Source organism: Phascolarctos cinereus, unplaced genomic scaffold, assembly GCF_003287225.1.
Source record: "Phascolarctos cinereus isolate Bilbo 61053 unplaced genomic scaffold, phaCin_HiC Scaffold_5;HRSCAF=322, whole genome shotgun sequence".
Classification (NCBI taxonomy): Eukaryota; Metazoa; Chordata; class Mammalia; order Diprotodontia; family Phascolarctidae; genus Phascolarctos; species Phascolarctos cinereus.
In genome coordinates, this window is record NW_027555958.1 from 382,503,715 (window position 1) to 382,631,784 (window position 128,070).

Consider the following 128,070-nt stretch of genomic DNA (forward strand, 5'->3'; position numbering starts at 1 on the left):
AAAAGGTACAAAACAACATGTGCTCATCTTTGATCCATATCCATGTCACTCCCTATGTGCCCAAATGTTCCCAGGGAAATAAGGCTGAAAACGTGATTGCTCCCAAAAGATTGGTTATATCCACACAATAATAGTCTGACTTTCGAATGGTCCACAGATTCTAGAAGCTGAGATGTTTTGACTTAGACAAAAAGAGCTGAAGCATCTGCACTCTTAAATTGACTAGATAAGACTAAACACAAGAGTAGGTAGAATGAACATTCATTAATTTTTCTAGATGAATATCCCTGCCTTCTCTGAGTAAAGAAGCCTGACCTAATTAGACTGCTTCAGCAAGGAAAGGATTTTTTCCACTGTTAGGTTGTTGGCCAATCACTTGGTTGACTGGTCATTGATGCTGGGAATTTGGCCACCAGAAAGATCCTCATAATGACTGACATTTTTATTCTTCTTTTCCTTAGAAAAATTGATTCTGTGCTGCTGGGACAATCTGCTGGGCAGCTTCAACTGTAACAACCATCCTCATTTCCTTGGCTCCCTAAAGGGCATCTAGATTTCTTCCCACAATTCCCAGGAGTTGACCATCAATTCTCTTGTGAAATTCCTCCTTGTCTATGTTCTGAAGGAAAAAAAAGAAGCGAACTTGTATGTGTCTGAGGAATGGAATCCCAGAGATAGAACCAGAAAGACTCATTTATGTTCCTTCTACTGAAAAAGTGCAGTGAAAAGGTTTGTGACTTGCCCATGGGAAACTGGGAGGTTGGAGAGAGTGACCAGGTGGCCTCCTGAGCAGCAGCCAGCATTGCAGTTGAAACTGGTTAGCTTTGAGGGAAGAAGGTTTTTTTTCAGGAGTAATGGCTTATCTTAGAGCCTGGAAGCCCCCAGACACCTTTCTAAGGAGACAAAACTCCAACATCTCTTTCCAAATCTAAACTGTGGCTAGTGATGTGACTTACACCCTGAAGGTAGATTTCTCTTTAGACCGTGGAGAGGAGGGATTCCTCTGGGTCTGTCTTGATCGGTGATCATGAACAATAATTTCTGTCGGGCCTTGGTGGACCGGAGATCCGTGGCTTCCCCAAGCTGTATGCAGCTGGGGATCGTGGCCCCTCCTGGGCATTCCCACCTCCCCCCTACTGAGTCCTTAATGAGCATGCCTTTCCTGCTCTACCCCAGCAATGTGGAGCCAGCCTATTATGACACATATGGTGGGGTGTTCCCCTATGTCCCATTCCACGGCCCCTTTGGAGTCTATGACTACCCTTTTGAACCAGCCTTCATCCAGAAACGCAACGAGAGGGAGCGGCAGAGGGTGAAGTGTGTCAACGAGGGCTACGCCCGGCTCCGGGGGCACCTTCCAGGTGCGCTGGCAGAGAAGAGACTCAGCAAAGTGGAGACCCTTCGAGCTGCCATCCGCTACATCAAATACCTGCAAGACCTGCTTAGCACAGCCCCAGAAAGCACAGCTTCCACCGCTGGAGGTGGTCTCCTGGGTGGAGGACCAGCTCCCAACCCTCCACCTGGCCCTCTAACAGACTGCACCAGTGACGGTGAATCCAAGGCCTCTTCCTCCCAGGTCCCAGAGTCTTCCTCTTCATCCTACTTTTCCTCATCCCCCTTCTGTGAATCAGAGGAATCTAGTCACTGAATCCCCCTCGTGCCTACAATCCCTCCCCTTTCTCTCTTTGTCCCTTTTACTTTGACTCAAGAAGGATAACAGTACAGGCGCTTCAGATGGGAAGAGGTTTGACATGGTTGGCATTTCTCTACCAATTCATCTTCTTCATCCCACACTCTCTAAAGGTGCCTGGGAATCAATGTGGGCCAGATGCAAAGTACCTGTAGGTGAACCTTTTGAATGTGTTGTGCAGTACCCCACAATCCCCACCAGATGGCTCCAGACTCCAAAATTCTAGCATCTCCTCCCGGTTCCAGCCAATTCACTGTGACTCTAAATGGTAGGACAGTTGCCAATTTGTAATAGTAGGAGTTGTCCTAATCCAGAGTTTCTTGCAATGAAAAAATCAAAAGTCCAGGCTGATGAGACAAGACACCGCCACACTATCTCCCCCACAACCACCCAACAACTCACAACAAAAAGGGAAGGGGAACAAGCATTTATTGAGCACCTACTGTATGCCAGGCATCTGTGCTAAAGTTTTTCCAAAATTATCTCATTTGAGATAACCCATTCTGAGTTCACCAAGAACCTCACCTCCTCTGCTGCTTAGGCCATGACATAAAGGGAGGAGAACACATAGGGAATAGGGAGGTGGGACATTGTGGGATTTATTCCTCCAAGCTCTTTCTGAGGTCAAAGCAGGCAGAATGAATAAAATTGAGCTCTGTGCTTTTACCTTTTCCGAGGTAAGTCCCACCACTCTCTGGTCCCCGGGTGTATACGCAACACCTGTGTCCCATTCCATGATCTCTTTGGAGTCTATGACTACCCATTTGAGCCAGCCTTCATCCAGAAATGCAATGAGAGGGAGTGGCAGAGTGAAGCGTGTCACTGTCGTATTACTCCGTGTTGCACCTCCTCCCTTTTCTTAGTTTCTCTTCTTTATCCTGCAAGCCTCTTGAGGGCAGGGTCTATGTGTGCCACCCCCAGCACCCTGCTGCTACATATCAGGTTTTAATAAAAGCTTTTCTTGACTTTTTGGTGTTCTCTCAAAAGCAGCCTGTCCCTCCCCAGCCATTGTCCCCTCTCTTCCTACTCTCATCCCTCACATTCCTCTCATCCCAGAGCTCTTCCTAATGGATCTCCTGGGAAAGGCCTCCAGACTGATGATGTCTCCAGGCTAACTAAGCTAGATGCCAGCCTGGTGTCAGGACGGTAACTCTCCAACCCAGTCCTCAGCTACCCCCAGGTCAGAAAGAGGAGTCTGGGCTTAGGGCAAAATAGGTTAGAAGGAGGGAGAAGTTGTCACTGAGAGGTGAACTGGGCTGCAGGCCATTTCCTCTCCCTTGGCTTTTTTTTTTGTTTGGTTGGTTTTTTGGTGGGGCTGGAGTTAGAGGGCTCAGTTTTAGGACAGATACAGTGCTACAGTGGAAGGAGCATAGGATCTAGAGGTAGAGGGCCTGGTTTTGAAGCCTATTCCTGCTTCTTTTACCCCCCAAGGCATGTCCTAAGGGAAGCAGAAACAGGCTTCAAACACTCTGCTTTCTGTCCCCCCCACCCTAAAAGCCTCTCCTCAAGCACATTACACTCACCAACCCCAAAATATGGGCGGAATATCGCTTCCTATACCACCTCCAGGCTAGTGCATGGGCGAGGAAAGGAGTGACAGCTGCCCCTTGGCCTCAGTCACTCAAGCACAGCAGGGAGCCAAGCTGGGGCTAATTTTACACACACGCCACCCACCTGCCCCCATCCCCACCCCCAGCCCATCTCAAGCAGCCACCGAGCCCAGGCTTGTCCAGTCCGGGGCAAGGAGCCCTCCAGGACAGGCGCAGGGAAGAAGGAGGGGGCGGGCAGGGCAGGGGAGACTGAGAAGAAGGCAACAGCGACCAGGGAAAGCATGGAGCCCTCCTCGCCCCAGGACGAGAACCAGAAGAAGAAGCAACCTAAGAAGCCGGTTCCTGAGATTCTGCCCCGACCACCCCGGGCACTGTTCTGCCTCACCCTTCAGAACCCCCTGAGGAAGGCCTGCATCAGCATTGTGGAATGGAAGTATCCTTTGGGACCACATAAAGTGGCAGGGATGGGGAAGGGGTGGGGGGGAAGGCTGGGAGGTCTCACAGAGTGGCTGGACACTTGAGAGGTTAGGAGGCAGGAGATGAGACAGACAAGAAGCTAGCAATACTCTATACTTCAATGGCCCCAAAGGTCTGTTGATTTCATCAGCGTGGGGACAGTCGTGGTGAAAGAGGAGACGGACAAGAGTGGAAATGGTGTTATGGGATGAGTGTTGGATTTCAAGTCAGAGGAACTCGATTTAAATCCCCTCTCTGCCACCTGCATGTCTCCTAACTTCTCTGGGCCTCAGTTTCCTGATGTGTAAAATGAAGGCATTGAGCTAGATGACCTTTAAATTCCCTTCCCACTTAAAATTCTTGAGATCCTGTGAATAAACACTTAAGACCCCACAGTGTTAAGCTGGTAAGGTTGGGTTAGGGGAGAGGAGGGGAATCAGATATTGAGATGGAGAGAGGGAAAGTGACATCCTCACATAAAGGGCACCGCCAAGATGGAAAAAAAGGGTAAGAGCTCTTTCTGTTTTAGCCCAAATGGAGACTTCCTGTCAGGAAGGAGGGAAGTCTCTCGACTGGCTTAGAATTTAAGGGGGACAGAAGGATTCTGAAGGAGGAGAGTGTAATTAAAATGGTTAGTCTAGGGGTATGAGAAAGGTAGGGACAGGACATAGGGAGAATCAGGATATTTGGAATGAGGGGTGTAGGGAAAGATTATAGTGCAGGGCTCTGGGGAGGAGAGCACAGGGAGCCCCTGGGAAAAAAGAAAAGGTTAAAGGCAGAGAAACAAACCATATCAGGGGAGAGTTGAGCTGTTTGAAATAACTTGGGAGATGCATGAATCCTGTTCCCCACAGCTGTTCTTTGCCTACCCTAGATCAAATCTCCCTTTCTGTTTCTCTTCCCCATGTGCCCAAAGGTTTCTCTGCCCACCCACCCTACCCCACCCCCACTCTCTGATCCTTTCCCTTTTTTCTTCCCTTTGGTTGTTTTTTTTTAATCCTCTTTCTATTTCTGCCACAACTGTTTTCCTTCTTCCTCTCTTCCCCATGTCCATGCCTCCTCTCTTCTCTGTCCCCCTCTCCTCTATTCTGCTTCCATGTCCTCCCCCACCCCAATCCCATTCTCCAGTGGCAACAGAACTGAAGTTTTCCCAAACAAGTCCATCTTTTAAAGCCCTAAGGCTACCCATCTTCCTCTTTCTATTTCCACAGAATTCAGCTTTGTCTCCTACCATACTGGCTATAGGCCAGGGCTCCATTGTGATAGCACAGTGACGGCTTATGAAACGTCATTCTCACTCATTGGCCCTCCTTGCTGTCGCCCAGTGGTAAAGCGAGAGAAGGACCAGGAATGAGGAGTATGAGTGACTGTGGGGAAATCTTTCTAATTTCATTTAACAGCAACATGAAGTTTTTGTAAATGTGACCAAGACTAATTCCCTGCTCCTCTTTCCTTTGCCCCACTCTATTCTGCCCTGCTCTCCTCACATCATACCCTCCCCGCTCCAATCCTATTTTTCTTAATTTCTAAATTTCTTTAGACTCAATCACATTTGCAGAGACTTTAAGTGTTGTTGAAAGAGCCACGGTCACAGACGTAGACCATTTAGATTAAGATTTGGTGAGAGGTGGGGTGGGGTTAGGTGTGTGAAAGTATATGAGTATGAATCTGTACAAACAATGGGTCTTGCAGTCATGAAGATCTGACTTCAAATCTTGTCATTGACAATATCTATGTGACAGTAGAAAGTGACGTAACTTCTTAGCACCTCCAGCCAATTCTTACTGCTCTAAATCTCAGATTGATTGATGATTTGCATCAAAGGTGGGAATGGAGTTTCCACACCAGAAGTTCTCCATGCTAATGAAATCACAAGTGCCTACTTCTCCTCTTCTCCAATCCCCAAAGAAATCTTTGCTTTGCTTTTTTTAATAATAAATTTTTTGATATGTTTTGTTTTTACATCACCAAAATTTCTCCAAGTATCCCTTTCTTCCCCCTCCCAGAGCCATCCCCAAAGCTTTGTATTTCTAAGTATATAAAAGTAGGAGGAGGTATCCAAGTGTATGCATCTAGAACTGTGTGTGTGTGCAAATGTGTATGATGACTTAACCGTGGAATCTCCTTGAGCCACTGGAAACTTGAGAGTTCAATCTGTCCCAGAGCTGCACCACCAAGCCCTCTTCCATCTGAGCTCCTAATACATATTGGCATATTACACGTCCACCCTCCAGCTTCTGAGATCCCCTAGTAATACACCCCCTGGCCTTAATTCTAACCAGATTCCCAGAAGTCCATAAATCAATCCTTTGGAGGAAGAGGTGGGGTGGGGGGAGATCCAGATGGGCATCTGATTCTTCTATCGATGGTCTGGCCTGAAGAGACAATAGTAGAAAGTCTATGAGAGAGAGAGATTTGAAAGCCACTTGACAATAACAATTGGGTTCAGTTCAATCTACACACAGTGGTTTTGTTATATTGATGACTCTATAACAATCATTGTTTCTTCCAAATGGCACACACATCCATACAAACACACACACAGAACCATACCTGAGAACAAAGTTAAACAGTCAACTAAAACAGGTGGACACCTCAGCCATTCTGCATCCAAAGTCCTTTAGTGAGAGGAGGAAAGCAATTCAATAAGCATCTCTTGAGCACCTACAAGCAGTAAGGCATTCTGCCAGGTGCTGGAAAAAAGGAGCAAGGTTACAGAGCTTAATAGGACAGAGAAACCGTTCTGTATGGTGAATAAAATATATATGCAAATAATTCTGATTCGATTTCAATTAAACTTGACAAATGTATTAAGTTCCTGCCTTGCTCAAGGCACTGTGCTACGCACTGGGAGCTACTAGGACGAAAATGAAAACATTTCTGTCCTCAGGAAGCTTACATTATAATGGTCTTTGATGTGTGAGCTAAAAACTGGTGGTACAAAAAAGTGGGGAGTTTTTTGGGGGGAAGTTAATTTAACATTACAATAATAAATTTCACTTATATAGTTTATAAATTACTCTCCCTATTTTACAAATATAAAAATTGACACTCAGAAAGTTTAAGGGACTTGCACCTGGTCACATAACAGTTAGTAGGACCAGAGCGCAATATTTAATCCCAAGCCTCTTATTTAGTTATGAAAGCTGGCATTTGAGCTAGACCTCGAAGGATGAAGAAACTTTGACAATCAGAGATAATCACAAAAATAATCTATATTTACATAAGTGCTTTCCTCCCAATAACCTTGTGATGTAGATAGTACAAATATGATTTTACAGTCTCAGAGACTGGTGAGGCATTCAGGTGATGAACTTGGAATCAAGAAGACCTGAGTTCAAATCTTTTCTCAGCACTTATTGTCTATATGACTCTGGCCAAACTACTTGCCATTTCTCGGCCTCAGTTTCTTCACCTGAAAATGGGGATAATGATGGCACTTACATCCCAGAGTTATCGTGAGGATTAAACAAAACAACAAGTGTAAATTTTCAAATCCTGAAGTGCTGTAGAAATGTTTGCTATTATTACTGCCCAAGGTCAGCCTGGTTAGTGTGAATTAGGACCCAGAATTCAAACCTACAGATTCAAGTCTCCATTGCCTGAGTCCAGCTCCATTGTTCCTTTTACAACATCCCACTAGTTCTCAGGAATTGACCTGGGAAAGAGTCATGGAGCCCGAGTTCTACCATCTCCAACTTATGTGAGTTTAGGTAAGCCAAGCCAATGGGCTAACACGAGGTTAACCTCTCTGGATTTCAGTGTCCTCATCCACAAAATGGAGGGTTCGCTAGACGACCTTGTAAGGGCCCTTCCAGTACTAAACTTATATTCTATGATGTTCCAGAAGCAAAGATATAGAGATAGGAAAGTACAGATCTGATCTAGATAATTGTTGTGTGTTGGATAATTTGGATAATTGTGTGTGTGTATGTGTGTGTGTGTGTGTGTGTGTGTGTGTGTGTGTTGAAGTGTGTTTCACTGAACAGTGAGAAATCTCATTTAATGAGAGCAGCAGGTCTCAAAGTGTAGTTCCCAAAACCTTTTTAGGAGGTCTGCACAGTCAAAACTATTTTCATAAAGACCTTTTAATTTCTAATATGGTAAATATAATCCACATAAACAATACTCCTTGGAGGGAGCCCTCAATGATTTTTAAAAGTGTAAAAGGGTCCTGAGACCAAAAAGTCTGAGAATCACTGAACTAGATTCTAGTCTAGTCAGAGGTATCAAACATCTGGCTACTGGCCATATTGCTGACCACAGCTGTCCTGAATCAGATTAAAATGTAATTGGAAAATATGTAACAAAATAAACAAAAGTACAACAGAACATAAATAATGTTAACATGTAGTTTTCTGAGTCAACACGTGGCCTGCATGAATCCTTATGTGTGGTTTAGTGGGTTCTGTTTCTGTTTGAGTTTGCCACCACTGGACCAGAGTGGATGGTACCCACGAAAGAGTTAGGGGGATAGGAAGATTGAAAGTTTCAGATCACAGACAGCCTTAAAATGCCACTATTAGGAGATCAGACTTTATTTTATAGGCACTGGGGAGACATTGAAGGTTTTTCTACACAGAGGAATGAGATGATTAGAGCTTGTTTTAGGAAGGCGACCACAAGATTGAGCTCAGTGCTAAAGATTTGTCATGGTTGGTATAACATGAGTAATAGTTCCAAATGTGGAGTAAGGAATTCACTTTTCCAAAATTTGAGGATATCGCAACAATGTGACACTACCTCTCCTTGAACACTTGTGAGTGAATTCTAGATTTCCTTTCCCACCTCCTTCCCTGGATGGTACTCCCACAGTGGAGCAACAGGCTATTTGCCTGGGATTCTGCAAGGATGCCCTAAAAATTCTGTACACTGACCTGGCTGTGCATGAGTACTATCCTGGGTTGTTTGAGGAAGCATCTACTCCACCATTTTCCTTCAAAAGGGCCACTCGCAATTAAGAGTCTCCTTAACCTCAACTTCAGACCCTTTGAGACAATCATCTTACTCACCATCTTTGCCAATTGCGTGGCTCTGGCCGTGTACTTACCCATGCCTGAGGATGACAACAACTCCCTCAACCTTGGCCTGGTAAGCAAGCCCTGACTGCTTCCCACTCATAGAACTGAAAAAGACCTAGACCCCTCAAAAGAATCCCCACAATAATATACCCAAGTAATCCCCCAGCCTCTGATTGAAGACTCCTACAGAAGTTAAACTCACTACTCCCTAAGGCAGCCCATGCCACCTAAGGTCAGCTCCAATGGTTAGGAAATTCCTAATTCGCCTCTTTCCAACTTCCTCCTGGTACAGTTAAGTGGCACAGTGGGTAGAACACCAGGCTTGGAGTCATCTTCCTAAGTTCAAATTTGGCCTCAGACACTTCCTAGCTGTGTGACCCTAGGCAAGTCACTTAACCCTGTTTGTCTCAGTTTCCTCATCTGTAAAATAAACTGGAGAAGGAAATGACAAACCGCTCTAGTATCTTTGCCAAGATACTAGACCCCAAATGGGGTCACAAAGAATTGGACACAACTAAATTAGACAATTTCCTTCCATTACTTCTAGTTTTGTCCTTTGAAGCCAAACAGAACAGGACTAATCTTGCCACCTGATAGCCCTTCAAGAGCTTGCAGATAACTCCTCTCCCCACCCCTCAATATTCTCTTCTTCAGGATCAACATCCCTAGTTCCTCAACTCATCCCCATTTGATATAGATTTGGACCCTCCCCTACTCTTGGTGCCCTGCTCTGTTTTAATCATCAGCTTATCTGTGTCCTTCCCAAACTGTGGTTCCCACAGCTGAGCAGGGTTCTCTAGGTGAGGTCTAACCAGAGCAGAGCACAGAGGAATCATCACCTCTCAATTGCTGGAAGCCATGCCTCTCCTTGAGCAGCTCAAGATCTCCTGGCCTTTTTTGGAGGTCCTACCATGCTGTTGACTCATACTGAGCTTTTAATCTACTCCATTCCTTTGGATTACAGACAGTTTTGTTTTCCACTTGGCTCTGGATAACACAACTTGGGCTCCAGGGCACTGAAAAAGTTGGCCAGTCTCTGCTGTCTTCTGGGGGCAAGGGAAGGTGGGATTGGACCTGGATGATCTCTGAGGTCCCTTCCAGCAATAAATTCTGTGACACTGAGTCATAAGCAGCTTAGTAGGTTTAGAAGATGAAGGAGTATAATCTAAAAGAAATTTGGTCCCATTGGCTTGTCTTTGTGGAGGGCAAGTTCAGTCCCTTTCACCTCAAAGTGGACCATAAAAGGTTACTTCTGAACCAATCTACCAAGAGCAGAAAATCCAGGACATTGAGTGGCAGAGAGAGGATGGCAGGCTGGGCTTTGAAATCAGGAAGACCTAGGTTCATATTCTATTGTTGATGTTTTCTAACTACATAGTCATAAGTAAGACATTTAATTTCTCAGTGCCTCGGTTTGCTAATCTGTAAAATGGGAGAAATAATATTTGTGGAACCCACTTCCCAGGCCTGTTAAGAGGCTCATATTAGAAAATGTTGGTAAAGACTTTTGCATACTTTCAAATTTAACAGTACTAAAGGGCAGGGGAGCAAATTCTTCTTTCTCACCAGCAGGAGGAGTGGGTTGGACTCGCATAGATTTCTGGGATTTCAGTTTTTGCTAATCTCCCTGGCGAAGGAAACATCCAATGGGTTTAGGTTGGGGGCAGGGCTTGGAGGGTCCTCCCAGCCCCATCTCAAACCTGTGGGATATTTCCTTTGGCAAGCGAAAACTTAAAATCCCAAGTGTTTGTGAGAGTCTGGGTTATCTTTCCTCCTGTGAGGGAACAAAATTTGCACATTACCCCTTCCCCTTCAAAAGGGCTGTAGTGCTATACGAATGTTAGTTATTATTCTCTTTAGCATTCATCAGGTTGGGGGTGTTGAAGGACGAAAGGATGTCCTGGGCTTCTTGATCCCCCCATCCCCCCAAGACAATAAATCTGTCCATCTCTAATGCGTTATATAAAATGAGGATCACCTGCCTACCCTGGGGAAAGGCTGCTCTATCTACTCTAGGCCATTGAGCTCCCTACCCTGGTATAGCCATTCCCCCACAACACTCCACCTGATGCCTTCTGCTATTGCTACACCCTACACTTTCTTCACTGTCTTCACTCCCCATTTTTGTCCTAGGTAAAAAAATGCATAGGTTCTTTCTATGAAAATAACTGGTTTTAAGGTTTGCAAAGCAGTTACTATGTCATCTCCATTTTACATAGAAGGAAACAGGCTCAAAGAGGTTAATTAAATTATTTTCCCACAGTCACATAGCTAGGAAGTACTGGATTAGAGGCTCAAATCTAGGTCTTTTGCTTCTGTTTAGAGTACTCTTTGGGACAACCAGGTGGCACAGTGGAAGACTCATCTTCCTGAATTCAAATCTGGCCTCAGGCATTTACTAGCTTGTCACCCTGGGCAAGTCACTCTACACTGTTTGCCTCAGTTTCCTCATCTGTAAAATGAGGTGGAGAAGGAAATGGCAAACCACTCCAGTATATCTGCCAAGAAGACCCCAAATGGAGTCACGAAGAGTCAGGCATGACTGAAAAACAATTAAACAACAACAAAGAACACTCTTTATTCTGTACAATGCTAGATAGGGCTGAAAAGCTGTGTCCCTATTAAAAATTCTCTATAGATAACCAAAAGCTAACTAGTCAACCTTTAATATTAATCATAACCATGACTATTTATGTAACTAGTAGCACAGATCCTCTAAGTTTACACAAATCACTTTTATCTTTTGAAAAAAATTATAAATCCCTTTTGTTTTTACATCACTGTTGTTTCCATATATAATATCAGCCATCCAGCACTGAACCTCTCCTTAGCACAAAGAAATAGTGATTTATTTTGACAGTATATACATTATTTTGTCAAAGTCTGGAATCAATCTTAGGGACAGGGGTGGGGAGAGGGGCTTCCCACGTATGATTCTTTGGCTTATGCTCCTACCCTATATATCTCTTTATTTCTAATCAAGTCAGATTACACACGAATTCAGAGCAACAATGTTCCGTTAAAAGAGAGTGGCAGGAAAATAACAAGGAAGCAGCTTAATTATTCAGCACTATTGGCACCCATTCCCACCGGCTGTCACCCCTCTCCCCCATTTGTCTCCTAGGAGTGCAAGTCAGCTCTCTGCTAACCTCTCTGTTCCCCCAGCACAGCAGGACAGAGATATGTCTGTTCACTCCCAGCAGGGTTATTAGCTTAGCAGCATCTGCAGCTATTGGGAAGGCTGTTTCTTTGTCACAGCACCGCAGGCTAAGGAGGGCTAGACTTTTCCTGGGAATCAGGTCTCACCTGTCTCTTCCTGGTGGGACCTATACATCTCCAATCCTCTATCTCTTCACCCTCTTGAAAATCCCATTCTCTCTTTAAGACTATGAGTACTAGAAGCAAACCTGCCCCACCAGAGTGTGCGCTGGGTAATATCCTCATTCTGTAGAGCCCAAAAACAGGCTTCTGGCAGGAATAGCCCAAAGAGAGCACGGTGGGCAGGGAGACTCACCCTATATTTATAAAAACAAAACTGATGGACAAAGGGGCCTGGGCTACCATATGAAGGAGGACCGTATGTACGTGAGCATGTGTGTATGGAAGACAGCTGGCAGATAGCAGCTGGAAAACATTCTGGGGATTGACAGATTAACTAAGGGGCCTCTGAGAAAAAGTGTGAAGGGATTATTGAGCCTGAGGAAGAAAAGGCTGGCGCTTAGAGTTAATAATACTATTCTGAAAAGGATTGTATCATAAAGGAGCTCAAACCTGTATTTTCTATCTCTGTGGAGCGCAAACCAGGAAGAAGTGGGTTTAACAAGAGAGAGAGACAGAGGCAGAGAGACAGAGGTAAAGGCAGAGACAGAGACAGAAAGAAAAGTTAGGCACTTAGCTCTCCAACAATTGTTTTGAAAGTGGAGGAAAATTGTCTGAAAAAAGTTGGAGAAGCTCTTTTTCTGGCAATCTTTCCCTAATACAGTGGACCCCTACTGTTTGGGGAAACATTAAAGGTGGGCCCCCATGGTACTGGGGTTTTGGAATTCCTAAGGAAATCCTGGATTTTGTTATTACTCTTTGACAATGTTTGACCAGGGAGGAGGTACAAACTGAAGGCTGTAATGACTGAGGGAGGTGGGAGAAGAAAGAGCTGGGGAGAGATGGTGAGTGTGAGTATACAGCTATATGACCTTGAAAGACAGCATGGTAGAGTAGGGAAAGGGTGTGAGAATTGGAGTTGGAGAATGTGGGTTCTAATCCTGGCTCTGTTATTTGCTACCTTTGTGATGCTTTACTTTTCTAAGACTCAGTTTCTTCATCTGTAAAATTAAGGAGTTTTCCTACATAACTCTAAGGTCCTTCCCATCTCTAAAGCTATGATCTGTGAGCCTATGGTCTTTGGTCTGGCCCTAAAATAGAAACCATACCCTGAATCTTTGATTAGACATAAAAGCCTTGTGGGGTAGATAGATAAACTCCTCTGCTGATTTAAACCAGCTTTGCACAAAATACAGTGAATTTTAAAAAAAACTTTGCATGAGGCTTCACTATTCAAATTTCAGGGAGAAGGCATTAATTTCTCTTTGGACCACTGCCTACTTTCTCAGACCACCTTGCTGTAGTTCTTGAGGGCAACAGGGTTACAAAGTACAAAGATTCTGATACTGAGCAGCGTGCCCCCTGAGGAACATAAAACTCCTTACCTCAGAAGCTGACCTCTCAACACCAGAAAAGAGCCTGGATTCCCCCTCTCCTTCAACCCAGACTGACACAGAATGATCCTGGCTAGAGGAAAAGGAATTCATTCTCCATCAAAGGAATTGTATTGTAGACCAGCCTTTGGAGAAGCTAGTTGGTGTAGAGGATAAAGTACAGGCCTTGCCATCAGGAAGGTCCTAGGTTCCAATCCTGCCTCAGATACTTCTCAGCTATATGATCCCCAATCATTTATTTTCTCTCCGCCTCAATTTCCTCATCTGTAAAATGGGGTTAATAATACCACTTATCTCACAGTTATTATGAGGATTAAATGAGATAACAGAGGTGTAGTGCTATAAAACTGCTAGCTGTTATCATCCTACCTGTTGATTAGAATTAGATACAAAGAGAATCCCCTCTTGTTGATTCCCCCAAGACTTTTATTCTCTATTACTTGTCCTTTCTTCTATCTTCTGGACATCTCTATTTTTCTTTTATTTTTTTAGAAATTTTTAAAAATTTTTTATTAATCTGAACTTGACATATACCAACAAGCATTTCCATATTCAAAAAAGAATGGAAAAAGAAGATTGTATATGAAATCATGAATCTATTATATACAGCTTATATTTTTAACTCTAAAATTATAATTTTTTTCAAAGGACAAAAGAATTTGTCTTCTTTCCCTTCCCTATGTGTTCGTTGAAAAAAAAAGAAAAACAAAACCCTTGTAACAGACGTGCACGGTCAAGCAAAATAAATTCTAGCTTGTATTTTTCAAGATGTATAATAAATTGAACAAATTCATTTAAAAGCTGCTTGTCTGTGGCCTCCACTGAACTTCCCAGTGTTCTCTTCTGTGCACTTTTTTCTTTAAAAAAAAAAAGCTTCAATGACACTCTCTTCTTTGTTTTCTTCTTTTTGGGGTACTATTCTTACTAGAGCCCCCATGTCCCCTCCCAGTTCCTTCTCCCTTCCCCCAGCCCCCATTACAAAAAAGCATAGTCAGCCAGGCTGACATAGTCACACAAGCCAGTAATCCCATCTACCCAGGAGGCTTGGCGGCTTTGATCAAAAGGATCAAAGGAAGGATAGAGCTGCAGCTTAGGCTGGGTAGAAAGTGGGTACAGTGGAAAGACCATTGACTGGGGAATCAATGAAGCTGAGTGTGAAGCCCACGTCAGGCACATATTGGCTATAGGTCCTTGGACAAGTCACTTAACCTCTTAGGCCTCAATTTCCTCATAAAAGGAAAGAGTTGAACTAGGTGACCTCTGGGGTCTTCTTCATTTCTAAATCTGTTATCTTATGATCATCAACAACAGAAAAAAGCTTCTCAATTCTTACTTTTCTTTTGTTTTCTCTACCAGGGAGAATGACCTTTGGGACTGGATAGGATAGAACAAAAATGGCTAATAGGGAGTTGTTAGCCAAGCTAAATAAGGAGATAGTTAGAAAACTCTTAGCAATATTTGGTGAGTTCAAGTCATTTGGTTCAGGTGAACTATATCCTTAGGTACTGAAAGAGCTGATGAATGTGACAGCTGAGCTGCTGTAAATGATATTTGAAAGTTAGTGCAGAAGAAGAGTGACAACTCAGAGCTGAAGGATACCTACCCTGATTGTCAAAAAACAGAAGAGAATGGCATTGGCAAACTACAAGGGAGTGAGATTGACTTCCATTCCTGGGAAAATTCTGAAATATATTACTGAATGACTAGGGAACATCTAGAAAAGGAAGCAGATCACAAAGAAAAATCTTTGGCTTCAGCAAGTTTGGGTCGTGCTAGTCTAATTTCATTTCCTTTTTGGCAGGGTTTTTGTTGTTGTTTGGTTGTGTCTGACTCTTCATGACCCCATGGACCATAGTTTCTTGGCAAGGATACTGGAGTGGCTCACCACTTCCTTCTCTGGTGGATTAAGACAAACAGGTTAAGTGACTTGCCCAGGGTCACACAGCTAGTAAGTATCTGAGGCCACAGTTGAACTCAGATCCTTATGACTCCAGGTACAGCACTTTATCCACTGCGATGCTTGCTGCCTCTAATAAACAATGCTTTATCATATTTTTTCATGGGGCTTGTTCCATCCAAGACAGAGAATATTTAGCACTTGGAGCTTCCCTTCTCATTTGGCTTTGCTCAAAGGAGGCCTGTTTTTCTGCCTTGGATCACCTCATTCTATTCTACACAACTCCATGTCATCTGGGAGAAAGATTCTGTAGGGTATTTTAATAATAACTCACATTTATCAAGTGCTTTAAGGTTCACGAAATGCTTTCCTTAGAACAGCCTTATGAGGTAGCTAAGCCTGGAAAAGGAGGTAATCAGTCCGGAGCAGTGACTCCTCTGCGTCAGTCTTTTTCGAATCAAAAGATTTTTCTCTGAACCTGACTGTCTCACAATCTCTGGAAGCCAAGTTTGAGCTCAAAACCTAATTTGCATCAAATTTGTTATCTTTCAACCACCTGTTGGGCTCTAGCCTTGCCAAATATGATTCTTAACCCCTTTTATATGGTTCAGAATCCCTATTTTAAAATACATCTGAGGAGAACAGATAGGGAGAGATATAGTAATTTCTTTACATTGAGAAATATTAGACTAGATGGGAAATCATATGGGTGCCTTCATCAGTGCCTCTCTTCCTGAGTCATTGCCTCCTCTGAAGTCCAGTTCCATGCAAGGGACAGAAGGAGCTGGAGGGAGTTGCCAGGAACCCTAAAGGATTAAGTGACTTGCTCAGGGTCACTACTAGATCAGTATGTATCAGAAGTGGGACTTGAACCCAGGTCCTCTTGACTATATTATAATAGAAGCCAATCCCATATTCACTAAAGCATGTTGCTTTTCTATTCCCTAGCACATCAAAAGGGACTCTGAGCCTCTAGGAAGGGTAGGAAGCTTTCTGAAGGTGTGCAACAAGTCATGAGGCTAGAAGAGATTTCAGGACCCTGGTTCTCTGGCCCAAGGGCCCTTCACTCTAGTAACTGTGTAACTAAGCAGGTGCCATGCCAATATTCACTTCTGTATTGACTAAGTGCTAGGAAAATGTGGATGGGGGTGAACCTACAGTGGTTTTGGAAACATGAGGCAAATCCTCCACAGTCATAGACAAGTATCACTAAGGTTGTCCAATTGAGTCGTGGGGGTCCTAGACTCTTGTTTGCCCCTGCCCTGTGCCAACTAAATGCACAGGGTGGGATGAATAGTGTGTGATCATTTCCATTTCAAGCTTTGAGGTTTTTAGGAGAATGTCTGTCAGTCAAGCATTTATTAAGCATTTATTTTGTTCCAGACACAGTGCTAAGTGCTAGGGAGACAAAGAAAGGCAAAAACCCGGTCCCTGACCTAACATGTTCGCATTATGATAGAAGAGATAGCTTTAAGCATTAAGATAGAAGAGTAAATAGCTACATACCAGATATAAGGAGAGCAGAGGTAAGGTCATATTCAGAAAAAAGTCACTGGTGGGGTGGGGAAGGAGGAGGAAGAAGAGAACTGGGAAAGGCCTCCTACAGAAGATGAGACTTGAGCTGAACTTTGAAGGAAGTCAGGAAAGCCAAGAGGAGAAGGTGAGGGGGCAGAGCATCCCTAGCATGAGGGACAGCCATTGCAAAGGCACTGAGTTGGGAAATGGATCATTATCTGAAGGAATAACAAGGAGGCCAATGTAGCTGAATCACAGGTTGACTCTAGACACTGGTAATCGTGAAACTCTTGGAAGCGAATCAACCCATCCATCCACCTTCCTTCCTCCAACAAAGCTCCATTTGGTCATCCCATGTTGAAGAAGCACCTTTCCAATGCTGAAGATTCTTTAAGGAGTTATTACATTCTCCTGCTATCCAATGTTCCTCCTTTTGGGGTCATGCTAAGAGAGAGAAAGAGACACAGACAAATAGAGATAGAAACAGACAGAGACAGAGAGACAGAGTCAGAGAGAGACACACAGAGAAAGACAGAGACAGACACAAACACAGAGAGACACCCGGAAAGAAACAGAGACAGAGGCACATACAGAGAGAGGCAGCAATAGAGACAGACACAGAGAGACAGAGATTTAGCGTTAAGAGAAAAGGAAAAAAAGGTATACGAAGAATGAGTTTGAACTGAGGGGGAAAAGCCTGTTTTCATTTTGTAACCCCAGATGAGGCCAGGAAAGAAGCAATGAATTCGATTAGTAAGAGTTTATTAAATGCCTGCTATACTCAGACACTGTGCTAGACACTGGGAATACTGAGACAAAAAAAAGAAAAAGAAGCAGTCCCTGCCCTCAAAGACCTTACATTCTATCAGCAGAGACAGCATGTACATCTCTGTGTACAAAGCAAGGCTGGAATCCAGGACTCCTCAGTAACCAACCTTGTGACCCTTCAAGTAACACTCTCTGTCTCCAAATGTAAGCAATGGAAATCTTTAGCTAAAATGCCCACTTGCAAATGTCCAGAAGACTACAATGCTAGCTTTTAGGCCCCATGGACATTGGTCAGGATGGACTTTTTCAGTCTCATCTGGAGACTTCCACAATTAGCTGAAGGGTGGTAGGGGAAGAAAGACAGCAGTGGGGTCTCTTAGTGGGGTAGCTTAGCATGTGGTGGAAAGAACCCTAGGCTCTGATCCAGGAAACCCCAAGTTCAAATCCTGACTCTGGTACTTGATAACTACGTGACTGTCAGCAAGTCACTGAATCACTGATCCTCAGTTTCCCTCAGAGGACGAAATGGAAACAGTCACAGTGTCACTACCTACTTTGCAGAGTCGTTGTGAGACACGTGCTTTGTAAGCCTTAAAGCATGATAGCAATGTGAGCTATTATTATTTAGGGAGGTGGCCATTCATGCCCCTCATGTGCCCTCTGAGGTAGAAGTCCTGGCACAGCCCCTCAGTCCACAATAGACTCCTTCATTGATATTCCATTAAGGACTTCTGGGGTCAGATTACAGCCCAGTGTCCCTAAGATGGCTGAGGTTCAAGCTTCTGGCATCTCTGGCATCTCATCAAGACTGGGGGGGCTTTTTTTAGGGTCAGGAATGTGCACACAAACTTCCCACACAGACTCCTGAGCCTGGGCAGGGCTGGATTTCTGAGACGTCAGAGGCCCAGCTGTAAACCCTCAAGCCTCTGCTGACCCCCAACATTTACCCCCTATCCAAGGAGGCAACATGGTACATGCTGGATTTGGAGTCAGATAACTTGAGTTCAAATCCTGGTTCTGAGGCCAGGAGCAAATCACTTCACTTCTCTGGCCCTGTTTCTCCATCTGTCAAGGGAAGGGAATGGACTAGATCATCTCTGAGGCCCCTCTCAGCCCCATATCCATAACTCCTAATTCTTACCTGCTTATCCCAGGCACACATGCAGTCACAGACCCCAGGGTGGAGGACTTTGGAAACTCCTTTAACTGGCTGGAAGACTCAGAGAACATCTGCCTCTACTTTGTCAAAGTACAGCACCAGCTAACGACCTCTCCCATGTACACACTTACCCCACGGCCATAGCCACATTTGACAGACCCTCAGCAGAGTCTGAAGGAAAATAATAGCATGTGAGAGGCAGGACTGATTGTCTTTCCGAGGTCATTCTGACCTTGCCAGCCTCTTCTCACTCTCTTGCCTCTTTCCTCTCACTTCAGCTAATATTGCCTTCCTAATTTCACCCTGACTCTCCCCTTTTCTTGCTCCCCAATAGTCCCCAGGCTATCCCTTCTAATGATCCTCAGTTCTCCAACATCACCCAGTCTTCACACACACACACACACACACACACACAGAGCCATTATACCCCATGAGTTCCACTCTTGCCTGTCCCAGGAAGGGAGGGGAGAAAAGAGGCTGCCTGGAACCTGAGACCATTTGAGGGCTCTGTTTGGAGAGGTGAGGTAGACAGAGAGAACCAGATTGTTTTGGGCAAAGGTTCACAAGCCTAAATATATCCACTCACTTCATTCTTGGGTGGGTCATTTTCCAAACCTGGACCCTGAATCAATCTCAGTAATACCAAAGCACTGAATGCCCCATAAGAGGAGAGGGTAAACAGACATTTTGAGAGGCCAGGCTCCCTTGGGAGGTCTCAGCTATAGTGGTTTAAGTGCTGCTACCTGGAGGGGGTGGGGTGGTTAGGATTTTGGAGGGAGCCAAGGAAGCCAGAATCAAGAAAAGAAATCACGAAATCCAAAGGACCCAGGCAAATCCCCAAAGCCAAAGGGCCACAGTACACCTCCAAAGAGGATCAGAAAATGTCGGAGCTGAAATTAGACATGCTCAAAATTAAATTATTTTTTTCATTTAATAAAAGAAGAAACTTTGAGAGAGAAAGAAGAAAGGGAGAGAGAGGGAGAAGGGAGAAGGAAAAAGAGAGGGGAGGGAGAGAGAGAAAGAGAGAGGAGGGACACAGAGAGGGGGAGACAGAGAAGGAGGGAAGGAGAGGGGGGAGAGAGAGAGAGAGAGAGAGAGAGAGAGAAGATAAGACAATAACAAGGGGAAAAGAAAGAGAGGGAGAAAGGGGAAAACAGACTTGCCAGAGACCAAATACATACAGTGCATTAAGTCCTCGACTCCGTATGTTATAGCCAGTGTCCTTTCCATCAAACTATGTATAAATTAATCCTCAGTGCCCCCCACATTCTTCTGCCTTAGTTCCTTGCATGGATCTCATCAATCAGTCATTCAATCCACAAGTATTTCTTTAGTATATACTATGTACCAAGAACTGTGCTAGGCACTAGGGAACACAGACACAAGTGAAACAGTCCCTGCCCTCAAGGAGCTTATACTATAATAGGAGAGACACCAGGTGCGTATATAGGTATACACAAAACATACGCAAAGTACCTCTGGTGAGGTCAGATCGTTAGTAATTGGGAGGACCAGGAAAGGCCTCATGAAGAAGTTAGTGCCTGAGCTGGATCTTGAAGGAAAACAGGGATTCTAAAAGGTAAAAGTGAGGAGCATTTGAAGTCTGGGTGTGGGAGATGGCACAGGCAAAGGCATGGAGATGAGAGATGTCTTGTGTGAGGAACTGCAAGGCCAGTTTATCTGGACTGTTCTGTGCATGAAGAGGAATAATGTGTGATAGAACCGGAAAAGTAGGACCTGGGCACGTTTTGAAGAGCATGACATTCCAAACAGAGGTATTTATCACTGTAAACCAGATCCTCGAGGCGTCGGGGGCCCCTGGAGCTCGTTAAGTAGGGGAGCAGATTTACAGCTTAGGAAAGTCTCCTGTGCTAGCCCTATACACAGCCATGAAGTTATTGAGGTTTGTCACTACAGTGCCTCCTCCTCCCCATCCAGCATCCTCCTCCCCTCATCTGCCCCGACTTGGGCTTCCTGGAGCCCGCTCATTGCCCCCTCTCACTGAGACCTGTCCTGTCCGTACATCTTCCCATCCTTCAGACCTTTCTCTATACCTTTTCTGCAACTAATTTTCCAGCCTAGCAGTCACCTTGAGAAGAGTTTGACAAAGTACTAAGTTAAGGCATTAAAGATTGATAAAGGCTTAATGGATTATCTCTCACCAGGGACTATGCATTTAACAGGAAACACTGGCTTAACCCAAATGAGTAACTGCACGGTGGTAGAATTTGAGACACTGTGACAGGATGTGGGTAAGACAGCATATGTAAGCATGAGAGACCTATTGTTCTTTCCCCCTAATGAGGAGGAAGGCAAAAAGCACATTTGCCTGACTTTCCCCCTCTGGGAGCCCAAGCCAGTTGCCAAGTCTTATTCCAGAAACAAAGACAGAGGTGTATTGCAGGCTGTTACTAGGCAGATCCATAGAGGCAGAGAAAACTCTCAGGAAGAAAGGAATCTCGGAGCTAGAAGGGACCTCAGAGGCCGTGGAATCCAATCCATACTGGAACAGGACTCCCCTCTGTCATATCAATCAATCAAATATTTATGAAATGCTTTTCCTCAAAGACCTTCAGTGAAGGGGAATCCATTACTTCTAAGACAAGTCATTCCACTTTTGTACAGTTCTCATTGTTAGGAAGCCTTTCCTGATATTAAGCTTAAATTTGTTTCATTGTAATTTCCTCCCTCAACTTATATTCCTAGAGCATGAATTCAAGGCCCTTCCACCTACCACCTTGGCTGCCCTTTTCTGAATGATCTCCTGATTATAAATGTTTTTCCTGAACAGCAGTTCCCAGGACTGCACACAACACTACAGATATACTGTATCTGTCCAGACAGAATACTCTTAATGTAGCCTAGATTCACATTCATTTTTCTTGGGTACCATAGCATGCTGTTGATTCACATTTAGTTTGTAAACCAAGCCTTACACTTGGTTTCAAAAAAAATATGAGTAATAGATGGGGGGAGTATGGCTAAATAGAATGCCATTGCAGATGAATTCGGAAAAAATTGCTATTTAGCCACATTTCCCCAACTCACGCTTGTAAAAGTTATTGTTTAAACCCAAGGATAACACTTGGTTTGGAGCAGTGCAGTAGAGTGCAAAGATCTCCAGAGCTACTACCTGTGTAACTTTAGGCAAATCACTTCTCTGGGCCTCAATTTCCTTCATTTGTAAAATGAGGGGTGAAAAAAAAAAAAACCTTTGGCTCCTAGAGGGCAGGGTCTATCTTTTACCCTTCTTTGAATCCCTAACAATTAACAGTGCCTGGCACATAGTAGGCATTTAGTAAATTTTACTAACCAACTGACCATAGTAGAGGGGATAGATGATATAATTTCTAAGGTCTTCTCAGCTCTAAATATATAATCCTATCACTTTACATTGCTTTATATTAAATTATCTTATTACATATGGCCCAACATTCTATCAGGGGTGAGGAACCTACCGCCTTCAAGCCACATGTAGCCCTCTAGGTCTTCAAGTTTGGCCCTGTGGATTTTGTCAAAGAGCTACACTTGAGGACCTAGAGGGCCACATGTGGACTCAAGGCTGCAGATTCCCACCCGTTTCTAGACTGTCCATCCTTTATTGGGGGACAGCTAGGCGGCACAGTGGATAGTGTGCTGGACCTAAAGTCAGGAAAACATCTTCCTGAGCTCAAATCTGGCCTCAGACACTTGCTAGCTGTGTGATCCTGGGCAAGTCACTTAACCCCAATTGCCACCAAAAAACCTATACTTCATAAACCTCCTTTGATATTTCTCTTTTATCAGACCAAAGCAAAGGACTTAGTAATTCCAAACAAAAAGTCAGTTCGTTAAAGCACAGCAAAATGATAAGGACATGTACATGGGGGCATGCTAGCCCACAGGTTTCCATGCCAGCAGTGGAGGAGGAATCAATCACTTGTAGAGAATACTTATAGTCAAGTCAACTTGTTCCTGGGACTATGTCCCCATGGATACCCCTTCTCTGCCACTGAAGCTACTGCTTGCTGCTTCCCTATAAATCTGCTGATGCCATTGCCTTAGCTGCTTTTTTTAAAACCAAGCTATGGTTGGTATTATTTCCTGAGCTATTTTCTTCTCTGTATTTCTAACTGCTGGTAATCTGCTGAATTATAGGTGCTATGTTGCCCCTTCTCCACAGGATAGTAGACATGACTCTGTGCGCCTGACCCATAATTGCCTCAGGATTATCCCAGCACTGGAACCCGGGCCCTCTGATGCTATATATGATGCTTATTCTATTCCACCATTACCACAACCAAAAGAAGAGAAAAACAGTCAGTAAAAACAAGGCGCCTTGATAACCCAAATGTTGGACAACTAACTGGTTTCTCAATAGCCAAGGGTTTCCAATAGTTATTTTGGTCCCAGATGGCTATACCTAGACAGAGCCTACTGTCCTTTCCAAGAGGAAAACAATCTTATTCCCATTTGGGTCTCTGGTATTATTGGCAGGAAAGCATTAATTCCCCCTGACTTGATCTTTTGCCTAAGTGCTCCCAGGGGGTGTGAGTAGGAAGGTAGATGGTCCCATTAAATGGGTGCCTATAGCTGATGGAAGCCTATAGACATAATTATTAATATGGGTGAGAAGAAACACAGACTGGACACTGGTTTTCTCCTTCCCCCCAAGCCTCTCAAGGACCCAGCTACACAAGTGTAAAGGGCCTGAGGGGCTGTCAGGTCACAAACGGTGTGTACTGCAGCTGAGGGAAGATAATGAGATCTGACTAGTAGGCATTCTTTATGGCAAGGTAGGCATCCCTATTTAGAAAGGGATTATTGTTAGTGATGGTGGTATTATGACAACAAAAATTTTAATTATCAACCAACAAGCATTTGTTCAGTGCATGCTATGTGCCAGGTATGGGCAGTGGATGACTCGACAAATAGAATGCTGGGCCGGAGAGCCAGAAAGACTTGAATTCAAATACAGCCTTAAATACTTAGCTGTGGGGTGATCCTGAGCAAATCACTTAGCCTCTGTTTGCCTCTGATTCCTGAACTGTAAAATGAAGATAATTATACCACCTGAGAGTTGAGGGGGGAATAATGGGAGAGTACTAGTAGCTGGATAGATCAAGAAAAGCATCTTAGAGGAGTTAGCATTTGAGCAGAACTTGAGGGCAGTTAGGAATTTCAAGAGACAAAGGTGAAGAAGTACATTCCAGGCATAGGGTGCAGTTTGCAAAGATACTGAGGAACAGCATGTATTAGAAGATGAAAGAAAGCTACCTCATCTGGGAGTAATGTTTAACAATCCTGGAAAGGGAGAATTGAACCAGATTGGGGAAAGTTTTAACTGCCCAATGGCAAAGTTTGAATTCTATGCTGAGGTGATAGGGAGTCACTAAAACTTTTTGCACCAGGTGAAAACATGGTCATTCCAGTGTTTTAGGAAAATCACTTTGACAGTTGTGCAGAGGATGAATGGTAAAGAGGAAAAGCTAGAGACAGAATGATGAGAAGGCCATCAAAATTCCCCAGGTAAGAGAAGAAGGCCTGAACAAGGTTGGCACCCATATGAATGGAAGGAAAGGAACAAATCTGAGAAATGTTATGGAGGTAGAGTTAATGATATGTGACAATTGATTGGATACATGGGATAAAGGAGAGTGAAGAGTCAAAGTTGGCTCTAAATTGAAAACCTGGTACCCTTGAGAGAAACAGGTAAGGTAGACAGAAAGATGGGCTTGCTTGGGTGGAAGGAGATGGAGATAAGCAAGACCTCCATTTTTAAAATGCTCAACAGGTATTTGGTAGGACTGGAAACAGGACCGTGAGAGTTGTTTGCCTGAAGATGACTGTAGAACACAGAAGTTCAACTGATGAGGGTCACGAGAGTTGGGATGTAGAGAGAAGAATACTTAGGAAAGAACCTTGAGGGTACATTCACCACTAGGAGGATGTGATGTAAATGATGATACAGCAAAGGAGACTGAACAGGAGCAGTCAGGTAGATAGGAGAACCAAGAGAGAGCGGTGTCACAAAATCTTAGAGAGAAGAGAAGACATTTGGGAGGAGAGGATGGTCAACGGTGTCAAATTCAGAGAGGTCAAGAAGGATGAGGACTGAGAAAAGGCCAATGAATTTAACAACTAAAAGATCATCAGTTAGTTGGGAAAGAGCATATTCAGCTGAGTGATAAGGCTGTATTCCAGAGGACAAGGGATTGAGAAGTGAGAGAGAAGAGAAATGGAAACAACCAGCATAAAAGCTTTTTCTTGGAGTCTAAGACACAAAGGCAATACAATGAAGTGATGTTACCTTGCTTTTACGTAGCATTTATTTTAGAGAACTTTCTTATCAGTTATCTCATCTGGTCTTTGTGAAAGCTAGTCAACAAATACTTATTAAGCCCCTACTATGTGCCAGCTATGTAGTGGTAGTCTTCTATGGGAGGCATAGTATTTTTCATATTTCCCCCCATTTTTCAGATGAGGAAACTAAGACCAAGAAAGGCAAAGCAATTCGTCTGAGATCATACAGTTAGTTCATAGTAGAGCAAAAAGAAAATAGTGATATTGATAACTATAATTTGTATTTACCTAATAATTCACAATCAAAAATGAGAAGTGGATATCAGAAATGACATTGACACTGACAGTAATCATTTTTACCTAGAGGTCTAACTAATATAAATTCATTGCCACAACAAGAAGACCACAAGAGTCCAGAAAGCATCCTAGTCAGCAAATATCTGATTTATTTGCTGGACAGTGAGGGATGGCAGCCAAAGGCCACACTGGACTAGAGTATAACTCATGTGAAAAACCTCAAGTAGAAGAATACCAGTAGTATTAGCTCCAAAAGGAGAGTAAAGCATCGGAGGGTAAAGCCAGTTTATTTATTTATTTGTTTTTGTTTGTTTGTTTGATCTAGCCCTTATAGACTCTGGGGGCTCTTATCCCAACACCAGAACTGACAAGACAGGTCCCCAGAGCAAGGTTAAATAGATATAGCTCCCCATCAGACTTTTCCAGGGATACCTTTGAGGGGCAGTGTGATTTCTTTTTAATTCCACACATCTGAGCCCCGTTTCCAGTGTATTCTCCCCAATAAAAATCACCAGTTACAGTTAGCATCACCCTTTTATCATTCATTGACCCCATGATGAGCGAGTGCCCTAGTATCATTTAACCAATTGATATCAATTAACTTTTAACAAAGGGATATTTGCTGAGAAGCTACATGTAGAAAAGAATTAAAAACACATTCTTCCCAAGCTGGGACATATTTTCCTCTACCACCTTAGTCTCTGGGGAGAGTGGGCTCAAATTTAAACCAGCTACTACAAAACATTTGCCCCACCAAGTACTCTTCCTAATTCAGCAGAGTCCAAGGACAGAGTCCCTCCCTTGCTTGTAGGACCCACCATCTTGCCTGTGAAGCCAATTCACCATTGGGCTGGGCTGTCTGAAATATCCAGCAAGGACTCCAGACCTCTGGTGGCTCTCTTAATCTTTTGAAGCTCATAAGGTCACAGCCTAGCCCATTCCCAACGCTCTTTCCTCCAAAGCAGGAAAGTAGTCCTATCAGTAACAGAAGAATCAACAGGGTCAAATGTTCATGGCTTCGTGCCAACTCGGGTAAAAAGAATAGGCTACTATTGCTATTGCTACCTCTCCAGGGAATAGCAGGACCAATCTTAGCTTGAGCCTTCATGCCAGCTCCAGGCCCAGTGCCCACCCCCTGACCCAGAGGCCCAAAGCAGCTGATCCTCTTTGTTCAATCCCAGGGAAGGAAAGAAAGCTGGTTGCTTCCATGGGAATCTTTTGTATACACTCAACTAACAGCCAATCAAATAGGCAGACCAGAAATAGTCAGAAAATGCTTGTGTATGCTGTGACACATAGAGAGTCAGGCCTGTTCGTTGCATATCATCAGGTACTTCAAGGAATGGAATCACTAATTGCTTATGTTTCTGGAACTAGGCCCCTTTTGGCCAGTCTCCAATTACATTCAGATAGATTTTTATTGATACATTTTATTTTTTTATAACCTACCTTTTCCCCTTGGTTCTTCCTCTTCCCCTTTCAAAAAGCCATTCCTTATAAGTAGGAATTTGGTTTTTTTCCTTTTTTTTTTTCAAGAAAGAGAAAAAAATTCAGCAAAACCAATGAACACATAGAAAACATCTTACATAATATACAGTAGCCTACACTTCTCTGCCTTCTCTGCAAAGAAGCTAGGGGAGGGGGTGGTGTCTTCATGCCTCCTCTTTAGGGCCAAGCTCATTCCTATCATTTCACCACCTTGCGTTTTGTGGCTGTGCTGTGGTTGCTGCTCTCTCCATTTGCATCCCGGTGGTCATTTTGTATGTTGCTTTCCTTGTTCCATTTACTTCACTTTGCACGAGTTCATGCGTCTTTCTGAGCTTCTTTGCATTCATCATGTTTGTTGTTTCTCAGAACATGGTCGCGTTCAGTTAGATTCATGTCCCACAGTTTGTTTAGCCATTCCCCAATTAATGGAGATCTATTTTTGTCTCTATGCCTTTGTTTCTATAGTACCATAAAAAGTGCTATGGGTAGTGAGTATGTTGGTGTGTGTTAAACCTTTCTTTTCCTCAGTGACCTCCTTAGGATATATGCCTAGAAATAGAACCTCTGGTTCAAACAGTATGGACATTTTAGTCACTTTATTTGCATCATTCCAAATTGATGTTCAGAACAGCTGTGCCAATTCACAGCTCCACCAACAATGCACTAATGCGCTTATCTTTCTACAAGCCCTTCAGTATTGACTGTTCTCATGTTTTGTCATCTTTGTCTATTTTCTGGGTGTGAAAGTTGTTCTGATTTGCATTTCTCTTATTATCAGTGATTCAAAGCAGGAAAAGACAATTTGGCCAGATAACCAAGTAAACAAAATCATTCTAAGATCGTTAAAGGATGAAAGCAAAAAGGGGATAATAAATAGAAGAAAAAAGAAAAAGAAATTGGTAAAAATCACTGTTACAAACTGTTTTCTCAAGCAAGGGCAGGAGAATGACCACACTAGAACTCTACCATCACATTCCAGGATGTGCTTACAGGGGAGGAAGAAATTCTACAAAAGAACAAAGACAAGGAAAGCCCCAGGATTAGACTAAGTGTATATAGAGATCTGTGCTGGAGTCAACACAAGTGTGACAGCACCAGCAGAGTGACGTACAAGATATCTTAAGGAGGGGAAGATATCAAAGGTGTGGAGAGAAAAATCTTAGATCTTATTAACAAAAGGAGATAGAGAAACCATCAATTATATCTAAATTATGTCTACTCTCCCAATCTCTATGTTTATTCTCCAATAAACCTTTATGAAAATCATCTACATATGATTTGACATATCCTCGATGAGGGTATTGATGAAGAACAAGCAGGCTTCCCCAAGAGATATTCAATTATGGGCTGCATATTTACCATTTTATAATTGGCTAAAAGATACAGAGAATATACAATCCCACTGTTGTTATTATCTGTTGATTATGAAAAAGCATTTGATTTCATAGAACAAAATGCCACCTTAGAGTCTCCTTTACAATAAGTTGTCTCCCATATATCCAAATTACTCAGTATTCCTTGAAAGACATAAAAACAGAACTTTTCATTGACTCTCTAATCCTCAACATCAGATGAGACATCAAGTAGGGAGATATGTGCTTGACAAAAGTGCGTGTTACTGTAATAGAAGACATACAGAACAGAGTCCAAATTGGAGAGATGTTCTTTGAAGATGGTGAGGGCCTCTAGCTTCTCCTGTTATTATAGGATGCTGTGCTGATTACATCAAGCCCTAGAACACTGTAGAGCCTCCTGGAAGAGATTTGTAATCATTCAAAGGTGTTTGGTCCGATCATCCACACAGGAAATATCAAGTGGATGAATAATGACTATTGTTCAGATTATAACTTGCATTTGAAAGGACAACCTATAGAACTTGCCCATCAGTATGTATACTGAGGACAGGTAGTACAGATGAACAATGAGTTTGGCTCAGAGTTAAATAGGAGAAATAAAGAAGACTAGATTGCCTTTTGGCACTTCCAAATCTTCCAAGTTTCACGTGAAAGCAAATGTCATCTATCAGTGTTGTTATATGTCAGCAAGACACAAAATACAACACTTCTGAAGAATTACAGATAAATATCGCACATAAGGCAACAAAGACACCTGTGGTAAGTGTGAATAGACTGTTTTTACAACACATACATATTTCCATCCTAACCCTTAGCTCTCATTATTCCGACACAGGGAGCCAATATTAATTAATTAGAATCCACACATAGACACTGATAGTTGTATGACTAAGGCAATGATTTCCCATCTCTGGGTCTCCATTTCTTCCCCCACAAAATGGGGGGGTTGGGCTGGTGGATCAGATCTCTTTTGAAAAAATAATAATTTTTTAAAAAGAAAAGAATAATAGTTAGAATTTATATATCCCTTTAGGGTTTACATTGTAAATTTTACAAAGTACTTAACATTTTTCTTGTTGTTTGTTACATATGTTATCTAATTCTGAGAGTCAATACATAGATTGATTAGAGAGGAAGTTAATTCTCTACAGCTGGAAGACTGTATCTGTATGTGTGTCCCAGCGTGAGAGCAATGCACTGACTCAGATTAACACCTACAAATACACTTGACACAGACACATTCAGGAACACACAGTCAGAAATATACACTCTCACTCAATATCCCCATATTAAGTCTCGTGCCGACCCTGATAGATGAAACGGCATACACCCAGACATGTACCATCACCGATATTCATATACACATACACACACACGTATGCGTACACACAGAAAACACATGATTACGGCTCTAATGCTTTGTAATTCTGTCAACACCAGGATTTTGTGTAAAGGAACTCATTGGGGGAATGAGCTGTGCCTTTAGGGGCCAAGCAGCTGAGACAGCTGACTTACTCCATCTGACCACCCACAAGTCCTTGAAACTGTCAACCTGAGCCTGAGGCCAACTGCCAGAAGGGACGACCAAGAGATGGGCGGCAGCAGGTGCAAGAGGCCAGACCGGGTGATAGATAGATGGCTAAAAGCCTCTTCAGCAGCCTATGGAAAGCACAGAGTCTATTTTGGGCTTTGCTATCCCTTCTCCTCCACCTCCTCCTCCTCCTCCTACCCCCAATCTCCTAATGTAGCAGAGGCCTAAGGTCTTTGATGCTGACTCAATTCTTTTACTTTCTCTTACCCCTTTCCCTTAAGGAATTCCAGACTCTAGTGAACTAGCCCTAAAAAAAACAGAGCTCTAACTGAAAACAGGTAGTCACCCTTACCTGACCCCCAGTTTCACCATTATTCACATTCACAATTCCTCCTCATTCTAGTCCACCCTTTCCTGCTCCCCAGCAGAAGAGATTCAGAACTGGCCATTGACAAGCCCCTTCAGCACAGTATGCTGTTCCTAGTAATTACCTCCCTGTCAAAGACCATTTGTACTGTCACTTTGGTAAGATGCCAAATGCAGTAAAGCTGTCCATGAGTCTCCATTTTAATTTTATCTTACCATCTTTCTGGATGGGAGAGTGACCCAAGTGGCATGGTACACTTGAAGCCAGGAAGATCTCAGTTCAAATTCTGCCTTAGACACGTGTTAGCTGTGTGAGCCTGAGCAAGTCACTTAACCACTCAGTTTCCCCATATGTAAAATGGGGATAATAGTAACACCTACCTCCAAGAGGATCAAATGAGACAATATTTGTAAAGCTCTTAGCTTAGTGTCTGGTATATAGTAAGTGCTATATAAACATTAGCTGTTGTCATTATTATTAAGAATTGGCAAGAGGAATCGAGAAAGCTAAGTGTATCTCCTATAATGGACAGCCCATATAACCTCTAAGGCGCCTTATCCCAGCTTCCATTCCTACAAATCAGTCTTGAGTCCTAGAGCAACATTACATCTCCCCCTCAGGGTTCTAGAGGTACCCCTGAGGAATTTAGGGTGATTTTATGAAGGCTCCTCTGATATGTTTCCCCCAAAGTTATCTGTTGAGAATCAGTTTCTTATGTCTCTGTTTCTACCTACACTCTCTGGAAGCTTTCACTGAACAAGATCCTTGGAAATCCCTAGCACCAGGCTGTTGGTGAAACCTGCTTCCATATCACTACCAAGTTAAAAAAAAAAAACTCTCTTAAAATGTGAATTTGACAGTAGATCAATATGGCTGGGGCCACATAAAATGAACTAAAATGAAATTGTATAGACATTCAAGTTAATGCTAATATTTCTCCGTGATGAGAACCCAAGGATGAGAACTGAAGAGATAACTGAGGTGTGGTGTGATTAGGAATGTGGCGACCAAGGATGGGAGGTTGTTGGGAGCCCCATGATAATGATAAGTGGAGTCAGAATTCTGAAAATATTTAGGGCTTTAGAGAAGACTTATGAAAATATAAAGAGATGAAAGTGGCTTCAAGACCTGAGCCAGAGAATAATAAGTTCTGTGTGTCATAGTAGATTGAGTTCTGGACCTGGAGTCATGTAGATCTGGGTTTTGAATTCTACCTCTGAGACATATGAGCTGGGTCACCTTAGACAAAGTCAATTAAGCTCTCTGAGTCTGTTTCCTCCTTTGTAAAATGGACATAATAATAACCATAGTGACTACTTTGTAGGGTTGTGAATCTCAAATGAAATAACATATACAAAGCGTTTTGCCAATTTGAAGTATGATATGAAGGTCAGCTAGAGTGCTGGGCTTAGAGTAAGGAAGGCCTGAGTTCAAATCCGGCCTCAGATACTTACTAGTTGTGTGACCCTGAGCAAATTACTTCACCATGTTTGCCTCTGTTTCCTCATCTGTAAAATGAACTGAAGGAAATGGCAAACCACTCCAGTATCTCTGCCAAAGAAACCCCAAATGTGGTCATGAAGAGTCAGACATGACTGAAATGACTGAGCAACAACAACAATTATTTAGGGAAATTTTACGAGCAGAGATGGAACCAAGTTTAGGTGGCTTTGGAGAGAGTGATTTAGCCAAAGGATAATCTCCATCCCAGATCTTGCTTTCCCAGTGGCAATGGAGCTGAGGGAAGGAACTCTGACCTCAGACAGGAGAATGGGAATCACCCAAGAATTCATTCAGTGAACATTTATTAAGCACCTATGATATGCAAGGCAGAGAGAGACAGTGTGGTGTAGTGAATAGAAAGTGAGCCTTGGAACTAGGCAGACCAAGGCTCAGGTCCCACCTCTGGCACAAGCTGGAAGTGTGACTCAAGTAATTTAATCACTCAGTGCCCCGGGCAACTCTTCAAGATGAGAATTTGTAAAGCAGGAACTTTGCTCATTACACCCATGAAATCACGGTTCTTCCCCAGGAAATATGCAAGGGCACTGTGTTAGGTCCTGCAGATGCAAAGAGAAACGTGAAAGTCCTTGTCCTTAAGGAGCTTAATTCTAATGGGGGTGGGAGGCAGGAAGGAGACTGAAAACAAGCAAACAGGGTTTTGTTGTTTAGTCATTTCAGTCATGTCTGGCTCTTCATGACCCCATTTGGGGTTTTCTTGGCAAAGATACTGGAATAATTTGCTGTTTCCTCCTCCAGCTCATTTTACAGATGAGGAAACTGAGGTAAACAGGGTGAAGTGACTTTTCCAAGGTCACACAATTAGTAAGAGTCTGAGGCTGGATTTGAACTCAGGAAGATGAGTCTTCCTGACTCCAGGCCCAATTCCACTGTGCCACATGGCTGCCCCCAACAGACAGGTAAATGATTACAAATAAATCTGAGTCTGACAGTTGGTAGTAATAACTTAAGAAAGGAAAAAATGACCCAAATGATTGAGTTTACAGGAGTCAGCTAACCAGGAGGAGGAGGAACATGGTGTAATGGAAATGGTGCTACATTTGGAGTCAAAGGACCTGGGTTCAGAAACCTCGGAAAAATCACTTAACTTCTCTGGGACTAAGTTTGTAAAATCTATAAAACAAGGGTGGCTGGGTAGACCAAATGACCTCTGAGCACTGCTGTTAACCAAGTCAAGCGGAGCTGAGAAACATGAGACCATGTCCCTCACCGACATAGTATGAACTCCCATGATACCACCGCACACACCTGAAGTAAAATATTGTGTCCTTTATCAGGGGGCCATATCTGCTATATCACAGCAGGTAATGTGTCCCTGTTAAAGTGAAAAACATCCTGAATCCCAGACCTGTGTAAAAGAAATCCTTTCAATCTCTGGGGTAGTGATAGCAAGAAAAATCATACCTAGGTGGCAAGAGAAAACAGCTAGGAAATCTGTTTAGGAGCTAACCTCTCTCCCACTCTCCAACAACCCTGCAGGAGAAGTTGGAGTATTTCTTCCTCATCGTCTTTTCAATTGAGGCCGCCATGAAAATCATTGCTTACGGCTTTCTTTTCCATCAAGATGCCTACCTGCGCAGTGGCTGGAATGTACTAGACTTCATCATCGTCTTCCTTGGGTAAGGAGTGGCCCTCGAACATTCCAGGAGTGGAAGGCAGTGGGAATCAGGGTGTTCTTACTGTCTTTGCCAAGAGGAGTACTGTGGTAAGGGATAACTATACAAAAATGCGAAACTGGACCCTTCTGCTGATGCCCTTCACAGGGGAGTACCCACAGATGTAGGGGAGGGCATCAGGACACCCCTTGCCTGACAGACTATTCAACCTAACCCCATTGATTCTGCTCCCTTGCCCCAGCTGAAGCACTCTGGTTCCTATAATCATTTCCTTTCATTAATCAACAAGCATTTATTAAATGCCTACTAGGTGCTAAGCACCATATAGGGCCTATCCTTTTATTAAGGGGATTTATTATCCTTTTATTAAGGTGATTTATTCTGTGAAGTTTGGATTCAGTCAAAGGGCCACATTTGAGGACCTAGAGGGTCACATGTAGCCACAGGTTCCCCTCCCCTGGTATAGGCTTTAGGGAGATACAAATATGAAGGTGAAATGGTCACTGCCCTAAAGGTACTTACCTTCTACCGGTGTTACCTCCTGACAGATGTGACAATGTACAGAATGAGACACAGACTTTGGACATGGCCAGTGCAAGAATCTGATTTGTCCTACTATGCACGTTTGTTACAAAAGTTTTGTTTTCCCCTTTTTCAATGGAGGTAGAATGGGAGGGAAAGAAAAATTTTTGTTGTTGCAGAAAAAAAAATTAAATTTTAAAAAATTCTACTGCAGTTCACGGATAAGTAATCCTAGAAACATGGGCAAATTCAATTATATAAGCTCAGAAGTCAGAATATCATTCCACACCTGGCAGCCATTCAGAACAGTTTCATTCACATTAAAATATTTATGAATCAGAATCACTTTGTGAACAAAATACATACAAAATAATTTTGATTGATGGGTACTTTAATATGAATGAGTCTGAACTGAGTGGCTATTCCATGTGGAACAGAGCTCCAACTGCTGAGATTATATCATGAAGTTCAATTCAGGAAGTATTTTCTAAGCACCTACTATGCGTCCACCACTCTGCTTGGTGCTGCTGAGGAATGCAAATGAAGCATATCCCATAGTTCCTCCCATAAAGGAGCTTACAGTCTAGTTGGGAAGGCAAGGCAAAAAACTTTCAGGCCTGAGACAGTGGGCTTTTCTGGCCTGTTGAGTTCTCTTTGTTTCCCTCCCCTCCCCTCTCCTCTAGGGTTTCCACTGTGATTCTGGAACAGATCAACTTGATCCAAAGCAATTCGACCCCAATGAGCAGCAAAGGCGCTGGTCTGGATGTCAAGGCCCTGAGAGCCTTCCGCGTCCTCAGACCCCTCCGGCTGGTGTCAGGGGTTCCAAGTGCGTGGCAGTGTCCTCAGCAGATCCTGCTCTCCCCTTGTCCCCCTCCTTTTCCCCTGGTCCTGGCTCTGGACCTTCCTGCTGACAGAAGTTTGGGGGATCTGTGGTCCCTGGGGTGGATGCGAATGGGGAGGCAGGCTGCTTGTTCTTCCTTTCCTTGGGAAAAGGCTTTATGGAAAAGGAAGGGAGAGCTCAGGGCTGGGGGCCAGGGAGAAGGAAGGTGACAGGCTCTCCCTGGCCACAGGCCTGCAGGTTGTTCTCAATTCCATCATCAAGGCCATGATCCCTCTGTTCCACATCGCCCTGCTGGTCCTCTTCATGGTCATCATCTACGCCATCATCGGACTGGAACTCTTCAAGGGAAAAATGCACAAGACCTGCTACTTCGTTGGGACAGGTGAGTCCCACAAGGGGAGAAAGGAGGCAAGAGAGGCCTTGAGGCTGGCTCAGCCAATAGGCAGGCTAGGCCAGTTCCTCCCAAGCCCATTGGTTGGCCTTGGCTTGGACTCTCTGAGGAAGGACAGAGATGGAGCACGAGAGAGGCAGCCATTCAGAACAGTTTCACTCACACTAAAATATTCATGAATCAGAATCATTTTGTGAACTAAATAAATACAAAACAATTTTGATTCATGGATATTTCAGTATGAATGAGTCTGTACTGACCGGCTATTCCATATGGAATAGTGCTCCAATTGCTGAGTTTATATCATTAAGTTCAATTCAGGAAGTATTTTCTAAGCAGAGGGCTGGTTCTAAATTCCAAGAGCAATATATTCCATTCCATGTACCTCGGGCAAGTCTTAGGTGAAAGACTTAGGCCAAGAATTGCCCTAGATCTCTTAAAAATTATTTTTAATTACTAAGCATCTATTTTTCTTTCCCTCCACATCTTCTGCACTCCCATGAGAAAAGAAATAAAAATGAAACCGTTGTAATAAATATTCACAGTCAAGCAAATCTAATTCCCACATTGGCCAAAACCAAAAATGTACCTCTCTTCCTGCATCATGAGTCCATTATCCGTCTGTCAGGAGGTAGGCAGCATAGTCTGTCCTCTAAAATCATCATTGGCCATGGCATTGATCAGAGTTCTGAAGTCTTCCAAACACACTTCCCTTTGCAATATTGTTGTTATGGTAAAAATTGTTCTCTTGGTCCTGATTGCTTCATTCTGCATCAGTTCACACAAATATTCCAGGTTTCTCTGCAACAGTCCCATTCATCATTTCTTATGGAACAGTAGTCCTACAATATATTCATATATACCTAGATTTCCAAAACATTTCTCATTCCTCATTCCCTTTTCCACTATATATGTATACCTACTGCTCTAGCAACCTCATAGAAGTCCAAATAATAATAATGATATTTCACATAGAGAGAGAGCACCCTGCAGAGTACAAAGCACTTTTCTTATGATAACCATGTGAAGCAGAACAGAAAAATATTTTGATTCCCATCTGATAGCCGGGAAAACAAAGAGGTCAGGTGATCACGTCCCTAGTTTCATCATGAAAAGATGCCGAGCTGTGCCTCAAACCTAGACCTTGTAGCTCCAGTACTTTTCCTACTTTACTACTCTGACTCACCGATACTTTTACCACTGGATAAAAATCAATTGCTCAGCTTGGTGATTATTAATAATTCTTGGGGCTTGCATGGAAAAAAATCACCACAGGCAATGGAGAGGGAGGTAGAGTATGACAAGGCAAACATCCCACGTCTCTTTTTCTTCCCACCATAAGCATATATGTGGCCCTGTAGTTCCTGTATTGCAGGAAAGGCTGAAAATTTGGTTATTTTATAATTGACAAAGAGAAAAGCGACCCTTTCTGAACTGTTTTCTGAATGCTCCAATTTTTTTAGCTCTTTCACTGTCTGAAAGTCTTCAAAATGCTTTCCCACATTATATCACATAGGTAAGGATGAGTACAATTCTGAATATGAAGAGCAATATTAAAGTGTTCAAGTAACTTGCCCAAGGTTGCACAGTAGAGGCTGGCTCTCCAGGCCTAGGAAGCAGGTTCTGTACCTCCCAGTCCCTCTGTCCTGCCCAGTCATATGCCAACCATGAAGGAGCTTCTGGATCCAGGACTGATGCTTTTGCCTTCTTCCTCCCCCCAGATATTGTGGCCACAGTCGAGATGGAGAAGCCATCCCCTTGTGCTAGGACAGGCTCCGGACGCCCATGTACCATCAATGGCAGTGAATGCCGAGGTGGCTGGCCAGGTCCCAATAATGGCATCACCCATTTCGATAACTTTGGTTTTGCCATGCTCACCGTGTACCAGTGCATCACCATGGAAGGCTGGACCGATGTCCTCTATTGGGTAGGTCTCAGCTGCTGCCTGCACGATCTCTACCCCTACCCCACCCAACCACAAGAGGAGGGAGGCAGGGGAGCTGGGGGTAGGTAGAGCAGGCATCAGGAGGTAGTCGTCCAGGTGTTTAGGTCATTGTTATTTTCTTCTCCCTTGGAAAACTGCAAAATGTAGGCTCCCCCATGGTCACTGGGGGACATGCCCTTCTGTTCCCTGGGAAAGTTCAGTCCTATAAGGAAATAGAGAATAATGATGGCAAACTATACCTTCTCAGCATGCAAGATGGTGGACAGTTTGGAATCATAGAGCCCCAAGATTCCATTCCTGACTACTAATTGTCCCTTAGGTTAGGCTGGAAATGATTTGTTCCTCCAACTCTGGCATCCTGGGATTCTTGGAGACAGGAATGATGCTATGGAGGTGATTGTGTCCATCCCCCAGTCTCCAGACAGGACCACAATCCAGGACAAATAATAACAACTTGCATTTGGATAGCATTTAACACTGGGGGAAATACTTTCGCATCTCTTACCTCATTTTTTTCTCCCAACAACTCTGTAGAGTAAGGAGGGAAGATGTATGTCTTCATCCCCAATTGACAAATGAAAATAACTATGGTCCAGAGAGGCTGGCTTGCCAAAGGTATGATGCTAGTTGGTGGAAGACTAGGTCTACTCTCCAGGTCTCTAGGACTTACCGCACAAGTTTCTTCTATTTCCAAAGATCCTAGATGAGAAGGAACTAATTGGTGATGGAGTAGCCAATGGAAGAATGTCAGGAAGAAACAAATATGAGATGTTCTTGGCCAGGGACAGAATAGATTCAGTGATCTCAGGAGATAACAGAAGCATTGATTGTTGGATAATTTGGGAAAGGACCTCAAGTCTATAACACCCAAACCATGTATTTTACAGAAGGAGAAACTGAGGCTTTTCAACTTTTGGTTTCTATGGTCCTACTCTTTACAAATACTTCCTCCCTATATCCAAGAGGATTACCTCCCTCTACCAGTGGATCATGGTCTCCTCTATTCTCCCTTGGATAAAAAAAAAACAAACAAACTCTGGAATGAACACAAGAGGGCCCTGAGTGACTGAGAAAGGAGAGGGAGGAGGAAAAGGACAACGTCAGCATTGTTGTTATTGTTGTTGTGTCATTCTGTTAGTGTCTGACTCTTCATGACTCTGGACCCTACTGCTCAAAGGGTTTTCTTGGCAAAGATGCTAGAAAGGTTTGCCTTTTCCTCTCTGGTGGATTAAGGCAAATAGGGTTAAATGACTTGCCCAGAGTCACACAGCTAACAAGTATCTGAAGCTGGATTTGAACTCAGGTATACAGTATTGGAAGAAAGCCCTGAATTTGGAATCAAAAGACCTGAGTTCCAGTTCTGGCCCTGATGCTTACTGTGTGACCTTAGGTGAGCCATTTGTCCTCTCCATGCCTCAGTTTCCTCATAAGTAACAAATAATAGGAATGTATATACAGATTACTTTCAGGTTTGAAAAGTGTTTTATGTGCATGTGAGATAGGGACTACAGACATTATTAGTCCTACTTTGCAGATGAGGACATTGAGATCCAGAGAGATAGCTTTAGTGGGTATGAATAGAGTGCTGGGTCTGGAGTTAGGATGAACCTGAGTTCGTATCCTAACTTGACTTGTGTTAGCTCTAGTTTTCTCATCTACAAAAGTGAGGTTAATAATACCACCTGCCCCCCAAGGTTGTTGTGAGGATATGAGATAATATGTATAAAGTGCTTTACAAACCTCAAAGTGTTATGTAAATGCTAGTTATTGTTATTATTGTTATTAATTAATTGACTTGCCCATGCTAACACAGAACTAAATGTCAGATGCAAGATTTGCACCCAAGCCTCTTCTAACTCCAAATGCAGCATTCTTTCCATTACAATAGTCTGCTTTACTGAGGCATGTAGATCAGGGGTTCTTAATGGACCCCAAGGGTACATGAATAGATTTTGGGGGGTCCATGAATTTTGATGGGGAAAAATTAATATCGTATTTTCACTAACCTCTACCTGAAATTTAATATTTCCTTTAGTTATTTAAAAGCAATATTCTGGAAGGGGTCCATAGGCTTCACAGACTGACGAAAGGAGCCATAAAAAAAAGGTTAAGAATCCCTGGCCTAAATGATCCCTGAATTCTCTTTCAGCTCTCTGATTCTATAATTTCAGACTCACAGTCTTTGCTGGCCCCTAGGTCAATGACGCCATTGGAAATGAGTGGCCCTGGATTTATTTTGTCAGCCTCATTCTGCTGGGATCCTTCTTCATCCTCAACCTAGTTCTGGGTGTCCTGAGTGGGTAAGTGTGCTGAAGGGTACTGAGGCGTCAGTGTGGCTTATCACCCTGATTTCTCTGGTGGTGTAGCTCTTACTTTGTCCATCTTGATCCAACCTGCTCCCTTAGGATACGGATAACAGAAGAGGGGAGCTTTGTCATTTTCCTCTCTTCCTTGCCACAAACCACTTTTTTGCCCTCTACCACTCTCCTCTGCCCAGTGATCTTCTGAGGGTGACAATATAGTCCTTTTCTAAATAGTCCAATCTAGAAATTGGGCCACTATGAGCCTATGATTCATTATAGACACTTCACTTCCTGCTTGTAGGATATTCCAGGTGCAGTGAGTAACTGCTCCCACCAATTTTTGGCTGATGTTTTAAGTGGGGACCTTACTGTCTGGCCTGCCTTGATTATCTGCCTCATTCCTCTCATCCTGCTCTAAAGATTACCCCTCTGGTTTCTTTCTTGGGTACTCCCTCTGGCATAGGGAGCAGACTCAGGTGTCCATCAGTGTCCCCAGAGAGCCCAAGCAGAGAAGAGGTCATGAACACTTGGGGAATCTCAGGAACTTGTCTCTTAAAAAAAGAAGGTGTAAAATATTATGCAGGATTCCTACCCCACCAAGAGACAAGACACTGTCTGAGTTTCTTCTCTTCTCCTTCTATACTGTCTCCAGAGTCCTACCCTAAGACCTAGTTGCATTGTAGACCGCTGGACAATGTTTGGCTTCCCAAGGTCAGTAGGTAGATTTGCAGACAGGTTTTGTTACCATCAGACAACAATATTCCCTTCTCCAGTTCTGCAGCATGACCCCTTGGAGACATTTGGCTTAAATGATCCAGAATCACAGAATTTTGGAGTTATAGAGGAATTTAGAGATTATGTAGTTCACTAACCCTACACACACAGCTAGACCACACAGTCAGTTAGTAGCAGAACTGAGACAAGAACACAGGTCTCCTGAAAGTCATGCCAAATTCCCTGCTACCCACAGATTAGAAAACCAGACTTTTTTAGAATCAGCCTAGTTTCTTCCATGCTCCCAGCCCATGTATAATCTTTTTTTAAATTAATTTTTACTTTTTTAGTGGCTGAAAGCTTCAGAATAATAAGGAAGGAAAGGTGAGGTATATGAGGATTCCCTCTCTTATGTCCATCAGGGCAGGAGCCAATCATCTCTTTAGCAGAGAGAACCATTGACCACCATCTTGATGCCTGTGTGACAATATTTTAACCAAACATCTTCCTTCTATAAAGCTTTGTTGAAAACATATCATCTTTTCTTGAAAGCTATAAAAGGAAGTAAATAAGGAAAATACAAAGAAACTCCCAAAAAGCCAAGAGTAGACTACTCTTCATTATAACCTATTCAAGCTATAATTCTAGAACATGGAAAGTGGTGACAGTATTTGCTGTCCCCTAATCCCTTTCTGTTTGCTCTGAATTTCCCTTACCCTCTTTGTTTAAAGGGCAAAAAAACTCTTTTTCACCATATCTAAGGCAAGCTAGGATTAACTTAACTAATTAAGGGGAAATGAAATGAGATAAAGGAACTATAAAGCTTTGATAGTATAGTTACAAAGATTTAAATGTGCCTTTTTTATTACCTCCATGTACCCTTTTGGGGCAGAGTCTACCTTCTCTTACATCTTTTCCCAGACTTGTCTTCTCCAAGCATCCCAATAAATGAGGGTAGTATGATGATAAATATTTAACAACCAGTTCTCAAAAAAAAAGAAACGAACCAATGATTTAACTTTAATCTACGTTATTAGCATTTTCTCTATCACTTTCTTAAGTCTAGAAAATCAACAAAATAAAAAATCAGTCCCTGACTTGTAGCCTTTCCTGATTTCGGAAGCATAAATGTTGACACTCAAAATTTAATAATCAATTTTTTAGAGCCTGCCAAACCTGGCTCCAGCACTCCCCCAGGAGTAAACAATAAGGGAGGCAGTGCCTTGCCTGCTTTCTAAATGTGAAATTGAAAGGAAGCAGCATTACTGAAAAAGTCACTGGATTTGCAGCCAGAAGACCTGGATTCAAGTTCTGGGTATGCCACTTACAAGCTATGTGACCCTGAACAAATTATATCACCTCTCAAGTATCCATTTCCTCGTCTGAAAAAGGAGAGGGTTAGATTAAATGACCCTACTGGTCCCTTCCAGCTCCATTACGCAGAATTCTGTGATTCTGCCTAACATTTTCTTCCTCTTTGCAGTAGCCAGTGACAAAAAGGTCTTTTTTGACCACATTACCTCTTTCTAAAAGCTTTTTATAAATGAAAGATGCTCAGATGCACGTAGATAAAATGTGAAAAACACAGACTTTAAGTCATTTCTTGACCAAGGACTACATGGAAGACTTCAGGTGGTTATTGTCGGTGGCATCTAGGACCCTAGGTGGGGGCAAAGAGGTGACCACTCATTCAAGCATAGAGCCTTCCTTCTCCCCAGGAAAGTCAGTACCCCACTAACATTCTTGTCTTCTCTTTTTTCCTCTTGTTCCATTTCAGAGAGTTCACCAAAGAACGAGAAAAGGCCAAGTCTCGGGGGACCTTTCAGAAGCTTAGGGAAAAGCAGCAACTGGAGGAAGACCTGAAGGGTTATATGAACTGGATCACCCAAGCAGAAGTTATGGATATCGATGATATAAGAGAAAGTGTGTATCTAGTCAGCTAAGAGGAACATCTACAGCAGTAGAGACACGGGTGGAGTGGGGTCCTCTCCAGGACTTCATGTTACCTCACCAGGGAGGCTTATTGTCAGAGACTGAGTCCATGCCAGTGTAGCCTGGCTTTCAATCCAAGCCAGTGGCATTTAGCATGATATATTTGTGTGTCTTTCTCTCTTGAAGAATGTCTTTCTTCTGTACAGATTGGCTTTCCTGTCCCAAATTCTTCTGCTAACAACCCTTAATGTATCTTACTTAGCATTCTCTCCACAATCGAGTCATGCATAGGCAGCCCACAAAATGTCCCAGACTTAGATTAAAACCCAGCTTACACTAATGTCTCTTTAATATAGATATGTCTTGGGAAAACATTGCCCTATAAAAGGGTCTTACCTTGGAAAAGCTTTCCATATGTGCCAATGTGGGAAATTTCCTCAGGGACAGCAAAGCCCATCTGCTTGTTTGGCTCACTATTTCTCTTGGGTCCCTAGGGAAGCTGTCATCAGATGAAGGTGGCTCAGACACAGAGAGCCTCTATGAAATCGAAGGCTTGAACAAATTTATCCAATTTCTGTGAGTATCTACAAAAACTACTGTAGACATAATGATTATACATTGTCCATCCTCAGGAAACCATGGAAGTCAGCTCACTTACCCATTTGGGAAACTCAACTGCCACTAATTAGTTTTCCAAATGTCCAGACCAACTGTCCTTCCACTAGTCTGCAAAATGTGCCAGAGAAGTATAGGATTTAGAACTGGAAAGAACCACAGAGACATCGAGGCCAAAATTCTCATTTAATAGATGCAGAAACTGAAACCCAGAAAGGTCACAAAGGGATTAAGCAGTAGAGCATGGTTTCAAAGGCAGCTTCTCTACCTCCAAATCCTATGGTTTCTCCCCTGCCTCTGTTCTCAGACCTTTTCCACATGCCCTCAGTGGGTGCGTTAGGAGAGCATCTGCATCTAAAGCATATGATGACTTGGGGACGCCTCCCTCACAGAGATTCCACCCAAACCTGAATGGAACAGTCAAGAGGGGCTGGTTGGTTGGTTTCTTTAAGCACAGGGCATGTGGGTGTAGACATGGGCTACTTGCATTTGCAGTGAGTCATTTGAGAATAAATAATTCTCACCATATCCTTCTCAAGGATTATTCTCTTCATTCTTTTTTATGTGGAAAGAGAATGCACACCCCACCAGCCACCAAAACCACAAAGGCCAGTTACCCACTGAGCTTACTTCTTCCTTGAACCATCTTTTCTCATTCCTCCACCACCTCCCCCACCACACACACACACATGCTTACATACACACACACACACTCACACACACACGCTCACATACCCACATATACACTCACACACACATCCTTGGTTTGCTACATGCTTTACAAATATGATTTCATTTGATTCTCACAACAAGCTTGCAAGGTAGGTGCTATTACTATCCCCATTTTGCAGTTAAGGAAAGTCAGAGAGAGGTTCAGTGATTTGCCCAGGATCATCTAGCTACCAAGGCTGGATTTGAACTCAGGTCTTCCTGAGTCCAGGCCCAGTGTTCCATCCACTGTACCACCTTTCAATCCCAGAAAACCAATGATGAAACTGACCTTCTTCCTTTCTCCATAAGAAGCTGTGGATGATGAGGGTGGACAGGGGCATATGATATCCCAAACACAGTCTGCGGGCTGGTTTGGCTCCTCTCCAAAGCGTCCTGTCTTCTTGACTGCTTCATGGGAATCGGTCAGAGGAGCTTCATTACACTGGTCCTGTCCTTAAAGTCCATGGGCCTTATAGGAAATGCATTTCCCCCACCCCAAAATATGCCTCTGTTAGATATAATTTGGAAGGAAACTTACAGGTGGACGATGAGAAATTGGAAGACAGGTGTTGAATAGGTTTGCTTGTGTATAATGTAAAAGATATTGGAGATGGGGTGAAGGGTCTTGAAGGCAAAGGAAATGCCAAACCCTCAGGAGCATGGCTTCAGCACCAAAGGCTCTGAATCCTCCTCTTCCTTATTTTTCTCCATCTTACAGCCGGCACTGGAGACAGTGGAATCGCATCTTCCGCCGGAAATGTCAAGAGGTTGTGAAATCCAAGGTCTTTTATTGGCTGGTGATCCTGGTTGTGACCCTCAACACCCTGTCCATTGCCTCAGAACATCACCTCCAGCCCCTATGGCTGACCCATCTGCAAGGTGAGAAGGGGCCGTTGGGAAGAATACTAGCCGAGGGGAGGTCAGAAACAGCTCAAAAGACAGACAGCATTGTGGACCGTTATCAAGAGGTAGTCAGGTAGAATTTAGGGCTCCTTGAACTTTTTCCACTCATGACCCTTTCAGCGCTTCTTAAACTATGGGTTGCAATGGTCACGACCCACGGTTTAAGAAGTGCTGGTCTGGTGGATGACACCATGTTATTCTCTTCCTCCCTGTCAGTCAATGAGCATTTATTAAGCACCTACAATGTTCTAGACACTGTGCTAAGGGATGGGGGAACCAAAAAAGGCAAAGAACAGCCTCTACCCTCAAGGATCTCACAATCTGAAGTGTAGACAACATGCAAACAACTATATACAAACAACCCTGGCAAAAAAAAAAAAGATCCATACTTATGGTACCAAAGGCTTCGACAATGTTCCCAACAAAATGTTCCAGCAAGCAGGAACAAATAAATAGGATGAATTCACAAAATTTTAATAATAGCTAGCATTTGTGCAGCACTTTAAGGTTTGCAAAGTGCTTTTCAAATATTATCTTATTTGAGCCTCATAACAACCTTGGGAGGGAGGTGCTATTAGTATCCCCATTTTACAGATGGGGACAACTGAGGAGGACAGAGGTTATTTCCCAGGCCACACAGCTAGTAAGTGTCTGAGCTGGATTTCAACTCAGGTCTCCTTTCTCCAGGTCCAGTGGCCTCATAAGTCAACCAGTCTAACCCTTACCTAAAAGATGAATTTCCTCTAGTACAAGCCTGACAAGCAGCCATTCAGCTTCTGCTTACAGTGGTAGGGAGCTCATTTCTTCTGAAGGTTGGGGCAGCTAGGTGGCACAGGGGATAGAGCACTGGACTTGGAGTCAGGAAAACTGCTCTTCCCAAGTTCAAATCTGGCCTCAGACACTTCCTAGCTGTGTGATCCTGGGCCAGTCATTTAACCCTGTTTGCCTCAGTTTCCTCATCTGTAAAAGGCGTGGAGAAGGAAATAGCAAACCACTCCAGTATCTCTGCCAAAAAAAAAAACCCCAAATGGGGTCACGAAGAGTTGCACATGACTGAAAATTGACCAAACAACAACCATCCTCTGTAACTAATGGTCTGTAAGAGTTGCTTGGCACATTCAGAGGTTAAGTGACTTGACTTGGTCTCCCTGACATTCTATCTACTATGGATCATTGCCTGTCCAAAATGTTCATACTAGTATATGTCACAACAACAATACCTGCTTTCCTGTAGCAGTGACAACATAAAATTTGGTTCTATTTTGTTCCCTTTATTCTTTTTTTTGCTGTTTAAATGATATCTTAAAGTTATTTGGATTTGTCTTTGATTATTAAAAAATGTAAAGTTTTTGGGTGTATATTGAGGAAAGAAATAAGCATTTATTAAGTGCCTACTATGTGCCAGGCACTACGCTAAGTGCTTATCTATTAACAATTTGTATTTCCACCTTCAAAACATGTCTGCTAACGGGGTATTTGATGATTTCTCCACTGAAGGTTGAATTCTAGGTATTTAATGCAATTCCTTATAAATTCTGAGTATCAGGCTTTTCACATACGTTTACCACACTTCCCCATCTATTTCTTATCTTTTTATTTTAGCAATATTGCTTGTTGTCATGCAAAAATTCTCTTCTTTGTATAAGAATACCCTTCAATAATTTATTTAACTTGTTCAATATATATATTTTTTCTCCTCTCCAAAACTGAGGTGAATGTACCATTCATTTTTCTTCACAATTGTTTATTATTTCAAAATATTTTTAGATTATTAAACCAATGAGAGTTTCTTGTAGTGTATGGTATAATCAGTGGCACCAACACTAGGATATGAGAGAGGAGGCTAGTATACAACTATCAAATATTCCCCACAGTTTTATTTGAACAATGATTTCATTTCCCAGTCTTGGGTTTATTGGCCACTAGTCCCCTATATTCATTACAGTCTTTTTCTGTGTCCCTATTAAATTTTATCTTATTAGAAATAGGCTCTGTCCTATAAAAACAGATCACTGTGCAGAATTCTCAGGGCTGAGACTTTCAGTATGTAGCAAGATTCCAGGTTTGGACTCCCTTGACCCAGGTTCACATTCTACCATAAGCAGATGGCATGAAGGAAAATAGCCTCTTAAATCTATGGACTAGCATCTTTTGTGCATGGGGCCCTGAAAGGAGGTACTAGAAAGGGTGTGGATGCAGGAATAGGTACTATCCTTACCCTCTGGGAGCTGCCAGTTAGCCAACTACTTATATGAGCAAGTGACTTGGGCAAGTCACTGACTCCATGGTTATGTTTCCTCAGCTGCAGATTGAGAGGAGGTTAAAATTGCAAAGTCCCTTCCTGCTTTCAATCCCATGACCCTGAAAAGTTATGTTTAAACTAAATTTTCATAAATTGAATTGTCATATTTTAAATGCCCAAGAGCAACACAACATTGTTTAAGGAAATTCTTCTGTGAATCCCTTTGTAAAAGGAGGGACGATTCCTCCTTGAAATGAAATTTGTATTTTCCAATATTAAGTTTCTAAAAGTGGGTCACACCTATTACACAGCATCAGAACATTTGGACAGAACCAAGAACTATTATGCATTTAGTGCTGTACAGAGTAAATTAACAGACACAGTTTCTGTAACATGAGGCTTACAGTCTGACATGTATTTGATATAGCCACATAACTAGGGGATATAAAGTCATATAGATACAGATAGATAGATAGATAGATATGTACATATGTATGTATATATGTATGTACATATATATGCATACACACATATACATATACACACACATATATATAGTCTTTAATTATTAATCATGCAACCACATAACATATTGAACATTAGGAGAACCTTTGATGAACAATCTTTTCTCCTAAGTCTAGCCTTGATTGTATTCCACCATTTTTTAAAATATTTACTCATTTTGAACTTAAATACAAAAAGACCAAAAAAATAACATTTCTATGTATACAGCAAAACATAAAAAAACAACTATGTAATAAATACTATGCATCTTTTTCAAAGATAGCCTGCTTTTCTGTGCTTCCTGATATAAAGTCTTGTAAGGCTTCACCTGAGAATGGAGCAGAGATTCAACTTTACTTCGCAAATCTTTGATTCATAGGGAGTGCAAATTTAAATTGTAGACCAGACTGTAAAGAGTACATTTATGATACCTAAACAATCTTCGAGGACTCTTAAGCATTTTCACCATTTTAGAAGTAAAATATTACAAATAATTGCCCTAATAATTATAAATCAGTCTTCTCTACTTCTCTATGATCATTAAAACAGGTCTCTGAAGGGCCTCATTCAGCAACAGATGAAATAATTAGAAGAATAAACTTCACTTCTCTAGTCTGTAATGCAAGGTTCTTGAGAGTAATAACACTATATTTCTTTTTTAATAGGGGATAGGACTTGATCTGTGATTTAATTGGTAGAGGGAACTTCTAGATGAGGATATGCTCTCTTTCCATATAAATCAGTAGCACAGTGTCTCAGAGAGTTTGTGAAGAGCATTTGAGAGGTTAAGTGACTTGTTCAGAGACATAAGAACCATTGTATGTGAAGAGCAGGATTTGAACCCAGGTCTCCCTGGCTTTGAGGTCAGATCTCTAGCCACTATACGTACTGCTTTATATAGGTTATAATTAAGACTTTTCACTAATTCACATTGGTTCACCTTCCCTCAATTTAGACCCATTTTACTGAAGGTTCACTGTACATAGACATTAAAAGAAGATCTTTGAGTAATTGGAGTCATCTGAATTGGGTAGATTTTAGTAAGGAAAATTTCATTTGTTGTTGTTCAGTCATTTTCAGTCACGAACAATGCTCTGTGACTCCATTTGGGATGTTCTTGGCAAAAATACTGGAGTTGTTTGCTATTTCCTTCTCCAGCTCTTTTTACAGATGAGGAAACTGAGGCAACTAGGGTTAAGGGACTTGCTCAGGGTCACACAGCTAGTGTCTCAGGCCAAGATTTGAATTCAGGAAGATAGATCTTCCTCACTGCAGGCCTGGCACTCTATCCGTTGCACCACCTACTTGCTGGTAAATTTTGTAGAGAAAATAAATTTTGCTCTCAGTTTGAAGGGAAAAAAAAATTCAAGGGAATAAACTTGGAGGAGAGGTTAGTGCACAATGTCTGTCTGAAAGACTGGTCAAGACAAAGACACAGAGGTAGCCAAAAGGTGGATGGGAAAGTAATCCTGAAGCTGACCCTGTTCTGGCCTTACAGACGTGGCCAACCGTGTGCTTCTGACTCTCTTTACCATTGAGATGCTGATGAAGATGTATGGGCTGGGGCTTCGACAGTATTTCATGTCCGTCTTCAATCGTTTCGACTGTTTTGTGGTGTGCAGTGGTATCCTGGAGATCATTCTGGTGGAGTCGGGGGTCATGACACCCCTCGGCATCTCTGTCCTCCGATGTATCCGCCTTCTGAGGATCTTTAAGATCACCAAGTAAGGAAACTGGGATTGGGGGGAGGGACAGGGGAGCAGGGCTCAAGGGCATCTGCTTGCAACAAGAGTCTTTCAAAAGTCTGAGTTTCTCAGACCTGTCCTCCCCCATTTTCTCTACTTCATTGTTGCATACATAATAATAATAATAATAACTAACTTTTGTATGGTACTTAATATTTACAAAGTGTTTTATACATATAATCTCATCAAATTAGAACAACACTATGCAGTAGGTGTTGATTTTATGCCCATTTTATAGATAGGGAAACTGAGGTTGAAGTTACTTGCTTGAGGAAGGATTCAAGCCCAGGTCTTCCTGAATCTGAGCCCAGTTCCCTAACTACTAAAACAAATATAATACTTTCCCTTTTTCATTTAGACTTACAACCTAAGTTCATTTTGAATGAAAATTACTCTTTTCCATTTAGGACTCATTTTTTTTTCCCTTGCTCCTATCTTTGCGTCAGCTACTTGAGAGTCAAAAGAGTGGAGACCAGGAAGAAGATGAAAGAAAGAACAGAGAGGGAGAAAACAAAGGCAAAGGGAAATAGGAGCTAGAGAGACAGAGAGGACAAGAGTGAGTGAGAGAGAGAGAGAGAGAGAGAGAGAGAGGTTAATTCTATTAACCTATAAAATAACAGCTAAACCCAGAACTTCCAGCTCTTCAACTAGTCAATTCAATTCAATTCAGCAAGCAGTTATTAAGACATATACTATGGGGGCAGTTAAGTGGCACAGTGGATAGAGCACTGGCCCTGGAGTCAGCAAGACCTGAGTTCACATCTGGCTTCAGACATTTAATAGCTGTGTGACTCTGCGCAAGCCACTTAACCCTGATTGCCTCCACAAAACAAAAAGACATATGCTATGTGCAAGACCCTGCACTGGTCCTTTCCCCTCTGGGCTTCAGCAAGCTGGGCAGGTTCATCCTCACTCCTAAAGAGTTCTCAGGCTGGATGCTGCAGATGAGTCAAGGCTCCCCACCCCAGTCTCATCTTCCTTTAGGTACTGGACATCTCTGAGCAACCTGGTGGCCTCTCTGCTCAATTCTATCCGCTCTATCGCCTCCCTGCTCCTTCTGCTCTTCCTCTTCATCATCATCTTTGCCCTCTTGGGCATGCAACTCTTTGGGGGCAAGTATGACTTTGATGACACAGAGGTGAGGCGCAGCACCTTCGATAACTTCCCCCAGGCGCTCATCAGCGTCTTCCAGGTAAGGCGGCTCGTTCCCACCTGGGAGTCAGGCTGGGCTGCAGCTCAGAATGGTGGGTGATCAGCCAATCAACAAGCACTTTTTCAGCCCTTCCTGTGCATGGGGTACTGTGCTAAGCACTGGGGAGACAAATCAAAAGGGAGAACTGGTCCTGCCTCCAAAGAGCTTTCATTCTAATAGAGGAGACAGTGCATACATGGATGTACACAAGCTACAGGAAGGTGGGGAAGCCAGGGATTCTGCAAGGAGGTGAGTAGGGAGGGATTCCAGGCACAGAATTAATCCACAAGCACTCATTAAGTCCCTATTCTGGGTCAAGCATTGGGCTGAGTAAACAAAGAGTGAAATAGTCCCTACTCTCAAAGAAGGAGAGCCCCGATGCCCACCTACTTTCACTTCCTAGTTCTGCCCCTGCCTTTGTGGGCAAAGGCAAGAAAGGTAATACCTTCTTTCTCAAGTCTAGGAAGGCACTGGGCTTCACTGGATGTCATTGAAGGAGACTGAGGTTTTTCCTTTGCTGTGAGAGCCACACATCTTTCTTTCTTTCTTTCTTTCTTTCTTTCTTTCTTTCTTTCTTTCTCTTTCTTTCTTTCTTTCTTTCTTTCTAGCCACACTTCTTTCTGAAGGGGGTTTTAAAATAGAGGTTACACTAAGACTCCCTGGTGTGGATAAATGTTCATGGTACGTAGAAGGCACATATGTGGGAAAAGCAAAGACTGAGTCAGAGGACCTGGTTTCAGAACCTGCCTCTGCCAGGATTACTACCTATGTGACCTTGGGCAAGTCACAACCTCCTTGAGTCTCAATTTGCTCATCTGTAAAATGGTCAGGTTGGAGTGACTTCTAAGTTCCTTTCCATCTCTAGATCTATGATTCTTTATGATATTCATCAGCCTTACAGGAGCTTTCTACAGATACAATTCTGCAGGGTTCTGATTGGCCCTACAAACAGTTTTACTTGGTATATAAGAGTGGATCAAAGCCCTCCCTCTTCCACTAACTACTCTGTGGGTCCAAGAAAAATATATCTCATAGAAATGATGTCTGTCTGTATTCTTGAACAATGTGGCATGGCCAGTAGCTCTTCCAGAGTATTTTTAGGCTCATAATTCTTTGAGGGCCAGGAGTTAGGGTGGGTTGGCACCCCTAGGGTCCAAAGTTAACATTGCAGTTTTCTTTGCTAAAAGAGGCATTCCTTTGTAAGGAATTGTTCAGTCTTGTCCAACTTTTCATGGCCCCTTTTGGTGTTTTCTTGGCAGAGGTACTGGAGTGGTTGGCCATTTCCTTCTCCAGTTCATTTTACAGATGAGGAAACTGAAGCAAACAGGGTTAAGTGACTTGCACAGGGTCACACAGTAAATGTCTAAAGACAAATTTGAACTCAGGTCTTCCTAACTCCCTAACTTCTAGGCTCTATCCACTTCACCATGTACTTACCTTAAAAGGTAATCAGTCAACAATCATGTCAAATTCAAACAGAAATGAAGGTCATTAAACACCATGAAACAGTACATAAGGATCCCTATAGGAGCACACTGACTAAAAACAAAGACTGATATTATCTATGTTTTATTCTATTTTTATTTGGTTAAATATTTCCCCGTTACATTTTAATTTGGTTCAGGCAGCACTCCAGAAGCTCTCAGGCAGTGGGGCACACACACAATCAGTTCTGTTAACTAACCAGTTTTAAGTACTTCATAGCAGATCATGCTAAGCCCTGGAGATACAAAACCAAAAAGGTAAAAATAGGCCTTGCCCTCAAGGAATTTACAGTCAATCAAACAAGCATTTATTAAGAACAGAGATAAAGAGGGAAGTTAGCTGTTCGCCACAGCATGCATGAGTCTCTTGGGATAATCTGGCTGTGGGAGAAGGGAGGGAGGAGAAGGACTTAGAAATCTCTGTGTGTGTGTGTGTCTGTCTGTGTCTCTGTCTATGTCTTTCTCTCTCTGTCTGTCTCTCTGTCTCTCTCTGTCTCTCTCTCTTTCTCTCTCTCTCTCAATCCTCTACACCTGTCCTTCCCTTTCTCCCAAACAAGATCCTGACAGGTGAAGACTGGAACTCCATCATGTACAATGGCATTATGGCATACGGTGGACCCTCTTATCCTGGCGTGCTGGTCTGCATCTATTTCATCATCCTCTTCATCTGTGGCAACTGTATCCTTTTGGGGGGTCCTGGTGACTCGGGATTGTAGCTGTCCACTCCATTCCTCCTCAATCAGTCATCGTCCTCCCTCCCATACCCACCACCACCCATCACCATTCATGCCCATCATCCCCTCTCCCCATCTTCATCACACAGACATGGATCAGATTTGAGAAGCTCCTGGGTACAAACTCCTACCTGAGTATTGGGTAGTTGTTCTTCTTTGTATAGTCATTTTTCTGTTGTGTCCAACTTTTCATGACCACATTCAGGGTTTTCTTGGCAAAACTACTAGAGTAGTTTGCTATTTCTTTCTCCAGCTCATTTTACAGATGAGGAAACTGAGGCAGAGAGGGTTAAGAGACTTGCCCAAGGTCACACAGCTAATAAGTGTCTGAGGCTAGATTTGAACTCCGGTCTTCTTGACTACAGACCTGGTGTTCTATCCACTGTGCCACCTAGCTGCCCCAGTGTTTGGTAGGAGTGAGCATTTATTTAAGGGAGAAAACAGGGTCTCTGCCCTCAAACTGAAAGGAAGATTGAGCAAACACACATATGCAAAAATAGATTTCAGGAAGCTTTATGACCTAATGAAACATAATCCAGATGTTAGGAACTACATGTAGGATCCTAGGATGTTGGGGCTGAAAGGGATTTGGAGGATCATTTAATCCCAACCCCTTCATTTTACAGAGAAGGAAAATGAGGCCCAGAGAGAAGTGACTTGACCAAGTCACACATATACTGTAGCTAAGCTGCCAGCAGAACCTCCTTCACGTGCTTCTGAGCCAGTGTGCTGCCCATTACATAACTGATAGGAATCCTAAGCAGAAGGTTGGGTGAGAGAAGTGGAGAGAAGAATAACTGGTCCTCAGCTGAGTGGAGGCTAATCAGTGTGTGCTGGGGCCAGCTCAGGGCCGAAGAGCCAATTTTAAAATGTTTGATGTGAGCATTTACACTCCAGAAATCTACAAATGTTACAAATCAAATCTATGGTTTTATCGATTGCCTAAACTTTAGAAAGTGATGGAGAAAATGTTAATAATTCCAACTAAACTTAAAAGGGTGACCCGGGTATATTTATTCTACCTTGAGAATTAGTTGTGAAACATTTACCAGCATACCCCTACCTGAAACACCACACTCAGGGGACCCTTTCCCCATCATCAGAGATTTCATGTGGAGGTATGAGTACAAATCCCACCTTTCAAATATCCTGTATGTTTCCAGAGGTATTACCATGTAGTGAAAATAGCAATGGACCTGGGTCAGGAGACCTGGGTTCGAATCTTCCTTTGACATTTACTGGCTATGTGGCTTTGGACACATTACTTGGTGACTCTGACTTTCAATGTCTTTATCTATGAAATGATAATGATATTACTTGTACCATATCCCTTAGAAGATTATGATAATTGAAGACTATTATAACAGTAATATTATTATTATTGTAAACCCTCAAGTGCCATATTGTTATTGTTATTGTTATTATTCTGAACAGAGAAGGGATGGCATCTCTAGACCATCACCATGCATACCCCTGGGATGGAGAGCTGTAGGATTAAGCTTCCCTGAGTATGCCATTCCCATGTCACTAGGTACCATGCTCTCCAGTTCTGGACAGCTGTACCAAAAGATTATTGGATCATAAATCAAGACCTGGTAGGGTCCTCAAAGGCTATCTGGTGCAAACCCACCCATTTCACAGATGAAGCCTGAGAGACATGAAGGCCTTGGGTCAATGGAAGCGTGTAGTCACCTCCTCCCCTCGGCGGTTTCCCTTTCCCACTTGCCCCAAGAGGGCTCCTTAGCCACTCTACTCCCTAGATATCCTGCTCAACGTCTTCTTGGCCATTGCTGTGGACAACCTGGCCGAGGCTGAGAGCTTAACCTCGGCCCAGAAAGCCAAGGCTGAAGAGAAGAAACGCAGGAAGATGTCCAAGTCAGTAGCCATGTTGTCAGCCTGGGTCACCAGCCTTGGTGTGCTCAGCCCCAGAACAGGGCAGTCAACATTTATCAAGCATTTGCTATGTACCAATACTGTGCAAAGTCATGGGGATACAGAGAAAGGCAAAAACAGGGTCTTTGTCTCCAAGGGCTCAAATTCTAATGGGGAACAACACATTCAAATAACTGTATATAAGACAAATACAGTGAAAGTGACATGGAGGGAAGTGAGGCAGAGGAGGTAGATGAGAGGGAAACGAACATCGGCTGCCTGCAGAAAATGGAATTTGGGTTCAGTATTGAAGATAGCGAAGAAGGTATAGGTGAGAAGATAGAGCATTCCAGCCATGGGAAACAAACTGCAAAGGTGAAGAGCTGGGAGATGGGGTGTCGTGTGTAAGGAACAGCAAGCAATCCAGCAAAGGTGGATTGTAGAGACCATGAAGGGGAGTGACTTGTAAGAAGATAAGAAAGGTAGAGGGGGCGAGGTTGTGAAGGGCTTTAAAAGCCAAAGAGATGATTTTATGGTAGATCCTGAAGGTAATAGGGACCCCCTGAGTTATTGAGTAAGGTGGGGAAAGAAATGACAGTATCAGGGCTGTAGCTTAGGAATGTCACTTTGGCCACCAGGTGGAAGGTGGACTGGAGTAGGGAGATGAATCAGGGAGCCATGGCAATGGTCCAGTCATGGGTGATGAGGGTGATGGCTGTGTGACTGCAGAGAAGGGGATGTATAGAAAGTATGTTGTGAAGGCAGAAAGGACAAGATTTGGCCATCTTGAGCATGTGTGGATGACTACACAATGTAGATGCAATTGAACAAGGAAGCTCTTTGGGGCTCATGCTTCATTTTCAAACAAGTCCTATCTCCAGAGGAAGTTGGAGGGCATTAACTAAGGCCATTCTTCTAACCTGGCTTCCAATAATATCACACAGTATATCCCTAGTTCTTACATATGGCACCCCTGGAAGTTTTGTCCATGGTCTGGCATCATAAGCACAGCTCATCCAGCTAGTGGGAGGCTGTCCTAGCAGAGCTGTTATTGTCAAGGGAACCACTTTCCTCCCCAAAACCTAGGTTCCCAGGCTCCTTGACTCCTTTCTTGCCCCCACTTTGGATATCCATCTGTCACCAAGTCTTGGCATTTCTAACTTCACACCACTACCTATACATCTCCCATAGCCACCACCCTACTACAGGCCCTCACTACCTCACAACTAGACTATTGCAATAGCCTCGTAATTATCTTGCCACCTCAGGGTGGCCTCTTCTCCAATCCATCTAGATAGATAGATAGATAGATAGATAGATAGATAGATAGATAGATAGATAGGTAGATAGATAGATAGATAGATAGACTGATGGATAGATAAATATAGGTAAATCTACACGTGGATTTATAAATATAGATACACACATAGCTATCAATATCTGCATACACACATATACATACACATATATATCTAGATAGATAGATGGATAGATAGATGTTATGTGTACATGGTTATTTACTCATGGCCTTCCCCATTAGAATGTGAGCTCCTTGAAGGCAGGGACAATGTTTTTGCCTTTCTTTGTATCCCTAGGGCTGGGCCCGGTATATGGTACAAATGCTTGTTTACCGAATGGCCTTACTGAGATTTCTAATTCAGGGGTCTCCCAGACAAGTCTGAGGAAGAGAAGTTGATTCTGGCCAAGAAGTTAGAACAGAAATCCAAGGGAGAAGGCATTCCTACCACAGCCAAGGTGAGGGCTTCATTTAGGGGCATTTTCAGATCCCTGGGGATGGATGGGACATCAAAAGGTCAACTAGGTCATCCCTCTGCCTTTGGGTAGGATTCTAGCTAAGCTCAGATGGCTTTATTTACCAGCCCAGGCAGATGTATGTTTTGCCATTTCCTCTCTAGGAAAGGAGAGTTGACTGTTCCCCCAGGAGAGTTTCCCCACCTCTGAAGCCAGGCATAATTCTGCCCTGCCTTTGCTTCAGCTTACACTGAATCCTACTAGGCTAAGGGGCCTGGAGCTATTGGACGATGGTGTCCTAGAGGGGCAGTCTCCACATGTCTACCACCCACCCTAGGCTGCTTCTTTTTCTTTGTTCCTGCAGCTGAAAGTGGATGAGTTTGAATCCAATGTCAATGAAGTAAAGGATCCGTACCCTTCAGCTGATTTTCCAGGTGAGGACTGGGCTTGGCGGTGGGAGGGACTCAGTCAGGGAATGGGAAGACTGGGCCAGAAGGACCCAGATCTGCTGAAACAGAAATCTAGAGTACTGAAACATCCCTTGGGACATTAACTACACAAGCCAAGGTTCCCTTATATCAGGGACTCCTTGTGTCAAAATTCCCCAGAATTTTTAAGATGGTTCCCAAACGGGGGCCCTGAGAGAAAAGAGATCTCCCTTCTGGGGCCTGAGTGCTAATTTACACCAGCCCTACTTGTTCCACAGAGTAACTTTTTATTTCCAATTAAATTCAAAGTATACATTGGGTGTCATACATGTGCCATACATTAGCAGCCCTATACAAGGCTGTTAAAAATCTGTCATTCATTTGTTACTACCCTTTGACCTGACTTATCAATTCAATTCAAACAGTTATGAAGCACCTACTCTGTCTTAGGCCCTGTGCTAGATGTTAGAGATACAAAGACAAAAATGGAATAGTTCCTGCCCTCAAGGAGCTTATATTTTGTGAGGGAGAGAACATGTACACAGATAAGTAAATTTTTTAAAAATAGATACAAAATAATGGGGCAGCTAGTAAGGAGCACTAACCATTGGGATGGTTAGGGAAAGCTTCTTATATATGGGAACACTGAAGCTGAGTCTTTTTTCGGGGGGGGGCTAGGCAATGGGGTTAAGTGACTTGCCCAAGGTCACCCAGCTAGTAAGAGTTATGTATCTGAGGCCGGATTTGAACTCAGGTCCTTCTGACTTCAGGACCAGTGCTCTTTTCACTGCGCCACCTAGCTGCCCCTAAAGCTGTCCTGAAGAGAGTTAAGGGTCCCAAGAAGTAGAGGGAGAGTGTTCCAGGAATGGGGAGCAGACTCTGCGAGGTGACAGAGATGAGATGCTGTGTATGGGGAACATCTCGTCCGTCACTCTGGCTGGAACACGGACTATGTGAAAGGGAGTAATAAATATGTGACCACGTTGGAAAGACAGATCAGACACAGATCATAAGGGGCTTTAAATGCTAAACAAAGCAGTCTGTATTTTAGCCTAGAGGAAATAGGAGCTAGTGAAGATGTGACAGTCAGATCTGTGGGTCATTAAGCATGATTTCATGGTATTGAAAATGGGCATATTTGTGAGAAATTATGTGGGAAAATGTTCCTTGTAATCCTTGTATGCTGTGCCCTATTCAACTGCCTTGAGAGTCATTCCTGACTTTTCATGACCCCGTGCACCACATTATATGTGGAGTTTTCTTGACAAAGATACCAGAGTGGCTTGCCACTTCTTTCTCCTGGGGATTAAGGCAAACAGAGGTTAAGGTGACTTGCCCAAGGTCACACAGCTAATAAGAGTTTGAGGCTAGATTTTAACTCAAGTCTTCCTGATTCTAAGCCTAGTACTCTATCCACTGAGCCCCTTAGCTGCCATTCAACTGCCTACCTTACCTGATTCCCTCTTGAGAGCCTAGCAGCTGCCCATTACTGGGCTGCTAGGTGGGCACCATAGTGCATAGAGTGCCGGCTTGGAGTCAGTTAGGAAGACTCATCTTCCTGAGTTCAAATCCAGCCTCAGACATTTATTAGCTGTATAACTCTGGGTGAGTCACTTAACCCTGTTTGACTCAGCTTCCTCATCTGTAAAATGAGCTGGAGAAGGAAATGGCAAATTGCTCCGTTATCTTTACCAAGAAAACTCCAAATGAGGTCAGGAAGAGTCAAACAGGACTACAACAAACATCACTGAGAATATGCTACAGGCTACTTGTACCCACCCAGTGATTTTTTCCATTGCCTTTTGGGTTAGCCACTCTTCTAATTCCTTGGGGAGGCTAGGCCACAGAGTATTACCAGGAGAATATTTGTGTGAAAAAAAATGGAACTTTGCCCCTGGAAGGGATGGAAGGTTAAAAGTACTGTGTAATTGCCTAAATGCAGCCCAGTGGAGGACTCTTATTTCTATTCAATTCCAAGTCTCTCTACAACCCTTGGCCTATATTTGCATACTGATGTACTAATTCAATGGACCGATCATCTAATTGCATATCATGATCTGGACGACAGGCATTTTTCATCCACTTAGTTCTTATATGGATTATTGGGCCAATTTGGGTACTTGAAGGTTATTCCAGAGTCAAGTTAAGTCCTAGCAGGTCCTACCATGCTGGAAGAGCTTCAAGTATACTATTAGCAACAGAGCCAGTCTGCTATCTGAAGGCCACCCTCACCAAGAGCACACAGACTCATCAGCTGGCCAAAGTAGGTTGGCCAAAAGTGATGAATCCTTTGGTCATGGCGACCAATTGAAAAAGCTTGGCATCTATTAGGTGATTAATCTTTACCTCTCTGTGCCTTAATTTCCTCATCTGTAAAATAAGGAAGTTAGATTCAATATCCTCTAAGTTCCTTCAAATTCTAAATCAATAATCCCCTGATTATTGATTTTGTGTGCCCCTAATTTTTAGGATTTGTGTGCCCCCAATTTTTAGGATTTATGTGCCCCTCAATTTTTAGGATTTGTGTGCCCCCAATTTTTAGCCTTTGTGTGCCCTTCTCTTGTTACGTACCCCCTCACTTTGTTAGGGAACTTATTATATCCCCTCTCTAGCCACAGATCATATAGATGAAAGGAACCTTAGACATGGGCTAGTCCACTCTCATTACTTTACAGATGAGAAAACCGAGAGTTATAGGGATGAAATGAATTAGGTAGTTTGTGTCAGAGCTGGGATTGGAACCCAGGTCTTCAGACTTCCAGGCCAGGGATCATCCCCCAAGACTGCTCTTGGGAAGTCTTGTCATAAAGTTTCTGTCAAGATTCCGAGCAGACACACTGTGAAGGGTTTTCTGCGGCTCTACACATCTTCATCCTTGTTCCACTTTCAGGCCCCAATCCTGAGAGCCATCATCAGAGTCTGCTCATTAGAACCTGTCTTCTCCTTCTGACAGCTCAGCACCACTGTCGGGGTGACCGCAGGTCAGAGAGGCTGCCTACTTAGGCAAACTACTGACACATGATGCCCTGGTCAAATCTTTATGCTTCCCCCTGGGCAAGTTGCCACATAGTCACGCTGGCCAAAAGGACTAGCTTCTGGGAGGGACCTAAGGTGAAAGATGAGCTTTCTGGGCTTGGCGTCTTTTTTTTTCCCCAATTTTATTAATGTATTGATTTGTCAACAATCACTTCCATATGCTTTTGAGTTGAAAATTTTTCTCCCCCTTCCTCCCCCCCACCCTCCCCAAGACAGCCCACAATCTGATATAGGCTTTACATTTACATTCCTACTAAACATATTTTCACATTAGTGAAGTTGTAAGTAAAAATTAAAGCTAATAGGAGGAACCTATTTCATCAGAAAGATGAAACAAAACTCAACAGAAGGTAAAAATAAGTGATAGCGATTCAACTTCCATAGTTCTTTCTTTGGATGTGGACAGCATTTTCCATCCCGAGGCCTCTGGAGATGTCTTAGATCCTTGTAATGCTGAGAAGGGTTCAGTTTAACAAATTAGTCATCACATAACATGGCTGTTATTGTGTACAAAGTCCTCTTGGTTCTGCTCACTTCACTCAGCATCAGACCATATAAGTCTTTCCAGGTTTTTCTGAAGTCAGCCTGTTCATCATTTCTTATAGCACAATAGTATTCCATTACATTCATATACCACAACTTGCTCAGCCATTCCCCATTTGATGGATCAAAGGGTATGCACATTTTTGTAGCTCTGGGCTTGGCTTCTGAAAGCCTGTTAGAGTGGGGCCCTTGAATTGGAAGTCAGAGAACTTGGGTCACCTCTGTGACTTTGGGGAAGATATCTTCCCATTTTCTTCCTCAGTCAAATAAAGGGGTTCATAGGATTGTCTATCTAGAGATCTCTTCTAACTCAATTCAATTCAACCAACATTTATTATGTGTCTACTACATCCAAGGAACTGTGCTAGATGCTAGTCCCATGAAGATAGAAACAAAACAGCGCCTGCCCTCATGGAGCTTACTTTCTTCTGAGTCCGCTTTCTATTGTTCTATGATCCTATGACCTTGGCAGAGCTGATGGGTCTGGGGAGAACAAACACAATTCTCAGGGATGGGATGATGACCTCAGTTGCTTCCTGCCCCCCTAACCTGCTCATCCCCCACAGGAGATGATGAGGAAGAGGAGCCAGAGATCCCGCTGAGCCCTCGGCCTCGACCGTTGGCAGAACTACAGCTGAAAGAAAAAGCAGTGCCTATGCCCGAAGCCAGCTCATTCTTTATCTTCAGCCCTACCAATAAGTAGGTGGTACCCTTCATAATTTTTTTTTTGTGGAGGGTAGGATGGCCTAAATCTGTGTTTTCATCAGTGTGGGAAACTTCCAATGTGGAAACTCCCTCTGTTAATGGTGATGGGTACACAGTACAGGTGAAAGAGAGTGGTATTTGGAATCAGAGGATGCAGGTTCAAATTCAGCCTACTTATGCAACCTTGTACAAGCCACCTATCTTCTCCTTGCCCAAGTTTCTCATTTGCAAATTGGAGGGGGGGGGTTGGCTAGGGAATCTCTGAAGTCCCTTCCAACCTGAAATCCTATGATTTTGCAATTTTTCTGTAATGGATACTCCTGGCACACTGCGGGTTAAGTGTGCCTCACACTCACCAGGGCACCTCCTTCCCTTCCCTTTCACCAGGATCAGGGTACTGTGTCACCGGATTGTCAACGCCACCTGGTTCACCAACTTCATCCTGCTCTTCATTCTGCTCAGCAGTATCTCTCTGGCAGCGGAGGATCCCATTCAGGCAGTATCCTTCAGGAACAAGGTAATTCTTCTCCCTACCCCCAGATCACAGGTGCCTCCTCTTTGCCCAGTAAATTCTCAGCAAATTCCATTCCCAGGGGCATGGCCAACCCCAGGAAGGTTGGTTCACAGAATCATGGAAATACAGAGTTAGGAGACACCTCGGACAGCATTGGAATCCCTTTGACAACATCCCTGACATGCGTTCATACTCAAAGACTTCTAGTAACGGAAGACTCACTACTTCCTAAAAGATCCCATTTCACTTTTGAACAGCTCTTTTTAGGAAGTGTTTCCTTATACCGAACTTAACTCTGCTGGCCGCACTTTTCCTCAATGCTTATAGTTCAGAGCAAGAGGTAGTATGGTTGTGGTGCAAAGAGCATTAGACTTGGACCCAGAAGTCCTTTGATCTTAGTAGGAAGTATTGATTAAGGACCTCCTATGTGTCGGGCATTATATTCCTATATGAACCCTATTTCATAACAAGAGGTAGTGTGGTTATAGTGGAAAGAGAATTGGACTTAGAACCAGAAGTCCTGTGTCTTAGGTAAGAAATACTTAATAAGCACCTACTATGTGCCATGCGTTATATGCCTCTATGAACCCTATGTATTTCATAACAAGAGGTAGTGTGGTGGTAGTGGGAAAAGAATTGGACTTAAAAATCAGAAATCCTTTAATGCTGGGTAAGAAGTTATTTATTAAGCACCTATGTGCCAGGCATTGTGCTAGACACCCAATGATACAAGAACAGAGAATGAAACAAGCTCTACTTTTGATGAGTTCCCATTCTAATGGGGGAAACAAGTATGAATATACTTGAATATAACAGTATGAATATAAAGTCAGTGACTAGGAATCTATACGAAATAGCTAAAACCAAGGTAGTTTTGGAGGAGGGCACTAACAATTGGAGAGGGTCAGGGAAGGCTTCATAAGGCAGATAGTGCTGGAGCTGTGTCTTAAAGAAAGGGAGGGGCTCCATGAGGGAGAGGTAAGGAGACGATATACCCCAGACTGGAGACAGAAAATGAAAGTAACTTTGAGGTCCTCTCTCCACAAGTTTCAGTTTCTTCATCTGTAAAATGGACATAACAAAACAGGCTTTAGGAAGAGATGAGAATCAAAATAGATGATGTGTGTAAAAGTGCTTTGTAAGCTGAAAAGTTTGTTGTTGTTCAGTTATTTTCAGTCATGTCTAGCTCTTCACGATTCCATTTGGAGTTTTCTTGGCAAAGAAACTGGAGTGGTTTGTCATTTCCATCTCCGGCTCATTTTACAGATGAGGAAACTGAGGCAAACGGGGTTAAGTGACTTGCCCAGGGTCACACAGCTAGTAAATATCTGAGAATGGATTTGAACTTAGGAAGATGAGTCTTCCTGACTCCAAGCCAAGACTCCACTGTGCCACCTAGCTGAAAAGTACTACACAAAAATGCCAGAGATTATTACAGTATTACTTAGCAACTGCTAATACAGCTACCTCTTATTACCCTGCCTCCTCATCCTCATAAAACTCCTGTGTGACCATTCATAACCAGCTAGTAATAGCAGGATGTTCAAATCCCCATCCCACAGGCATTCATGGTATTCTGGGGATAGCTCTCCCTTTGGCCATATCCTCTAGTCTAGCCTATGGCTGAACCCAGGATTTAAGACCATCCAATAGCCAACACATCATCACCTTCTCTTGGATCTTTTGAGGCATATGGCTGTGATCCTACTGTCCCTCCTGGCTTCCATTCATGAGTTCTATGGACTCCAAGGAATAGCCCTGGGTCACATACCCATAACTAGGTATGCTCTTTCCCCATTCTCATTCACAGGATTGTGGGATTAGAGATCTAAAGGTGGAAGGAACCTTAGAGGCATCTCCCATTTTACAGATGAGGAAACTAAGTCCCAAAGGTTAAGACTTAATCCAAGGTCAAACAAGTAGCAAATGACTGGGATGGGATTTGAATCCAGGGCCTCTTTCAAATGTGTTATCCCTTCTATGGTACCATGCTGCAAATGACTCTCGATTTCCCATCTTTACTAGGAAGTATTTCCAGACTAATTACAACAGAGGCAAAGACTTCTTCCAGACTCTACTCATCCCAAAAAGGAAACCCCAGATATGTCTCTTACCTTGTCCCCTCACATATAGCCTCTCAAAGGTGCTGGCCTTTACTTGTCCATTAGATCAATGGGACCTGGAAGGAACCTTAGAGTTCATAGATAGAGTCCAAGCTCCTCATTTTATAGGGGAAGAAACTGATACTTAGAGAGGGAAGTAACTTTTCTAGTGAATTAGTGGCAAAGCCTGAATTAGAACCTAGGTCTCCTAATTCCCAGCTCAGTGCTCTTTGCAAGGAATAGTTTATTCTATCACTTTAGATTGCAACTTCTACAAAATGGTACTCATCTCATTTATTCATGAATGTGAGATTCTAGGACTCAGTTTTCTATGTATCTGCTACATCCATATTAATGTCAGGTCTTGGGCTTTTAACTCACAGGCTCTTACCAGTTTTGTGTCCTGGACCTCTTGAGCAGCCTGGTGAAACCTATAGACTCCTTCTCAAAATAGTGTTTTTAAATAAATAAAGCAAAATATGTAGGAGTACAAAGGAAACCAATTATCTTGAAATACAGTTATCAAAGTAGTTGTTTGTTTGTTCTTTTTTTAATTCACAGACCCCAAATTAAGAACTCCTGAATATCTATTCAGGCTTATCTGTGTGACAGCCTCTGTACCATGCCCAGCACAGAGTCCAGTACAAATAAATTCTGAATCTATTTTGCTTTTTGGTGGTGATTATAATATCATTGTCACCTCACTGACTCTCACTGGTTTCTTTTCCTCCTCCTATGTCACTCCTTCATCTCCACCTCAGATCCTTGGCTATTTTGACATCGCCTTCACTTCTGTCTTCACTGTTGAAATTGTGCTCAAGGTAAGTGCTCTAGAAGACTCCTGACGGCTCCCACCTGCCCACATGGATTTTTAAGCCAAGTCACTTAGGTGACTCTGCCAGGCTAAGGCTCCCAGGCTTTGCTTTGTACTTTTAGAACAACTCCTGGCAGGGGGAAGGGGGGATGGAAAGTATTTATGCCTCTGACCGGTTTACCATAAGATCATAGATTGAAAGTTCAGAGGGATCTTAGATAGCCCTTAAACCCAACCTTCTCCCATTTTACAGATCAAGAAACTGAGGCACAGAGAGATTAAGTGACTTTGCCCAGAGTCATACAGCTAGCAAGTAAGACAGTCTTTGAACTCATGTCTCAAGGAAAAGATCAAATCAGCCCCAAAGGCAGTGTATCTTTCCCAAGATCCTTCTACAAATCAAAAAGCCTGAGACCCACAGGAGAGGGATTTCCTATCCAATAGCCCAGCCAGCCAGTAGAGGTAGGCTGTGAAAGAGTAACCCTGGGCTTTTCACCTGGCTGGGTCAGCCACTCTTTTGAGCCTCTCCAGGGACACTTGTACATAGGCCTTCATGCTTTCAATTGTCTCTACTTTCTAGATCTTCCTTGGTCCCTGGCCTGTCAAACTTTTCTGACTCCTAAACCTGCTTGGCTCCCTAAGCTCATATGTCTGCTAAATCCATCCCCTAATTATCTTTTTCCTTGCTTTTGCTGCTGTCACCATAATTGATTGCCCTAGGTCTACTCCCTTTTTCCCCCATCTACCATGTACTCCAAACCCAAGAATGAATGGGTTTTCCAGGATTTATATATGAAAGAAATAGAAATGCATTAATTCACAAATTATACAGCAGGGTAAGGTAACTAGAAGGACAAATAAAAGAAAATTACCCAATTCCTGCCTAGGGGGCACTTATATTTTCTCTCTTTCTACAGTTTCTCAGGTCTAACTTGGACCATCATGATTCTCACTTGTCCTAGAGCATCATCTCCTTTGCATGTCCCCAAACAAAAATGGTCTTTCTCTGAACTGGGATTGGTCCACCAGGGTCTTGTGGTCCAACGTCATTAATCCATTCCATAATCCCAGGCCCACACTTAGCTAATCAGGAAGTTCCAGATACAAAAAAGAGGATGGGAGTGATCATGACATATGAATAAAATGTATCGTGTCACCTCAGAAATAGAAAACAACAACCCTCCAAAAGTATACAAAGAGAGGGCCATCTATCACACGAGCACAGCAAAGTGGTGCTAAAGTGACACCCTTCCCCACCTTCCCTCCCTCTGTTATTAGATAGGAAGCTGCTTGAGGGCAGGAACTGTGCCTGGTTTATATTCACAGCCATGCTTAACAAAGGACATTGTATATGATGAGCACTTAGCGAATTTCTGCTGAATGAAAAATGAATGAATGAAAAAGAATAAATAGATGGATGGATGGGTGGATAAATGAGGATAGGATCTGCAACTCTATTCTCATGAACCAGGACACAGGTACAAGGCGGGTGTATAGTCCCTTTGCTGCAAAATATAATGCCTCGGTAAGTTGCTGTCCAGTTTAAGCACACTGGGTAATCTTTGCTTGTACTTTCTCAAGCACGTTTCTAACATATTGAAGGCTGATTATCACTAGAGTGGCTCCAGGAGTCCATGCTAGGTCTGTGCTAGCTCCAGGAGTCCATGCTAGCTACAACGGGGAAAGCTTCTGCTTCAGAACATCCGATGTGGTTAGGTCTGAGCTTCCAAAAGTCTACAACTATTTCAGACTCTTCTCTGAGCCATCATCTGCTGAATGTCATTCATTCAGCATTTATACGCAAGGTACTCTGAAAAATGCAAAGATAAACGAGGCAGTTCCTACCCTTAGGGAGCTTGGAATCTAGTAGGAAAGGAATAAAAACATGTCTGAAATAATGTATCATCAGAGGGATTCCAAGTGCTTTGGATATTTAGAAGAGGGAGAAATCTCTTCTACTTGGAAGGATCAAAGAAAGCTTAAAACCTTCAAAGATGAGTTGGATCTCAAAAGGAAGAGATGAAGTATAAGGAGAAAGCATTCTAGGAGACACTGGCATTATCAGAGGTACAAAGGTGGAAAAATATGGGGACATTATCAGGCAACAGTGAGTCATCTAGCTCGGCTAGAGCATAGAGCGTGCCCATAGGGCAGTAATGGGAGCAAAGTCTGCAAAGGTGGGTTGGGGGCCAATCAAGAAGGGTATGAAGGCTTTTAATAGTCTAAAATTTAAAAAAAATTTCAGATTTCAAGAGCAGAGGGATATGGTCAAATTGTTAAAGGGAAGCCCTCCTCAGGTTGGCAAGAAGGTGACAGAATTTGTCACACCACCCCTATACTCTGAAGGAAAAATGAAGTAAGAGTTTCCCTTTGGAGTCAGAAGGAGTACCAACTTTCCTAGATATTTTCATTCCTTCATTTTTCAAACATTCATTAACATTTCTTAAGCGTGTTGGTATAGTGCAGAGGTGTCAAAAAGGTGGCCTGCACATCTGGCACTCTCAAGTGAGGCCCAAACCAGATTGAAATGGCAATGGGAAATATTGAACAAAATAAATAAAAACACAACAGAACCTAATGTTAATATGTGTTTTTCTATCTCAATATGGGATCATTTACATGTTGTTTAGTTTCTATTTGAGTTTGACGCCACTGATATGGTGGGTAGAAATCTGGCCTTAAAATTAAGAAAGCCTGAGTTCTAGTTCCGTCTGTGATCGCTACTGGTTGTTTGACCCTGGATAAATGGCTTACCTTTTCAGTGCCATAGGCAACTTTATTTAATGATAAATTGCAGACCAGGTACAAATCTTCATTGCCAAAGGAAGTTTTCTCATTTGGAGTTCCAGGTCCTAGTGCAATCACAAGTATAATCCAAAAAAAGACAAAATATCCCTTCCTAAGTCCAGAGCACTGTACCAGATTCCAAATAAACAAATAGTTGGAATAAATCATTTACACAGTTTCATGACTCCATTCTATCAAGCGGCTTATACTCTAATAGTAAACAGTGAAAAAGAGGAAAATGGACGTAGACCCACTGCAGGACAGATGTGCTAGTAAATGTTTAACAACCAGCTTTCTAAGGGGGAAAAAATGTGTCCACAGCACACTTTTAAGTTTGATCTGTATTATTAACATGTTCTCCATCATTTTCTTAAGTCTAGACAATCAACAAAGCAATAAATCAAGCTCTGGTTTTCTGCAGTGTGAATATTCACTCTGAAAATTTCATGGGTCAGGACCTCAGAGCCAGTACTAGGTCGTTCTGCTCCAGCACAACCCTGGAATTAAGTCGCAGAATCGGGACTTAGAAGAGACGTCGTTGGCTTTCTGGTCCAATCTGTACTTAAAATTATCTCCTCTACAACATAACCAACAAGCAGTCAATCCAGCCACTGAATAAAGCCCTCCAGTAAAGAGGAGGGTTGCTTCCCAAGTCGGTCCACTCTATTCATGGATTACTCTAATTACTAGAGTAATCCTTATATCAGATCTAATGGTTCCTTGTTGGTTCCCAAGTAAAGTCCTAACTTCTTAGCCTAACATTCAAGGCCCTCTGTGATCTGACTCAACCTACCTTTCCAAGCTACATTACTTCCCACTGCTCCCTTAAAAATATTCTACGCTCCAGCCAGACTTGCTTTGCACACTTTTGTGCCTTTGTCCATGCAGTTGTTTCCACCTAAGATGCCTTCCTTTCTCTTTCTATCGGCTTATAGCCTACCTATCCTCCAACGTTCAGCTCAAAATCCATCTCTTTCATGAAACCTTCCTTGATTACCCCAGTTATAAATGATCGCACCTTCCTCAACATTCATCTGGTACTTTGTACCATCTTGGGCAATTTTCATGCCCTGATTTATATTGTAATTAATTGTTTGCCCTTAGGCCCTTCACAGCATCCCAGGGCTCAGTTTCCATCTATAAATGAACTTCCCAACAGAGAGAGACGTTGATTCCTAGCTGGGCAGTCTGTAGAGAGAAGCCACCATTGACAAGAAACCTTGTTAAGTCTGTTTCATACCCTCAAAATCAATGTTGGTTTTTTCCCTCTGTAGATGACAGCTTACGGTGCCTTCCTTCACAAGGGCTCCTTCTTACGCAACTACTTCAATATCCTGGACCTGCTGGTTGTGGCTGTATCCCTCATCTCCATGGGCATTGAGTGAGTAATGACAAGGGACCATCCCTGGGGAAGGAGACCTCATGAGGTCTACAACACTGACCACCACCCTAGGAGATGCTCCTGGTGCTTTTGCCATAGCCCAGGCCTCATGAGCGTCACACAATAACAATGGCTCATACTTTATATAGTCCTTAAAAGTTTACAAAGCATCTTCCTCCCAGCAGCCCTGAGAGGCTGATGTTAATAGTAGTAGAAATACTAATAGTTCCCCCTTTAAGACATTTAAAGATTTGCAAAATACCTAACATGTATTTTCTCATTAGATCCTCATAGCAACTCTGTAAGATATTATTATTCCCATTTTACAGATAAAGAAACTGAGGGTCAAAGAAGTTAGGTTAACTCATCCCAGATCACATAGCTAGTGAGTATCTGAAGCAGGATTTGAACTCATGTCTTCCTAATTCCAAGTCCAGGAGTAAATAGTTTATTATTTTCAAGTATTAGAGAGGCAGCACACTGCAATGGAAAGAGGCCTACATCTGGAATCAGAGGACCTGAGTTCAAATTCTGACAATCTCTACCTTGACCAAATCACTTCACCCTTTTTGTACCTCAGTATCCTCATCTGTAAAATGACAGGGTTGGCCAAGCTGATTTCCAAATTCCCTTCCAGTTATAAATCTGTGGTCCTAAGTTTCTATTTAGATACTTAGGAGACTGAAAAAAGTTGGGTAATTTTCCCAGAGTCACACTTAAACAAGTGTCCAAGCTAAGGCTTGAACCCAGATTGTGAGATACTAAGATCACTACTCTTTCCACTACATTACACTGTAATAGAAAGCTTTTACTTGCTCCTGAACCACGACGATGACTCAGGCAAAGCCATTACAAAGACATGGTGACTAGGGATTTCCCAGGACTCTGAAATTTAGAGGGTACTGACAAACAGGAATGATTCCAACCTGGAAGTGACAAGGTGTGGGTAGTATTTGAAGGAGAGGAGGGAGGTGACTTAGGGGAAGGCTCAGGAGAGCATAAAGTGTTTGAAGACTTAGAAGGAACAGGCCAGTACCTGGCAGGGGACAGTGAATAGGGTTACCCAGATGGACCAGAGTTATAGCGAGGGTCTCCTCCCTGCTCCTCACCTCACTCTGTATTCCTCACCCCATCTCCTCAGGTCCAGTACCATCTCTGTGGTCAAGATCCTCAGGGTGCTGAGAGTGCTCCGACCCCTCCGAGCCATCAACAGGGCCAAAGGGTTGAAGGTGAGAGCTGAGTGGGCCCTGGACCCACTTCTCCTGGGAGGGGAAGGAACATGAAGTTAGCAAGGAATGGGGGACCTAGCACTGAAACAGCCCACACCAAAACACAAATTGGCACACTGATTCACCAGTCTGGCCGGGTCATTGCATCCACTCTGGGTTCTTGCCTCAAGCCCTTCTTAGATCATCCACTCATGATAGGACCTTGGAAGTGTCTACTTATTGTCAGTCCCTCTCCCTCCAGCCAGGGGCATCCCCTCTCTTGCCACTCAGCTATGTTCTTGGGACTCCCTCAAAGCCTGGCAGCCATGAGGCTGGTCCTCACCTAACCTATTCTCCATTACTCAGCACGTAGTTCAGTGTGTATTTGTGGCCATCCGGACCATTGGCAACATCGTTTTGGTCACCACCCTCCTGCAGTTCATGTTTGCCTGCATTGGAGTCCAGCTCTTCAAGGTAAGATGCCCACCATCATATCCAGATGGCATCATATATTCACCCATATTCAAATTGATGGACACCCACTTAGTTTCCTGTTCTTTGCTATCACATAAAGAGCGGCTATAAATATTTTTGTACATATGGGTCCACTTGTTAAAAGGATTTATTTTTTCAGGGGGTAGGAGTGGGAGGGAGAGAAAATACTTATTAATTGGGGAAAAAAATCTTTTAAGCAAGAGGTGCCCTTCTGTGCTCCAATCCCTACATGCAGGGCAATTAGTCCTTCCTTGTTGAAGATGCCAATCTGATTTGGGGAATATTTAGTAAGGAAGGCAACAACAGAGTCTCTGAAGACAGTGGGGCATTTTTACCCCCACCAAAAAAAAATGGTGCTGTTTGCCCTTTTCTAGAGGGAGAAGGAGCAGTAAGACCTGAGTCCCAAGATGTTTTACTCTTGGCCTGAGCCTCATAGGGTGCACCCAGCCTGCTCTGTAAGAGCATGTGGTACAACAGAACCATAACTGGATTTGAAGTCATGGAACCTGGGTTCAAATTCTCCCTCTGCCATTTATTACCTGTACTTTTAGGGCAAAGTCATTTTACTTCTCTGGGGCTCAGTCTCCTCACTTGTAAAATGTACAGGAAGCAAGTATGGCCTTCAGACTAGATGGTGTTTGATGAAACTTTGAAACTTCACATGTATAATTGATAACGTGTCACTTGCTTTCTGAAGGAGGGCCAGGGGAAGAAGAGGGAGCAGTGCTAGAAGAAGGAAGAGAATTTGGACCTCAAAGTATTTTTTCAAATGTTAAAAATAAATAAAATAAATGATGTGCCTTTGAGCTCTAGCAATTCTGTCAGCTATAAGTGCTGCCCCTAATTCTATTATCAACAATGTTTATTACATTACAGTATATTATATTATATTGTATTATATTATATTATATCATCATATATTATATTATAGCATAGCATATTAACAATGTTATTATTAACAAGGAAAATGTTATTAAGTTGTTATTATAATGATGATAGAGTCTATCCTATCCTGCCTTCCTTCCAAAAGGTTAGGGTTTTCACCTTCTTGAAGGTGACAGGGGCAAGGAGACTTCCCTGTTATCAGAAGCGGTAACTCTGCACTATTACTATATCATGATGCCCTTCTGGTCCCATTTTTTCATTCAGTTTCTCTCTCTCTCTCTCTCTCTCTCTCTCTCTCTCTCTCTCTCTCTCTCTCTCTCTTTCTCTCTCTCCCTCCCCCACCCCCACATTCTCTTTTTTCTCTCTCTCTGCCCCCTCCACCTCAGGGGAAGTTCTACAGCTGTAATGACTTGTCTAAGATGACGGAAGCTGAGTGCAAGTAAGTTGCCTCCCTCCAGCTTCTGAAGGAACCTCCCCACTTGGGCATGATCAAATGAAGGTTTCCCAGCTCTCCACCTGGGGCTGCCCAGGAATGTGACTCCAGAGTCAGCTAGAAGAATGCTGGCACAGTGGGTGATGGAAAAGATCCGATAAGGTCTTAAAACCTGGTGGTTTAGGGAAATAAGGAAGAAATGAGAGGCAATGGGGTACTGGGAGAAGAATCTTTGATCTGAATTAAGAGACCTCAAGCTTTAATTTTTATTGTTTCTTATGTGTGTGACCTTGGATAATTCACTTAACTTCCCTGGCCACACTTTCTTCATCTATAAAATGGGAGCATTAGACTAGATGGCCTCAGAGGTCCCTTGAATCTATGATCTAATAATCCTGTAAGAGAATAAGACTAGAGGAGGGTCAGTGAGGAGATACTCCCCCCTCCCCACCGCCACCTCAACTCTTCTGCTTCCTGTTCAACCCTGGGCACCCAGTCAAACTAGATCATCTCTAAGGTTCTTTCTGATTCTAAGTCCGATGAGTCTATGATCCTGTAGAAACCCCTCCCCCCTCCATGACTTGCCTTCCAGATTGAGATATGGAATGTCCATCTTCATCATCATTTTCTTTGCTGTTGTTTTCCCAATAACTCTTCCCTCTCTCTCAGAGTCTTCCCTTGTAACAAAGTCACACAGCCAAGGGGGATGACATCAGAAGATCATGCACTTGGGGATCCCTGTGGGCTCTATGCACTCCTGTTACTTTCTGGAGATGGGGAGTCTGAGGTTCTCTGGGGGGGAGGGAGCCCCAAAAGAGGGCTTTGGGGGAGGGAAGAAGGCAACTAAGCCACTCAAAGGACTGGGCTTCCCTCTGCTCAGGGGCTATTACTATGTGTACAAAGATGGGGACCCTAACCAGATGCAAGTATATCCTCGAGAGTGGCTACACAATGACTTCAACTTTGACAATGTGCTGCACGCCATGTTGGCGCTCTTCACTGTCTCTACCTTCGAGGGATGGCCCCAGTGAGTATGAGGATTGGGAAAGGCCAGGGGAGGGAGGGGGGAGGATATAAAATGAGGATGGTAATGGCTACATTAGAAGGGTGCTTGGGTGGCTGGAATACTCCTTTTTCACTCACCCCCTCCACATGCACACCCGTTGCACCCAGCAGTGTGTATGTGTGTGCCCACGCTGAGAACATGTTTAATACTTAGAGACTGTAAGTAGAGCAAGGCGTTGTTAGAGGACCTTCTTCCCAACGCAAGTTGGTAAAATACCTACGATACCTAACCACTAAGTAGAGTGCCCAGGGATTCATGGGTAAAATAAGTAGGTTACCCCTGTCAATCATATGCCACGGGAAACATTTTATAATGCTACAGGCCACAAGAGGCAGCATGGAGCTGAGAAAGGACACTGTAGAAACCTTATAGAATAATAAAGACGTTGTGCCAGCTGCCATTTAGTACAAAAGACACAGCAGCCCACTAGGGTTGGAGCCAGGAAGATCTGGGTTCTAATCCTACCTCTAACACATACTAGCCGTGAGGCCAGAGCAAATCACATATCTCTCTAAGCTTCAGGGTCCTCATCTGTATAATGAAGGTAGCTGGGATGCTCAGTGAGCTGACAGACGGGAAGATCTTACAAGCTTGAAAGCACTATATAAATGTTGGTTATCATTATTTTTGTAAATGTGAATCCCATCACATCATTCCCATGCTCAAAACCTCCCGTGGCTCCTTAGTGCCCATGGAAGTACCATCATGACTCCCATCTCTATAGCACTCTCCTGTTCCTTAAAGCTTTCCCTGCAATAACCCTGTGATTTTTTGGACATGGCTAATATGAAAATTTATTTGGTTTGAATATGAATATTTGTTATAAGGATTTTCCCCCCTTTTTTAATGGAGGGTGGGAGGGAGAGGAACTAGGTGATACAGTAGATAGAGCCCTGGGCCTAGAGTCAGGAAGCCTGAGTTCAAGTCTGGCTTCAGACATGTAATAGTTGTGTGACCCTGGGAAAGTTACTTCACCTCTGTTTGCCTCAGTTTCCCCAACCATAAAATGAGATCATAGTAGCATCTGCCTCCCAAGGTTTTTGTGAGGATCAAATGAGATGATATCTGTAAAAGCATTTAATACAGACTTGGCGCACAGTAGGTAATTAGTAAATGCTTATTCCCTTTCCCCTAAATTTAAATTTAAAAACGCATTCATTCGAAAGAAATGTAAACATTAAAAAACAATCTGTAGGGGCAGCTAAGTGGTGCAGTGGATAGAGCACTGGCCCAGAAGTCAGGAGGACCTGAGTTCAAATCTGATCTCAGACCAAACACTTGACACTTACTAGCTGTGTGACCCTGGGCAAGTCACTTAACCCCAATTGCCTAAAAAAAAAAAAAAAACAATCTGTAGATAGTACGAATATTATTCTTACTATTAAGTCCAAAATCAGCCTAGCATTCAAGGCTCTTCCTGACCTTGAATTAGCCTTCCCTATCCCTTGCTTCCCCTCATCCTTCCGTAGGCTTCTCTACAAAGCTATTGACACACATACTGAGGACATGGGCCCCATCTACAACAACCGGGTGGAGATGGCCATCTTCTTCATCATCTACATCATCCTCATCGCCTTTTTTATGATGAACATCTTTGTGGGCTTTATCATAGTAACCTTCCAGGAGCAGGGTGAGACCGAATACAAGAATTGTGAGCTGGACAAGAACCAGGTACCCTCAATGCCTGTCCAGGTGGGATCGAGGAATCATTGCCCACAACCCCAAAGGGAGGGTAGGGTGGGATTGGGGTGTGGGAGGGGTCTTGCCAGCTGATAGAAAGAGCCCATCCCAGACAAAGGCAGTAACTCTTAGCTTGGGGGTAGCACCAAAGTCTTCATTTGCCCTTAGGGCCCACAGCTCCACCCAACACATCATTCACTGAGATATCTGGCTAGATGGAGCACCATGAATGGCCCAAGATAGAGAGTGGGAGGTGGATAGAGAGCTCACCACTGGGTAAGAGCCAAGATAACCAATGGGGTGAGGCTGCTGTGGAAGGCTTGGACCAGAATGGTCCAACTCCCCCTGAGCTCACTGGGCGCCTCCACCAGGCCACAGTCGCCATCAGGCACTTTCCCCCACAAGCACGTCTAACCCCCACCACGCTCTGGGGGGTTTCTTGCCTCCCCCTTAATTCTGATGCCCTTGGATATGGTGTATCTCAGCGCCAGTGTGTGCAGTACGCCCTGAAAGCCCGCCCACTGAGATGCTACATCCCCAAGAACCCCTATCAGTACAAGGTGTGGTACGTCGTCACCTCCTCCTACTTTGAGTACCTGATGTTCGCCCTCATCATGCTCAACACCATCTGCCTGGGCATGCAGGTAAGAGGCCCCTCAGGCCAGCTGGCCAGCTCCAAGGGAGGGGCCAGGACCCTGGGCAGCGCAGAGGGGAGGGCAGGATTCCAGGGTCAAAGAAGGTGCCCAAGAGACTTCCCACATACACACTGAGGTCCTGGCCCTAGGATGATTGAGTTGGCCTCTCAGTAACACTTCAATTAGGAATGGATCTGATATTGGCAGAGCAGGTGTATCCCTAAGGATTCCAAAGTTAGATACTTCATTATCATACTCATTGTAAAGCTTTGATTAATCATCTCATTGCTTAAATAATCCTACAACTGTTTGAGGACCTCAGAGGTCAGTTAGCCCACTTTACCCCTGTGACACCTCTAACAACTGATTGACAATCAAATGCTGTACTGGGCACTGTACAAGCGGAATTACCCAGAGTGAGTCACTGCACTGTAGGGGTTTATAGGCCCAAGCTGACATGTTGCTAATATATCTGTTATTGTACGTGTAAAAACATTATAACAAGAATAGGAGCATACTAAAGTATTCACATTCTTTATGGGAGATGAAGGAAAGAAGTTCTCTAAGCCTTAAGGAACAAATATTGTGATTCTTTAAGAGGTAAAAGACAAAGAAAATTAGTGAGAATATAGGTGGTCCTTGTCCAGATCTATTAGGGCAGGAGGATCCCCACCAGTATGTTTCCTATGATAGGATCATAGATCTAGAATCAGAAGGAGCCTTAGATGCAACTCCCTCATTTTACATATGAGGAAACTGAGGCCCAGAGAGGTTGAAGGAATGTCCCAAGGTCACCCTGGTAATAAATGGAAGGGTTGGAATTTGAACCCAGATCCTCTGACTTAATCCAACGTTCTTTCCACTGTATCATGGTAGATCTAGAATGGCTTTGGGGTAATTTTCAGCATTGCTCTAAAGAAAGTAGAAAGAATAAGCCCATTAGGTCTATAACTGAATGGGGGAGGGGTACAGAAAAAGAATTACAAAATATGATTCCCTTTCTTTTCACAACACCCTTGGATAATGTGGGGACAAGATCATTCTCTTTTGCATAGATGGGGAAATAGTGTGCCAAATGTCCCACAGCCAGGCAGTGATGGTGCTGGTCCTAGGAGGTAGACATCTCAACTCCCAGTTCATTTGCCTTAGCAGCTAGACAGAACTCTACTGAAGAAGGGGGCCACTCCCTCATCCCTGCCCCAGTTATCTGCAGAGTAATTATAAAAACAAAGTCTAGCCCTGTGATCCACTCACCCATTGACTGCAGATCTAAAGAAAAGTAAAAAGGGGCTAGAAGAAATTGCCTCTCTTCTCCCTCTCCTTTCTGTTCTCCCTGTGTTATGTCTCCACAGGATTCTATGTTTGAGGGATCTGGGCATAAAAGGAGGAAGGCTATGTGTGGTTATTAAAGTAGTCCCTTGTATTCTCTGAACTTAGGGAAGGTAGAAGGAGTGAGGAGGAAGAGGTGGGTGCGGAGACATTCTCATTCCAAAGGCTCGCACTCTGGGGATCTTTGGAAGACAGGCTCAAAGCCACCACATTGCCTTGTTCTTCCTTCCCACTCCACCTCCCCTCCTTTCCATTTCCATAGCATTACAACCAGTCGGAGGAAATGAACCACATTTCGGATATCCTCAATGTGGCCTTCACAATCATCTTCACCTTGGAGATGATCCTCAAGCTCATGGCCTTCAAAGCCAAGGTAAGAGTTGGAGGTGGCGTTCATGGTCATGAAGCAAGGCAGGCAGCAGAGTTTGAAATGAGAAGGGATCCCTCCCAACGTGGAGACATAGACTTTAGCTTTTAGGAACCTAGAGTCATAGATGTAGAGCTGGAAGGGCCCTTAGAGGTCATGAATCCAACCTCCTCTGTTCACAGATGAGGAAAGTGAAGATCAAAGAGGTTCTAGGATTACTCAAGGTCGTGTAGCTAGCAAATGTCCTAGGTGGGATTTGAACCTAGATATTCCTGGATCCAGGTCCATCACACTACTCCCTTCTCTTGCAGGTTGCATTCACCTATATCCCCTTTCATCCTCCTCCTTCTTGATGCTACTAACCAACAAGCAGGAAGCAAATGTCCTCATTCACCTATCACCTCTACTCCCAGCTCTTCTCTCACCTTCAGGTCATGGAGGTCAAGAAGTCACTCAAAGTGACTTGTAGCCATTAGTGACAGAGGAAATGAAGTACTCTTTCTGTGTGCCTCTTCTCTCCTCCTCTGCATAACCTGGCACAGGGTCTCCTACCTCCCCCTGTATTCTGACCCTGATTACCAGCCCTCCACCTACTTATTGCTTCGGGCTCAGAGGAGAGAGAAGATATGAAAAGAGCAGGATAGCCATAGTGGGAATTCATGTTCATAGAGTCTCATATGGTAGACAAAGGGCTTTCTCCCACAACAACATTGTGAGTGTGTGTGAGTATATTACTATTCCATCTAGTGTGAGTACTATAATTCCATTTTGCAGATGAGTTATTGAGGCTCAGAGAGTTAAATGGCTTGCCCATTTTGCCACAGATAGTAAATGCTGGATCCAAGATTCTAACCCAGATATCCTGTCTCCCAGTATAGCACTTTTCCCACTACAGATGTGAGGGGGCATTCTAGAGTCTCTGATTTAGAATGAGGTGATAGAGGTGAAACTACTAGAGAAAGACCTGGTTCATGACTCTCCCTCAAGGTCTGGACCCTTGACACTCTTCCTAGCATCAGCAGTGAGTGTCTGTGGCCCCCACTGGCCACAGAGGATGCTCTCCTCCCAGGCTGCCTTCCCCTTCTGTTGCTCTCTTTCTCTCTCCCTTCTTCCCTTCACTCCTCCTGCTCCCTCTCTTTCTCAGGGCTACTTTGGGGACCCCTGGAATGTGTTTGACTTCCTGATTGTCATCGGCAGCATCATCGACGTCATCCTTAGTGAGATCGATGTGAGTTTCAGGAGATCGTAGGTACCCAAAAGGAGGGTAAGGTTTCCAGATGTGCAGATTCATTCATTGATTCCACAGATATTTAATGGGCAACTATTATGTCAAGGATGCTGTCTTGTTAAGCACAATGAGGATTTTTTTTTTAAATAGGAAAGACAAGTTCCCCCTCAAGGACTTTACAATCCTGTGGGGGAGATAAGACATGTTCTCAAATAAATATAGCTTAAAACTGCTCTAAGACTTTTGGGACACCCTGTATAATACAAGGTAGTATGTGACAAATCCCAAAAGAATATTACAGAGCAAAAACTAAATTCTGTGTAATTAAAACATCCAAGAAGTTTCACCCTAAACAAAATACACCTTCTTCTCTTCATTACAGAAGTGGAGGGCTCTGGAAACAGAATACAGCATACACAGTAGACTTGCTTAAATGTGTTGGGTTTGCTGAACTGCTTTTCTTCCTTTTATTAATTCTTTGTTAAAAGTGATATATTTTCCCAATCCTCAGATACTAATAGGAACATGGGCCTAGGGCTGGAGAGGAACTCAGAGGCTGTCTAATCTAACCTTCTCATTTTACAGATGAGGAAACTGAAACCTGAGAAGATTAAATATTTCACCCAAGATATACAAGTAGTCAGCGTCAGAGATGACATTTGAACCCACACCCCTTGGCTCTAAGGGCCATTGTTCTTTTCACTATACCAGGCTATTTTTCCCTTTTAAAAGGGCTCTTCCAAAGGTTAAGAAAAACTGAGGAAGAGAGGTCAAATAGTCAAATTCCCTCAGTTTATCTTTAAGAAGAGCTTGGGGCAGACCACACTCACTTGTAGCCTCCGTGATAAGGAGAGTGAAGTCAGAAAGGTTTATGATCTAATAGGGCAGATGTGAGGAGGGAGGGCGTTCCCAAAACTGGGAACCGCCAAGGCAAAGGCATAGGGAGATAGAGTACCCTGTGAGGAATAGACAGAAGACCAGTTTGACTATAGAGTGCAAGAGGGGGAGTGGCACACAAAGAAGGTGGAAAGTAGGTTGGGGACAGGTTGTGAAGGTGATTAAATGGCAAATAGGGGATTTTATGTTTTATCTTAGAGATAATAGGAAACCACTAGAGCAGGGGTGGGGAACCTCCAGCCTCAGAGGCCACATGTGGCCCTCTAGGTCAAGTTCGGCCCTTTGACTGAATCCAAACTTCACAGAACAAATCCCTTAATAAAAGGATTTGTTCTGCAAAACTTGGACTCAGGCAAAAGGCTGCACCCCAGGACCTAGGGAGACCACATGTGGCCTCAAGGCCTCAGGTTCCCCATCCCTGCACTAGAGTTTTCTAAGTAGGGGAGTGATGTGACCAGATATGGGCTTGAGGAAAATCACTTCAGCAGCCTGTGTGGAAGATAGATTAAAGTAGGGAGGGGGAAAAGAGAGCAAATAATAATACCAGTGTTTAGGGGACGGGAGGAGGAAGAAACCTGAGGTGTAGTCAGAGATAGGAAGAGAACCGGGTTAGCGTAGAACCCACATGGGGATTGTTGCTGTTGCTTTTAATGAGGGTTTTAAAGGAAAAAAGGCATAATTTACAACGTCAATGTTACAAAGAGACCAACGGGGATGAGAACTGACAGATTCTTGAGTTTGTTAAACAAGAGATCGTTACAGAAGTTTCAATAGGGATGGAAACAAATTTCCACAGTTTATGATTAAGTGGATAATAAGGAAGTAGAAGTAGAGATGAAAGGTCTATCGGGGTGGGGAACCTTTGGCCTGGAGACCACATATGGCCCTCTAGGTCCTCAAGTGTGGCCCTTTGACCAAATCCAAACTAGGCCACATGTGGCCTCAAGGCTGCAAGTTCCCCACCCCTGGAAGATGTTTGGTGGTGAGAAGGAGAAAGGATGCCATTTAGGGATGGAAGCAGGCTTGAGGGACCATTTTTCAGAAGTGGGGAAGCTTGAGCCTGTCTGTAGACACAGGAAGGAACCAGAACTAGAAACTGGGATGCAGGAGAGAAAAGGGGTAACTTATTGCAACTCAGAGGCAGCTAGGGGGCACAGTGGACAGAGCACTGAGCCTGGAGTCAAGAAAACAAGTTCAAATCTGGCCTCGGACACTTATCAGCCCTGTGACTCATGGGCAGGGGGCCTCAGTCTCCTTAACTGTAAAATGGAGATCATAATAGCACCTACTTTCCAGAGTTGTTGTGAGGATCGAATGAGATAATATTTGTTTAAAAAAAGTGCTTAGCACAGTACCTGGCACATGGTAGCTGCGATATAAATGATTCCTTCCTTACCTCATGGAAGTCCCATTGAAAAGAGGACAGCTTATGAGGAAAACTCCTTTGCAGAGGTTGAGCTCCATAGATGTAAAGCATGACTTAGGATGTCAGGTTTTTTTCAATATGCGGATCCATTTTGCTGGGTTTTTTCCCCTCTTTTATTTATTTTATTTACTTATTTGTTTATTTTGGCTAGTCAATGGGGTTAAGTGACTTGCCCAGAGTCACACAACTAGTGAGTGTAATGCATCTGAGCCCGGATTTGAACTCAGGTCCTCCTGACTCCAGGGCCGGTGTTCTATCCACTGTGTCACCTACCTGCCCCTTTTTTCTTCTTTAAAAAAAAAAATTCTTTATTATGAAGGATGGCTTAAGAAATGGGAAGGAATAGAGATACAGAAGAAAACATATATATACGTATAAACAAATAATAAAATTATATAAAATCATATAAAACAAATATATAAAAAACAATATATAAAAGTAAACAATAATAATAATAATCCATTTTTCCTCTGGATATATTTTATTTTGTTAAATATTTCCCAATTACATGTAAAAAGTTTTTAACATTCATTCTTTTAAATTTTGAGTTCCAAATTCTCTCCCTCCCACCCCTTAAGAAGGCAAATATGATACCGAATAATCATCTACTTTTTAAAAGAGTAGAAGACTGGAGAGTAGGCCTTTGGAGGGAAGAAAGGCACTTCCTCTGAGTTGGGAGATAAGGTGGAAATTGGACAAAGATAGAGGGAAATTTTGAAATGGAGATGTGATAACAGAGAGGTTTTTGATGCACAGAAAAGGGAAGCTGAGGGACCTCATGTTAGATAACCCTATCTAACTGTGAAACAGGAGGTCAAGTCTTCTGCCAAGAGCAAGGAAGTCAGGAGTGGATTTAGAAGAGTGAGGAGAACAAGATAAACTGGGCTGGAATTGCCAAGGAAAATACAGCCAATTAGAGTTGAAGAAATAGATTGTCAAGAACCCAGCTGAGGATAGCAGGGATGCATTTTTAATGGACCCAATAGTTTCATAACAACCACTAGCAACGCATTTCAGTCTAAGAGAGGAATCAAAGAAAGCCAATTCTGGTGGTGATATAGGCATAACAGGTCAAAGGAATCCTAAGGAGCTAGTGAGAATATCATTGAAGTGACTGACCAAGTGAATCCTGAAGAGGATTAATGAATCAAGAGGATAGGAAAGGATTAGGGAACTAGAGATGACATTGTGGGTGAAAATCAGCTTGGGCAGGGAAGGAAGAGTACATGTGGTCAGGTTCATGGGGCCGTAGCAGGTCCAAGTAACAATGAAGTTAAACAGGAGAGGATCCCCTCTGGGTAGGGTTGGGAGTATTACTGGTGAGATTGTAACAGGGTAGACCTAGTTTGGCCTAGAAGTCAGGGAAGAGACCTATGGGCTTTAAATATTCATAGGGATTCCCTCTGAGTTTATCTCTGCTCATTTGAAAATTGTTTTAACTGCCTGACTGTGTGGCGTAGGGATCTTGACCACTGAGGCTGGGAAGCCCATTACTGGAGTCAGATGAGAACAGAGCTACATTTAGGAAGGGGCAACCAGCGCTTTTCCGCAGAGTGCTGAAATCCATAGGATGCTGACCTATTTCCTTCCCTCAGGGGAGTTCCTACACCTTCCCCCAACCCTCCTAGCTGCAATCTCCAAATATCCTGAGGTCTCCATCATTGGCCCCACTTGACTGAAATGAGGGTGGGATTCATGCTGCTTGCCCTGGGCACAAAAATTGTTAGTTATGACTCTGTGTGAGAGAAAGTATATGAGATGAGAAGTCCTGCCACAGGCTAGCCTTAGGGCCATAGAGGCAACTAGGAACAAGGTGAGACAGGTGAGGGAGCAATGGGTGGTGGGAGGCAGGGAAGGGCCTTCTAGGGTCTCGGCGGCTGAGTTATTCTGCTGTTCATCAGACCCGTGCTGGGGCTCCAGTCCAACTGAGCATGTGTAGAACACACACCGACAGACAGAGCTGCATGTGGAATCCCCCGTGGAGCGGGGATGTTGGAGGGGATAACAGAGCTTGGATTCTGGGCAGGATGTGTAGGTACAGGATGTAGGACTGCAGATTGAGGCTTTTTTGTATCTTCTCTAGAGAGCAGGGGGACTTTTTTTTTTGAGAGGGGGAAAGTGTTTGTGTGTGTGTGAATTTTCTACACATGGGATTTATATAGACAGCTTCTGGGGGAAATAAAATTCCAGAATAATCCCCTAGCTTGACTGTTCACAGGCCTCCGGGAGAGCAGCAGGGTCTGAAGAAAATCTCAAAGTGCTTCTTGGTTTCCCAACAACTACAGTCATTCCTTGATTTTTTTTTAATCATTAAAGAAGAACACTGGCTCAGATATTCTGAAAGTTACATATTTCATTTTTGAAAGACAGCTCTTTTTTTTAGCAGCAGCAGATTTCTCCTCCTAACAATGTTTACTTAGGCTCGTGTGAAAATTCATTTGAATTCCTTGGGCACAAGCCAGCTGAGTCCGGAGGGAGGCAACCCAGTCATGTACATGGCAGAAGGGAACCAAACTAGTCTAGAGTAATAGTAGTGAGCATTTACATAGCACTTGAAGATTTCCAAAGTACTTTATAGATATTATCTCACTTTATCTTCACAACAGTCCTGGGAAGTGGGTCCTGTTATCCCCATTTTTCAGATGAGGAAACTGAGGCCGAGAGAAATTGAGAGGGCCAGGGTCACATGGCTAGTTAGTGTCTGAGGCCATAGTTGAACTCAGGTCTTCCTGATTCCAGGTCCAGCACTCTGTCCTCTGCACCAGCAATCATAATAGCAACAATAATAATGCTTCAATACTTCCAACGGTCTGTGATTTCAGCTGCTCTCAATTCCCTTCTTGCGTCATGGTCAGAAGACTTCTCCAATGGCTGCTGACCTTTTGATGATGAGCCTCACCAGATTCAGCCGGGCTGGTCCCCTACTCAAAGCCTTTCAGCTTGGTTGAACTCTCTGGGCCTTACACTGACATATAAGCTCCCCAGCAGTACAGATTTTTCCACATATTACAATCGTACGTCCAGAACACAGCACACACAGATCATGGCATATAGTGGGTGTTTAATGAATGCTTACCGGTTGACAGTTTATGAAAATTCAGGATCACCTTTGTGCCAGGGAGGGCAGGACTCAGGCAGAGGAATAATGGTGATAAAATAATGAAGAGTCCTATGCCCTTTGGTCCAGGCAGTCTTCCCCTGCCTCAGATGGCTGCTTATACAAAATAACAACTTTCATTTGTATAATATTGTATGTACAGTTTACATAGGTTAGCTAGGTTTCATAGACAAATATTAATGCCTTAAAAATGCTGTCTTTCCTATGTATCCTTGTTTGTTGGGGGGCCTAGCATCAGGCCTCATCCATAGTGGGTATAGAGACAGGAACAGGACCTATGATCTCCTTCTTCAAGGGAGCTCCCAGATAGGGGGTTCTACCAGTGAAGGTGGGCACCTTCTCTGTAATTTCTATGTGATCTTAGACTTTGCCTAGAACTATGTGAGGTTAAGTGATTTGCCTATGGTCATAGAACCAGGATGTGTCAGAGACAGGACTCAAATCTAGGTCTTCCAAACTCCCAGGTCATTTCTCTGCCTTGCTGCCTCACACACGCACACAATAGGTGCCTCTATTCTCTCATTTTTATCAGATAATCTGTAAAATGAATAATCTATGCCCATGTAACCGAGCCTTGACTCTGTTGGCTTCCCCCAGCCCATGTCCCTGTATGCAAAATGCTTTCCACCAAACGGATCCCAAGTTGCCCATGCCTCCACCTCCCCAGGGCCAGCTGGAGTAGGAGCTGTTGAGTCCTCATTCCCTCTCCCTTTCTCTACCTTATCTCCCAATCTCTGGACAGGCTGGGTCATAGAGATTTGGCTGTGCTCTCCCCACCTGCTCTTGATGCAAAAAAATAGCATCCGTTGAAATCTTGGTCTTTGACAAGATTTCTGCAGTTGAAAGTACAATGCTGTGAGGAACCTACCTATCCATCCTGACTGAAGGGAGCTGTATGAGGTCCAGGTCCAGATGCAAATCCTTCTGAAACATCTGGATTTATCTGGATCCATCCTCAAATGAAAAAGCAGGCTCCCTCTGAAGTGCCCATATCACAAGTATCATATGTGCCAAATCGTCCTCATAGTGGACAAAGAATTCAAATTCAATGTAAATAGATCTTGATGAAAGTAAAGGGAGCCAACTCTCCTGCCACTTGGTTCCTATGGATTGCTCACTTCCTGTCCCTCAGCTCTGCCACTTCTCTCTCCTCAACACTTTCCTCTTTGACGTGTAGAAACAGGTTTGAAACGCTCTGGTCCTACTGGTTTAGAGCCCAAATGGAGTTGGTCGTCCTCTGTCTTTGTCTCTCTCTTACCCCTTTGCAAGCCCTGGGTCTTTCCTTCATCTCTCCCTTCCTCCCCGCTATGTTATTTCTCTCTGATTTTCTCCCTTCCCCTCCTTTCTTCTCTCCGCAGACTTTCCTGGCTTCCAGTGGGGGACTGTACTGCCTGGGAGGAGGCTGTGCCAATACTGTAATTCCTGACTGCATGAGCCTGCCCCTGGCCCTGCATGGCAGCTTCTTCCCTGTCCCTCCCCCTCCTGCCCTTCTTGGGCCTTACTGAGTGCAGTGGATGGGGGTGGGTCCTGGAACTCAAGAGGCGGCCTGGCAAGGAAGCACAGCCCCTTGCAGGTGGTGGTGGTGGTGGTGGTGGTGGTGATGGAGTCAGTCATGGTGGCAAAAACGTTCCTGGCCCTTTCTCAGTGAAATTTGGAGATCTCAACACAACCACCCTCACTGGAGAAGCTCTTCCCACCCACTACCTCCCCCAGTTTTTATAGATAGGAAAACTGAGACACAGATAGTTTTGCCTTGGCATATGCAGTGAGGCAGTAGAACCCCTGACTCTCAGGCTGTTATTTTTTTTTTATTTCCACAAGTGCATTCCATAGAGTCAGAGCATTGGAACAGGAGAAGCAGAGAAAAGACATTTCCTCACAGAGGCCATGGAAGTTTGAATACTGACACTGGCTGAGGGATGTGGGTTCACCTTAGAGGTAGGGAAGCAGTCCCCATCAAGCAGAGCTAGATCAGCCTTGCTCCAAGGGGGCTGCTCCAGAGGCCTCGGCTCAGAAGCCAAGGAGAAAGCCTCCTTCCTTAGACTAATTTCTGGGACTGCTGCCCTGGCAGGACCCTGATGAGAGTGCCCGCATATCCAGCGCCTTTTTCCGCCTGTTCCGAGTCATGAGGCTGATAAAGCTATTGAGCCGGGGCGAGGGTGTCCGAACGCTCCTCTGGACCTTCATCAAGTCTTTCCAGGTGAGTATCTCTCAGCTCCACCTAATTTGCTCCTCGGTGCCCTCTGGGGGTCTATAATTAGGGGTGGGTAAGAGACCCCCATCACCTGGTTCCTGAGGAGATGACAGCTCATCAAAGCCAAATGAAAGGCATCAACTTTCTGTCCCCCAAACTGGGGGACCTGTTGACATCAGGAAGTGGGAGACCCATGAGCCCCTTAGAGGGGAGAGGAAGGGAAAGGCATTGTGGCAATATAGCATAGTAGGGGTGCTGGTCTTGGAGTCAAAATGTCCTGGATTCAAGCCCTGACACTGATACATCCTAGCTGGGTAATGATGAGCACCTCACCCAACCTCTCAGTGCCCCTGGGCAACTAAGTCATTCCAGAGGGCTTGCCAGCCTTTATCAGCGGAGCAAGTTTCCACAGTGGGAGTTTAGAACACTGCTGAAACCAAGTCTGGAGCAAAAAGGAGAAAGGGTAGGGGAGCAAGCTTCTCCCCTGGGGGGACCCCCATTCTGGGACACAACACTGCTCTCCTAACTCTTCCGGTATTGTCCCCTAGGCTTTGCCATACGTGGCCCTGCTGATTGTCATGCTTTTTTTCATCTATGCGGTCATCGGAATGCAGGTGAGGAATGGGCTCAGGTAGGAGCCCTGGGAATAAACAGGGGACTGGGGCTCCTACTCTTAGAGTGAGGCCCTAACACTGTCCTGAGAAGAGAAGATGGAGAGGAGCAAAGATTGTTCTGCCAATATTCCAGATCAGGACAGCTAGACCAAGGGAGGGAGTGGGAGTAGAAGCTGGAGACTGGAAAGCCCAGGAGGGTATTGCCAAGGAGGGGCTTGTGCGCTATGCCTCCTGCATACAGAACATGCTCAGGCTCTTGACTCAGGCATCATTCCTTACAGTTTTTTCTTTTTTAAGCAGACCTGTGATTAAATGGTTATGGGGGGGTCCTGAAGAGGAAATACCTTCTATACCAATGCAGATCCACACTTTCTCTGTAATTTATAGCTTTAGAGAGTGGCCTGGGGCACTGACAGGTGATGACTTGCTCAGGGTCACATAGACAGGATGTGGTTTGTTTTGTTTGTTTTGTTCTGCTTTGTTTTGTTTTTTAGCCAGTTGGGGTTAAGTGACTTGCCTAGGGTCACACAGCTAGTAAGTGTCAAGTGTTTGGTCTGAGGCCAGATTAGAACTCAGGGCCTCCTGACTTCAGGGCCAGTGCTCTATCCATTGTGCCACCTAGCTGCCCCAACAGGATGTGTTTGAAGTAGGGTTTGAACCTGGGTCTTCTTGGCTCTAAAGCCAGCTCTCTGTCCACTACGCCATACTGCCCAATGTTATGTAGCATGAGAATGGCCCTCTCCTCATCCTTGCTCCTTCTCTCCCTGCCTCCTCTTCTTCCTCCTCACCAACTCCTACCATTTGAGGTTGGTCTTGCCCAGCCTGAACAAGTAGCGACCTCTGCTGAGGTTCACCCAGCTTCAGTTCCAACAATGACTCTAAAAGGAGGAGGAAGGAGGCCAGAAGCCATCCTTACAAGTTTACCCAGATCCCAAGAGAGAACCAGAAGAAATCCTGAAACATAGATAGATACAAGTTGGAGGCCAGAATATCCTTTAAGGAGACCCTTGAACGCCCAAGAGGTGCAAACCATACACACACACCAGTCCATACCCTGAAACACTCCCAGTTTACATGAAATGCTGCTTCTGAGGTCTCTATTAGGAAAAGCATCATTTTTAAAAAGGCATAACCCTTCAAGAAGCACTTTTGCCTAAACTTTATCACATAAAGAGCCCCTGGTTTCAAACCCCACCTCTGAAACATACTGGCCGTGTAAGGCTGGTCAAGTCACTTAACCTCTCATTACTCTGGAAAGCTCTCAAAGCCTATACACATTGTGCAAATTCCCACTGCATATTTGCATTAGACTAGAACCAATTACCACATTTTGTAAGTTCAAATAGTGCAAATTTTAATGCATAAGACCATATCAGGGATTCTTTCGCACTAATTGGGACCTGGCTATAAACTTCAGAAGTAGTGCCTACCCACATTGCTACGAGTTTCCTTATCTGGTTATTTCTTACACCAGTTACAGGTCCAGCTTCCATCCATCCTGTTCTTTAAAGCCTCATCTTATGACCTGTTAAGAGGAAGATGTCCATCCAGTTTAGAATAATTAAAACAGTTTCTTTGGGGGTTTTGAGTTCTCAGGGCCTGAAAGTATGGAAAGTGGGAAGAATGGAAAAATGGGGAGAAGGTAATGAAAGTGAGGAGCTTGGGTGGTGAGAACAGGAAATAAGGTTAATCGGGAAATCTGTGCATACTGAACCTGGGAACCATAGCCCTCTCTGCCCTACAGATGTTTGGGAAAATTGCCATGGTGGATGGGACCCAAATCAATAGGAATAATAACTTCCAGACGTTCCCACAAGCTGTGCTCCTGCTCTTCAGGTAGGAGTTGTGAGAATTTTAACTAGGATTTTTTTGCCAAAAACAGTAGAATGAGGTTGGGAGGTTCAGGGGGTTCTGGGAAGGGGAGGGGATTGTCTGTACCACACAATACTACGAATTGGCAGAAGACTTTGAGATAGGGCCTGGATAGTGGTTATAAGGAGGTAGTGAGTCTTCTGAGGGAAGAAAACACCCCCCCATCCTGGGGGTCCTGGCATCCTGGGGCAAAGCATCATTTGCCTGGGCTAGTTATACTTTGGGGAGTCTTCCCCTTTACCGTTCCTGACTAATGCATCAAGAGCTACCTCGATAAGGAAAATGCTTCCTTTGCTCCCCAGTCTGCTCCCACTTAAGCACAAGGACTATTCCTCCATGATCCTGCTATATCCCTTGTTCATCTAGCTAACCCAGCCTGGAACTCCTGGGGGCAAAGACTTCACACTTCCATTTATTAAAACCTGCCTTAGTATGACCCCATACAAGCCACTCTCCCACAGCACTCCTAAGTTTTCCCCAAGGTGACTTTAGTCCTGAAAGCTCAGCTTGGTTCGACACTTAGGAGTCTTCACAATTTGAGGTCATATAACCTGGTAGCATCCCCATGAAGAATGAAGATATTGGGAATCGAAGGGCAAAGGGTATATCAAAACATGACAGGAGAGAGACAGTGATAAGTTCCGGTTACACAGTAATGTAAGGGCAAAGTCAGGAATGGGATCATGGCATCCTGGTGTCCTGTAATCCTGGCAAAGCCCATTTTTTCCAGGTTTGGAAAAGCTAACAGAAGCCCATCTCATCCTAGGTGTGCAACAGGAGAGGCGTGGCAGGAAATCTTGCTGGCCTGCAGCTACGGAAAACTCTGTGACCCCAAGTCTGACGCCAATGTTGGGGAGGAGTATACCTGTGGCACAGGCTTTGCCTATTTCTACTTTATCAGCTTCTACATGCTCTGTGCCTTCCTGGTAAGTCATCTTTTTAGGCATCATGGAGACCAGGAATGGGGATGAAAATGAGAACCAGAGGCATGGATTTGCCTTTTGGACTTTTCTTTCTTTTTAAACTTTCTCCTTTTTTGTTATTTTTAATTAAACTTTATTTTTTTAAATTAATAAGCATTTCTTTTCCCTTCCTCCCACTTCCCTCCCCTCCATAAAGAAAATAAAAACAAAACTTGTAACAAATATACATAATCAAGCAAAACGAATTCCTACATTGGCCATGTCCATAAATGGGTGTCTCATTCTGTACCTTGAGTTTACCATCTCTCTGTCAGGCAGTAGCTAGCACGCTTCATCACTGGTCCTCTGGAATCATGGGTGGTCACTGCCTCAAACAGTTCCTAAGCCTGAATTTTTCTATCTCAGTCGCTGCTTAATCCGGGTCCCACCACAAACTCACTAAGAAAAGAAAGACAATCACCTTTCTTTACTCTAACTCATCTCCTCACAGGTCAATTTGGAGCTTCTATTAGATATCTGTTATTTTTTCCTTTATATAAATCAAAATTTTCCTATTTTATATATGTGTGTATATATTTGTGTGTGTACAAAATACATAAAAAATATTTCACACCCATAGGCCTCTACTTCTGCAAGGAAGGGAGGGAGATATGCTTTCTCATGTCTTCTCTAAGTTTGGTTATTCTAATTAAACAGCATTAATTTGCGGGGGAGGGGTTGTTCCTCCCATCTATTTTGCTGTAGTCTATATATTTGCTGTACATACACACACACATGTGTTCTACTGGTTCTGCTTATTTCATTCTATTTCAATTCATAAAAGTCTCCTCACGCTTGCCTGAATTCTTCATCACTTCTTATGGTCCCATAATATTCTATTATCTTCATGCATGGCATTTTGTTTTGCTGTCCCCCAATTTATGGGCATCTACTTCTTTATCACAAAAAGTGCTAACATGAATTTTGGTGTTTATGAGATGATATCCTTTTTAAAAGGTTGGCCTGGGGCAGCTAGGTAGTGCAGTGGATAGAGCTTTCCCCTTGGAATCTGGAGGACCTGAGTTCAAATCCTGCCTCAGGCACTTGACACTTACTAGCTATGTGACCCTGGGCAAGTCACTTAACCCTAATTGCCTCACCAAAAAAAAAAAAAGCTGGCCTGCAGGACATTGTACACAGTAACAGCAATACTGTAAAGAGGATCAACTGTGAAAGACTTGGCTACTCTGATCAATACAATGATCCAAGACAATTCCAAAGGACCTATGATAAAAAACGCTATCCACCTCCAGAGAGAGAACTGATGAACTCTGAGAGCAGAGTAAAACATAGTACTTTTCTTTCTTTATTCTTCTTGGTTTTTTTTCACAACATGGTTAACATAGAAATATGTTTTGCATGTTTTCACACCCATAATGGGTATCACATTATTTGCCTTCTCAGTGGGTGGGGGAGGAATTATAGTGAAAGAGATAATTTGGAACTCAAATTTTTTTTAAAAAAAATTTTTTTTAAGCCAAATATAGGGACAAAATAAACAAAAGATTATTCCAGTGATAACTGCCCTTCATAAATGCCATCTACCCAGCTGCCTCTGTCAGGTTTTCATTCCTTAGGAACAAAAGGGCAGGAAGACGTGGATTCAAATCCTGTCTCTGACACTTACTAGTTACCTGACCATGGGTAAATAAATCACTTAGTCACTCTGACCTTTAGCTTCCTCATCTATAAAATGGACATAAAAATAGCTATAGTAAGTCAGGCATAGTAACACCTGCCTGTAATCCCTGTTACAGGGGAGCCTGGAAGTTCAGAGATGCTATAGAACTAAACTGATTGAGTGTCCACACTGTCTGGCATCGATATAGTAGGCAGCCTAAGGGGAGTGGAGAGGGGAAGATGTAATCTGTTTTGGAAACAGAGTGGGTCAAAGCCCCGAGGCCAGTCAGCAGTGGGATCAGATCCATGAGTGGCCTCTGCCCTTCCAGCCTGGGTGAGAGAGGGAAACAAGAAGAAAGAAAGAGAAAGAAAGAAAGAAAGAAAGAAAGAAAGAAAAAGAAAGAAAGAAAGAAAGAAAGAAAGAAAGAAAGAAAGAAAGAAAGAAAGAAAGAAAGAAAGAAAGAAAGAAGAAAGAGAAGAAGAAAGAAAGAAAGAAAAGAAAGAAAGAAAGAAAGAAAGAAAGAAAGAAAGAAAGAAAGAAAGAAAGAAAGAAAGAAAGAAAGAAAGAAGAGAAAGAAAGAAAGAAAGAAAGAGACAGGGAGAGAGGGAGGGAAGGAGGGAGGGAGGGAGGGAGGAAGAAAGGAAAATTCCTATAGTATCCACCTCACAAAGTTTAATGAGAAAAGATGTGTAAAGTTCTGTGTTGTTATCAATTACTACTTTTACAGGAAATTTAATGTGACTTCATATTTGTGAAGGGTCTTGCTACAAAAAGTCTTTAAATATGATTTCACTCACCTCAAAATCACTGTTTAGAAAAGTAACACCTCTCCCCCATCAAGGGGACTCTGGACCCAGAGAATTTAAGTCATTTGTCCAGTATTGTGAAAGTCCATTGTGAGGAACAAGACAAAAAGCAGTCTTCTCCTGGACGCCCTACCCAGCTTTCTGCCCACAGGGAAGACCAAAAGGAAAATCAGTGTCTCCGTCTTTTTCTCTTCACCCGTGGCGCCTGTCCCAGCTTTCCCTTTTGCCCATCACTTCTTTTGCTTTTTGTTTCATTTGTACGGATACCTTATACTTTACATCATTTCCAAATATCTCACTGCCCAGAGAGCTATCTCTTATAACAAAGACCAAAACTAGAAAGAAAGAAAAAAGCAAACCAGTCGACGAGTCTATCATTCTATGCAGGGAGGAGGGCAAGGGAAGGGAATGAGCATTTATATAATACCTCCTCTGTGCCAGGCCCTGTGCTGAGCACTTCACAAATACTAGCTCATTTGGTGCAGTGTTCCACATGCATAGTCCCCCCTTCTTCTACTTCTTCTGCTAAGAAGTATCCCCATCATTTCTGGCTTTTCATGCTTGGGAACTTTGTGGTTCTGTCCCTTGCAGATCATCAACCTCTTTGTGGCTGTCATTATGGACAACTTTGACTACCTCACTCGAGACTGGTCCATCCTGGGCCCACATCACCTGGATGAGTTTAAGAAGATCTGGGCTGAGTATGACCCTGAAGCTAAGTAAGTACAGCCAGAGCGAGGGAACACCGGTCTCTGACTGTCCCCTAAAACCTCCTTTTTTCGCTCCTAGTTGGGAGTCAGTTATACCATTGGTCTATTTAGACTTATCCTCCTGTTAAATCTCCATTTATCCATGATCACTTGATGTATGCCTAACTCTGAAATGAATTTCTTGCCCTGGAGGGGAAAAAAGGACCAGAGCCTAGGGCAGGAAATGCCTTGACCGCTGGATATGGCAACTTCTGGCTACCTCAGCTAAATCATACCCATCCCGGTGATAGGTGGCAATGTGCCCACTGAGTCCTCTAAGGAATGGCAGCTCAGCCTCCCTCGCATCAAATCTGGACTTTAGAGAATGGTTTCTGAATCCCGCAGCAGGACGTTCCCACATTTCCTGGCCTTCTTCCCATCTCCAGATCCCTGAGGGGAGAGAGATGTGAGAGAGAGGGAGAGAGAGAGAGAGAGAGAGAGAGAGAGAGAGAGAGAGAGAGAGAGAGAGAAAGAGGAAGGAAGGAAGGAAGGAAGGAAGGAAGGAAGGGAAGGAAGGAAGGAAGGAAGGAAGGAAGGAAGGAAGGAAGAAGGAAGGAAGGAAGAAAGGAAGGAAGAAAGGAAGAGAGAAAGGAAGAGAGAAAAAAAAAGAAGGAAGGAAGGAAGAAGGAAGGAAGAAGAAGGAAGGAAGGAGGAAGGAAGGAAGATTCTTATAGTATCCACCTCACAAAGTTTAATGAGAAAATATGTGTAAAGTTCTGTGTTGTTATCAATTACTACTTTTACAGGAGATGTAATGTGACTTTGTATTTGTGCTCTTATCTTCTAGGGGTAGAATTAAGCATCTAGATGTTGTGACCCTGTTGAGACGGATCCAACCCCCTCTGGGTTTTGGGAAGTTCTGCCCTCACCGGGTGGCATGTAAGGTAACCAGTGTAATTTGTGCTTTGCCAGGGAGGTCCTACTTTGGAGGCTGGGGAGTTGTGGAGATCTTCAGGTGGGAAACATGTGTGCTAACTCTGACCAGGTATTTCCCTGGCCTTTGGGTACCTATATGGAGACTTAAAGGTTCTTCTCTCAACTTTGCACTCTCCTTGCAGTGTGCTCTCACAGTATGCTGTAGTAGAAAGTGGGCTGGACTGGTAACAGGAGACCTAGGTTATAGTCCTAGAAGAGAGAGTGTAGCATAACAAATAGAGTGCTGAGCTTGGAGTCAGGAGGTCCTGGGTTTAGGACCCACCTCAGACACTTCCTAACTCTGTGATCCTATCTCCTTTCATCTCAGTTTACTTCTCTGTATTGTACTAGATGGCCTCTGAGGTCCATTCTGGCTCTTAATCTAAGATCCCTTTTGTCTAAATCAGCCACTAACTCTCTGTGTGACATTGAGAAAGCCACTTCAACTCTCCAGGTCTCAGTATCAAAACTGGATCAAATAGTGGGAAAGAAGCCTTCTAACTCTAACATTCTATAATTCTCTATTTTCCCTTAAATCCATCTATCAGTCCACAAAACATTTCCTGACCATCCTACACCACACACATTGTCCCCATCCACTTGTAGAGCTGATGAAGATGGTGCTCACCATCCAAACTTGACTCCCAATCCAGTCAGTTCCTGCAGTCCCACAGGCCTTTCCCTTTCTTTGCGCAGCGACTAGTAAACATGAACATGCCCCTGAACAGTGATGGCACTGTCACCTTCAACGCTACTCTCTTCGCTCTGGTTCGAACAGCCCTCAAGATCAAGACAGAAGGTGAGAACCCCACCCCCTTTGTGGTTTCCTCTTTCTCCTCCTAGGAGAGAGATTTTTAGCCCATGTGCCCCCAATTCTCCAACCTTCTGGCTGAAAAGAGGGCCATTCTTTACCCTTAAGGTTCCATTGGTTTGCATCATGAGAAAGTAAGTAGTAGAGAATGGGGGAAATTCTCAAAACCATATGGCCCTCTGCCCTATAGGACTCAAAGGGAGTTAGACCATCTCTGGACACAGAACAATAATGCCTAAGGATCCACTCCCATAAATACATACATACATACACACACACACACACACATAAACATATATATATTTTTTAATTGACTCTTCGGGATGTTCTAGAAAGTGCCATGGGTAGCAACTATTTTGGCTCAATTCAAAAAAAGACTAGAGGGAGGGAACAGAGAGGGTGCATAGGAGAACAGCTAGAAGGTGGATTAGAAACCAGATATCTCCTAAGCTTTATGAAATACAGGAATGAGTTGTCCCCTTAGTTCCACATGCTCTTCCCTACTCCTCTCCGCAAAAGGGTCAGTGACATTCATCAATCAATCAGTCAGTCAACAAGCCTTTATGATATGCCAGCTATGTGCCAGGCACTGTGCTGAGTACACTGAGTCACTCTCTACCTCTGAGCCTTAGAATCCAGCTGTCAGCATAGATATCCCTCTCTTTGGGCAAATGTTCCCTTCTCAAACCAAAGCTGCCCCAAAGGATTAGCAAAGGTTTACAGAGAAAGGATATTATGGAATTATATTACATTATGTTTACAGAGAAAGGATAAAATTACCAACCACTCACAAAATTATGTGAAGATTTAGTATAGAACAGTTAAATAACCCAGAATTAGAAACTAGGAAATTCTTTCTGGGTTTTGTTCTGGGCTTTCTTTTCTCTTTTTACCCTTTTCAGTTATCTCATCGACACCCATCAGTTCAAATATCACCTCTGTGAATATCATTCCTAGATCTAAATACAGTCTGATTAGATCTACAGATCTAAATTCAGTCCTAGTCTGCAGCCCTACATTACCATCTATCTATTGGACATCTCCATTTGGATGTCCCATCTTGAATTCAACATGTGCAAAACAACTCATTTTTTTCCCTTCCCCATCATCTGTTAAACTCATCCCTCCTGCAAACTTCCCTATTTCCGTTGAAGCTAATATCATCCTTTCAAGCACTCCCTGGTTTGGAAGATTGATATTCTCTTGGACTCCCCCTATTTTCCTCACTTCCATATTGGCAGTGGCTACAGTGCCAGGCCTGGAGTCAGGAAGACTCATCTTCCTGAATTCAAATCCAGCCTCAGACACTTACTAGCTGTGTGACCATGAGCAAGTCACTTCACCTTGTTTGCCTCAGTTTCCTCATCCGTAAAATGAGCTAGATAAGGAAATGGCAAACCACTTCAGTATCTTTGCCAAGAAAACCCCAAAGGGGGTCATGAAGAGTCAGACATGACTGAAACAACTAGACAATAACATGTTCTATGAGTTGCCAAGTCTTGTCAATTCTACTCCCACATGTCTCACACACATTCCCTTTTATCCACTTGCATGACTACCTCCATAGTTCTGGCCCTCGTCACCTCTTACCTGCTCCATTGTAGGAGGCTCCCACCTTTGTCTCTCCTCTCTCCAATCCATCTTCCACAAAGTACTAAGACAACTGTGACATTGCCCTCTTCAAGAAGCTTCACCGGTTTCCTAATGCCTTCAGGATAAAATCCAAACCACAGCTTGGCATTTTAAGACTTTCCAACTTGACCTCAGTCATCTTTTCCAAGGTTATTTTACATTATTTCCCATCACTTGCTCTGGGTTCCAGCCAACCTGACTGACTTCCAATTCCCATCATTCCCTCCCCTTGTCTCTGGATCTCTACACAGTCTGTCCCCAGTGCTTGGAATGACCTCCGTCCTCACCTTTGCCCCCTGGAATCCCTGGTTTCCTTTAAGGTTTAATGTATGTGCCACCTCCCATGAGAAACCTTTCCTGATTTCTCTACTTATTAGTACTTCCTTCTTAAATAATTACATCTATAATTGTATATAATACATAATATATTTATATATGTATGTGTGTATATACTTATACATACACACTACACATATATATGTAATACACACTAAGACACCCTGTGTTATATATAATATCTATTATAGTATATAATTATATAATATCTATTGCATCATGTAATATAAAATTGTATATTGTATTACTATACTATATAATATACAAAATATATTAGCATATTATATAATATATTGTATGTTATACTATATTGTGCTGTATAATTGTATAATATAATAGATATTATATATAACATATATAATACAGGGTGGCCCAAAAGTCTTAGTGCAGTTTTATTAGTAAATTAAAACTGCACTAACGCTTTTAGAATATCCTGTACATGCATGTGTGTATATATACTGATCAGTGTATGTCAAAGGTTCTTAACCTGGGGCCTGTGAACTTGTTCTCCTAATATTTTGATAACCACATTTCAATAAAATTAGTTTCCTTTGTTCCTGGGCTTTATTTTTATGTGATTATGTGATTAAAAACATTATTCTGAGAAGGGACCCATGGGTTTCAACAGACTGCCAAAGGGGCCCATGACATTTACAAAAACAGTTTAGCCCCCTTGGCCATGCAGTCCCACAAACCCCCTGAGACATCAGTAAGTCTCTGTACCACTTTGACATAGTCAAAGTAGCTCTTCAGTACACAGTCTTGCCCCTCCCCTGCCCCTAGCACCTATGGCTGCTTCTTCTACAAAACAGCCATCACCAATTCTCCCTAAAGTTAATCGAGAGAAAAAAAAAGGATTTCTTTACAGGGGAGCAAGAGATATATTATAGAATTGCAAAGGGCAAACATTAGGGGAATAAGAGATGAACAAGGAGGTAGATGTTGGAGAACTTTGAAATGTGGGAATGTTCTGTACCTAGGGGCCAGACAGCCAAGAAGATGACAGAATGAAACCAGAGCAAGGTTAGCTTTGGGCCCTGATCTCCAGGGTAGGAGACAGTGATCCAAAAAGTGGGCTTCAGACTCACTAGAAAGGCAATGATTTAAGAAAAATGTCCTGTACTGGCTCTAGAGTTTCTAGAGAGGGCTAGGAGGCCATTTTGTCCCAAGGGATTCGCATAGTATGAATGGTGTCAGAAAAAGCCATTCCTGCCTCTCACTTGCCACCAGGTAACTTTGAACAGGCCAATGAGGAGCTAAGAGCCATCATCAAGAAGATTTGGAAGAGAACTAGTATGAAGCTCCTAGACCAAGTCATTCCCCCCATTGGAGGTATGTTTGGCTTTAGGGAGCCAAGAACCAGTGGGTTTTTTTTAAACTTTTATCTTTAACAAATGCCATTAATATGCATATTTCCATATGTATATATGTATAAGTAAATATTGCTTGCTTTGTTTTTTTTTTTTAGGCAATTGGGGTTAAGTGACTTGTACAGGGTCACAGAGCTAGTAAGGCTTTGCTTCTTAAGTATAATAAATTCAACCTCTAGTTTTCAAAGCTGTACTGCTCCTCTGTGCATTTTTCTGACTTTCCTTCCATTCCTTTCTCTGAACTTTTTTTTAAAAAAAAGATGCCTCAATTATTCTTTTTTGTCTTTTTTGGGGGGGGGGCAGCTATACTGTCTCTATTTTAAGGGAATGATGGCTTAAGAGATATTCCCTTTAAGGGAACAATAGGTAATTCAGTAGTGTAAAATACAGAAAAGATACTCCATTCCTCCATACTTTCTCCCATAACAAATATGTATAGTTTCCCCCAAAAAAAATTCACACATTGACTAAGTCCAAAAATGTATGCTTCATTCTGAATCTTGATTCCATCACCTCTCTGTCAAGAAGCGGGTAGCATGTTTCATCTGTAGTCCTTTGGAATCATAGTTGAGACCAAGGTTATTAAAGGAGAGGAAGAAATGGTGATTTCCAAGAAAGCCAGCCCTTTGTCATAGCTTAATGAGAGAGGAATGCTTTGCTATCAGATGTTCAGAATGCCATTGCATTCATGGAAGTCTGTCAGAATTGACCATGAGCCTCAGGATAGAGTATTCCCATTGGCCCAAATAACCACAGGAAATGAAGTTTTGCAATGTCTAATCCCACTTCTTTCTTGACCTCTTCTACCCCATCAGCCCCACATTGGGCCCAGGAAGCTAACTGCAATTGGGGCTCATGGCTCTATTGGTTACCTCTCTAGATGATGAAGTGACAGTAGGAAAATTCTATGCCACCTTCCTCATCCAAGAGCATTTCCGGAAGTTCATGAAGCGCCAGGAGGAGTATTATGGATATCGACCCAAAAAAGACACTGTGCAGATCCAGGTGAACGGTACAAGGGGCCCAGAGATGTCCACACATGCACACATCCACCATTTTTCCCAGGAGGCATCATCTTCCTCCTACAATCTAGAGTGGAGATGCCACTTTTCCCATATCATAGGTTCCTAGTGTTAAAGCTGTAAGAACCTTAGAGGTCATCCATTCTAATTCCCTCATTTTATAGATGAGGAAGCAGGCACAGAGTAACTTGCCTAAGGTCATACAGGTAAGTATTCTTGCAGCATCACTGATGGAGGGAGGAAACCAGGAGAGGTGCATATGTCATTTCAGAATGGTCAAAGGTTAAAAGAAAGTTCATCACCCAGGAGATGGGCCAGCTATTCCCTGCCTTAGTATAGGGAGAAAGGCAATAGGTATAAATTGAAGCTAGAGAATGTAGCATTAGACCATAACTGCTTTATCACAACTCAGCTCCAGGCAACCCAGGAGGGATGAGGTGCATCCCCTGGAGTGATTAGCATGATGGCCTGCCTAGATAAGATGAACTAGATATCATCCCTGGAAGCTCCAGGATTGTATGCTCAGGGACCTTGGTGAGCCAAAAGTAAAGTGAGTGACGATAGCAAAATGAAAAAAGACAATGGTGGACTTTAGGGAGACTCTGCCTCCCAACGTTGGAAGTCCTGGTCAGATGAAGGAACCACCACTGGGGCTAGGAGCCCTCAATCTCTGCTCCTCAGATGCGTTAGTCATTGCATTTCTTTTCCTGCATAAGGCTGGGCTTCGGAGCATTGAAGAAGAAGCGGCTCCTGAGATCCATCGCGCCATCTCTGGAGATCTGACAGCTGAGGAGGAGCTGGAGAGGGCCATGGTGGAGGCGGCCATGGAGGAGGGGATCTACCGAGTAAGTGAGATGGCTGGGGAGTGAAGGAGCAGCATTGCCCCACGGAAACAAAGAGGGGGACAGTGGCAGATTAGGCCTGTCAGATAGATCCTATGCCGAGATAAGCAGCAGCCTGGGAGCTGACTGTCCCCCCATCTCACCATCCTCACCTTTTGTGGCTACTTGGCTTCCAGTCCTTGCTTCCAAACAAGCAACCTTATTTCTAATCCTCCAGCCATCCTGTGCCACACCTCCTCGCCTCCTCTTCTTTTCTGTCCAGTCGTGTCACTCTCCTCCAGCCTCCATTCACTCCAGCATCAACTCCAGCCCTTATATCTGTTGTTCTGTCCATCTGTTGTTTATGTCCCTGTCTTCATGTCTCCTTATTCTGTGATCATTAATTATCATCAATTATTAATGTAGCAATTTCCCCTTCAGACTAGAAACTTCCTGAGGGCAGAGACTGCATCTCCCCTTTCCCCACTATCATTTCCAGCTTCCAGGATGGCAGTCTGCCTGGTCATCCTAGGGGAAGAAATAGCTCTTTAAGGGGGCCTTTAGGAGCAGTAGTGGTAGTGGAGGTGGCAAACCTCCAGAATATCTCACCGCCCAGGTCGTTCTCTTTTGAACCTATTAGATGGCAGAAGGTGGTCATTCCTTTTCCAAGGGGTCTCTGCCTACATTACCTTCCCTCTTCTAACCTTGTCTGACTTAGAGTCACTCCCAGCCAATGTTTCCTGGACATTGTTCTCAGCCTTGTTGCTCTTTTCCTTTGGCTCCAGAGGACAGGAGGCCTTTTTGGCCAGGTGGACACCTTCCTAGAGAGGACCGACTCGTTGCCCCCCAATGTTGCCAGCCAGAGGCCCCTGCAGTTCACAGAGATGGAGATGGAGGATATGGACTCCCCTGTCTTCCTAGATGACTTCCCCCCAGAACCACCTGCCAACCCTCTGGCCAGGACTCATGCCAACACAAATGCCAGCAATGCCAATACCAACAATGCCAATACCTGTGTGTTCTCCAGGTGGCGACTGGAAACTGTCAGCCCTAGGCTTGGGGGTGGTAGTCTGGGGGAGGGGAAGACAGCAAGAATAAGCATCATCCTGCCTTGGGAGGGGAAGGGAAAGAGCATTCACTTCATTTTTCCCATGAAGGAGGGAAGCAAAGTGGTTCAGCGGAAAAGGAAGTTTTATTTGGAGTCAGAAGACCTGGGTTCAAATTCTGGTTCTATCGTTTACTACTACTGTGACCTTGGAAAAGTCACCTAACCGCTTTAGGCCTTGGCATACTCATCTGTAAAATGAAGATATTAGACCAAATGCCTTCGGATGTCTCTTCCAATTCATTGTGACACAGAGTAGCTAACGTAGACTGCAGAGACCCTTTAGACCAGGAGGGGGCCTCCCCACTTCAGAAGTGTTGCTGTCATTTAAACCCAAATGATTTGCTCGTTCCTCGAGCTTGCAGACAGATGGTGGTATCTCCAGGGGGTGGGGAAGTGAATTGATGAGTTTATTGAGCAATTTATTGAAAATATTATTGGTTAAAAAGCAGAACCCTGCAATAACCCAGGCGCAGGGGAGGGGAGGGAAAGGAGGTGGAAAGAAGGTTTGCATCCAGGTCACTAAATACTTCAGAAACCTACAAGGAAGGAAGGAAGCAAGCATTTATTTAATGCCTACTATGTGCCAGGCACTGTGCTAAGTGCCTTACAAATATTATATCATGGAAGGTACATTCTGTTATTATCCCCATTTTATAGTTGAAAAAAACTGAGACAGACAGGGTTAAGTGATTTACCCAGGGTCACACAGCTAGTAAGTGTCTAAGGCAAGATTTGGACTCACATCTTCCGATATAAGATACAACAGTGCAAGATTTTGAGACAAAGGACCTGAGTTCAAATCCCGACTTTGTCACTTGTGTGACCTTGGGCAAATGACTTAACCTCTGTTTTACCTTAGTTTCCACAAATACAAAAAAGATTTGGACTAGATCAAAGGTGTCAAAAAGCTGCCCAAAGCATGTTCCACACCTCCTAGTACAGCTTAAACCAGATTAAAATGTAATTGGGAAACATTTAACAAAATAAATAAAAATACAATAAAACGTAGATAATGTTAATATATGGTTTTCTAAGTCAACAGATCCAGGATTGGTACCACAGAAGCAAGTAGGGAGCTCAATGTATCAGTCACCTCCCATATGTAGGAATCACTCTCCTAGTTCTATTCAGGGACATCAGTTCAATTTTAAGGCATTTATTGAGTACCTATTATATACTTGGTAGAAAGAAAAATGATATTCCAGAAAGTGGGGAAATAATGGGAGCAAAGAAGGAGACAGGGGTGAGCATGGAGCTAGTGGGTGACAGGGAGAAAGCTGACCAGTCTATAGGAGAGGGTAAATGCTGTTGGGTGCTGAGACAGGTGGCCCCTTGGCCACAGTGTAGGCATCATGGTCTCACACTGCAGCCAAATCCATGAGACAAGTCAAGAGCCATCAGAAAAATTAATGATGGGAAGAATAGAGTCTTGAGATGGTGGGGATGGTCACAATGAGGAATAGAGGGACTGATGGTCTATTTGCTACTTCTGTTTCAGTATCCACACGAGAATGAGCTTCCAGCATCACCTTCTCCAAAGAAGGACAGCCTTCACCACCTTCACTCTGCACCAGGTCAGTCCTCTTTTCTTTGGCCCAATAGGAAACCCAACCTTGTCTGGGATCAACCCCATTCCCAGCCTCCCACATCCCTTCTGGTGGGTACTTTCCTCTGAAGAAATACATCAGTACCCACTCCAAATCTGCCCCTTCTTGCCTGAGGGAGTCTCAGATTTCTTAGACTTCGTGGGGTAGGCAAGATGAGGGGGTTGCCTTAGAGCCTGTTGCCATGGGAACCTTGTGAGTATGGTAGATATATCCTCAGCCAGTCCATGTGAGCAGAGTGGGAGGCTGCCTACTAAATAGTGTGAAGTGAGGGAAGTTTTATAAAGAAGCACTGCTGAGAAATATTTCTGCTATCTTCCCTTAAGAAAAAAACCACCAGCATTAGAGAAAATTCATGTGGTTAAGCTATCTGTCTCCAGAAAGCTCTAATTAAAAATTCAACTCCTTAACCCAGCCATGGAGGTCTATAGCTGGAATTAGTTTGTAAGATTAGCTAGCTCTCACCTAGCTGGGTTCAGAGGGAGATGAATGTGCAAGTAGGCCAAGTGCATATTATGAGGGGCACCATTGAGATGGTCTGAATAAGAGATCACATCACGGGGCTGGGGGACACGAAGACTCTGTGGGTCGAGGTGACCCAAGGGAATGCTGAGGCATGAGAGTAGAAGGTAAGGCCTTCTCCCAAGAAGGGATTTATTGAAGAACAGGCTGCCTTGGACTGGTCCACATCCCTGATGTCTCCCCTTCCTAAACTTCTAAAGGTGGAAGGCCAGGGAAATTGGAGATGCCTGATTTTTAATGAGGCCTAAGCATGTCCTTTTCAGTGGAATGCCTTTGCCTGCTCTTGGCTTCCTACAGACTGGCAGAGGTTACCAGAGTGCCAAGGACCCTACCAGGCCCCAGTGGGGCTGTTAACTTGGCTTCATATCAGTGGTCAATCCAACCCCCTTTCTCCCCAGCAGAACATCATGGTGCTGTTTATCCAGAGAAACAGAAGGTCAGAATGACCAGGAGGCAAGCAGCCAGCCTGTTGGCATCCTCGGGGGTCCAAGCTCCCACCTCCTCTCATCAGGTAATAAAGGGGAAAGCCATATAGAGACACACAGTCACCTTCCTGAAACTGAGCCATGGGACAATATGTATGTTGGTTAAGAGTAGGGAAAAGGGAGACACTGGCATAGTAGACATTAGTCCTTCATCAGGAATGGACTAGAAATCCTGAATCTTTCTTTCCTGTGGTGGGTGACTAAGGTTCCCTCCGGTGAGTTGATCCCCAAAGACGTCTAGTGCCCTTCCTGAGACCTATTCCCCTGTTCACTTGGGCTCAGCCTCACAGGAAGGAGAGTAGCATTTCCAGGGAGATGGAGAGCCCCCTGCCAGAGCCCCAGTGTGCAGCGACTACCAGTAGCAGGAAGAGAATGGACCCAGAAGTTCCTGCATCTTCTACACCAGCTACTGCCCGGCTGATCCGGAAGGTGAGTTCAGAAGCATCCAGAATTAAGGGCATGAGGAAGGAAGAGGGATTTCAGCTTGGGGAGGGGCAGATGGCATGAGAAGGGGAGACAATATGACCTACCTAGTGACTAGAGGTCTAGCAAGACCTGGGTTCAAATCCAGCCTCTGACACTAGCTGAGCAGCCCAAGGCAAATCATTTAACCCTTAGGGCTCCCAGACAATTCTCCAAAACCATAAATTGCAGAACAGATGCCGATTTTCGTTGGCAGAGGAAGTTCCATACACTATTTAAACAGCACATCTAAACCCCTGTGCTGTCATGGTACAGTGGATAGAGCATGCTCTCAAGTCAGAGCATGTAGGTTCAAATCAAGCCTCTGAGGTTTAGTAATAATAACAGTGCCTAAAAGTTTACGAAGCACTTTACAAATATTATCTCATTTGATCTCCACAACAATTCTGGGAAGTAGATGCTATTATTATCCCCATTTTACAGGTGAGGAAACAGGCAGACTGAGGTTAAATGACTTGCCCAGGGTCTGAAGCTGGATTTTAACTCAGGTCTTCGTAATTTCAAGTCCTGTGTTCCATTCACTGTGCTGCTTAGCTACCTGTATGATTTTGAGCAAATCACCTAACCTCTGTGGTCCCCAGTCCCCTCATTTATAAAATGAGGGGATTGGACTAGTTGACCTCTAGGGTCCCTGCAAGTTCTATATTTATTATCTCTCCACACACACCCCCAATCTGTCTACCTCAGTTTCCTCACCTATAAAATGAATATAATAATATGAGCATCTAGCTCACAGGGTTTTTGTGAAGATAAAATAAGATAATATTTTTAGTATGCTCTGCAAACCTTCAAGTGAGGTAGTTATTATTATTGTTGTTGTTATTATTATTATTATTAAACCTCAGAGGCTTGATCTGAACCGACATGCTCTGACTTGAGAACCAATGCCCTACATGACAACACAGGGGTTTAGACCCATCATTTAAATGAGAATGGGATGGATCCTTAAGGGCTGGAACAGGTGAAAGCAGGGCAGCCCCAGGGTCATATGGATAAGGAGTGTCTATTCTGAGAAAGGCAGACCCCACCAAGGGACAAGAAGTCATCCGTGCCCTTGCTTTCTCTCGTCCCTGGACAGGCTCTGGTTCAGGGTGGCCTGGACTCCCTGGCTGGCGACACTGTCTTCGTGGTGGCGACCGGACAGGCATTAGCTGATGCCTGCCAGATGGAACCAGAGGAAGTCGAGGAGGAGGCAAACAAGCTACTGAAAGAAGACAGGAACAGTACCCCTTCATCGCTGCAGCCTCAAGCAGTAGGGCCTATCCCAGGCAGCTACGATGGGCCTTGGGGCTCCCAAGAGGCCCTCATCTCCACCCCGCTGTGAATCTCCTCACTGCGTTAGCCCCTTAGAACGGCCATCACAGAATGGCCCTAGTGTGGCAGAGGGTTAAGCCTGGGAACAGAGCATCTTCCCACCAGGATAGCTATCTAATTAGCTGACTGACAGGTGGTCACAAAACATTGTGAAAAATCAGAAGGATGCAGCTCCTGACTGGCTCCCTTCCCCCTCTGGAGTCTGAATGAAGGGAGCCTCCCCAGATCATTCACAGAGACCCGGGCAGACTCCTGTCTGTATGTGACTGGCACAAGGTCATTACTCCTGGCAGGGCATTAAAGACCCCCAAGTGTGACACCAGCACGAAGCATGTGCCTGTCTCCTTTCTTGGACCCCAGTCCTTTCACTCCCTGACCTGGAACAACCCTGAGATCCCCACCTCCCCTTCAGACCCAGAAGCCCATTGGTTTGACATCAGGAGAATCTGTCACCATCTGGAGGTAGAGGTAGTCTGATTTTAATAGAAATCCAAGGCAATATCGCCATATTCAGCTTGTTTCAAAACCTAGGGATTTTTCCTGTTGTAAGGTCCCTGAAAAAATCCTAAAAATGGGACCAGTGCGGGGAAAGAGAAATTTGAGCTAGAAGAAATGCGGGGGGGGGGGGGGGGGGGCGACAAATCTTCCCTGATTATAGAAACAGAAATGGAGATGAGGGAGAGGCAGACTGTAGGGTGGGATTAGGCCCAGCTCCCCAGCAGGCCTGTCTGACACAGCAAGCTTAAAGGAGCTTCCAGGAAGCCTCCGTCTGTCACCTGAGTAGCTGAACTAAGGACAGTGTCTGCCTCAGACACCCTGGCATCTCTGGGTCAGCCCCTCTGCCAACTGCAGGAGCCCTGACTCCTGGGGTCGGAAATCCATTTAAGGGTTTAGCTGGAGAAAAGGAGGGGTGTGTGTGTGTGTGTGTGTGTGTGTGTGTGTGTGTGTGTGTGGGTGTGTGTGTGTGTGTGGGTGTGTGTGTGGGTGTGGGTGTGTGTGGGTGGTGTGGGTGGGGGGGGTGTGGGGGGGGGGTGGGTGTGTGGGTGTGTACGAGCTGAGGGTTAGGGGCATCAACATTCTCCCCTGTGCCAAGCCCAAGTTTCTGTCAGCTGGTAGAGCTGATCAAGGAGCTGCCTGGCAATCCACCCTGTGAGTCTTGCATGCAAAGTGACTGAGCTGTTGACTCCAATTCAATGGTGTCCTTGCAGAATGATTTACATATTATCCTCCAAGTGAGAAGGGCCCCTAAATTCACCCAAAAAGAGGAATGCCACGAGCAGGGGCAGAGAAATAGCTGGGTCCCCCTATCCAGTTTCCTCTACCTTCAATATTAACAATGAGAATGCTACACCCATGTGGGATTTCTGTCTCCTGATCTACCTCACTTTATTTGTGTATACACCCAGGTGGCAGTGGTGTATTTGAGGAGAGGCATGGGTTTATGCAACTTACTATCTCCGTGACCTTAGACAAGCCCAGTTATCTTTGGGCCTCATTTTTCTCCCCTATAAAATGAAAGGATTGGAAAAGAAAAGCAGCTCTAAATCCTATAATCCTAAATTCTGGCTCTACTACTAACTAGCCATGTGACCTTAAGCAAGTCACTTAAGTGCTGATAGCCTTGTGTGGGACAAGTGAAAGTTTCTCATATGAAGTGGAGCTATGCCCCAAAAATTTAGTTAAGGCTTTAGCCTGAAGAGGAAGAAGCCTCAGAGTCCCAAAGTCCTGGGTTCAAGTCCTATCTCTGACACACTAGCTGAGTGACCTCTAATGTCACTTAACTTCAGCAGCACTAAATGCAGAAGAGTTGGGTGGTTACCTCATTGCCTTATTCTGGTGAAATCCTAGGTCAGCTACAAGCTTCCCTCCTAAACAACAACAAAAAAAAGACATTGCATGTATTATCTCATTTAAACTTAGCAACAAACTGGTAAGATAGGAGCTATAAATCAAGAAGCTTTTACTACGTGCTTACTGCGTTCCAGACATCATAGTAGTAGATGCTGGGGATAAAAAAGATAAAAATGAAACAGCTCCTACCCTCAAGGAACTTATAGTCTATCAGAGGAGACACCTTATACACAATAAAAATGGGGCTTCCTTGATTATCCTACCCACTTAACGTTTGTTAATTGGAATCCTTCTTGACTAGTGTGAACAGGGCCTGTACACCTCCCTAAATTAATTAAAGCCATTACTGTGTGTGAGACTTGGTTACTCCCTGAGTAATTTGCATAAAATGGAGAGTTATCTCTGATGCAGAGAAAAATTGTGAGGGAAGGAGAGATCAGAGCGCTCAGTCAAGAACCAGCAGCCCCTTTAATAACCAGCAAAAGGAGAAAAAGAACTTTAGGACTGAGTTTTGGCAAAGAAAAGAGATATCAACAAGGACCATCTCTATAGGCATTTCAGAGAAGATCCAGGCTGATGCCACCTGTATACCCACCTATTTAAGAATTGAGGGAAGTCCTGAGAAAAGATTAACTCTTTCCCCATCTTTCCCTCCAGATATCTATCTATCCACAAACACTAGTAACATGAATTTTGCTTCAACTACCACGAGGCCAAGAGTTAACTAGAGATAGACATAAATGTAAATTTAGGCAGAGAATACAACCTCTGCCTAAATGTTAGGTATTTTCCTAACCGAGGGCTCAGAGTGATTGAGATCTAACCCATAAATTTTCATCTAAAATAATCTCCTTAAAGCCAAAGAAGAAGGTAAGTCTGTGGACCTTAGGGGCCCATTCTATTGCCTCCTGGACTTAAAGTGAAATAATTATTTTAACAGGGAAAGTTACATAAGTATAGAGAATGGATACGTTCAGAATAAATATAAAATAAGAAGAAATGACATAAGCCATTAGAAGGATCAGGAAAGAATCTATGTAGGACGTTGACTTGTACATGTTGTTGTTCAGTCATTTCTGATTTTTCATAACCCTATTTGGAGTTTTCTTGGCAAAGATACTGAAGCGATTTGCCATTTCTTTCTCCAGCTCACTTTACATATAAGGAAAATGAGGCAAACAGAATTAAGTGATATGCCCAGGGTCGCACAGCTAGGAAGCATCTGAGGCCATATTTGAACGCATGATCACGAGTCTTCCTGACTTCAGACCCAGCACTCTTTCCACTATACCACCTAAACTGCCCTGATTTGCACGTGGTAACTTGAAAAAAAAGACCCAGTCCCTGCTCTCAGAGCACCTAAAATCAAATTAGGGAGCCTAGACATAAAGAAAAATGAAATCAAAGTGAAAAATCAAGTTATGGAGCAGGATAATAATCCAGAGCAACCCTGTGCTTGCTTACATAGGTAGGATTTCAGGGAAGGGAGAGCTCAGTGGGAGAGCTCAGGCCACACAAAGCAAGGAGTATACTCAGTGTCATTGATCAAATCAGTCAAAGGAGATAGATAGAAAACATTACCACCTTGGGAATCCAGGAGGCAAAAGAACCAAGTTAGCTACAACTAAGGCAACCGTATAAGTACACATTGTCCTCCTTGTTATAATGTAAGATCCCTGAGGGCCAGGGCTGCCGGACCTCTCTGATTCTTTAAAATGTGGGGTTTGGTCTTGATGTCTTCCAGAATCCCGTCTATCTCCAAATCCTATAGACATTGAGAGACTGGAGTCTTCCCAGAGGAGGGTAACCAGGATGGTCATCGTTTGCAAAATGAGGACAGGTTGAAAGAATTGGGATTGTTTAGCTTGGAAATGAAAAGATGATCGGGGCTAGGATACTCTCTTAAAGTACTTGAAGATTATCATGTGTAAGAGAAATCAGACTTTTTGTTCTACTGGTCCCAAAAGGGGTGGATGGTAGTTACAGAGGTGGGGATTTCCATTCAATTTAAGGAAATTTCTTAACAATTAGAGCTTCCCCCAGAGAATAGTTATGAATTCCCATTACTTGAGGAATGTTATTAACTGAGACTTTTGCTCAGATGTGGGTTAGAGCAGATGATAATGATTACAATTGCTAGAATTTATGTAATGTTTTAAGGTAGGCAAAGTGCATTATGTTCTCATTTTCACTGGACTTTCATAACAGCTGGGTGAGGTAGGTGCCATCATTGTCTCCATTTCACAGGATGAAGATGAGAGAGGTTAAGGGACTTTCCCAGGGTCATACAACTTCAAACTCAGGTCTTCCTGTCTCCAGATCAGACATTATATCACTGACTTCTAAGATCCCTTTAATTCTGAAATCTCACAGTTCTATCCTCTAATTTCTTACAATTCTACCCAAGTCCCAGTTTTGAAATCTTCCCAACTGCTCAAGCCTTTTCCGTTCATTCCCACTTTTCCTCCACCCCCAACAAAAGGAAACAGTTATGCGGAGTTCAAGCATTGCCTTACCTTTAAGAATTCCCTTAAGGGAGGCGGCCTGGAATAGTGGATAGAGAGCTGGCGTTGTAGTCAAGAAGACCTGGGTTCAAATCGCAACTTGGACCCTAGGACCATCAATTGAAGAGCAGTTGCTAAGCTATGTTGGGGAAGGAAGTTTTCCTATCAAGAGATCCCTGTGCTTGGTGTTACAGTCAATAGAAAGCTGAGCCTGGAGTGAGGAAGACCTGAGTTCCAATCCAGCCTTGGATACTCCCTAGCTGTGTGACCCTGGGCAAGTCACTTAACCTCTGTTTGCCTCAGTTTCTTCATCTGCAAAATGGGGATAATAATAGCTCCTACCTCCCAGGATTGTTATAAGGATCAAATGAGACAATAATTGTAAAGTGCTTAGCATAGTGCCTGGCACATAGTAAGTACCATATAAACTTTAGCTATCATTATTATTATTATTATTATTATTATTATTATTATTATTGTTATTATTATTATTATGCCAACAAAATCACAGGTCCAGAGCAAGAAATAATTCCTGATCTATCCAGTCCATCTGAATTTCAAATAGGTAGCAGGTGGGTGGTTAATCTCTTGCAGTTTTCTCCTTCCTGACCCCCCCCCCAAGCATCTTCAGCCCTTTGTGAAGTGCTTCCTCTTTATTTTAAAAGTGTTAAATGCTCATTAGTCTCCTTGGCAGCAGTTTGCTAGGCAGGGTCGGGCTGGAATGAATATCTGTTAAAATACTGAGAAATGATGCATCCCCTGAGACTGAAAATCAATAGCTCCCAGTCTGGGAGCAGGATTGGGGCTGGGCTGGGTGTTTATTTGTTAACTTAATCAAAGGGAAGTGGCTTGTGTTGGGCAACATCTGGACTCCAGCAGCCTGGGAGTGAAAGGGTCCCTAGGGGATATGGGGGAAGGGGCTGGGAGCTCGCAGAAAGACAATCTGTTGGTTCTTTTGTGGAGTTGAGGGGCGCTCAGCCAGATAGAAGCTTCTGATTCATTCTGTTCTTTTTCCTTCTTTCCTCTTTCCCCTCTCTATCCTTCCTTTCTGCCTTTTTATTTGTTTTTAAAATATTTGTTAAATATTTACTATGAGCAGTGTAAGTCTTTTCCCTTCCACCCTCATAACATCTCTTGAATACATCTCTCTGCTCAAGTCCTGGTGCAAGTCCTCTGTATCCCACAACTGACTATGGCAATAGCTTTCCGGTTGGTCTTCCTGCCTCAAGTTTCTTCTGCTTTCCATCCTCAACTAAAGGTGCCAAGGCGCCTTCTCCGAAGTGATGACAGTCACACACACACACACACACACACACACACACACACACACACACACACACACTCCCCAATCAATACACTCCCTGTTACCTCCAGGATCAATGATAAAATCCTCTATTCTATTTAGAAAGCCCTTCACAACATACTCTCTCCCTACCTTTCCAGTCATACTTTTTTTTTTAACCATGAAGAGACACTGACTTCCTCCTTGTTTCTCACACAGGGAGCTCATGTCCCAGACCCCCTGCCTTTACACTGGTTGTCCTCATGCCTGGAAGGCTCTCCTTCTTCACCTCCAGCTCCTGGCTTCCTTAGAGGCTCCGTTGAAATTCTGTCTTCTTAGGGCAGCTAGGTGAATTCAAATCTGGCCTCAGACCAGACACTTCATACTTACTAGCTGTGTAACCCTGGGCAAGTCACTTAATCCCAATTGCCTCATATAAGAAAAAAAAATAGAATAATGAAATTCTGTCTTCTTCAGGCCTCTCCTGATTCCCCCACCACTGCTAGTGTCAGAGCTTATCTTCCACTTACACTGTATGTGTCTTGTACAGACAATTTTTTGCATGTTGTTTCTCCAGGTAGAATGTGAATTCTTTGAGGTTGGGGACATTATTTTTGCCCTCCTTTGTGTCTTCAGTACTTAGCATAGAGCCTGGCTCCTAAGTGTTTAATAAATGCTTGTGTAATTGATTGATTCACTGACTGTTGTATACTGTGCTAGGTATTGGAAGAGAAATAATATGACATGGCCCGACCTCAGGAAGTTTGAAATGTGTCAGGAGAAATAAGACATGCACATCAATAAATATAAAATTAGAATACAAGTTTATTAGAAGACTATATATAGACTGTCAGGAAATCAGGTGAGGGAAAGCCCACTTCCAGCTCTGGGAAACAGAGGAAACTGAAGAGAATGAATATAAGTAAATGGAAAAATGCCAAACTTTGGAGTCAAAAGATCTGAGCTCAACCCCGAGTTGCGTGAGTTGCATGAACTGGACCTTGGCAATTTAAACCTCTCTGATGATTAGTTTCCTCATCTCTAAAATGATAATGATTCCCCTTCATTGGACTGTGGGGAAAAACACTTTGTAAAGCTGAATGGGACTCTGATCTCTCTCCAGTCTTCCATTTCCTCTCTTCCTCTGACAAACGTCTGCAACTCTCTCTCTTTCTTACCATCTTTTTTCTTTCTCTTTTTCTAAGCTCTTCCTTTTATCTTTCTGTGTCTCTATTTACACCTCCTCCACTTTCTAGTTCTCCTCATTCCTTCCTCTAATAGTGAGACCTCATAGCTATATGTCTCTTTAAGATTTACAGAGCACTTTCTAGATTTGAGATCTCCCCTCTTTCTATCCCTGGATGGAAAGCCCCTTCAGTTGGGCAAGACTCAAATTACTTGCCCTGCCCCCATCCTTAGTATGCAGCTGGATGAGGGGTGAAATCTAGTTTCCCATGCTTTGAAGATGATAGCGTTGGTTACAAGGAACAGAAGCAGATCACCTGTCTCTGAAGAGATTGTGTGAAGTGGTTTAATGTTGTGCTGATATAAGTGGGTACTTAGATCTCTAAGCACTTAACCAAGACAAATGTCTACCCATCCCACCCCCACCTCCATCTTGCCTGAGAGGAATTACACCACAGCAGGAGCTGCTAGGCATGTTGCTATACTAATCTCAAAAACCAATGCCCATCCCAGGTCCTGTTCCCTAAACAATTGGTAGGAAAGAGAATTGGGCAGTTTTTCCTAACTGCTTACTGGGGGTGTTTCAAAGATTCCCAGGCAGATGTTCACCAATCTCTTTACCATCTGGACAGTCTAAAGGGTTAACAAGATCCCATACACACCCTCTCAGTTCCCAGGGACCATGTCAAAATCTGAGTTAAACAAAGGGGCCCTCTTTCCTGGTTTCTCAGCCTCTGGAACAGGTGGCCAAGGCTGGAAGCTGCAGAACACTGGGGCTTTCTCCTACACAGCAGGCAAGCATCCCAGCGGGGGCTGAGGGAGAGCCCGAAAGGCAGCTCCTTCCTCTCACCTCTGGTTAACCAGGGTAGGGGTCACTGCAGGGTTCTTAATCAGTCCCTGTAGAATAGCAAGGACATACCAGAGGTCAAAAAGAAGGCTAAGGACCACGTCTGTTCTCCTTAGCCTCCAAGGAGATTGGGACAGGGTAGGGACGGGTAACAAAAATGATGCAAGGCAGGAAGGAGAACTCTCAAAACTGCCACCCTCGCCAGCCTTTTTTCCCCCCTTCTACTGTGAATCGGGTCACCCCTGAGCTACTAAGTAACCCTTGCTGTTATTCCTTCAGTTCGTGATTCTGCATGCATATATGTGCTGGGGACTGGCCAAAGGGAATCCAGACCTCAGAGCATGCCCGGGAGTCTCTCTCTGCCTGCTGCCAACACACATGAAACGTTTTGCGAGCCTGTTTCTGCAAGTGTGTGATGACATATAATAAAGCGCCCTGTCCCTGATTTGGAAAATGCTTAGACAGTCTGTGAATGCGTCCTATCTTCTTACTTCATGGTGAAGAAAAGCCTTTTAATTGGCTACTGAGCCAGAAATAAAAGCACAAACTATCTCTCTTTTGGTGGTGAGTGAGGCAGGAAGCATGACAAGCCTCCAGGTAGTGATAAAAGTAGCCCAGAAAAGACTGGCTCAGAAAACCTACCCCCATGAGTTAGCAGCAAGTAGAGACAATTGCACATGCTCTGAGGACTAGACCCCCACCGGCCAAGCCCCCATTATACATGTATAACCCGTTTCTTCCCCTTAGCATACCTAAAGCAAAAGCTGGGCTTCCCCTTAAAAAAAAATAATGATAACTCATATTTACATAACCCTTCATAGCTTGTTAGTTGCTTTCCTCTCAATAACAAGGTGAAGTACATAGCACAAATAGTATTATCTCTATTTTACTGATGGAAAAACTGAGGCTAGTGAAGGCAAAGCAACTTTGCCCAATTAGTAGAGGAGAATATCATTTCCTTCTCCTTTATTAGCAGCCAAGAGCAATGCCCATTTAATAATAATTAGTATTATTATCATTAGGTTATGTATAATTATATACTATTTTTATTATAGCAATAACACTAGCTAGCATTTATACAGCCCTTTAAGGTTTACTAAGCCTTTACAAATACTATCTCTTTTTATCCTCACAAGAGCCCTGGGAATTTTGCAGAACTTTACAAAGAAGGGCAGTAGATTATGAGCAATCTCTGCCTCATAACATAGCAAAAAGCGTCAGAGAGACAAAGACATTTACAAAGAGCTTGGCATGAGTCCCAATTAAACCAAGTGATCCCAAAACATTTAGAGATCAAACTAGAAGAACGATGACAAATAAACAAAACAGATCTGTCAGCATTTCTCTAAGGAGCTATGTTCTTTATTGCTCTGTCCAAAAGAATGTAAGCTCCTAGCAAACAGGGACTATTTCTTTTTGGTTTTTGTAAGCCACACCCCCACCCCCGCCCAACTCCCGTGTGATACGATGTTATGAACATAGTAAGCAATACATTTGTTGAACTGAATGGAAATCTCAGTGATAGTGGAATTGCTCCTTTTGGATGCTAACATCTCAGTCTGACGTGCCCCTCAAAAAGGAGGAAATACACGAAAGGACAGAAAGACTGAAAGCGCAGCTGGACTAGAGCAAATACACTAAGAGAAAATTTGTGCTGAAGGTGACACAATTTTGAGAGATCAGTTTTCACAACATCTGAAAGAGGATGAGCTACTGAACGACAGAAAAATTATGAGAAAAAAAGGTGATTTAGAAGTCATCGGTAACTACTGAGCCATATAATTTCTTTATCAATAAAAACTTCTTTATGAGGATAATCTATACATGAATTGATAACATCTTTGATGAAAAAAAGGAAAGGGGAGCAGGCAATTTGTTTTCCCAGACAATATTTTCTAGCAGACTGCATTGCAGTCACACAGCTGACTCAAAGGTCTTACTTTGCTTAGTCTGTTCATTGTACAAAAAAAAATTGGGGGGAGGTGGCACAGTGGATAGAGCAATGGCCCTGGAGTCTGGAGGACCTGAGTTCAAATCCGACCTCAGACACATGACACTTCTTTTGCTTTTTGGTGAGGCAATCGGGCTTAAGTGACTTTCCCAGGGTGTCTGTAAGTGGGGCTTGGCAGAGATACTGGAATGGTTTGCCACTTCTCTTTTCAGCTCATTTTATAGAAGAGGAAACTGAGACAAACAAGGTGAAGTGACCTGCCCAGGGTCACATAGCTAGTAGGTGTCAGAGGCCAAGATGTGAACTCAGGAAGGTGAGTCTTCCTGACTCCAGGAAGGCCCAGCACTCTAACCACTGTGCCACCTAGCTGCCCTTCCTATGAGGATCAAACTAGATAATTGTAAAGCACTTAGCACAGTGTCTGCACATAGCAAACATTATGCAAATGTTAGCTGCTATTATTTTATTATCTATCTAAGCACTCCTCCATCAGCTTTGCTGAATCATCATCCATATGACATGTCTTGACTGTGGGTATATGTCAAGCCTGTCTTAGGCATCCTCCTCTTCTCTCTGTTCTCTCACTAGATGACCTCGATCAGCTCCCATAAATTTAATTATCTTCTCTGTGTGATGACTTCTAGGTCTATCTTCCAGCCCCAGTCTCTCTCTTGAGTGGCCAACTGGCTATTTCTTAGTGGTCACTCAAATTCCTCATGTTCAAAACAGAATTCATTACCTATGATTCCAAAACAACTCATGTCCAAACTTCCCTATTTCTGTTGTAGGTACCCTCATCTTTCTAGATATCAAGGGAGCTTTGTAATCTCAGTATCATCCCAAACTCCTCCCTCTCATCCCACGGCCACTCAGTGTCCAAATGTTATTGCTTCTACTTCCATGGCATTTCTTATACGACTCCCTTTTTTTCCCACTGACAAGGCCATGACCTTAAGTTCAGACCCTAGTTGGTCCCCCTTCATGCTCCTGCCTTCCTTTCCTCAGAGATTTCTTCCTATTTACTCTGTGTGTCTTGTTTCTACAGAATTCTTTTCATGTTGTCTCTCCCATTAGATTTTGAACTCCTTGAGGGCAGGGACTGTTTGGGGCTTTTCTTTGGATTCCCAGTTTAGTACAGTGCCCAACACACAGCAAACACCTCATACCTAGACTATTGTTAAGACTGTTGCCATAGTTTGTTAATGGTCCACCCTACCTCAAGTCTCTCCCCACTCCAATCCATCCTCCACACAGCTACCAAAGTGATATTCCTAAAGCACAGGGCTGGCCAATTTATTCCCCTACTTGGTATAAATGCCAATGGCTCCCTATTACTCCTAGTATCCGAAATACATTTCTCTGTTTGGCATTTAAGTCAAGTCAAAGTCTACAAGTGTCAAGGTCTGTGCCCTTCACAACCTGGTCCCAACCTCCTTCTCCAATCTTATTACAGGCTAGTCTTCTCCATCCAAGCTGGCCTTCTCTTTGTCCTTAATACAGCGCCTTCCATCCTTCATCTAAATGCCTTTGTACTGGCTGGATGTTCACCCAGGTCATGTCTGTCCAAGGCTCTGCTCTAGACCCACTTGTTCTATAGGATTTCACTTGGTGATCTCATCAGCTCCCATGATTTCAATGATCATCTCTATGGTGATGATTTTAAGATCTACTTATCCAACTCTAATCTCTCTCCTAACCTCCAGATTACAATCTCCAATTGCCTACTAGTCATTTCAAAGTTGATATCTCATAGCCATCTTTAACTCAACACATTAAAAACCAAACTCATTACCTTTCCCCCGAATCCTATCCCCTTCCTGAACAGGAAATGGTGATTCTTAAGGGTAGCACCATCCTCCCAGCTACCTAGTCTTGAAACCTAGTTTCATCCTCAACTCCTCACTCTTTCTCACTCCCCATATCCAATCCGTTACCATTTCCTGTCATTTTACCTTCAGAAAATCTCCTGTATATGCCCCCTTCTCTGCTCAGACGTTGCCACCACCCTGGTGAAAGCCCTCATCACTTCACCCAGGACCATTCAAACAGCCTGCTGGTTGCTCTCCCTGCCTCAAACTGTTCCCCACTCTAGTCCGTCAGTTGTCAAAATAATCTTCCTAAAGTGCAGGTAATGTGGGTAGCTAGCAGGCACAGTGGATAGAGCACCTGCCCTGAAGTCAGGAGGACCTGAGTTCAAATCGGGCCTCAGACCAAACACTTGACACTTACTAGCTGTATGATCCTGGGCAAGTCACTTAACCCCAATTGCCTAAAGAATAAATAAACAAATGAATGGATGAATGAGTGAATGAATGAATGGATAAATGAATAAATAAGTGAATGAATAAATAAATAAATGAAAATAAAGTACAGGTGAGACCATGTCATATCCCACCATTCCCATTCAGTGAACTCTAGGGGCTCCCTATCACCTCCAGGAGCAAATATAAAACTCTGTTTGACTTTGAAATTCCCTTACAGCCTGGGCCCCTCTTGCTTTTTTTTGTCTTCTAATACTCTACTTCCCCCATGTACTCTGAAATCCAGTGGCACCAGCCTCCTTTATGTTCCTGGAACAAGATACTTTCATATTCAAACTCTGCAGTCCAGATCCTGGACAATTTCATTGGCCATTACCCATGCCTGGAATGCTCTCCATCCTCATCTCTGTCTCTGGTTTCCCTGGCATCTTTCAAATTCCTCTAAAATCCCACCTTCTATAAGAAGCCTTTCCTGATCCCCCTTCCTGCTAGTACCTTACTCCTATTTACTCTGTGTGTCTTGTTTGTACTCAGTTGTTTTCATGTACTCTCTCCCATTAGGTTGTGAACTCCTTGACAGCAGGTACTGTTTTAGGCCTTTCTTTGTATCCCCAGTTTAGCACAATGCCTAGCACCTAGTAAGTACTTATTAACTCATTGACTGACCAATATAATTTGCTCAACGATTGATTGATTTGATTTATAGAGTGCCTCCCAACTAAAGTCAGGAAGACTTCTCTTTCTGAGTTCACATCTGGCCTTAGACATTTACTAGCTGTGTGACCCTGGACAAGTCACTTAACTCTGTTTGCCTCAGTTCCTCATTTGTAAAATGATTCAGTCTGACTCTCTTCCTGACCTCATTTGGGGTGTTCATGGCAAAGATACTGGAGTGTTTTTTTTTTAATTTTACAGATGAGGAAAATAAGGCAAACAGAGTTAAGTGACTTGCCCAAGGTCATGAAGGTAGTGAGTGTCTGAGGCTAGATTTTAACTCAGGTAGAGGAGTCTTCCTGACTCAAGGCCTGGCACTCTACCCACTGTATCACCTGGCTGCCCTAGAAGATGGTGGGGGGAGGACAGGAAGGGATCTCGATTGGGGTGGTTCTGATTTTTCTGGCCAAGACTCCTAGAGGCAGCTGAGGCCCATAGAGCAATTAGCATTCCTTGATTGTCAGAGAAGAATGGGATCAGCCACACCTCAAGACTCACCCACTTTCCCCCACTGCAGACTAATCTTATCATGTGAGGAAGTAATAGGGAAGAGCTGAGTTAACACTTACGCAGCCCTTCAGAAGGAAGACCCAACGCGGTTTGAAAGGCCCGGTCAGTGGTGTGGCTCAGGTTGGTGGAGGCAATCCATCCTCGAGTCAGACAGATTCAAGCCCAGCTTGACTCGACCATGGCCACCGACTTCTACCACCTGTGCTACTACGTGGGGCACAAGGGCAAGTTCTGACACTAGTTCCTGGAGTTAGAGTTTCGGCTGGAGGGGAAACTGAAGTATGCCAACAACAGCAATTATAAAAACAAGGGATGATAAGAAAAGAGGCTTATGTCCATAGGAGCGTGGTAGACGAACTCAAGACAATCATCACGGGACAGTGAAGTGACGAAAGAAGACGATGCTTTGTGGCTTCCTCCTGATGGGGTGGGGCAGCAAGAACTTGAGATTGTGATGGGAGATGAACATTTTTCGTTTACCACATCCACAACTGGCTCCCTCATTGAGGTGAACCAGTCCAAGGATCCCGAAGTTTTGCGGGTATTTTATTACCTGGTCCAGGACCTGAAGAAGTGTCTAGTCTTCAGTCTTATCGGCTTGCATTTCAAGATTGAGCCCATCTAGACTGGTTTGTTTGTTTGTTTGTTCTTAACTTTTTCTGTGTGCTTGGGTAATGGGCGGTTTTTTCATTCTCGATGTCAGAAGACTTTCCTGTAAGCTAAGAACTTTTTATGTGCTGTGTAAGTGATTGTCTTTAATAAATATGCAGGCCAATTTTAAAAAAAAAAAGCCCCCCTCAGCCTTCACTCAGGGTTTTGGAGAGGCCATTGACCCAATTTATTGGTTATTGCTGGCCTATCTAATAAATTGATCTGGGGGGCCATCTCCAGTCATCCTGATCTATAGCTTGCCACTGGACCCAGATGGCCCTGAAGGAGAAAGTGGCTGCTGACTTTGCACAACCCTCCCTCACTGTGATTCAACTGACTTGTAAGTCCTGGCACCATCTTCCTGATGTCAACATCCTCTTTGTGAAGGACAAACAACAACAATAAATTGATCATGCTTAGATCCCTGGCTTTGCTGAGGTGGCCAATGGCCCATTTTATTAAGTTAGACACATCACTGCTAATAAACTTATCTTGCCCAGAAAACTTGCCTCAGTGTATCTTTGTGGCATTTTTACTCACCACATCACCATCCCCCATAACTCTTTACACTAGAGTGACTCTCTCTGGTCACTAGTCCAGTGTGTACCGGAAGGAAGGAAACCAGCATTTATTAAGTACCTACTAAGTGGTGGAAACAGCTAATAACTTTAGGAATACCTTATTTAATTCTGGAAAGAGAAATCCAGGTTCAGATCTAACCTGTGACACTAACACTACTAGTGTAACTTTGGGCAAGTCATTTAATCTCCTTGGTCCTCAGATTCCTCTTCTGTAAAATGAGAGGCTAGGATTACATGGCCTCTGAAGTCTCTTCCAACTCTAAATCTATGATACTATGATATACATATATATGTATGCATGTACATGTATGTATAGCTATTTGTGCAGTAGTGGTACAAACAAAGCCACATTTTAATAAATATTATTATAATCTGATGTGGATATAATATGTTAATTGAAGAAGCCCATGTGCAGATGTATTAAAGAGTTCCTAACCATTTAGCCAATCTGTTTAATGAAAATATGTATTTACATAGTAATTGTATTTGAAGACCTAAAGGGTGTTAAATGCTTTTAATAAGATTTTATATATTTTTAAAAATACTTCATTTGATCCTCACAAGGAGGATTAAAACAATTATCCTCTTTTCAGTTTAGGAAACTAAGGCAGAGAGGTGAGGTGACTTGCCCATGGTTACATGGTTAGTGAAAAGTCTTTGAACTCCGATCCTACTGAGTGCAGGCCCTGGTTGTTGGGAGATGAAGTAATGGAGGGGAAGGAATAGGATGAGAGCTGATCTTTTGCCCCAAGACTTGGTGTCCTATAGTAGAAAGATTGCTAGGCTGAGAGTTAGACTTGGGCATCAGTCCCAGCTCAGCAAAAAGCCCCTTGTGGCTTTGTGGGTCACCTTGCTCTACCTTGCTAGGTAGTACGATGGATACAGCACCAAGCCTGGAGCAAGGAAGACTCCTCTTCCCGAGTTCAAATCCAGCCTCAGACACTCACTAGCTATGGGACCCTGGGGAAGCCACTTAACCCTGTGTGCCTCAGTTTCCTCATCTGTAAAATGAGCTAGAGAAGCAGATGGCAAACCACTCCAGTATCTCTGCCAAGCAAACCCCAAATGGACTCATGAAGCATTGGACAAGACTGAAATAACTGAACAACAACTCCTCATCTATAAAACGAGGAAATTAGACGAGGATTTCTTTACCTTTTTTGTTTCTTGGGCTGATGAAGCCTGTGCCTCCCTTTTCAGAATATTTGTTTCCTCCATCCATAGTTAAAGGAAATGCTGAATTTCAGTTAAAGGTTAGTGAAAATTAAAATATAATTTCTTTCCCATACAAATTCAGGGACTCCTCGAAATCTATGCATAGATCCCCATGTTCCCCAGCTGCAGAATTCCTGCATTATTAGACACTCTTTGAGGATGCCCCCTTCGCACTCCAACGTTTATGACACTACACGATGGTCTTTGTCCCTACCTTCTACCTTTAGCCAAACCCCTGCACCTGGAAAGGGTTGCAGGGATAGGATGGTTGTTTGAAATTCAGTTTTTTAGATTGTGCAGAGGGCTAATTAAACCCTCGTTAACACTTGGAACTAAAAATAACCCCTGAGGCTGGTTGAGTGTTTGTGATCTGTAGCAGCTATTTTCCCTTCCTTGCTATTTATAACAAAGTCTGGTTTCCTTTGTGGGTGAGCTTTGCCTTCTCCCCCTCCCCCTGTTCTGGTTGCAGAGGAAGTGGGGCTAAACTTGGGATTGGGAGGCTAAATCTTCACCCCAATACCATCAGAGATCTATAGGATCATAGACCACAAAATTTTAGAGACCTTTAATGGACCTTAGAGACCATCTAATTCTATACTCTCATTTTGTAGATGAGGAAACCAAGGCACACAAGGGCTAAGTAGCTTGCCCAAGGTCCAGCTATTCCCATTTTACAGTTGAGGAAACAGAGGCAAACAGAAATTAAGTGACTTGCCCAGGGTCATAAACTTTCCCAGGCTGGATTTGAACTCAGGTCTTTCTAACTCCAGGCCTCAGGCTCTCTATCCACTGCATTACCTAGGTAGCAGAGAAGTAGTGATGATGGAGGAAGTGCTGTAGGAGAATGTAAGGAAGGAGAGAGGAGGCAAACTTTGGTGAGGGAGAAAGGAAGGCAAACAGGGAGGGAGTAGAGGGGCAGGAAAAAAAAGCTGGAAGAGAGGGAGGAGAGGAGAAAGGGTAGGCAGAAGAGAGGCTTCCAAGCCCCGTGTAGATGTGAAGGCACAGGAAGGCTGTTTTGTCTTGAACAGTTTTTCTTTGTTGCAAGGGAGGGTTCCACAGACTGACGTAGGCGGGGGCGGGGGGGGGGGTATTGGGAAATGACAGCACAAAAATAAAAGGCGTCAATAAAACTTTTTAAAAAGAAAAGGTGAGACACACCAGAGGCAGACAGAGAAAGGTGAAAGGCCAGAATCTGAGGATGTACAGTCCTGAAGGGACAGTTCCTTTCGGCCACTTTCTTCTAACCCCCTCTTTTTGCCCTTTAAGCTCTTTTCCCACCTCATGTGGCCTGCTCTGGCTAGATGAGCCATCACCTCCCCTCGGAACTCTCCTGCCCAACCAGCAGGACCTGGATTCTCCCAGCTCCGTGGCTAGATCTCGAGTAGCTCAGAAGGAGAAAGGCCAGAAGCTTGCAAGTCTTGACCCCAGTGGGCCTCCATGTTTCCTGGGGAGTTTCTTTTCTTAAACCTTCAGCCATTGGTGCTTCCGTTTCCTTTCTTCTGGTCCCATGCCCTAGCTTACCTTCTCCCCTGCTTTAGGATTCCTGGATGGGGAGGCAGGGTGGGAGCAGTAAACTGAAGGCATTTCCCAGCAAAGAAGCTTCCACTCTGCTTGTATGGGAGTGATTCATCTTCTGCCCTGTCATAGGGGACCTCCTATGAGGTACAAGGAGAGAGCCAGGAAACTCCAGTTTGGCCTAGGTCAGAGAAGCAGAGGGAAGGAACTGGAATTCATCAGTAGTTTCAGAAGGTGCTGAGCCAGATTCCTGGGTAACAGCATTAAAACAATTCCCATCTCGACAGGGATTTAAGCTTTGCAAAGCACTTTCTTCATAGCTAAGTGAGTACAGCAAGTCATCCCTATTAGGCAGATGAGGAAACTGAGGTTTGCTTAAACACTAAGTAATCTCTCTTAGACTCAAACAAAGAATTTTGATTTCATTAATGTGGGTACTGACACAGATTGCTACCTTTCTCCAGTTTGGACAACCTTTGTGAATTGCTGTGGCTAAAAAATTGTCATTCCACATCCAGTATAATGAGGATCCTCTCTAAAATTTAACAAGGTTTATTCACAGATGAGACACAATCCAACTCTATACATTGACTAAATGCTTTTCCTTCTTAGAAGATCTTTCCAGAGTTTTTACTCCAACAGCAGTTTTTTCAGAAGGTAGGGTCACCTTCATGCCTTAAGTAGGACTTGAACAGAGAATTTTCAAACTCATTTTAGTATCAGACAAATTAATACTAAATTAGGGGCAGCTAGGTGGCACAGTGGACAAGAGCATTGACCCTGGAGTCAGGAGGACCTGAGTTCAAATCTAGCTTTAGATGCTAGAGGTGTGACCCTGGGCAAGTCTCTTAACCCCAATTGCCTCAAAAAAAAATCCCAAACCTAAAATAATTAAAAGTAAACTAAGAACATAATTATGCAAAAAGTCACTGGGGATAGTAAAAAACATAAATGAACTTTGTACTTTTCATGCCCTTGTTTCCTTTCCATTCCTACAGCTATTTCAAGGCAATTGCACTATTTTAGTAATTCCCTTTGATTCTGTCATAGACACCATCCCTTTCCACAGGGTTGTACAAATGGAATCAGTGTTCATTTCCAGTCATCCTGATCTGTATCTTGGCCACTGGATCCAGATGGCTCCAGAGGAGAAAGTGAGGTTAGTGACCTTGCACAGCCCTTGTTCACTTGCAAGTCATAGCATCATCTTCCTGATGCCATGATCCTCTTTGAGAATGAAGGACAGGGGCAGCTCGGTGGTACAGTGGATAGAGCATCGGCTCTGAAGTCAGGAGTACCTGAGTTCAGATTCGGCCTCGGACCAAACACTTGACATGAGCTGTGTGACCCTGGGCAAGTCACTTAACCCCCAATTGCCTAAAAAAATAAAGAATGAAGGACAAACGATAACAACAATAGCAGCTGGTTTGTTGTTGTTGTTATATGCTTGTCGTGTTCTGGGGAAAAGTTAGTCCTAGATCCTGAGGATATGCTAGCCTGTTGGGTTTGGCGTCCTTTTTCAAGATTAAACTAGGACCTGGAGAAGTAGGCAGCTGACTTCCATACCCCTACCCACCCCTGCTTTGTGGGTAGCACAGAGCAAATTCAATCCCCCATGGAGGGAGAGAAGACGTTGGCCGCCATAAATAAATGGTGCTTTTTCAGCTCTCTATGGTGAGCAGAGTGTAATGCTGACTGATTTATGTGTTATTTTCTGATGCCTCCTTAGTGGGAGAGGTGTGATGGCACAGTTCTTGGGTGATGGGAGTGGGGTAAAAGATTTCTTGGGGGCAAAGGAAATGGAGTAGGGGCAGGGATAGCCTGGGGGCAGGGGGACTTCAGACATTATTGGCACATGTAAGTAAATAAGATGGGCTGGGGATAAGCTTAGTCTTGGTAGCTTTCAGTGTTTTATTCCCTCCTTATCACACCCTGTTTCTTCTAGGTCTAGTTCAAATACTATTGCTTTTAGGAAGCGTCCCGAAGTGGTTCTTCCAGCTGAAAAGGATCTCTTTGTCCTCAGATTATCGTAGAACTCTGTAACTAAATCTCTTTGTCCCCATCAAATTCTACATGCAGTACAATATTTATTTGTTAGGCTTAGAAATTGTGGTTTTTTGGGGCTTTGATTACTGTCATTTTTAATTGGTGAGATTGGAACTCCCAGTGTGGAAACTCCTTCTACCAATGCAGATTTGTAATCACTCAGCAATTTAAAGCCTTGCCTAGATGCCCAAGTACATAGAGCACCAGCCCTGGAGTCAGGAGAGCTTTGAGTTCAAATCTAGCTTCAGACACTAGCTATATGACCCTGGGTAAGTCACTTAACCCCATTGCCTCCACCCCCCCAAAAAATAAAACCTAACAAGAAATAATAAAGTTTTGCCTGGGCATACTGAGAGATGAGGTGATTTAGCCAGGGTCTTGGTGCTTGAATGTGTCAGAAACAGCACCTTGAATTCTATCTGCTCTTCCTGTCTTACAGGTCAGCTCTCTATTCACCAGCACTGATTTATATACAAGCTACATCACTCCCTAACAGATGGTAAACTCCTTGAGGGCAGGGACTGTCTCCCAGATGAGGAAACTCCCTCTCCTAATGCAGGTTGGCATCTCTTTGATTTATAGTCTTAGAGAAATGCTTAGAGCACCAGAAGTTAATCTTGCCCGGAGTCACACACAGACAGTCTACAGACAAGACTTTAACCCAGGTTTTCCAAGCTCTGAGGCCAGTTCTGTATCCACCACACCAGTCTCTGTCTGTTCTAAGAGTACATGAATTTGTTTTTTTTAATTTTGGGTAACCATGTTGTTCAATCATTTTGGTCATGTCTTACCCTTTGTGACCCTATTTGGGGGTTTTTTGGCAAAGATACTGAAGTGATTTATCATTTCCTTCTCCAGCTCATTTTACAGATGAGGAAACTGAGGCAAACAGGGTTGAGTGACTTGCCCAAGGTCACATGGCTAGTGTCTGAGGCTAGATTTGAACTCAGGTCTTCCTGACTCCAGGCCCAGTGCGCTATCCACTTTGCCACCTAGCTGTATTTCAATATAATCCTTTGTAATCCTGTGTATTTTACTTCACTCATTTAAAACATTATTCTGAGAAAAGATCTGTAAGCTTCACTAGGTTCCCAAAGGGGTCCATGATGATACAGTGAACATTTATTAAACACCTACTGTGTGCCAAGCAAGGAAATATAACTAAGAACTCCTTGCAAATCTTAGAGCTAGTTTAAAAAAATTAACTATGAAAAACAACTTTGGTTTGACCTTGAATGGCATAAAAACACAAAGTTGAGTAAGGTGTGGGGGAGAAGACTACACTACAATCTGCATTCTGGTGTCCAGCGGTGCTGAGTGGCCAGAGAAGGAAGGGGCTGATGTCCAGACTGCCTGGAATTCTGCTGAGGTTAATGACGCTGGGAATCACTGGGGTCAGGCAGAAGGGGGCACTGGGTCTTGGGCCAAAGCCACTTCCTCGTTGGATGAACTGACTCAGGCTTCTCTCCGGGCTGTCTTTTTTCTCTGACTCAGGAGCTGCAGAGGCAGAAGAAGGTCAGAAGGAGAAGATGAGGCAACAGCTATGGGGGAGAGGAGACTTCCCTGCTTAAAATGGCCTTTGGTCTCATTTCTCCCTAGCGACTGTCACTGGGATCAGGGCAGGGGAAAAGGGTCAGGAGAACTTTAGAAGGAGGAGGTTGGACTCCATGATCTCCAATGTCCCTTCTGGTTCTAAATCCTACAATCCTGTCGTCGTGAGAGAGGGAAGATTTATCCTCACTTCCTCCTGACAGCATTTCATCATCTGGGGGTGACGTAAGAGGCTCTGAAGTCAGGTCCCACAGCTGGGGGAAAGCACTCTTTTCTCCAGCCCATCCCCACCCCCCTCCAATCCGCCTGGGGAGCACTGTCCGCATCTGGAACCGGCAGCTGGGTTCTTCTCTTGATCTGTATCCAGAGCTGGGAGCTGGGTGAAGAGAGAGGCAGCTGGTTGAGGAGCCATCTGAATGACCCCAATGTGTTGGGAGATTTGGGGATGTGGGAGAGTGGGAAAGAGAGGAGGGGGAGGAGTTCAGGCAGCCGGAGCTGGAGAAAGCCTGCAGATCCCAATGATTGCAGGCAAGGATTCCAGTCCAGGGGCTTCCAGGAGACCCTGGACTCCATTTGTCCTTCCAAGATTTCCTCTTTTCACATCTTGTTGCCTGACCTCTTCCTGGGATCCCCCTCCTCCTTTGACGGCTTGTGCTAGCTGTTGCCCGGGCTTTCTCTCATTTCCGACACTTCCCTTGGCTCACTTCCTAAGCCCTAGTCCAGGTATTCATTTCATTTTCTGCATTTGTATCATCATTGCCAGCACTGTGCCTGACAAAGTAGGTACTTATGAAATGCACGTGTATTGGTGTCCTCTCAACTTCAGGGCAGCTTCCTTCCCAAGAGATGCCCCACCTCTTCTTTAGAACAACTTTCACTGAGTCCTACTTAGGATGAAGTGAGGAGTCATCTGTAGGTCATATGGAGTCCTTGGGGGTTGGGTGAAGAGAAGGCAGATCTGGGCTCCAAGAGGATGGAAGAGTAGTTAGGAAGCATTTAGAGGACCAGGATGGATAAGAAGAAAGGAACATGCATATAACATGCATTGCTGGGGGGGAGGGGGAGGGAGGAAAAGGGGGAGAGAGAGAGAGAGAAGAGAGAGAGAGAGAGAGAGAGAAGAAGAGAGAGAGAGAGAGAGAGAGAAGAAGAAGAAGAAGAAGAAGAAGAAGAAGAAGGAGGAGGAGGAGGAGGAGGAGGAGGAGGAGGAGGAGGAGGAGAGAAAGAGATAGAGGAAACAGAGAAGAGGAAAGGAGAGAGAAGAGGTGCCTTTAAGTTAGACTAGAAAGAACTTATTGGATGGAAACTCTCCTCCTGCCTCATTTTTGTGCTCTATTTCCCTATATGTGGGTGTCCCCTCCTATTCTCTCTCACAGAGTGGTCTCATTCCCTCCTCTGGCTTCAGTTTTCACTTCTATGTGGATGGTTCATCAGATCTATATGCACAGCCCTATTTTCTCCCCTGAGCTCAAGCCCCCTCCCCCATTGTCTATCAACTAAACATCTCTACCTGGATATCCTTTTTGCACCTCATAGACAATACATCTCAAATTGGATTCAAAGGCAGCTGTGAGGTACACTAACATAGAGCCCCTCCCCACCAGGGCTGGACACTGGAAGACCTGAGTTCAGATTCAGATTTAGACACTTAATAGCTATGTGACCCTGGGCAAAGCACTTAATCTGAGTTCCCTCATCTGTAAAATCTAGATAACAGCATCTACCTCCCAAGACTGTTAGGATCAAATGAGACAATAATTGTAAATACAATTTTGCAAACACAATTCTTGACACATAGTAAATGCTACATAAATGTTAGCTATTATCATTCATTCTCTTTTCTCCCTAAACCTGCCTTTCCTCCCAACTGGTCTATTTCTGTTTATGGCACCTCCTTCCTCTCAGGTACCTGGAAGTACCAGAGTACCCAGATACCCAGGTACCAGAGTCAAAGATGATTGTCCCTCATTTTCCACATCCATTCAGTTGCCAAGTCATGTCGATTCTGTTTCTTCTGTATTTTTTTCTACCAGTCCCTTCCTTTGTATTTCTCCTATTTTAGGTCCACATTACTATTCATAGAGAGTATTATAATGGCCTCCCAATTGATTAACATGCCTCCAGTCTTTCTTCTCTCACTTCACCAACTAGCAAAATCATCTTTTAAAGGTAGAAGTCTCACCATGTGTTGCCCTTCTCAAAAACCAGCACAAAAATTTTTTTTAATTTTAAAAAACCATCAGCCTCTCCCAGTTCCTTCTATGATGAAGTACAAATTCCTAAGCCTAGCAATCCAGATCTTCAATAATCAGTTGCCAACTTGCCTTTCTGACATTATCCTCCCTCCTTTCACAGTCTCTTATGTTCTGGCCAAACTGATCACTATTGGTCAGGTCCTGCCTCTTAGACCTCCTTGTGCTGGCATGAACTGACCTCTATAGAATACCTCCACAAATCTCTTCCTCATCTCCATCTATCAGAATCCTTTTCTTCCTTAGGTCCTGCCTCCTCAATGAAGCCTTTCCTGATTCCTCCCAGCTGGAAGTAGTTTCTCATTTCTCAGATCAGTTTTGTTTTGTTTTGCTGGCAAGACAAGATTTCTTTTGGGATTGGGAATTCCAGGTTAGGGTCCTTCTACTAATGTGCCTCTGTTCTTAGAAAGTTCCCTGGGGCCCAGAGAGGCTAAGTGATTTGCCCAGTAGCACACTGCCATTGTAAATCAGATGTAGGACTTGTAGCCAGATCTTCCTGATTCTCCAGCTCTTTCCCTACTCTTCCATCATAGGATGATATTTTATTTAGAGCTGAAAGAACTGTCATCTATTCCAACCCTTCTTATTTTGCAGATGAGAAGAGGTTAAGCGATTTGTTCAATGTCATTTTAGTAGTAATAGACAAGGTCAGAATTCAAACTCAGATCCTCTAATTCGGGGCAGCTAGGTGGCATAGTAGTGCACAGGGCACTGGGCCTGGAGTCAGGAAGATTCATCTTCCTGAGTTCAAATCTGACCTGACATTTACTAGCTATGTGACCCTGGGCAAGTCACGTCACTGTTTGCCTCAGTTTCCTCATCTATAAAATGAGCTGGAGAAGAAAACAGCAAACCACCCCTGCATCTTTGCCAAGAAAACCCCAAAGGAAGTCACGAAGAGTTGGAAACAACTGAACAAAATCTCTCATTTAGAATGGAGCTCTTTTTCATAGCAACACATTGATTGCCTCTTCATATTTCCAGAGGACTCCATCTAGATCTCTCCTTTGCCCTATTTAACTTTCAGATAGCTGATTGTTTTTTCCCTCTTTTTAGAGGACAGAGACTGAATTTTTTTCTCTTTATATCGCCAGCACTTACACAGTGCCTTGCACCTAGTAGACGAATAAATATTTGTTGAATTCCCCTAAATCAAGGTTGTTGCCCACTGGAATGAGTGAGAGAGGTCATGAAATTGCCTTGGGGAGGGAA

At 43.6% G+C, this 128,070-nt stretch overlaps 2 protein-coding genes and 1 pseudogene across 2 annotated transcripts; all 3 read left to right on the forward strand.

Moving 5' to 3' along the window:
- Positions 1-857: 857 nt before the first annotated feature.
- ASCL5 (achaete-scute family bHLH transcription factor 5) lies at positions 858-1,719 on the forward strand. The gene has a single exon (XM_021002934.2). The coding sequence runs from the start codon at positions 1,028-1,030 to the stop codon at positions 1,646-1,648; it is 621 nt and encodes a 206-aa protein (XP_020858593.1). The 5' UTR covers positions 858-1,027; the 3' UTR covers positions 1,649-1,719.
- A 1,800-nt stretch (positions 1,720-3,519) lies between these two features.
- On the forward strand, positions 3,520-104,266 carry CACNA1S (calcium voltage-gated channel subunit alpha1 S). Its single transcript, XM_021003015.2, has 44 exons — positions 3,520-3,673; positions 8,682-8,787; positions 33,089-33,228; positions 34,431-34,573; positions 34,818-34,970; positions 36,701-36,906; positions 39,121-39,224; positions 41,719-41,864; positions 42,368-42,449; positions 43,918-44,078; positions 48,347-48,572; positions 49,578-49,785; positions 51,827-51,947; positions 53,764-53,878; positions 55,537-55,630; positions 55,992-56,061; positions 60,201-60,333; positions 60,727-60,856; positions 63,717-63,776; positions 67,831-67,937; positions 69,079-69,166; positions 69,512-69,619; positions 70,912-70,964; positions 71,839-71,985; positions 73,494-73,695; positions 74,190-74,348; positions 75,931-76,041; positions 77,180-77,263; positions 84,063-84,119; positions 84,776-84,904; positions 85,447-85,512; positions 87,257-87,348; positions 88,151-88,310; positions 91,365-91,492; positions 92,310-92,406; positions 93,134-93,236; positions 96,447-96,548; positions 97,467-97,591; positions 98,325-98,453; positions 99,215-99,472; positions 101,036-101,111; positions 102,062-102,174; positions 102,431-102,577; positions 103,710-104,266. The coding sequence occupies exons 1-44, from the start codon at positions 3,522-3,524 to the stop codon at positions 103,953-103,955; spliced, it is 5,637 nt and encodes a 1,878-aa protein (XP_020858674.1). The 5' UTR covers positions 3,520-3,521; the 3' UTR covers positions 103,956-104,266.
- Positions 104,267-117,228: 12,962 nt separating this feature from the next.
- Positions 117,229-117,675, forward strand: LOC110219528 (protein mago nashi homolog pseudogene; annotated as a pseudogene).
- The last annotated feature ends 10,395 nt before the right edge of the window (positions 117,676-128,070 follow it).

What these genes read in the sequence shown, in the direction of transcription:
- ASCL5 (XM_021002934.2), top strand. Translation starts at nt 1,028, where the DNA reads ATGAACAATAATTTCTGTCGGGCCTTGGTGGACCGGAGATCCGTGGCT.
- CACNA1S (XM_021003015.2), top strand. Translation starts at nt 3,522, where the DNA reads ATGGAGCCCTCCTCGCCCCAGGACGAGAACCAGAAGAAGAAGCAACCT. An exon ending in AAACGCAGGAAGATGTCCAA is followed by an intron (nt 53,879 to 55,536) that starts GTCAGTAGCCAT and finishes TTTCTAATTCAG; the next exon opens with GGGTCTCCCAGACAAGTCTG. An exon ending in AAGACACTGTGCAGATCCAG is followed by an intron (nt 97,592 to 98,324) that starts GTGAACGGTACA and finishes TTCCTGCATAAG; the next exon opens with GCTGGGCTTCGGAGCATTGA.